General features: G+C 37.1%; 3 protein-coding genes across 13 annotated transcripts; all 3 read right to left on the reverse strand.

Moving 5' to 3' along the window:
- Window positions 1-465: 465 nt before the first annotated feature.
- Window positions 466-26,829, reverse strand: uckl1b (uridine-cytidine kinase 1-like 1b). Of its 5 annotated transcripts, none has more exons than XM_028452572.1 (15): window positions 26,702-26,829; window positions 17,507-17,700; window positions 15,087-15,193; window positions 13,932-14,102; window positions 11,608-11,679; window positions 10,063-10,252; window positions 8,461-8,522; window positions 4,951-4,970; window positions 4,240-4,338; window positions 4,064-4,157; window positions 3,722-3,784; window positions 3,496-3,618; window positions 3,241-3,348; window positions 2,340-2,496; window positions 466-2,230 (listed from the first exon to the last, which is right to left on the reverse strand). In XM_028452572.1, exons 1-15 carry the CDS (start codon window positions 26,773-26,775, stop codon window positions 2,148-2,150), a joined length of 1,617 nt encoding a protein of 538 aa, XP_028308373.1. In that variant the 5' UTR covers window positions 26,776-26,829; the 3' UTR covers window positions 466-2,147. The 5 variants fall into 5 exon arrangements, with proteins under 5 accessions (XP_028308373.1, XP_028308375.1, XP_028308376.1 ...); XM_028452574.1 differs by lacking the exon at window positions 4,951-4,970 and adding an exon at window positions 6,280-6,296 and having other exon boundaries at window positions 2,089-2,230; XM_028452575.1 differs by lacking the exons at window positions 4,951-4,970; window positions 26,702-26,829 and adding exons at window positions 6,280-6,296; window positions 21,719-22,119 and having other exon boundaries at window positions 2,089-2,230.
- Window positions 26,830-28,270: 1,441 nt separating this feature from the next.
- On the reverse strand, window positions 28,271-65,109 carry znf512b (zinc finger protein 512B). Of its 7 annotated transcripts, none has more exons than XM_028452587.1 (18): window positions 64,821-65,109; window positions 64,170-64,578; window positions 59,485-59,622; window positions 49,336-49,415; window positions 49,080-49,208; window positions 47,045-47,220; window positions 46,670-46,971; window positions 46,515-46,586; window positions 45,421-45,555; window positions 42,840-42,961; window positions 41,119-41,211; window positions 38,032-38,130; window positions 36,656-36,922; window positions 36,240-36,575; window positions 34,610-34,711; window positions 34,349-34,411; window positions 32,910-33,008; window positions 28,271-31,837 (listed from the first exon to the last, which is right to left on the reverse strand). In XM_028452587.1, exons 3-18 carry the CDS (start codon window positions 59,615-59,617, stop codon window positions 31,499-31,501), a joined length of 2,547 nt encoding a protein of 848 aa, XP_028308388.1. In that variant the 5' UTR covers window positions 59,618-59,622; window positions 64,170-64,578; window positions 64,821-65,109; the 3' UTR covers window positions 28,271-31,498. The 7 variants fall into 7 exon arrangements, with proteins under 7 accessions (XP_028308388.1, XP_028308389.1, XP_028308387.1 ...); XM_028452588.1 differs by having other exon boundaries at window positions 59,485-59,619; window positions 64,170-64,581; XM_028452586.1 differs by having other exon boundaries at window positions 64,170-64,581.
- A 7,603-nt stretch (window positions 65,110-72,712) lies between these two features.
- On the reverse strand, window positions 72,713-134,595 carry samd10b (sterile alpha motif domain containing 10b). Its single transcript, XM_028453466.1, has 5 exons — window positions 134,393-134,595; window positions 106,515-106,696; window positions 94,046-94,214; window positions 85,270-85,410; window positions 72,713-73,909 (listed from the first exon to the last, which is right to left on the reverse strand). Exons 1-5 carry the CDS (start codon window positions 134,403-134,405, stop codon window positions 73,887-73,889), a joined length of 528 nt encoding a protein of 175 aa, XP_028309267.1. The 5' UTR covers window positions 134,406-134,595; the 3' UTR covers window positions 72,713-73,886.
- Between the last annotated feature and the right edge of the window lie 9,584 nt (window positions 134,596-144,179).

Consider the following 144,179-nt stretch of genomic DNA (forward strand, 5'->3'; position numbering starts at 1 on the left):
TTATTATCTATTGGTTTCCTAATCAAAGAAAATATAGGTTTTAATATTTTTGGTGTGTGCGTCTGAGCCTTTTTTATGTCAGTATAGCCCTCGAGTTCATTTTTTTTTTTAAATGGTAAAATGTGGGAAAGCTTGATATGAAACATACTTTAATAAAACTGTATGTTTAGAACTGTAACACGGTTCCCCAGCTTTGCGTTCAATCAATATTTGTCAAATTTTCATGGCGATTACAATTACAAAGTTAATTATCTGAACTCAATTACAATTTACTTACGATAACGACAGCAACAGATTTTTCAAATCAAAATCACAATAATAACCATGCCATAATTGTAATTAATGATCAATTACACGATTACAATTATAATTGACCCCAACTCTAGTGGTGTGCAGTTGCAATTAAGACAAAATATTAGCACATTGGCACTTTAGCACTAAATTATCCGCCTTATGCACTTAAGCTGCAATTTTCAGTTTATTTGTAGTCTGTCCTCAGCTAAATGTCGTTTATTATAGTCTTTGTATTTATTGTACTGTCCATGCTGTCTGTTTTTGTTTTTTTTTAAACGTAATTTCTGTTGTAGACAACATCAACCTGCCTTGGACTACAGTTAGAAACTGGTCCGTGGCTACAATCTGGCACATTTACATGTTCATGTCCATTAATGCACATTGTCCCTCGTCATGAATAAATAAAGTGATGCTTTTAATTTTGATTCTTGACGTTTGTGAGAGCGTCTGCAGTTTTCCAATCGTCCTTCTTCTTCATCTGTCCATCACGCTGCTGCTTTCTAATTGTCCATCAGGCCCATGAAATACGTGTCAGTCACACGTTAGTTAACCCGACTGACATTCTGACAGCTGTCCAGGTGATAATTATGGAAGGCGATGGAATATGCAGCGGTTATTTCTGATGGGAAACGGACAGCCACAATATCCTTCCTGTTCATGCTGTGAATGCACTCACGTCTCTCCTGTGTGGGTATGTTAAGAAACATTCACATGATTTTTACACAATCTTCTTTTTATCCTTAAATTCTGACTTGACTAACGCAATAACACAGCTAATCATGTAAAATATCTATTGCACTTTTATTAGGCGCTTAATAAGAAGTGTACACATGTTCAAAGCAGCACACACAGACACTTATGAAGTATTGAGGACTACTTCACACCTGAATCCAGCAGCGAGCGCTACGCTAACGATACGGGTCACAAAATGTCAAAGTGAGACAGAAGCGGTGAACTGAAGCCACATTTAAAATGCACTTATTTTCATATTCTTAAGATGCCCCTATTGTATAAACCTTCTAGATAACACAGTGTTTGCTTTGCAGAAGAATGTTAGATTTAAATGTATTTAAAGAACTCAGTGAGCAATATGTCTGACTCCATAGTTCTAATACAGATGAAGCTGACACTGAACTTTCAGCGCTTCATAAAAAAAACAAGGCATCTCTATATGTTATTTCCATCATGATGATGATCTCAGAAAGAGAAATATCAGGCACTCAGGACAGTTTTTGACCTTCACTTTGTGTTTAAGGTGCAGCAACTCAGCAGGCCTTCTCCCTAACGACAGATTTTGGCTTTTAAATAGGAACCAATGAGTACAAAAGATGTGTAAATGTTAAAAAGAGAGTAAACAACAAAGGGAAATACATTGAATGAGAAGCACATCACTGAGGGCGAAGTTGCTCAACATCAGCTCAACTTCTGATGTTTCCTTTTTGAAGTTTTGTACGTTTGCAGTAAAAAAAAAAAAAAAAGAAAAAGAACAAGGAAATGATGCATGTATAATAACATTCAGTTGTGTCCTTCCACAGTACACAGCTTCAACCAACTTTCAAAGATTGTTGTGTTTGAAGCATTAAATTAACATTTCCATTTACAAGTGTATAAAAATATCTTTGATTGAATGAGTTCACTTTAAGATGAACTAACGTTGGACATTTTAAACAGTTTCTATACATTTTCAATTCCCTCGCTGGGTTTTCTCGTCCTTTCTTTGGCCCGTGCAGACTATAGCGTGCACGTTTATGGTCAAACCCAGGAAACGCGTCAACTCCTTAAAGGTCCTCAAAGAATCCATGGAGGACGAGGTTCTGACTCGCCTTAAACCCAGAGCGTGCTGAGTGTTTCCATCAGCAGCTGGGTTCATCCATCATCTCCTCATCGCTCCAGTCAGGAGGTGCATCCGTTCCAAAATATCGATCTCCAAAGTTTCCTGCAGTAAACACAACAGAAATGGGTTTCATTTTAAAATGCTATATGAATGTTCATCAAGCACAGAAATAGTGCTCGTTCCATCCTAATGTTATGTGATCATTACTCACCGATACCGGGTATGATGTGAAAGAGATCGTTGACCTTTTTGTCGACAGCTGTGGTGATGATTTTGACCTGTGGGAAGGCGTAGGCCACTGAATGGACGCCCATTTCAGCCATGAGCAAAGACACCAGTAGGATCTTTTCCTCCTGGACGTCGTGGTCCTAAAAGTGAGGAACATTCATGGCTCTCAGAATCAGGGTTAGGGTCAAAAATCCACGTTTAATTACAACTCATATATGATTATGTTGACCATTTTTTCCAGTTACATTTAAAATTACAATCATTAAATTCCACTGAAAGTCAATCACAATTATGTTCTCAATTACAAACAAATAATCACAATTACTGAGCCTTTGATAAATATTAACCCTCATCCTCTGGCGTTAGCTTTCTGTTAGCATGTCTTATGATAATGGCTCAGTTCTTAAATCAGCTGTAAAACATTATCTATCATCTCGTTTGTTTCTCATCTCTTGGTTACCTTGTTAGGCTTCCTAATCAATGAAAATATTGGTATTAATATGTTTGGTCTGAGCCTTATTTCTGTCAGTATACCCCTTGCTTTAATTGTTTTTTTTCTAATGGTAAAATGATCCTCAAGAGAACTGACATGTAATGGAAAAACTTGATATGAAACATGTTTAAATAATTGTTAACTACGTATGTGTAAAACATAGAACTGTAACGTGGTTGACCAGTTTTGCATTTAAATGAACTGTAAATGACAGTTTTTATAAGATTACAGTTACAAATGATTACAGATATTTTTTCTATCACAATAACAATTATAATTACATCATAATTGTAATTAATTATCAATTATGCAATTAAAATAATAATTTACCCCAGCCCTGGTCAGAATAGAATGTAAGCTGCCCAGTCTGAGAAGTAGAAAAGCTTCCTACCAGTAAGACTCTGACAGCCATCATGGCTGCAGCTCCTGTGGACACGGTGCAGTCCATCAGTATCACGTGATCTTCACTGATGTCTTTAGGGAGACGCAGGTAGTGAAGCTGGAAAAGTACAAGTGGGATCAAACTATGAAAAGTTCTGCCATCAAAGGCCTTAAAGGAATATCAGTGTCTGATTTATAAAAGATAAGAGAGTCCTAATTTGGTAGAATTACTAAGAAAAGGGATGTATCATTGTCCCAGGTGTACCTCTGGTTCTCCAGTGTCCTGGTTGGTCTGGATGAGAATTTTGCCGATGCGAACATCCTTACAGACGGCTCTCAGAGCCGGCTCCATGGTCTCTCCGGCTCGCAGAATGGACACGCCTGTAATCTACCAAGAACACGGCAGAGGAACAGATAAACGCAGGTTAATTGCATGAGTTTAGGAGCGTTTCTAAAGGGATGATAACAGGTAGTAAATGGAGGTCAGTCACCCTCTTCCCGTGGAAAGCCCGCCCATCATAATCCTCTCCCTGTGGGGTCTGGACCACGTGGATCTGAGATTAGAATAAAGATGATAACAATGTGAGCACAGTTTCCTCCACAAAGCTGTGCTAAAGAATATGAAAGACAACAGTTACAATAAATCTAACCTCCAATCTTCACCTCCTCACTCAGTAAATACCATCACATTCAGCTTCATTTCTTCACACTGAGCAGCGTCTCATTCTCTTCTGTCTGTTTATCTCTAGCTGCAGCTTTACAGCCAAACTTCTAACATGTGACTACAGATCATCACTGCAGTGGAACTATTTATTTCACAGTGTGTCTCTGACCTGTGAGGGGAGGAAGGACAGAGCTCGCTCTATCAGCAGTCGCATCAAGCGCTTGGAGTAAAAGATGAACTCATCACGGCTGGTTTCCTTGTTTCTGAATGAACAGGAGAAGAAGAAGCCATTCATTACTCGTGCTTTAACTAAACATGTGACAATGAAGGATTCTCAGCGTTTACCTGATAATTGTGTGCATGCCCCTGACTTGGGGCGTGCTATCCAGCACGCTGAGGGTTTGGGGGAGGGGTTGGGCCTGATGTGCAGAAGCCAGGGCTGCCCTGTAACCACGGCAACCAATGGTAACGCGGGGGTGGCGTGGGGTGAAAGCGGCAGAAGGAGAGAAGACGGACAGAGCAGTGAATACAAAACACACTCATGTAATTAAAACGTGAGAACACTCACACTCAGGTGTGCACGGACACACTGTAAGAACATTCCAAACACACACACACACACACACGGAGTTGAGTACTTACATGCAGAAAGGAAGTTAGAAAAATGAGGAAAACACAAATCAATTATCAAGGGAAGGTTAGGATGATGCTGATCTCACACACACATGCACACGCACACACACACAGAGTGGAAAATTACAACAGCTCAGAGACCACGATAATGGAAATGAGGTTTAAAAAATGAAAACAAATTAATTTCATTTCAAAATTGTGGAACAAAAAGCCACTGAAATGATTACAAAGTGTTTTCTTAATAATAGGTCTCTACTGGTAATATTTCCCCCAGTTTACAGGTTTTGAAATTGAGTAAGCCTCGACTGAGACAGTACAAGTGAAACACTGTTAGAGCTGCTCAGTGATTGGCTCTAAAACATCACTGAGATCCATATTAGCAGATGATGCAACAGGAGGATAAATCATAGCAGATCTGCTCACATATCCCAGCGGAGTTTCCTCTATGGGGAGGATTTGGACCAAACACAACAATCATGACAGAGGGAGAGACACAGAAAGATGAAAAAAACAAGTAAGAGGAGGAGAAATCATCAGGTGGATGATGAAGGAATGAAGAGATGATCCCACACAGTGTAAAGTGTGACAGCGTCTAATGTCCCTGAATCTATCTTTAGTGCAATCATAAGATGATACTTAGTTTGGATCAGATCTCTTATTATATGGCTGGTGTGTGTCCATGTTGTGGCTGTCACACTTTGGCTGTGTAGAACAGTAGAAGTTGGTATTGCAGCACATCCTGTGTCTAAAGACAGTCACCAAGCTCACTTCCTCCCTCTCAGTGTGTGTCTGACGCTCAATGGAAACACTTTCTCTACTGAGCTATTGGAAACTTTTGTGTGTGTCTGAGGTTTGTGATGGTTAACAATAGCTGCTGTGAGAGCTTCCTCTCTCTGTTGCTGACAGGAGGGGGTCAGCCTTCAGCTACTTGATTTATTGATGTATATTTAGACACAGAAGGCAAGAAGAGTGCAAGCTGTCATTGTTTAAAAGGCACAGAGAGGGAAAACCAACATCTTTGCATCTAATACTGGATCCATCGCATCATTTAAACCAGGGGACTCAAACATTTTAGTTCAGGGGCCAAATATGGACCAGTTTGAGCTTAAGTGGGCCACAGATTTTTTTTGTGGGGAAAAAAGAGCACATTCAACATTAATGTGTCCTGGTTTGCACGTCCACATATAAATGAAATAATAATGATGAAGTGTGGGAGTATATCAGCCCCTGCTGGATCTTCACTGAAATTTCCCTGATTTTGGGAATTTGGGGAAATTTCGTGGAATACTTTGAGGAAAATTTGCCATATTTCTTTTAACAATTTGAGATTAAAAATGACTGCCATCAAACTACAAACTGAGCTCTGCAAATATTGTGGATTTCAACTGATTTTTTTGTGTTTGGAGAGGGTGAAATATCTTCAACTGAATTAGTTGGTAATTTACAAAATGTTTCAAGTTGTTTCTATAATTTTTGACTTTCTCGAGCAGGCCAAAATTGATGCTCTAAAAGGGCCAGATTTGGCCCCCGGGCCTTGAGTTTGACACGTGATTTAAACTGTTGTCACTTTGTTGCATTAATGATCACACAAATTTGACCAAATAGAAAATAGTGCCTCCTGGTAATGGATTGTGATATTTAACCAATCATTAGAATGCAGAAGTGGGTGTGGCTTGACTCTTTGTATCTTCCTTCCTGCAGAAAGCTGGAGCAGATGGAGGAGAAGATAGAATGGGATGGAAGCAACTCTACCTGACGCTGAGCTCGCGCTGTGAGCCATGGGTGAGGATTTAGGGTGTGGGGGGAGTGGGTGGAAGGAAGAGAGTGAGAAAGCAATCCATCAGCAGCATGTGTGTTACTGTGTGTAGTGAAGATGACACCAAGCAAACTGCATGGTAGCACAAAGTGGCTCCATAAGGCCTACGTTTAGCCTTCACCTGTCTGTGTGTATATATATATATATAAAAATAAAAATATAAGAGCTTTACAATAGATTGTGATCTACTAAAATACTTACTATTGTTGGTAACATATCTTTTTGTATATTTGTGTGTATATATAAGTATGTGTATGTGCATATGTATGTTTCTTGCATGTAAACTGTTTATCTGTTATGTTAACTGTTTTGTGAAAGGAAGCAACCACTGATATGACAATTACAGGGGTGGGAATTTATAAGTTTACTTCTTCCCACTCCTTTTTGAGTGTATGTATATATGAATGTTAATTTGAATAGAGTCATGTGTATGTGTAATGTACATTGAACTCAGAATAAACAATCAATCAATCAATACCTGCTACAATACATTAATGACTCAGATTATAATGAATTAATGCAATTTATTAATATTAATGGCTGATAAACAATATTTGATCACTGACACAAGGTGTTAGGGTTAAGGGACTTGCTTAACAGCCCATAGTAATAGCTAAGGTTGGATTTTAAATATTAAAATAAAATAGGCTATATTTCCAAAAGTTTTCCAAAACAGTTAAATTATTCCATGACTTTTCAAGACAGGAAAATCAGTTTTTCAAATTCCATAACTTTTCCAAGAATTTAATGACTGTGGGGACCCTGTGTGTTACAAATACAGAGTAGTAAGGATTAGTGCACATTAAGTAGCAATATGCGCCAGATCAGATATTTTTATACTGATTTTTATTTGAACTAGATTTATATTTGAGAAAGTGAAATTATAGAAATGCAAATGTTTTAGATTGTGTGGTGTTTTAATTTAAAAAAAAAAAATTTTTTTTTTTATTTAAGCTCTTTTAGCTTTCTGCCTCTTCCTGTACTGTCTGTCTTTTTCTGTAATATTATGTATTGTTTATTTAATAGTGCAAAATAGATAAATACAAATAAATACATACAATTAAAAAAAAAATTAATTAGTAATTTATTTTTATTTTAATATTACTAGACGTTTCAGGCGACCCCAAGGTTTACAAACCCTGGCTTACAAGTTTTTTTTGGCCTTTTATGTGATTTATTTCTGTTGGATCAGTAAACCTGGGGCTGGATTACAAAATATATTTTCTCTTTGTGAGTAATTATGGTAATAGGTTGTACTCCATAGCAACAGTTACAGGATATGAAAAAAAAACAGGGTTTCCCTCCAGAGGAAACCTCACGAACCTCTAAAAAATATTAATACTGACAGAAATATCAAAAATATGTGCTTGTAGGTCTCCTGTACGACTGAAGATTGGCTAAATCGCAAACTCAGGAGTTTTCAGAATGACAAAGCACAAATGTATGGAGATATACAAAGATACAGTATAGTGGGCAAAAAGTCAGATGGAATTCAGTTTCTGTTGTTTTTAAGTTCAAACAAGGATGTGACGGCAGCACCTCAAGAAAAAGCAAAGTGAAAAATGTTTTCCAGCTACAACAGATAAAGAGAAACCACCCATCACATGATGCCATCAGATCTTGAAATATTGGAAAATATGTGAGATAGAAAAGTTCCCTAGGGACTTAGTTTGAGACGTTTGAGTGTATTAATAGTCTGTCAGCTGTGCTTTTGACTGGCTCCTAAATAACAGAAAATAAAGTAAGACCAACATTATTGACCTATGATTTATGTCTGAACTTTTTTGGGGGAAAAATAGGCTTTATTAAATAAATTATAAATCTATGAGAACTTATTGATGGATTTTAAACTCCCTGTGCAAACACAAGTTTGCTTGTTTTGAAGTGACTCATAATCAACTTCCTTTTAAATCCTATGTAATACATTTCTTATCCACTAGAGGAAGCTTGTGATCACCTGCAAAACATGGTTTGTTTACAAAGACGTCATAGACAGTAGTTCTGTGTGAGTAACCCATTCATTGTCTAAAAAAGTAAGATTTGTGTGTAAAAAACACTAGTCACAATAAAATAGGTGAAGACTTTTCATTTGTGAGTGCATTGTAAAAGTTGCTTACCTCTTCCAGCTGACTATGAACATGTTGCACGATCAAATCTATGGCTACCATGTTGCAACCACCTAGTGGAAACCAAACAGAAAAGATGCCAAAAAGTTAGTTACACATAACAGCTCTACATGTTTATAATTAAAAAACAAATAAGAATAAAAATAAAATCCCTTAAAGGGGACATATCATGCTAAATCCACTTTTTTAGCCCTTAAATGCATTTTGATGTATATTTAGATTGTTTAGAAGCACAGAAAAGTTCAAATTAATCTTTTCAGGTGCTCCGTTGATATCTTTATATTCTGTTTTGGTCATATTTTTCAATCTGTTTCGATTTTTCGATTCTCTATTACGTTTTTTGAACAATAACGTCAGCGGAACTGCCAAATTAGGACATCGACTCCAGGCCCAACACTTCGAGCAATCCGCCTTTTTTATTTCTCGCTTGTATTTTGTAGTCCAAGCTCCAGGATGCAGAAGTTACGAGAGGATAAGTCAAAATGTTCGGTTGTTGGATGTAGTAACCCACACGCTTCATTATAACGTCTCCCAGCATCAGAACCTTTTCAAAGTGCCTGGTTAAGTTTTATTTTTCACGGAAATGTACCCACATCTGTGGGTAAGGTCATTTTTGTGTGCGCGCAGGACTTCAAGGATGACTGCTTCTGCAACCTCCGCCAGTATAAAGAAGGATTTGCCGAAAGACTTTGTCTGATTGAGGGTTCAATTCCTTCTATCTTTGGAGAAGACAAACAGAGCACTTCGGTAAGCTGTAAATAACGCTAAAAAGTGTGATGATAAGACGTCCCTGTCATTGTTTTGTTAGCATTAGCAGTTGCACCATCTTCATATGTTAGCGCTGTGTGGTCGTTTTAGATCCTTGATGATATGGCCTACGTGATTTAATTTAAGTCTAAAGTTTTCATTAGTCATTTCATTTTGCCGTTTTTGTCTCCGAAAAGACTGTATTAAAATGCATTTCGTGACGTTAGCTTGGGGCTAGCGTTAGCTCGGTGCTTGTATTAGCTCACTTGTTAGGGTTCTGCAGGTTCATCATCTTCATTTTCATCTCGCTCCGCCGGGTCAGACTCTGGCTCGAACATGTAAGGCTGGATGGACAAGTCTTCCGTTGTTGACATTTTGTAAATAACCTCTGAATAAAAAGTTTATGCGCCGCTACATAGCCGTATCTCTTCTATCAAACTACAAAAATGGCCGAGCAGGGTGGAGTTGAACCGAGTGTCACCTGAAGAGGGGGCGGGGTATGGAGTGTCTCATTTGTATTTAAAGAGACCGCACCAAAACGAGTTGCTCTTAGAAGCACATCAGAAAAGGGGTAGAAAAGGGGCCTGTGGAGCCATAATAATGAGGAATTCAGACCCAAGCAGTGCAGTTCTGCTTTACATAGACCACAACTGTATGATTTATATCTAAAAAGGAAGGATTTAAAACCATGATATGTCACCTTTAACATACACAAGTGCTGTCATTTTATAGTAGTTGCTATGTATAGCTGATGCATGCCCACTTGCATGTAAATATATTATGTCATGGTAGTTGTTATGTAATATGGGTTGTATGTATATATGCCAGTATGCAGTGTGTACGCACCGCGTGGGACAACAATATCCGCAAGGCGCATGGTGGGCTCGATGTACTGCTCAAAGGCCGGCTTGACAAACTTGTTGTACTGTTTTATGACTCCCTCAATGTCACGGCCCCGCTCGGTAATGTCTCTCCTTAATCGACGCACCAACCGGATGTCAGAGTCCGTGTCCACAAAGATCTTCATGTCCAGCAACTGGCAGTAAAACACAAAATTAAAGAATTAAAGTTAAGCTTTTTGATTCCCTTTTCCAACTCAGTTAAATAAACTCTCCATGTGGCTTCTGTTCATCAAGATATTGTTAGGTGAAATTAAACATTGTTAGATTAGAGTTGTGTAGAGACCAAATAAACTTTGATCCTGTATTTATTTGTGAGCAAGCAAATAAAGTACATAAATATTTCACTACTGCCTGAACAAAACCCTAAAGGATTCATAATTGCAGAAACTGAACACTTTAGGCATTTTTTTTAACAATGGAGAGTCAATTTATAAAAGAGGACATTTGGGTGAATTTGGGATATTACATCAACTAGACCAGTGTTTCTCAAATGGGGGTACGCAATGGCACTACAGGGGGTAGTGAGAGAGAGAGAGAGAGAGAGAAAGAGAGGGAAATTAACAAATGAAAGCATAAAAAATATGGGGTTCTTTCATGTTTATTTTAGTTAAAAATGGCCATGTTTACATGGGAGCTTTAATTCCCCTTTAAAGCGAAACAAAAGTTAATTCCTCTTTTACCTGACCTTGTAAACAATTAATACCTAATACTTGTTTAATTCCAAATTAGGTGGCTGGTTTATTCCGCAGAGGTAGTATGTTCCCAAAAGAATCCCATTGTAAACACAAATTTAAAAAAATAATAGTACAGTATCTAAGCCAAAAAAAAAAAAAAAAAAAAAAATTTACTGAGGTTTTGTATATTTTTAATTTGTGTGGCATATTCATTTGCACTTTATAATTTGTGTAAGAGTTTAGCTATAGTTTGACATATATTCCGATTACAACAAGTATAGCCTTTATTTTCATGTCCCCGCTAGGAACTACTCCCTAAAATGTTACTTTTTTTTTTTTGTAACTTTATTTCATTTTTCACAGCAATTAACAAGGGGTACACAACAGTACAATTTTACTGTTTAATGCCCCCCCCAATAATGAAAAGGGATTTTCACTCCTGAAAGGGAGAACTTGGGTTCAGAAATAAGGTTCTCAAAAATATTTGAGAACCACTGAAATAGATAAAAAAAAACCCAACTATCAATCATCCCTTTAAGAAAACTGTGAGTGCACCTTTAACCTTGGAATAAAAAAAAAAACTCTTTAACATGCATTAATGTGAAAACAATATATTAATCTTATGGGAACAGGCAAATCATAACAACATAACTTGAAATTAGTTGAACTTTTTAATTAAACAACTGCCAATTAAAGAACACATACACTTTATTTGCAATAAGAAAATCTAATTTAATTTGTACAATTTTTTTAAAAAAACAACAAAGACTGAATCAAGCCTTAAATATTAAACGGTCTACGACCCCCCAACGTACCTGCAGAAGTTCTTTATCTGTGAAGGCCATGATTCCCTCAAAGATGATAACACTGGCTCCGTATACAGTTTTCTATGAACACACAATCAAATAATCTTAAACAAACATTTCCATATGCTGTTGTTTAAACAGCCAACACATTGTGACCCCTAACAGCTGACATAAATAACAGCTATTATTCTTATTAAGTCATCTGTGAAAGTGGTATGTTAGGCATGAATTAAACATTTAAACTAAATAAGTAATGGTAATATCAACAAAGTCCAAAATTAACTGACATTGTTTCTCAAAAAGGTATGTTTATTAACAAACAGCTGCACAATATTAACTTCTTGTGCCACTTTTGGCATTTTCTCTCCAAGACAGCATGTGGCATGTTTTAGGGCTGTCTGGGTTACTGAATGCAGTTCATGTAGTCTGTTATTATGACCAAAAATATTACTTGTTTTTAAAGAAATAACTAAAACAGTCCATTAAAATAAAGTGCACAAAGATTTAAACTGAGAGGTTTACAAAAATCCAGTGTCAATTTGAGAGAACTGCAGAATAAATTTGATTCTTGAACATTTAAATTTGTTCAGAAACAAACTATTGTTCTTTTACATTCAGCTGCTGGTGCAGAGCAGTCTGTCCACATTTCTGAATCACTATTGGCATTATTATTATTATTACTAATACTAATACTAAGGGTAATAAATCCTATTCAACCATTGTAAATGGAATGGTTGTGTCCCACAATTTCCCAATTAAATGAACTAAAATGAAGAAATAAAAATAACACGGTGTGTTATCACTCAATCCTTGTTATTTTGAATTTCTAAAAACCTGTAACAAAATCATTAATGATTTTGCCTGCCCCTGCTGTTCCCTCTCTCTCTCTCTGTGTGTGTGTGTGTGTGTAAAGTTTTCTTGTTATATACTGCACATTTTTCCAATACATTTCTTTACTAAAGCGATAAAACTCACAGCCCTGATTTTATTGCAAAATGAGATTTAAAAAAAAAAAAATATATATATATATATATATATATACATATATATATACGTATATACTGTATTTATTTATAGAGCTCTATTAAATCCGTTTTATTTTTTTCCCAAATTCCATTTTTTCCACTTTAATATTTTTTTTTTTTTTTTTTAGAAATATAATAATAATTTTATAATAATTAAACAAAAATGTATGTCAAAAATAAAGTGATACAATTAAAAGGTAGATATAAGTTGTAGTGACATAGATTATTCTGACCGCTCCTTTTTAATTATTTATATGTCATATAAAGATGTATGAGAACTGCATTAATGTCACCCAATTTCCTCTCAGGGATCAACGGTTTATTGAATCTGAGCAGGTTTAATAAAGTTTTGATCAACTTAGTTTAAATTAACCTAACTTAAATTACCCTATCTTCTGTAGATCTGATGAGATGTTGTTCAAATGTAACATTCTAATAATGTTGCTCTAACAGACTTTTATTTTGTAAACCGGAAGTTCCCACTGAAACGGTTGTACTTGAGGTAGCTTGCTGACTGTGAATGTTTACCTACGAGGCACGAACAAAAGGCTGGAATAGAAAGAACTAAAAGACAACACGGACTGAGTTGTTCATAGTTAACCAGACACAACAGTTCGAACATTGAGTAGAGGAAGATGATTAAAGCTGATCACCTTCTCACAGAGCGCCGCTGCGCTACACGATAAACGGACGGAGCTTCACAGGCACAGCAAAGTTAAACGTGCACTGGTGGCTCTGTATTTAGGAGTCAGTGATGACTTTCGTTGTTTTAGAGAATGTCTGTGGTGGTTTAAGATGAGTTTAATGCAACCAGGACAGGAGGAGGGAGGGCGGTGCACCTAATAAGCGGTTCCTGGAAATATTTCCCATAAAAAAAAACTTTCTTTGCCCCACGGCGACGGCGTTTCATGCTGATTTTGTCCATTTCCACGTTTAACCATTTTCATTGGTCGATTCCATGATTCCGTCCACGATTCCGTTAACGCTGATTTTATAGGGACCTATATATTGTCATAGCCGATATTGTTATTTTCTAGATCACCTAAAAGAGACATTTCATGATAGAGTATGTTGCTGAGGCCTACAGCAAGATGAAGTAGAACCAAACTGTGTAATAGTTTAATGACTCAGTAAGTGCTTCGATAGAACTGAAGCTTGATTCCTTGGATTACATTAAGTAATTCTGACACACTACTTATGAACTGAAGAAATTCAATGCCACATGTATGTATGTGTTTGTGTGTGTGTGTGTGTGTAAAGTGTGTGTGTGTGTGTGTGTGTAAAGTGTGTGTATGCAATAATCTTTACCCACTCCTTCTGCCTCCCGTGAGTGGTAAAATCATAAACAGGGATTTTCACACTCTTGCCCTTTTTGAGTTTGCGCAGAGTGTGCGTCAGCAAATCAAAGTCAAAAGCATCAGGATGGTCGAAGTTGTAGTCGTTGCTGGCAGCGAGGACCTGCTGATCTGGGGTTAGGACCTGAAGATTGGAACAAAGTCATGTCACATTATTAACCCCCAAAACACTAATGCACAGACACAGTTAGTAACAATGCAACCATACTGAATAAATTGACTATATGTGTTTATTACATGTGTTTATTTGTGGCACAAAATCCACACAGAATCACACAAAACTACAAGGTCTGTGTAAGAGAAGTTAAAGTTGGTCGGCCTAAATTTAGGAGAACATCATGCGCAACTGTGACGACAGTGCCAGGTGGTGTGTGCCTGCAAGCGTGCATGTGTGTGTGTGTGTGTGCTTGTGTCCTTAGAGTGGTCGAGCATTAATAACCCAGACATGGTATTTGGTAGTTTAGGAAGAGTATCTTCTTCTTCTCAAGTCAGTCTAAACTGCTGCTGTCATAAAGTAAAGGCATTATGCAACTGTAGGTGTTGGTAGCAGCAGTAAAGAGTGGCAACACTTGTGCCACTTCTCTTTTCATCCTCTCACATAAAATCCCTCCACAATTTGATATTAGTGTCTTTGAACATTGAATTGAATTGACTTCCTGCACCCTTCCCTCAGCTCTCTTCTGTGTCACTCTAACTTGTGCGCTCATTGTTTTTAAGAAAAGAATTGAGAAAATAAGAAAAAATTATTTAAAAGATCTGCCAGTTGAATCAAAAAAGCATATGTGATAAAGTAGGGGCTTTGATTTTCTGTGATAAAGAAAAACAGAGAAAAAAATGAATTCACTTATTGAAATGAAAATAGCAATATTGTTATTATTAGTGTTTAATAATTGTTTTTTTTCTTAACAAAATGAGCTGTACATGGAATATTATCGGACTACCTGTGCAGATGTTTATTCTGGGACAATTTCACATATTTACAAGCAATTTTCCACTGTAAATAGGTGGACAAAAACAAAGGAAATTCTCATGCAAAGTATAACTTAATATCACTCGACACACGCACACACGTAAAGGGAATACACACTGGCATTATAATCACGCATACCTTGTAAAATGAATCCATTGAGAGCAGTACGACCCAGGGAACATCTAAGGCCTCAATGATCTTTCTGGCCACTGTAGTTTTTCCTGAAGCACTGCCACCGCACAGACCTGTCAAAACAAACCAGTTTGGAGATTTTGTCTCGTGTTTTTTTGTAAAAAGGTATAACTTAAATATACGTTATCTTGCTACACAACCAACCTGCACTAGCTTGTAAGAACATTGTTTGGTGTATGCAGTATCTGCTCTGGACAAAATAAATTTGAGTGGTAAATCAAGAAAACCCTGCTTCCACCATTTGTTCTTTGTGCAAAGTCACTGGTAACAAAAAAGATCCACCTTAAAGATAATTGTACCCTATTGCTCTGACTAAAATAGCCAATGTACAGTATATTAGCATAAATGCCAGGATTATACCTGCTAAACTAATAATACATTTACATGGTGATTGATTCTTCAGATTAAGACTACAAAGTGATCACTCGTTATAAAACTGAGCTGACATAACTTGTCTTTGTTAACTAGAACCACAACATTATACACATTTTGGCAACTACAATAAATCATCACTTACTGACGGCTTTTTTTCTTCAAAAAAGTAAAAATAATGCAGATGATGAGTATAGATTTGAGTATGTAATAATATTCCACAAATAGGTTGAGAAACACAATAATTATTTTACTGTGGCCATATTTAATTTTTTTCCTTTCTCTTTTTAATTCCTTCAAACTCTTAATTACCTCTACCAGGGAAGCAATATTTTCACAACCGTTGTTTGACTGTTCGCACATCGATTTTGACAATTTTAACCAAAGATGTACCTCACACCATGAAAGACTAATTACATTTTGGAGGAGATCCAGATCAACATACTGATTCTGAATAACTTTCAAAAATCCAAAAATTCAATCATCGGCAAAATTTCAAAAATGTATATCTCAGTTTCTAATTGACTGTTCTAAATTAAATTTGACTCACTTATGTCGAGTTGGTTCCTCATTTACCTCACTGAGTTTAATCTGTATTGGATCTGGATTGTACATTTAATCATGAATTTTGGAAAAAATAGGGGTGCCCATATATTTGGACCTACATATCATTATTCATGGGAATAGGAATTGCTTACAAACCTTGTGTGAATAATCATGGTACCATGATCAGGATTATTGATCCACATAACTGCCAATATCTGGCAAAGAGGAGATTTGTTTCTCTGAGAACTCTTATTATTTTCTTCTGGCTTAGACATGATACAACCACATTTTTACGACAGGAAAAATATGTATTCCACATTATTAGAAGATATGAAATACTATGTGTGTGACATTCTGCTGTCAGCAGTATCCTCGGATGTCCCAGCCTCATGTTCAGAGGGACTACTGACACTACTGACAGTCATTCAGAGCTATTTATTGGGTCAGTCCATAGTGTACATAGTGTCTATGGTGTTGTCACCACCCATGAACTGAACTTATTCACTGACTTCTACAGCATTTGCTGCATTGTTGCCTGTGTTGGGTTAACACTAGTGCCAGCAAACTGACACGCAGGGTTAGGGTCAATTACATTTTTCGGTTACAATTAAGTTTTCAATTTCCCATGTTCAATTACAATTACAGTGACTAGCCTTTTTTCAATTACAATTATTTTTTATCCTCAGGAAGTCAATAACAATTACATTCTCAATTAATAAAGTTAAATTACAATTAATCACAATTACTGAACCTGAAATAAATAACCTAATAAAAGTTAACCTTCTTCTTATGTTAGCTTTTTGTTATCATCTATTAAGATAATGGGTCCTAAATCAGCTGTAAAATATCTATCATCTCATTTATTTCCTATCGATTGGTTACCTTGTTAGGCTTTCTAATCAATAAGACTATAGGTTTTAATAGTTTTGGTGTGGCTATGTGAGCCTTTCTTGTGTCAGTATACCCCTTGATTTTATTTTCATTATGGTAAAATGTGGGCAAGCCTAAGCTTAATAACTGTTAACTACATATGTATAGAACTGTAACATGGTCCCTTAGTATTGCGCTAAATTATAATTGACCATTTTTATAGAATTTTCCTGTTAATTACCAATACAAAGTCAATTATCTGAACTCAATTACAATTTAATTACAATTACAACAGCAACAGATTTTTAAAATTACAATTATAAATAATTATGCCATAATTGTAATTAATTATCAATTACGCGATTACAATTATAAATGACCCCAACCCTGCCCGTCAGTATGCAATATCACTGGGATCCTTTTACAAGTTACTTGAGGAAGAAAAAACTCCACATATCCAACATTGCCGCTTTGCTTCTAGACTGATAAGTGAAAGTAAAAATCAATTGGTTAAATAATTAGTTAAATTGATTCAGGTATAGTGCAAATAAAACGGAAATATGTTCAATGGTTCCTACCAATGACAAAGGCCTCTTTGGACTGTGTTCCATGTTCGTTGTACCAGGGCGGGCGACCAGCAGTGTAGATGGTGCGCTTTGACGTGCGCAGCAGGGGCGGCTCCGACTTACACTGGCTGGTGGTCCTTTTCCGGGGTGAGAGGCCCATGGTTACCGAAGGAAGAAGCCGGTCGAGGGATCCCTCGCCTACTCCGCTGCAGCCAAAACAAACAACAAAACCCATTGTCAACATAGGGCATCAAAGGAAATAACCTTATTTTTATTAATATAAATATAGAGAATGAAGTGTATTTATTTTCTGTTTTAATGAGTTATATTTCTATTTCTACAGTGCCATATCTTTGTGCCGGGAGAAACCAATGCTGGTATTACAATGCCAATGTTTAAAGTTATGATTCTGCCATCAGACAAAAAGAAAGGCATTACTTTTAGGGATAACGATTCATTTGAATAGTGGCCCAGTTTCCTTACAGTAAACAAGTCTGCCCCAGTATTATAGTCCTTTCTCTCCTGCTGTAGGTTAATGTTTAGTAGTTTTTACTCAACCTGTGAACTTTGTTCACATACTGTAGGTACCAAGTAACTTCTAAATGCAGCAAAGTACAAATGTTGTATACAGTAACTTTCAGTAATTACTGATGTGGAGCTTTTCTAAGGCGCAACTTTTATGCAACCTTGAAAAAAAAGAAGTATGGACAATGATTTGCTTTAAAAATTGGTCAATCACTAGTAGAAAAATCAATGACAGGATGGGTTAGTAGTGCTGGTTTACAACAATATATATATATATATATAGCAGAGGAAAGCCGTTGTGGTCGACATAGCAATACCAAGCGACTTCAACATCAGGAAAAAGGAACACGAGAAACTATAGGAATACCAGGGGCTCAGAGAAGAGTTGGAGAAAACCTGGAGGGTGAAGGCATCAGTGGTGCCCGTGGTCATTGGGGCACTCGGGGCAGTGACCCCCAGACTGGAGGAGTGGCTCCAGCAGATCCCAGGAAATACATCAGACATCTCGGTCCAGAAAAGTGCAGTTCTAGGAACAGCAAAGATACTGCGCAGAACCCTCAAGCTCCCAGGCCTCTGGTAGAGGACCCGAGCTTGGAGGAAAAAAGAGACCGCCCGTGGAGGGTGATGAAGAGATTATATTTATATGTTTTTAAATTGATTTTACATTTTTGTGCTAAATGGTAGAAAAGGATTGACATTTTTGTTGTAATAGTACACAAGGTCTACCCTTTTTCTAGAGTGCTTGAGTTTTATTACTCTAGTGCAAGGTTTTTCAACCTTGGGGTCACCTGAAATGTCTAGTAATAATAAAATAAATAAAATATTCATATTTTGTTTTCACATACATTTGATGTATATATATTTATTTATCTATTTTACACAGTTGAAAAACAATACATAATATTACAGAAATAGATATACAGTGCAGGAAGAGGAAGAAAACTCAAAGAGCTTAAATAATTCTTCTTCTTTTTCATATTAAAACACCACACACAATCTCAAACAACTGTATTTATATACTTTCAAACTGTCAAACGTAAACCTAGTTAACATAAAATGCAGTATAAAAATATCTAAGCTGCCACATGTCGCCACCTTGTGCACTAGTATACTGGCTACTCTGTATTTGTAACAAGGCATAACAACAAACGTGATGAAAAAACTAATTTTATGGAAAAAAGTCTCCGGGTTCACCAGAAATTTGTGATTTAAAAATGGGGTCTTGACAAGAAAATGGTTGGGAACAACTGCTCTCGTGAATATTTCTGAAAATTATCATCAACATAAAACCAATGTATGACATATCAAACTCAAGCTTCTTTTTGTGACATGGTGAATGACTAACATGATTTACTGTATTATATAGGTTGTGCTACTAATAAGCGGTGCATCATAAACTGCCTGCTGAAAAGCGTCACTAGCTTTATTCAAAACAGGCACATAGAACAAGGCTGAGTGCAACACAAAAGCTTGTGCAAGAGATGGGCACACAATGTCAGTGTCATGTACATTCTTTTCTAAATAGAAAAAAAAAGGGAAAAAAAACTAAAACAACAACAAAGTCTGCCTATTGAGTTTCAAATCAAAAAGAAAAGCAGCTCCACAGGATTGGTCAAATTTTACATTTTACACTAACCTCTCGAGACTTCCTGAAACAGGCTATTTTGCACAAGTCTGAGGTTTGCATGACTTTGATAAACAAAACCCCAAGAAAAAAAAGCAAATAAGAATGCCCCAAGTCAAGTGAACACTTTTAATTAATCGTTAAAATTGACAAAAACAGTAGGAATCCTTTCCTTGTCTTGTAAAGATTGTTAAAGAAATACAAACTTGTATTCTTAACAGTTAGCACCAACACTTACTGCATTATACGAGACATCCACACTTCACCCAGTGATGACTGCAAAGCTCCAGATGCCATAACTGCTGCACAATGAGCTGTATGAGACACCTACTGTAGGTGTTTCACTGATTTTCTGTTTTTCTGCCAATTCTGTCTCTACACATACTGTATTTATAGAGACCTTTACAGCTTTCCAGGTATGATGTCATAAGGTCAGAGGTTGAACAAACAACAGAGAGCAAAGACTTATCTATCACAGAGTAACTGTGCTCACATGGAGCACAGAGTAAGTATGAGACAAAGATTACTTCAGCTGGGTTATCAGATCAAGCCAAAGCAGGGAGCCATAAAACATTAGCTATTAAGACTGTGCTGAGTCATGCAAAACCCTCCAATCTGCAGAATAAAGGTGTACTCTATCAATGCCCACCTATAGCATGTCTGTCATCTACAGAGGAGTGTCTGATGATGGCATAGACTTCCAAGTCTGGGGGGGTCAGCAATGGTCGAGGATAATAATAGCAGGAAAAACTACATAGTGTTGTGTGGGTTATGTAACATGTTGTTTTTCTCGCTTTCTACTACTAAGTAGAAAGACCAAGGTTACCCCAGTCTAGTCCTGGAGGGTGTCCTGATCCAATATTGATATCAAATGTCAGTCCGATATCAGCTAAAAATGAGGTATGGGGTAATCTAAAATCTGTTATATTATATAGTTTTTATTAGATTTATTGAAATAATTTTTCAGGGTCTTTTAATTAATCTTTTTGATTTATTTTATTCAATTGTAGAATATTCTTGTGTTTAAGGTTACAATTCCTGTAACCCATTGGTTAATAATAAATACGCCAGTTTTTCCTCATATCTACTGTTGCTGACTATTGTTCTTAGTTTGAGTAATATCATTTGATCAGATAAAAGGTAAGAAACTTTATTTTAATGTCATTTGATAAGGGCTTAAAAAAGCAAGAAGAAAAAAAGTATGTATGATTTGTGTTGATATTGTATCGAATCAATATCAGTCAACACTCCAGGTTGCAATATCGGTATCATATCGGAAGTGAAAAATGTAGATTGAAAGTTATAAGTTGTATTGTCTCTAATGAGCCTGCTTTAGGCAAGGGCAAGGCAAATATATTTGTATAACGCATTTCAAACACAAGGTAGTTCAATGTGCTTTATATGATTAAAAAGCGCAACAGAAAACATTAAACAGTTTAGAAATCAATACAAACACTAAAATCAGTAGTAAAAACATTAAATCAATAATAATATGATTAAAAATCTCCCACTCAGTCATACATAGTGCAGAAAAAGAGTGCCTTTAACTTGGATTTAAAAAATATTAACATGGACGCTGGCTTCAGCTCTGCTGACAGTTTGTTCCACTTCTTTACAGCATAACAACTAAAAGGAGCATCACCATGTTTACTGTGAACTCTGGGCTCTGCTTTCTGACCTGTCTAAGTCCAAAGACCCTTTATCTTTTTGATTTTAGAGCAGTCACTGCTTTAACACAATGAATGTAATGATTCTAATCAGATTTGGTACACATAATGAGAGTGCCAAAGAAAACACCCAGTGCTGTGTCATGATGGCAAACATTTTGTAACCATAGAAGAAAAAAAGAGAGAAAAAAACATCCTCATAACTTTGTTTGAAGAGTCAAATAACATGTAAATGCTGTTACTCAGTGACTGATGCAAATTATACCAATGTCAGCAAAAAACAAAATTCTAAAGAGGCAAAGTCACTGGTCGAGATCATTAACAAACAAATATAAAAGACTTGATCTAAGGAAAAAGCTTTTTAAAACAAACAAACAGAACTTTTATAAATGAATTAAAGAAACTTACCTGCCATCAGATCTGAGAGTCCAACAGCCAGATATTCTAGCTCCAGAGAACGCTGGTAATAATGAGTTCATAGCTGGAGGAAATATACACAACACTTCCACGGTGTAAACTCCAAATATTGTGTTTTAATCCTAGGCTTCAGCCAGCAGGTATGCACGATGTGTGTTTACTGGCTTCAGCACAGCAACACACTTAACGACAAAGCCTTCAACACATCCACAGAGGGAGAGGGAGGGCGAGACTCAAGTCTGGACAATATAAAGGGGAGTTAGCTTTGGTGAGAAGTGAAACTTAAACATTTGTTTAGCTCTCCGTTTCTTCCATCCTCTCAGGAGAATGAGAGAGGGCACTGCAGCTTGGTGGTAGTGGGCAAGCACTCTGGAATGACAGCACAGCTTTTCCCTCCTCTTTCATTGCTCTATGCTCCTCCCCTCAAACGCCCAGCCAACAAACGTAAGCGGATAACCGACCCTCCAGATTATGTTCATTAGGTGGTATTAATAGCAATAGGAGTGAGCCTGACCACTCCTCGCTACACACACACCCCAAAGTATAGAGGCATCTGTCTTTGGCAGGTAGTGTTGCAAGATGTGGCTGAAGGTGAAAGAGTACCAAGAAGACAGTGACAGACAAGCAGAAAACTAAACTGGAACTACATGAATACAAAAAGCCAAAGTATTTGCTCTTACACCTGTCTAATGTTGACATGGTTTACTGAGAGAGAAGACAAGAAAATACAATTTAGTCTCACACACACACACGTTTTCTAAACCTGACTTCTAAGTGGAGTGAGAAATAAACAGCATGATGAAACCCAACCCTTCCTCTACTATCAGCTGACAGTCAAAGGTACAGCCCAGGCAACACACTCGTAAACACATGCGCACGCGCACACACACATGAACGCGTGCGCGCCCACACACACATGCACGCGTGCGCGCACACACACACGTGAAACTGAATGCACGTACGCGCACACACACAGACATACAAAAACAAATCATTGCTCTCAAGCGTTCACATAATGACTAATCTGTTCCTAATAAAAGTAAAGTGCTGCACAGAAAACTATCAGCAATCAATACCATCTACCAGATAACACATAGATACTAGTACTGTAGATGTTTCTATTGTAGATTGAAAACATATACAAACTTGAGAACTCTAGAGAATCGACTAAACTACATTTTTGTTCCTATATAGTGTTTTCCTCAAATCTCTGACAGTCCACAGGACACAGCTGGAAAAACAAAGCCACTTCACAATCAGAACTGGTTACTCAGCTTAATATTTGACAACCTCTCCTTCTGTTTCGTTTCTCTGTAGAAATTAAATGAAACAAGGCTGTTTAAGATTACTAACTCACTAGTTCACAAGTTCAGAAACAATGAGGAATCCAGCAAAATAGCATATTCACGTTAAACCCATGCATATTTAAAATTGTGTAAATAACGTTTCTGTTTGCATCACAGGAAAATAAAGGTCAAGTCCTTTTTTGTCCAGAGGGGGGAGAACGTGTACCCTGAATTCCAAATGCTGCTTCTTTGGGTTTTACGTTACTATATATGAACGAGGTCAACGTTATGTAAGTAAATGTAAATGTTACATGCATAGCATACCGTAATTTCTGGACTATAAAGCGCACCGCTATATTGGCCTCATTCCAATGATTTAGTAATTTTCTAAGAGAAATCCATACAAAGCCCACGTCATTACATAGACCACACTCTATTCTGATTGGCCGAGTCTTCAAAAGACTTGGCCAATCAGAATGGGCAGGTACAGTACACGGGCTGCTATACTACTGTTATGCTGCGTTCATACCGGATGCGTCACGAGATGTCCGTACATCCAGATTACATACAAAGTCAATGGATAGATGCGTCCCAGATGCAAAAATCTTTCCTGTGCGGCGTTGCGGTCCGATCTGCACGTCAAGTGCGTTGGCTGTGCGAGCGTGCTCCCGATTTTATGCACATCCGCACATCCAAAATATTCAACTCCTGCAACTGTTTCGCATGACGAAAGTCAATCAGAGTCTTTGTTGACGATGACATAAGGCCATCAACACAAACACCGGTCTGTTCATCCATTCAACCATGGAGTAGAAGCTGTGTGTGGCCACCTGGAGCTGTATGACACGGCCTTTATAATGTGACGGAGCTTGTAAAAGAGGAAAAAATCCACAAATTAGCCGTGTCATTGTTTAAGCCTCATGGTTCAAAGAGTAGGAAAAAAGTAGTGGCTTATAGTCCGGAAATTACAGTACATGGTCATTAGAGTTTAATTCAATTCAATTAAACTTTATTTGTATACAGCAATTTACAACAAAGTCATCTCAATGCGCTTTAACTTCTAAAGGCTATTTAAGAAGATTTCATATTTCACAATACAGGTGGGAACTTGGGATAATCATTAGCACAGTGGAAACTATTTTTTTTAAAGATGAATCATGACCAGGTTGGAGGTTTACTGACATTTTGATCAAACTCGTCTCCTATTTTATTACTGCGTATTACTACTAACAGTCAGATTTCAGACTACCATGGTTTGGGACATTGTGCGGCTCAGGAGTTTCTGAACTTTGGTTATTTTCAAATAAGGCTACACAAATCCGAAATGTGCAGAAATGATAAGTTCACACTGAAGTCAGTGAGGGAAAGGTGTTTTAAACCGATTAGTAGAAGAAGAAGAAGAAGAAGAAGAAGAAGAAAAAAAAGAAAGAAGAAAAAAGAAAGAAGAAAAAAGGAAGAAGGAAGAAAAAAGAAGGAAGAAGAAAGGAAGAAGGAAGAAAAAAGGAAGAAGAAAGGAAGAAGGAAGAAGAAAGAAGAAGAAGAAAGAAGAAAGGAAGAAGAAAGAAGAAAGGAAGAAGAAGAAGAAGAAGAAGAAGAAGAAGAAGAAGAAGAAGAAGAAGAAGAAGATAGAAGAAGAAGAAGAAGAAGAAGAAGAAGAAGAAGAAGAAGAAGAAGAAGAAGAAGAAGAAGAAGAAGAAGAAGGCGCAGTTGATAAAACTGGCTGGTCACGTAGGCTAGTTACAGCTGTGTTCAAAAGTTTGATGGCAAAATGTCATTGTTATGCAGAGTTTGATATAATGTCTCTCAGAAAAATAAACGAGTGTTACTCTGTGAACAACTTTATGGAGGTTTTAGCAACTTTACTTTGCAGCACATACCTTTCCATCCATGCTACATCTGCCCCAAGTTAATGTGTCTTTTCAACTGCAGGAGGCATATTCATTTGGTACCAAAACATCTAGTGGTGGATGGTAAATGACCAGTACTACAGTAGCTCATACATGTCAACCTGCACAGTTTACTCTGATTTAGAATGGATTTGCTTCTTCCAGTGATCATGCCCCTGCTTTTTCCCCTGACATTTTATCACTAAATATAATCGTCTTCATCAGAGATGCAAATTGTAAAAACTAATAAACTTTTTTCTAAAGTGCACCATACATATTTTGTACAAAGTCTCTATACTTCCGGACCCGGACCTCAGACAAACCTGACTATAGTTGCGGCACTTCATACACAAAAAAAAAAAAAAACATTTCCCTGGTTAGGGTTAAAATTCCACCTTGTTATGGCCATAACAACCTTTAAAATACATATACAAAAAAACAAACATTCGGGTATTTCCTAGGTTAGGGTTGAGGATAGGGTTTGTCTGAGGTCCGGGTCCGGACCAATAGCAACGGCCTATTTTGTATTTCGTTATATATTTGCTTAAATATTTGGTAATTTGATCATCTTCTACAAATTTTAAAGTATTTTTTCATAAAATAAGGCCACATTATTATTATTATTATTATTATTATTTTACTGATACCGTTCAATTTCAACTTGTGGACACATAAAGCATCTGAAACAGAATATAAAATTACTCACATTGGAAATAACTGTTTCCAAGTACCCCCAAGAGGTTCAAGTACCCCTAGGGGTATATTTACCCCTGGTTGGGAACCATGGGTCTACTCTGCCTATTGTCCCAACCCAAGTTATTACAGAGGATGGGTCAGTGTTTGATTGAATAAGTTTGATAAATACATAAAAACTTTTGTTTTTTGGGAGGATGTTCAAACTACTTTGCATTTATGAGGTCAGTTTGTTGTACTTCTGTGTGATGAAAAATAATGAATAATAGTCTATTCCTGGTGGAGATGCAGACACCCAGTTTTCAAATTAAGGAATTTGATACTTAATAATAATAATAATAATAATAATAATAATAACAATAATAATAATCCTTTGTATTTCTTATTTTAGCAGGATCAATAAAACATTGTGTTTTTGCTGATTAATTATTGTGACTGTTGAAGGTAATAATCATTAGACGGGAGCTTCAGTCGTACATAGTAAACCGATGTAATAACACCCTCTTGTGGATTAGATACGTAGCAAAACTCAAAGCCTGATTCTGGGCCAAAACCACAATGTGCTTGAAACGAGTTTGTACAATTTGTGAGATAAAACAAATAACACACTGCCTAAACAGGATTCCCCTATGACATATATAGAAAGAGTGTGTTAGCAGTGCAGCAGACATGGTGTTCAACATAAGGCACCACAGCATGTCATACTTCAGCGACTTTGAGAGAAAGACACCATTTAATAAAACACACAGACCAATAATCCCAATAAAACCTGTGTTTGGGTGTGAAACATACTACTGCCTTGTTTAAAAAGGTTATAGGGAAGATACTTTTTGAGGGGAAAAGAAAACAAATCGCTAAATATGCTTAAATCGAGTTCATGTTATCATGTTATTACACTAACATGAGCATTACACTACTGTATTATGACAGCCATTATGTTACTATTATTATTTAACAGGAACTGAGACTCTCAGTGAGAGTGGACATAAAAGTAAAGCAGTAATTACGCCAAGATGCTGAAACGGTGTTATCGGAAAAACTCCCAATAAACGTATCAATTGTGGGTTTATACAGTTTCACATTAAACGCTCAAACCCACAGCGTCATACCTGTTCACTACAGTGGACGTTTTCTCTTCGCTGTCCATCTTTATCCGCCTGTCTTCTATGCTAATGGCAGACATTGCTAGTCTGTTGACAATCGGGTATTTAGGCTCTTTTTGCCGCTGGGCATTATGGGAATTGTAGGCGGTTTGAAAAGTTATGCTTGTGTTGTCACAGCTTCACTGCTTGCTAAAAACTCAAACCGCCAGAATGCACCGGGGTCTTTTTTAGCTGGTAGACTGTTGTACTACCGTGTCATTTTAGGCCTTTTCTACGCGGTTCAACGGGCCACGTGTTGGTCTTAATCTAAACCTTGGATAAAGCTATATTCTATTCCGCTAAACGGAAAAGAAAAGAAAAGGAAAAAAACACTAATATGGGCTAATTAATAAACCTGCAAAAATAATATCGCATTTAGGTGCACAAAAATAACATGCATATTTTCAAACCTTTTGTTGTTGCAACTCCATGATGATTACATCCCACTTCAGCTGTGAAATTAGGCTTAGTTATATGAAATTTTACCAATATTAAAAATAGCACAATCATGTGCTTTTCATGTACATTTAAATGAGCGCTTTTAATACATTGCCTATGTTGAAAGCAGACAGTTTGATATTTACTTATTCTAGATCAATTGTTCATGTATATTGCAATTTCTACATATCTGGAGTCGATAATGTGAAAATGTAGTCCATCCATCCATTTTTCAAACTGCTTCCTCCTTTTTACAGGGTCTCAGGGGTCTGCTGGTGCCTATCTCCAGCCGTCATTGGGCGTCACAGGGTGCCATTCCATCACAGGCGAAAGTGGTCAAAATATTCAAATACTCACATTCCCAATACTGATTGATTATAGTGATGTTCGATATGAATTTTTTTTTTTTGCCAATATGCCTGTATGAGCCAAAATTTGGTTCCAACATTATTTATACCTTTTTATATTTTTTATTTTATTTTAACATTATGGTGTTGGTCATTTGGGTTAAGAAGCAAACAGTTTGACTGTATTTGGTTGGGTCACCTGTGTTCACCTTTTGGATTGAAGTATTTTGCATATATTATAAACCCTGGATTATTATTGGAATAAAGCAACAAATATAGCAAAGGCAAAGGTGGAAATTCTCATTTTAATCCATTAACCAAGTACACGTCCAAACAATCCCTGAATGCAACCAATAGTGGGTAAAGCACTACAATGCCAATATTCCGACATTGTTCAACACATAAATTCAGATTTGCAATATCAGCCAATACCAATATATACACAGACCCCTATATATACACATAATATATCTCTCAGTGGAAATAACAGGTTAAGACTACTTTTAATGTGATGCCCCACTGAATGTATTCCACAAATAAACAATCTTCAGCAACGAAGAAAGTTTCACATTTGTTTTTATTATTATATTGTCTCAAACAACAGCACGTAACATTTTTTTCAATATCTGGAGGGAAAAACTGATTCTAATTCTGATGTAGACCCATATTAATTTTTATATCGGCCGATAATATCGCCTATCTTTCATTGTCAGTGTTTGTGGTTCGACGTAATAAAGACACGGACAAGAACTTTAGTCAACAAACCTTTATTATTCGCTTAGGGGTATTAATGCACAGGTAATACAACAAGTTTGTGAGAAAGGTTGTAACAGTTGAGACTCTGATGTTAGGCGCTAAACAGATCAATTTAAAACATTGAAAGATTTATTACAGTTGTTAATCGGGTTCTTATCTCTTACCTTACATACCTTAAGGAGGTATGAGCTACGACGTAGTAAATCCCGTTTACCACAATGATGCAGACACCTGAGTCAGATGCCATTTCTGCTGTTTCAATGAAAAGCTCTGAGACTGTCTAAAGGGGGTTTCTAAGGTAAAGACTTGGTTTTGGAAATACTATTGTTGACAAAAGGGAAGACACTTGAGCCTGCTGTTTCCCCAGGTACAAAACTCACACCACACACAGTCCAGGTAACTAGAAAGCTCTGGCAACACTCCTATTTCAAGCCTATTTCATGTTATAGTAAGTGCACTAAATACAAAAACAAACACATACATATGCCTTATTGTCCCATATCGAGTAAATAATGGTAAAGGAGTCTCTCAATTTGTTTGCCATGTAGTAAAAATGCTCATTTCATGTGCATCATTAAAGTAGACAACATAACAGTGTAATCCAACAAAAAGGCCTACAGCGATTTTAGCAGGGTCAAAAAAAATAAAAATAAAATAAAATACATTTTTTTTTTTAGATTTGATAAAATGCAGAAAGGATTTTCAAGGCAAAACAAAAACAGCAAGTGTGTGTGGGTGGGGAGGGGGGGAGCCATACAATTTTTCAGAAGACACATCGATATCAAGAAGTAAGCAAGCCAACAATAATCAGCTAAATATGGTGTATTGCTGTACTCTAAAATATTTTTTGCAGTGAGAAGCTGAAACTGCAGGATAGATATGTTTTCCACATCCTAGGAAGACAAATACCGTAGTAAAGGGTGTGATAAAATATAAAATACCCACTTTGAAAAGTAGTGCTAAACCATTATACCCAAATTGGCAGGTAAACAAAGTCAATGGGATGTTCTTATAGAGAAACAAATAATAAACAGTTGATTCTGTGCCACGGTCGTAACACTCACAGCTGGAGTGTTAACATTTCTAACAGCCAGTCATTACAAAGGTGCAAACTGTTTTATACATACATACGCTAAAATGCGCTCACACACACACACATACACACACAAGGTCTGGACTATTCAAATTGAAAAGGTCCAATCAGTGCTTGTCTAAATGTTTCTCTTCATTAGCTGATTCTGGATTGGAGGGAAAGGTCCAAACCTGCTAATAGACATATGCATAATTGCCCCCCCCCCCCCCGCTCCATTCACTCCATCAGATGATTAGTCATGGAGGAATTCAGATTAAATCTTTGCTTAAAAAAAAAAGTCACCAAAAAGAGATGATCTCCCAACTGTAACACACACGGATTCCAAACCCACTGAATCCAGTAAAAGCTCAGCTGACATCAGTGCTTGGTTTGATGATGACTGGGACATTTTGGGGCTAAATTGAGCATTTACTCATTTAGAAAACACAAAGGGTTCAAACAGTGTACTTTTTTAGTGAGTTGTATCAGATTCTTAAGGTAGTGTGGTAAGTAAAGCACCCTTTATACCTCACTGGAGTATCCTCACAACACAATTTGAATTCAAATCTATAATTTCTTTTAATCTAGATATTTCACCTATTATACACAATAATTTGTATTCTTGTTTTCGACTACAGCATATTAGCTTTTGTGATACAAATCAAACAGAAGTGACAAATTACTTATATAACTATGGATTCAAGTATCTTATTTAAAAATGTTGACTGGAAAATATTAGATGTACTGCATCTTAAAAGTAGTGTTTGTTGTTTTTTTCTAAATTAAAATTGACTATGAGTGTCAGAGCAGCACTCAAATACAACGCTGCTAGTTATGGCTTTAAGGGGTGGGTCAAAATTGACATGGATGTGTTGTTTTGCAGGTAAAGAAGTGTGACTTGTGTTGTTCTCGCCTGTGCTGTAACAAACTCAGCTGCCTGCAAAAGTGACAGATCCTCACACAAGTACCAGACTGCCACTGGGCTAAGTTAGATACTCCAGGAGTGCAAAATTACACAAGTGGGGGCGGGGGCGGCAAGAAAGGTCAAGGGTTAAAGTGCAAGGCAATAACTTTAAGTGCCAAGGAATGAATTTAATATACATATCTATATGTTAATCTTCACTTGCATTCTCATTTTCTATTTGATAACATGTATCGTCAGCCTCTCTATAAAAGACTATAGATAATTCTCTCTGCTTGTTCCAAGCTGAAGCAGTAGTTTCAGACGGCCCCTGCTCTTTGTTGCATTTTTGATTGTGCTGCAATGGTGTAACAAGCTTCACGCAGAAACCTTTTTAGCTTTATGCATCAATAAATCTATGTTTAAAACAGATGAAACCGTGCCACATGAATCAGTTTGGGGTTCACTCGCTGATTATATCAGAGACTTCATTGTGGCTGTCAAAGGAAATGTCTTTTCACCGTTATGTGAAACTTTAGGTGTTTGAAAAAGAGTTGAAACACATTCATACAATTTAGCTTATGTGATATTTTCCTACATGAAACAATACCAGAAATTAAAAAAGAAGGAAATTAAACATTGCACAACATCACGCCGCAAAAAGTCTGCTCAGGTATCAGGCTCTAAAAAGAAAGATACATCATTGCTCGGAGTATATAGATATTTAGATATAGATATAGTTTATGTACAGAGTACAATATATCTGTGACATGAAATGAAAAACACTAGCTATCATTCAATGACTTCACCATGCTAGTAATATATTCTTTAAAATCCTCTCAAACAGACCACGTATCTTGCAGAGAAAATGACTTTCTGTTTCATTTTAATCCTCCCTAAATATGCTCGTGTAAAGGTCAGGATTTCATTCTTGATTACTGCTGACACCTCTGCTGAGAAAACTAATTAAAAAAAGGAAATGTGTGCTTTAAAAAGGAGACAAAAGTGGAATGGTGTAAAAAAGAAAAAAAAAACACGACAGGGTTTAAATATTGTCTACAACAGCACACACGTCACCTCTGGAGTTTCTAAACCACGACTGAGGACTTAATTTGATGTTTGACTTCCTATCCATTGATCTGGCTTCCATCAGTTTCAAGTCTGTGTGGAGTCAGGAAGGCTTTTTAAGTTTCTGTGTGTAACATTTGCCGTGAGCATTCTCTCATGTTGCTGGGTGATTAAAAGTAGAGCTATTCAAACAATGGCATCCTCTTGGGTTTGTTTCGTCTGGTGCTGGAGGGGGTGGGCTGTCTGTTTACACCAGAACAATCACTGTCTGTTGGGTCCGGGAGCGGAGATGGGGATGGGGAATGTGCTGGGCTGGGTGAGGGAGTGATGACGGGAGCCGAGTTCTGAGTTTCACTTTTGCTATGAGGGGGTACGTCCTTCAGAGGGCGCTCTTTTGGTTTGCGACCCCTTTTTTTACCAGAGGTGGCACCATTTCTCACCTCAGGTTTCATTCCCTGTACTTCTGGATCCTTGCTTTTGCAACCAGAGACCATTTGTGTGGTTGATGCACGAAACCAGTTCTAAGAGAGAGAGAGAGAGAGAGAGAGAGAGAGAGAAAAGCCCACCACCAACCAACCCTCAGAGTTAGAACCAAAGGAAACAGGTGGGAATGCATTAGGCTTCCAATAAACGAAGTAAAGTAATTGTTTACTTATAAACTAAGAAAACCTTGGTAATTTATATCAAAAATGACAGTTTTGTATATACAAACAATATATACACACTACACCAGGGGTCACCAACCTTTCTGAAACCGTGAGCTACTTCAAAGTGACTGAATAATCCATAAGGCTAACAGTTTGATACACACAGAAATACTACTACAATTTCCTAGTTTAACTTTAATTAGAGAGAAAGATCATGAAGGAAGACTTTGCATCTACCTAAAAAGTTAGGAAATAGGCCTACATGAGTTTCAACATACTTTTATGTCTCTTTAATTTATGCCGATGTTTCATTTTCAAATTTCATTACAGAGGGAATAATCATGTTTCTATTTTACGAGCCACTAACTACCCTTTTTTTCCTAACCAAAACATGTTCTTGCAATTTAACAATTATGTATTATTAACATTTATTTATTTTAGAAAAAACCATTGCAATCTAATCACCAAATCTGCAGCATTTTTAATAAAATTCTATCTACAATACTTGAAGACATTTGTCTCAATGTTTCAGTGAAAATAAACATTTAAAGACAATTAATTTTAATACAAAAACTTATCAAGTGCAGCAGCATTTTAACGCCACTATGGCGCTGATTATATCCGTCATCTGAATTTATCTTTATGAAATTCAATCCTGGTAAATCATATATTTTTAGATGGAGTTACAAAAACAGGCCTGAGGACACCTCACATGGTCCATGCGGGCTACCCGGGGCCCGCGGGCACCGTGTTGGTTACCCCTGCACTACAGTCACAGGTACATGCACAGGTTTGAATGAACATTACTGTCCCTGATTAAGTTAGCATCATGGCTAACATCTATGCACAAAATCATCTAATGCAGATTCCCTCTAAAGTAAAGTATATATTACAGTATTTAATAAATACCATCCAGGTACAGGGGGGAGTGCATTCAGACGCCCACCTGTGAGTGTGTCTTGCTAATGTGATACTTGACGCCGCTTTCTGAGTTAAACTCCTTCTGACAGATCAGACAGGTGTATTTTCCCAGCTCACCATTTCCCTGTAGGACACAATAAAAAGCTTTAATGCACATCTGAAAACCTATAAAAATACTAGTCTTGTAAAAAAAAAGAGTAATTTTAGTCAATTAAGCAAAATTCACCTGGTAAGCAACTCCTGTTGTTGTGCTCTATAATGTCAATTAATGTGTAAATAAGGGAAACATTAAAATTTTATTGCTATGGCAAATTGAAATAGAACTTTTTAGGTTTGATCCCATTTGTTAGAGCAGTGGTTCTCAACCTTTTCAGTCTGCAACCACCAAAATAAAGGTTCCAGAGACCAGAGACCCCCATTGTACCTAAAGGTGGTTGAACACAGACATGAACACTGAAGAACAGTCATGTGGTGACAGGGCGATCTATAAGGGGGAATAAAGGGGAGAGCTTTTTGGGTCCCATCCATAAAGTCAGCAAAATGATGGTCCATTATTCTATGAATCTGTGGTAACCACATTTATTTATTTATCTGAATAATATCCACTGTTATCCAGGAAGTTTAGTATTGTTTGGGGCGTAGTATAAAGTCATTTAAAAGATGTAAATCCTTGTTTTAATCAGAAATAAAATGGGTTAAAATTACCAAAAATGGTGGAAAATGTGGTGAAATGGGATTTTAAAAACCACATAAATTGGTTAAAAGTTGCAAATTAGAGTGGCCGAAAACAAACAGAAAAAGTGGTAAAAAGGGTTCAAAGTGTCAATATTGGCTTAAAAGTGGCAGAAATGGTAGGAAGTAGGAACAATTAGGTTAAACTGGCAAATGATGGGCAAAAAAAATTGTGAAATATGGTGAAAAGAGGTTCAAAGTAACAATAGTGGGTCAATGTGTGCAACATTAGGTAGGAAAAGTGGTGTAAAGGGTACATAAGCGCCAACAATGTCTTGAAAGTGGACAAAATGTGCAGAAAACGCATTGAAATTTGATGGAGAAGTGGCAGAAATGGAAGTAATGTAGCAAAAATGCATTGTAGCAAAAAATATGGCAAGAAAAATACATGAAAATAGGTTAAAATATGGCAAATTTGGTGTACTTGCAGAAAAAATGGGCTTAAATTGTTCAAAAAACATTCCCAGTTTCTTGAAGGCATCTGGTAACCCCCTAGTGTCTCGCGACCCCAAGGTTGAGAACCCCTGTATTAGACAATCCAATTATGTTCCATGTAATATACATTGAGCTGTTGCAGGTTGGTTTGTCACAGACGGTCATTGTACCCAAGATTAACATAGTTTGGTTTGGTAAGTTTAATGTACATAAAGATGTATATTTAATTACAAACCTACTGTACGTCTTTAATTCCATCATTATTTTACAGGTTTTGTACACTGTGTTAGTTTGTACCTGGCTGCAGTTGGCGAGGTGGGCTTTGAGTCCTGACACACTTGAATAGATGGCTTCACAGTTCTAATTAGGAAAAAAAAAACAAAAAACAGTAAGCTAAATCTGTAGCCACAGCTGCCATGGTGCAGTCTGACAAGAAGTGTGAGACACTTGCTCATCTGACCACCAGCAAATTCATTCTTTCACAACAAAATGTTACTTTTAAATAATCAGCTGTGGTTAGTCTGTATTTGGATCTATTTCAAAGTCAACAAAGCTTACTTCATTTGTGCAGCAGATGAAGCCCTTCTCCTTGACCTGGTTTTTCCAAGCTTCCAGCATCTCTGGGCTGAAGTTGGGAAGGCCTGGACGAGTGTAGTTTAACTAGAAGAAGAAGAAGAAGAAAATCTACTATTACGCCTTTGGCAATGCTGCTGTACAGTTATCAACATTTGGCAGTGAAATTAATCTGTGTATCCTTCGTTCTTTAATGATTCCGTTTTTAAAACCAAATCACAATAACAAATAAACAGTGCGGTTATTTTGTTTTTTTTGATTTAAAATAAAAACAGAAATACAGAAAAACCAGATAAGCAGCGTTTTTCAGTTTTTCTTTTTGTGTGTGTTTTTTTTTAAACTTGTTCCGTTTGTGTGATAGTTGGAAATTAGAGCGAGAACTGGAATCTGCTGCACCTCCCTCCCAAGGTCCTGGACCTGGTCTCACACATAATAAGACTGTTAAGGATTTATTTCAGCAGTTTTCTGGTCCTGCTCCTGTTTTCATTCAGTCTGTGGATGTTTTACCTCGTAAAAAGCTGCTCACATTTATGTTTTGTTTCGCGGTGTTACCGTCCAAATAGTATCCAAATAAACTGGTGACTGACTATCAACTGTGAGGCTGGTGTGAGGAACAATATAGATGTTAGAACTTCTACAATTTTACACTTTTGCAAAAACAATTACAGATTTTTTGACGGCAGCAAAATCTTTATTTTGCACGTTATAAATACCGCTAACAGCAACCGTCAAAACACACGGAAGTTGATCAAAATAAACAAGGAGCACCAGTAGATTCATTACACCACTTCTAGTCCCACATATCATGTGTATGTTTTACGTAACATCCATTTTTTGGGTTTGATTTACTTATGCGTTGCTTCTTTTTATGTCCGGACAGGAAGCAAAAGTCCGCCCAGTCACCAATTTATCTGGACACTATTCGGACCGTAACACTGTTTGTTAAAGTTGGCAGATATTCACAAAATAGAACTTCCAGCATCAATGACACTTTAACGAAACGCCATCGACACACAAATTACACCTCTGCCATCGGTGTGAGGTGGAAAATATGCTACAAGATCATTTTTTATCAAACGCAGCAGAATAAAAGTCCGTCTGTGTGTCCCCTCTGTGTGGTATGATTAAAACATGAAGCTCTTGTCCTAGTTTCCCCGTAAATATCCAAATATCACACAAACAGCATCACATTTTAATTTTAAAACAGAAAAACGCTGCTTGTTTGATTTTTGGTTTTTCCGTTTTCCCGTTTCTGGTTTTAAATTAATAAAAACTATCAGTTTTTTCTATTTTTTAATTTGATTTTGAAACAAAATAACCAAAGAATGAAGGGTACACTGAATGAAATTATTATGCAAAAAATACTAAAATGGTTGTAAATTTAAATAAATATTATTTAGGCTTTTTTTTTTTTTTATCTAATTTTGAGTCCCATTTAGAGTGTCAGTATCTTTAACATTAGGCAATATGTTTACATTTCAACTTTTTTTAAAAAATAGTTTAGATAATGTAGGTATAAAAAGAAGAACCCCTAGATAAAAATCGCCCCAGGAATGTTGTGAGATGTCTGATGTCAATGTGGTAAACATGCAAAATGCGTTCCCACAATCCTCACCCTCTTACTGTCAGGCACTAGGTCGTCTTTGATGCGCCGCTTGGTGCCCCAGTCTTTGGCGAGCTCATCCTCTGCGATTTCCTGCAGATGAAACACTGCCACCTGAGCCGAGCGCCGCCTCACTCTGCCGCTGGGAGTCCTTTCAAAGTCCTCCCCGTGGCTCTCATTCCGTGTGGTTATTTCTTTGTCTCGTTCTCGTTCCTTCTGCATCTCTCTCTCCCGAGCTTCTCTGTCTTTCTCCTTGGACTGATTGGACGGGGCTTTTTCTGGCCACTCCTTTCTCTCAGGCTGGCTGTGCTCCTTTTTGCTTTCCGATGAAGATTCATCTGAGAAGCCCTGAAAGAACCACAAAACATCTATTTTCAGAGGATAATCTAAGAAAATTCACCCTTTAATTGTGACTAAAAAAGTCTTACCCTGTCATCGCCGTTGTTATTGTTGGTGTCGGTGAAGTTTTCCCTGTTGTGGTTGGATGATGTGGTGGTGGTGGTGGTCTTGATAGTGGTGGGGATGTTGGTGGCGTGCTCGGTACGTACATGGTAGTCTCTGCCAGCTTTGGAGTGGTAGTTTTTCCCACAATGTAGGCACAAAAACACAGGCTTCTCATCATCGGAAAGATCTTCTCCACAACGCTTCTGGTGATACTGGTAGCCCATGAGGCTGGAAAAGTGGGCTGAGCAACCCTGTGAATGGAAATGTAAAGAGTATTTAAGCATCAAAAACTATGAAGTAGGAATGGGCAATATAGACAAAAAAATGTATCCTGCTAATTTCTGGTATTTGTCACGGAAACGATAAAAATGTGATAAATAAATAAAACAATTCCCAACTTAAAGTGTAAACAGGTTCCTTACAAACACAAATTAAACTGAATATATCAACAGTAGAATCTGCTTCAGTAATAGCATTTATACATTAAAATAGGCATAGCTGCAATAGGCATATTTGTGCATATGGGTCAATTTATTAGTGTTATTGTATGCAATTAATTTATTTCCTAATTTATAATGACATTTATTTCAAAAAAAAAGTTATGGCTGCTAAATATCACTCGTGTAAATCACTTTATTTCATTAATCATTATTCTAATGAGAGCAGTACTAACAGGATATTTTGGTGTTTCACCACATCACGCATAATCCCAATAGCTACATAACTGTCTAATGGGGCCAGCTTTGTCTTTTGAACATGTGAAATACAATTAAAAAGCGTTTCACAAGTTGAGACGGATGAATACAGTGACGTTAGTTTATTCTTGGCAAAATTGAGGCTAAATGGCCCGTGGCCCTCGCTATTTTCTGATACTGCACGCACTTACATAAGTCATCAATGGGAATTTATCGTTTCTATCGTGGGATGACATATTCTGGGAATGTTTTTGACAATTTATCGTCAACGATATAGCACATTCTTACTAAAAAGAAAATTCATAATTAAAAAAAAAACAAAAAAAAAACAACATCTTAATAATACACAATACATTATTGTCCAATATTACCATGGAAAAAAGAAAATTCTGATAAGGAAGGAAGAGATAAATAATAAATTAAACCAGATTAATATAAACTTTAAATGAGATTTTTGGGTTAATGCTTAAAAACGATGAGTAAGAGACAGCCCAAGTTCTAAGACATGACTTACAGAAGAGCTTTGAAAACTAAAGTATGACATCCATGTAACAAACGAGAGACAGAATAGAATCGGAAATTAGACAAGCAACGTTTGACCAACAGTCAGCTAAAATCTTTAGTTCATTGTAGTGAATCAATGATATGAATGAAGAAGTGCATACCTCAGTGGGACACTTGATTCGTCCCATCTGTTTGAGAACTCGACGCAGCCGATCTCTCTCCTCGTGCCCGTTGTCTGTCGAGCCGTCGCTTCCTGAGGGCTGAGAGGGAACCAACACACTGTGAGCATGTGCCACTGCCACACCGCCCACTGCTTGAGACGTTAAAGGAGAACGCTGTGAAAATGTGACTTTTCATCTTTGATGCTAACATTGTTGAAACCTGATTCATGAAATGAAAAGGTTTAATGGTCATGCTGCTACTAAACACGCATTAAACACACTCAGACTTGTGTTTTCACTCACTGGCAGGCGAGTGCCATTTCCTGCCAACACCAGAACAACAGATGGTAGGAAGAAAATAGAAAAACAAGGGACAAAGGAGAGTCGGAGCTGGCTGAGGGATCCTAGTGAAGCAAACCTAATGTGTTTTTTCATGCGTTAACACAAGAAAAAAGGCTTAAACACAATGCTACTGTAGCTGACTTTGAAGAAAGATGTGTGGAGAGGACCAGAAAACCTCTGTTGAGGTTTGCCTGCAAGCGAAAAGCAGATACATCAGCTGTGCCTCTGATTCAAACACAGGAGAAGGACCATGAAATGACATCAGTGTGAATTTTAAGGGTTTCTTTTTTTTTTTAAAGGATTTTTTTGGCTCTAGTGGCCTTTATATGACAGTTGCTTGGCAGGAAAGGGGGTCAGAGAGAGCAGGGAATGACACGCAGGAGAGGGTCCCAGGCCGGGAATCGAGCCTGGACCCGCTGCAGGTGAGGAGCTATAGCCTCTGTACATGGGGCGGGCGCTCTACCCACTGAGCTAAACACCGCCCCAGGGTTTCTATCAGAAAGAACAGAAAGTGTGGCAGAACCAGCAGCAGCAGCAACATCCAGTGACCTCAGTGGGTGACCTGTGTTCTTCTGTCTGCCACACTGACAAGACACTATAGACCTGGGATCAGTTCAACACAACAATACACAGATATTAACTAAGGGTGTAATAAAAAAATGTATTCGGCAATATGTGTTGACATTTCATCGTGCGATTATCGTATCGATCCAAAATACGTCCAAATCAATATTTTTAATCATCGTTTAACTTCCTCACTCCTCATTGCATTTTAGCTTGAAAGTTGATTAAGAATTTAAGAAATTAACAGAATCAAAATCTGTTGTAGAAGAAAAAGTTACACTTTTTTGAAAAATGTAATTTGACAGTTTGATGAACAAACCCCTTGTTTTTTACGTTTGTATTTGAATTACCATTTACTTGTTTTCGCAAGTTAAAAAAAAAATAAAAAATAATTGTATTTCATACCATTTTGTACTTGTAAAAGTGAAATTTGTATTTATTGATATTGTGATATATCGCAATGTATATCATATTGTTTAGTGTTGGGGTATCATATCGAGACAGGCAAATGATGAAACGTAACGTATTGTCAGATTCATGGCAATATACCCCCCTATTAACCAATCAGAAACACTGCTCACACCAAACTGAGTGGCAGGCTTTTCTCGATAAATATGACAGAAAAATTTATGTTTTGAGTACAAATACTCATATTTGTGTACTAACCGATACCAAGTACTGACATATGTAAGTATAAAATAAACCTTTTTTAACTTCCTCTGGACAATGTTGTGGTACACGAGCTTATCTCATTAATCTTATAGTATTTTCACACAGTCGACATTGAACTTCTAATGACTCATTGATCAATCAAATCTAACTGGTCAAGGCTACGATTGCATGATGGCTTTCAGATTGTGGTATCAGAGCATGTTTTATTACAGAGTATGAGTACAGGTACACACCTCAGTATTAGTCTGATAAGCGTAAACCCTAAAATGATCCCTAAACTGAACATGTACCATTTTCTCAAAGGACAAAAACTTTAGTGCACAACTATTATCTCAATAAGAATAATGGACTTTATATCCATCCATCCGTCTTCCATTATTCTTATTCAGACAGAGTCACGCACGACACCCAGTACAAGTTCCCCGTCTGGATAACACGTAAACAATGCAATTCTAGACACAAATGCATCGAATCCTACGCTCAATATAGAACCTCCAATTCTCCTTTTCACAGGCACATTAAAATTAAAATATGACAATAAAACAAAAAACAATGCAGGGAACCATAAGTGGAGCTCAAGAAAAACATCAGTAAATGCAATAAAAATTGTGAAACTCATACAAAATGTATTTTTCTTTTTAAAACTGAGCAGTATTGTTAAACAATAGCAATATCTGTTAATAAAAAATACATATAAATGACATACATGTTCTTAACTAAATCTGACAAATAAACAACCTAATTTAGACAGTGCTACTTGAGTAGTTGTGAATGCCCTAACATTAGCGCTTGCTGAAATAATCAAACATCTTACATAACCAAATACAACATGGAATGTTGCCAATAAAGTTAGTGGCATTGCCCAGTCATAGAGTCATACATGTGTGCACATACATCTTAGTGCAGGTACAAATATTCCAATGAACGTATACAGCAAGCTTTGGAGCATGTGGATTCATTAAACATTTATGACACTATTTGTGAGATGCAGCGTTTAATTATTCAGCAAACTTCATAGTTGTACCATTGCTCTAATGCAGGAGTATCACGATAATATCTCTGTTAAAACAACTGCATGGGGAATGTGAGCGCTTTAAGGACAGAAACGCCGTTCAGCAATTCACTGTGTAAACACACGACAGCGAATAATCAACAATATACAAAAAAATAAAATATGAACAAAAATAAAGGCTGTTTTAAAGAAAGAAAATACGATCTGAACCATTGCTATAAATACAAATAAAATGACGTACAAACTTTCATCAACAGGATGCATGAAAACTGACACGGTTGGTACTTTGCAGATGATTCCCACAGAGTCGCAGGTGCAGGTCGGACTGATGTCAGGACCTTAACCAGGTTTTGTGACCTAATGCTTTCCTTAAAGGAGCACCGTGACAGCGGAGAAACATTAGCTTTACTGAACGTTAGCAGCATTCCCACCTGAGCACAGATCAATGGAAAAAAGGACAAAGGTCCGTCACCATAGCTTTAGAGCAGCGACTTTACCTTAGTGGCGTGTTCAGCCATGGTGTGGTAGTTCAGGCCGGCCTTAGACCTGAACTGTTTGTGGCACTGCTGGCACTTCAGGGCATCCTGGAGCTTTAAAAGTTAGAGAGAAAGCACATGATGGCGTTACATTTTTCTATTAGAATAGAAGCAAAATGAGATGCCTTGTTTAAAAAATGTGCTGTACAAATAATTTTGCCACGTCTTGCCTAGATAATGATCATTATTACAGTCAAAGCCTGTGGGCTAACCAACATTCAATCTTAGGGGTGTCCCAATATTTTGACAATATAATAAATTGCAATACTGCCTAAATCATCAGCTTATTTTGTATTAAAATACTCATTTTTGGAGTTGCTGCTTTCATTGCTTCTCAAAACAACATGAAAAGCAAAGTTGGATAGATTTCTGAGAATGTCCTAACCTAAACCTAAACAAGCTACACTACACAACTCACTCACAGGTGCTGTCCCTTATCGGAAAAAAAGACAAAAGTGGCACATATTGTGCAATCTGTTTGTTAGTAAATGGGCCTGTGTGGCATTTTGCATCTGTACATTTAATTTTTCTCGTAAGACTTCGAGTTAAAAATATTGAGATTTATATCATATATATCACCTTTTTGACAAAAAAATATTAAAACATGAGTTTTGGTTCATATCGCTAAGCCCTAGAATCATACATATTTTTACTTATTTTATAGTGTGGAATGTTAAAAAAGGAACAGAGAACAATAGTCAGCAACAGTAGATACGAGAAAAACTGACCCATGTTTTTTTTTTTTTTTTTTAAATCAACCAATGAGTTACACATATTTTATCATCAAAAATAAGAATATTCTACAATTTATTAAAAAACAATTAAAGACCCTGACAATTAACATCAATAAATACAATTAAAAAACAAAAAAAATATGTAAATTAAATTGTAAATGTATGTGTATGTAAAAATAAATTAAAAAAAATATTAGAGACCTTGAAAAATAACCTCAAAACCAATACAATCTGGACTCCACATGCAATTTGTTGGTGTATTCTGTAGGATTACTGTACATCCCTATGAAGCCTCAGGTAACTTTAACAACAAACAGGTTCATTCAAGGTCAAACTGACGCATGTGGACAAATCCTGTCTACCAACACTGCCACTGCTAAGTGTTAAAGCCTTTAATGGAGTGTGCACTGTCATCCCCTTGGTTCCACTTTGTTAGTATAAGCTTTCAAACGATGAGCAATAAAACTGAAAAAAGGTCAAGACGACTCTCCTGAAAAGCTGCCTGATAGTCTTTCGACCAATCAATATCTTTACAGTAAAGGTTCCCCAGACTCTGCACAAATGGGGGCATCAGGGAACGATATCTAATGCCATTGCAATCATAGTTACCATCCAGTAGAGGAATTTATAGGAGCATCATGTACAGGAAAAAAAGAAAGCCTTACTTTTCCAGTATCTGTCATATCAGCTGTGCTACATTTCCACTTCAACTGTCACAATATATTTAGCATATTGTAACATGTCTGCCTAACCTGCCAGCCTTGATGGCATTGTCACAGTACAGTACAAATATAAAAGTGTGATTATTTCTTTTGAAGAATGATCACACTGTCGTTTGAGTTTCCCTCGCCTAACAGCAAAAACACTCGTTCCTGCTTTGCTGCTCACTGTTACAGTTCATCATGCTGTCAGTCTGATCGACAGAAAAGAAGAGCATCACTCGCTCACCTTCTGGCAAATTTCCATGTGTTTCTTGAGGCCTTGGAGGGTTTTCCTGGTGACAATAGAGCACGTGGGACACACCACTTCCCCCCTCTCTGAGATTGCACGCTGCCACTGAGTGTCAGTACCTGAGGAACACACAGGAAACAGTTCATCTCTATCCATCAGCAAATCTTGTTAGAGAGAAGTTAAAACTTGTTTTTGCTTCATAAAGATTATAAATTGCTTTGTCTTACAAGTTTCTAGTGTCAGGAACTAGTTTATGTACATATTATAATATAATTACTTGACTCATGTGAAAGGATTGTGTCTTCACAGATAGAGGGTTGTGGGTTTAAGCCCAATTTTTTTGGTTCATAGATACTTTTTTAGGCTAATCAAAGTTGGGAGCTCACAGTGCACTGATGATAAACACGAGTGCACTGTGAGCCTGAACAGTGTAACTTAAGCACGTAACTCAGTTAGTCCAAAAATGAGTGAGCCCGTTGTAGATGATCCTATTTATAGGAATCTTGAAACTTAATAGATCATTTAAAAAATACTGTTTCATTAATTTGAACATGTTTCTCTATGTTTGACATATTTGTGTTAAACTGATTTACGAAAAAAGGTTTATTACATTATTATTATTAGAAAAAACTGACCTATTTCACCAAACATAAGAATATTCTTCAATTTATCAAAAAAGACTGAAAAATAACAAAAAAATCAAATTAAAAAACAAAAATATATATTTTTTAAAGAGCAAAATAACCACTAGTTTAACGTAAACATAAAATATTCTACAATTGAATTGAATAAATAAAACATACCAGTATCTGTGTTAAACATCATTTACGAAAAACTGTGCTAACTTGACAGCACGCACAAACACATGTTGCAGTTGATCTCCTGACTGGGCGCAATAAAGATTGCATCTGTCAAACTAAATCTAAATCTAAAATAACACGAGCAGATGTGCTGTCAATGAATTTGTAATCTCTGCATCTCTGCCAGAATGTGAAAAATATCAAGAGAATGAGATGTAAATCAATCAATTTAGCACATGCAATGTGATTTACCAAAGCTGGATCTGATTACGGCTAATTGTTTGTGTTCATTTAGTGCGTTTCACGGGCAGGTGTTAACCGTCACAGCTCTATGCACAGATGGCTGCTGTTATTGTTGCAAGCAGAAGACGTTGGCAAAACGAAAGGCAATGGAGAGAGTGGATATCTATGCTCAAGTCAACTATTTTAGAAGAATCAAAGAATCAAAAACAAGTCAAACTTTATTAAGAGCTATTTTTCCCTTTGTTCTTCTTCTTACTAGTTCAGTAACCGTCGGAAGTATGTATTCATGTAGTAGGAGCCTAAGTAGAGTTGGCAATTATGGCCAAATGAATATGTTTTTGAAGGTTGGATGTACAAAGAGGTGTACATACTCTGTACTCTATAGTGTTGTAAAGGTGTATATTTGCGGGTCAAAGTAAAATTTCTCTGGTTTAATTCTATGGAACATGCGCATGATAAATTGATAAATAAAGTGTGCACCAATGTGCGCTGGATGTAAGCAGACGGATAATAAATGTCATCCCCTGACCTTAGACCCCTAAGAAAAACCCAGTGGGAAAATAAATTGCACACAAACATGTCATGTACAGCCAAGGTGCGCATTAGGTTATAAACGCGTGAAAATGTCAGCGTTTATAATGTTCGCGGACAAATGTGCATGTTTCGAGTTTCGCTTTGAGCACAGTTCCGGAGCTATTGTGTGCTCCCATCCGGTCTAACCGGAAGTACCGCAACGCGATCAAAATTGGGAACCGTAATCACAAAATACAATGAAAATAAACATTTTGCCACACCAAATAAGTCCAAAATAATGGATGCACACACCCAGACTATGTGCAAGCTGTTAAAAAAAGTTTCAGCTTGATCACACACACACGCACACACTGACTGACAAACAGACGTTTCTTACTTATATAGAGATTTCTTGTCATCTTTTCATGGCTTTATCTGCTGTTTTCTTTGGTTTTACCCACAGTTACCACATCCTCACAAATAGCATCCCATATTGTGTTTCTCCTGCTTATATTTAGCTTTATTGGCTGTAAAAATCGAGAATATGCTTAACTGCCTCTTCCACTGACACCTACACAATTTCATTTTGCGCCACTCCACCCTCCCACATTCCCCATGTTAACAACTAAACCGTGAAAAAACCTTGTTTGAACAGTATTCTAACTTTTGCGCCTGTTGTTAATCGTGCAGTTAATTCTCATAAATCACCTGCAAAAGGTAAAGAATCTTTTATCTTTATAAACAAAGGCTTTTGAGGTAAGACTGTGATGAATAATTACAGTTTCTTGCAAAAGTACACCATTCAAAGTTCAGCAATCATTTCATTATATCTTCTCAAGGGACAACTTGAGGAATTTTTCCTGGACAGCATAATTGCAACTGCAGATGGCCTAAACTTAGATATATCCAAGGTTCACTTCTGGTCTTGTTTCTTGAGAAGACATAATAAAATGATTCCTGAAATGTGAGGGGTGTACTCACTTTGGTGAGATAGTGTATCTGATGGAGGTCTCACTGCTCACCAGAGCTTGTAGTGGCTGCTTCCTTCTTGGAGGCCTGACTAGAGTTGAGTCTCCTATGAGCCTCGTCGCTGAACGCACCGCTCTCAGGCCTCCTCACACGGCCTGCCTTCAGCTTCTCCTCCACCTTAGTCATACCTGCACCACACACACACACACACACCATAAAAGTAGTACTCATTAAAGGCACTGGTATGCTGAAAGGAAAGTACAGACATCAAGCATAGATAAATCTATAAAAAAGGAGGCGTAATACAAAAGGAAGTTGCTTTTAATAATGCTAAATCAATGGCAGGTGGGTGGCAATTTAAGTAAAAGGAAGTGCAGGGACTGGAGTTTTGCAAATGTCTAGTGAATTGTGAGAAAAGTAATGAAAAGTAGCATCCCAGGCTGAATGTGAGATAGAGATCACTTTCTGTTTATCAATGAGACAGAGAAGTTGAAAAATGTAAATATGTATTTCTGTGGGATGTGAAAATGCTGTGTGAGCATATGATTAATTTACTCATGCAAGATAAGCCAGTTATGGTCTGTCATGAAGCATAACCAAAATGAATGCATTGTCAACATCAGCTTTGACATTGACTTGAGAAACTAGTTAGCGAATGTATGAAATATGAAAATTATTTTGGATTAGTCATAAACAGTAACATCTATTTGCTCCTTTCCAACCTTCGTTTTAAAAGCTACCCTTCTAAAACAATCAGTAAGACAGTATATACATTATTGGATCGAGGTGGTTTTTTAAACCAGATCTTACCTGATAACAACCATGTACAGTGGACATATTAGGACACCCTTAGGTCTCAGAGTGAGGTGTCAGGTATCAGGAAAACCTGTTATTTGTCAGACCAAACTCACTCATGTCTCAGCAAAGTTTCCGTCAAACTAAATGCCATCAAATGACACGGCCTCAGGCTTCAAAATAAAAGCCGTCAAACTCAACGGCCTCAGGACATAAAACACGACATGGCATTTTATTTGACGGAGGTTTTGCTGAGACATGAGTCCGTGTCGTCTGATAAATGATAGAGATTTTCCTGATACCTCACGGAGGATGTCCTAAAATGTACACCGTCCCGATGAACAGTATTCACCTTTTAAGCCAAAGGTTCCAGATATTGATGGCTGCTCTCCAGTGAACTTCTTTGGCGTTTTCTGCTTCCGTCCTGCATTTTTCAAACAGACAGCTTTGGTCACATTAACATGAGAAGCAAACTACAATGAGGCTATAACCCTGTAGTGCTCTTACGGTGCCTCATTCGCTCAGGGTCTTCGTCAGGAAAAGAGGAAGGAATGCTGCCACCCTCACTCTCACTCCCGCCTGCATCAGATGATGTGCTTAAGGATTGGGACTGCTGGGATTGCTGGGACTGCTGGGACTGAGGCTGGACCGTCTGTAAACGGTGAATCTGTTGTGACGGCTGGCTGTGGCTAAGCTGTTTCTTCTCGCTCTTCTGGTGAGCCAGCTCCCCGTTCTGTGAGGGTATGGACATCTCATGGGTCTTCTTCACTTTGAAAAACACTGGAGATGGTGGATTGTTCTCTATGGGTCTGTAGGGAGGACAGTTGTGCATGATAACAGTGAACCTCCATTTAATAAAAACTTGGACTGTGTTCTGTTCACCTTTTCTTGATGTTTGACTTGATGACGGTTTTGTGAAGCTTTGGTGACTCTTCCTTTGGCTCCATTCGGACTGTGTCTGGATGGTTCCACAACTTGTGCTTCTGGAGCCGTACCTTTGTAGCAAAAACAGCCTCACAGTATGGACAGCCATGACTCATCTTTTGAACAACAGTGGCCTGAGCAGACACAAGGACCGGGGATTTATAGTTAGCAACGTCCCCAGTGCAAGCAGTCAGAACTGAATACAGCTTTGACCCTAAATCTGCCACTAATAACTTATGGGCCTATACTACGAATAATTATATCCTGGATTTATCTCCGTTAGCGGGCTTCACCTAACCAAACATTCTCTGTCAGAGAGAAGCTGTACGATAGGACGATATGAATTTGCTAAGTTAAAGCTGATACCCGGAGTTTCTGAGAAATCTATGTTTATGTATCATTCTTTTGAAATGCAAAAAAATACCTAACTACTTTTACTATAGTCTACTGCTGGTGGTGATTCATATACATTAATGTATATAAGTCCAGCCTTCGTCTTATAGACCCCTATACAAATGTAAAAAAGTGCTGACTTCGCCAAGCCAATAGGCTTCGACTTCCTGGAGTGGGCCACTGTCAATCAAAATGAATGCATGTGCACCTTCACAACAGCAAATAGGTATCACTGAGCAGCATAGCATCATGGAGGAGGGCTTCAAAACTCCAGTTACCCATTCCACAATGGCCAACGTATAAAGCTTCTACTGAAAAAGAAAAGAAAAGTCCGGGTGCAAAGCTTGTGGATAAACGTCACCGAAACAGAATTTTCAACTTTTCAAAGATGGAGGGGCTTGCTGCTTTTAAAAGGATTCTGAACAGACCAGGATTTGGCGACATTTCTCATGGACAGGTAATAAACATGTTTTAATTGAAAGTTATGGCACTCTAACAAAAAATGTAGTTTTTGTAGTTACGCAACTTTGTTATGTTTCGCAACGCGTGTGCACAAACGTAGAGGCGTATCTTCTGGTAGATTGGCAGAGGCAGGGGAGGAAGTAGAGCTGCTGGGGGCGGGACATCGAGATGTTCTCTCAGAAACTCTGGATAGCAGCTTTAAGCGAGTTGATTTCAGCCTGGCTACAAGTGCACTCTTGTGACAGAGGTGGATATTGCAGCGTCAGAACAATCACAATCAGGATAAACTGGAGAGGGATTTACGTCACAAATGAGGAATAATTCTTTCAAAATATGAAGACTTAAAATACATAATTCAGACCAAACACAACACTGTTGCTGCAGTAAAAGTAGCAAGGAATGAATGCAAGAATTAATGAGATAAACGGAGAATAACCAGACACTCTGATAAGTTTCACTTTTACCTCGGCTTACATCATAATGTGGACAATATTTATACTTTATATAATCTTACAAGACTGAGGCTCACTGCGTCACCACAGAATACATCAATTAATTAATTAAATAATGTATCGGTCTGAAAGCGTCCAACGCATGCAGGCTTCATCAGCTGACTAGTGTAGGTCAGTCCATCAGATAAAAGTCGATACTGTATTTCCTATAGGATGTCATCGGTAAATGAAAGGATAAATATTCTCTTTCTGTCGGCGTCACATCAGATCCACACAAAGACGTGTTCACAGAATGATCCTCCTTTGATTGGACAGGTCGTTTTCTACGAGAAGTGATTGTTCAGGAGGCGGGGCTTTACTACTTGCTCGGATCTTAACCAGAACAAAACCTAGTTCCGACCAGGTTTGCCGTTCAGCCTAAGTTACCATGGTGATTTAGCTCCATAAGACATTCGCCAGCTTTGTAGGACAACACACACCGATTAAATCTGGGAAGTTAGCGCGATAAGAGGAAATCCAGCTTCGTAGTACAGGCCCTAAATGCTGTTTGGAAACATTTCATGTTACAGAAAAGGAACAATTCAACAGTGAGCATCGAGGGTTCAATTTGGAACATCTACCAAGAGGATGTTTTCATGAAACTTCACAGTGATTCATTTTTAATCTTTTACAGGCAGGGGACTTACCCCCTGGCAGCGTTGATAGTGGTACTTGACGCCATAGATGCTGGGAAACTCTAACCAGCAGCCTGAACATGGGCATCTAACCCTGGAGCGGCGTTTAAACTCTTCCTTCCATTGTACTGTCAAATGGGCCTGTTCAAGGGTGAAGAGAGAGAGATGACGTGTAATTAGTATTGTTATTGTACATATTCAGAGGGAACTGTCTACTGTGCAGAAATAATGATATCCATTTTGCTCGTTTAATGGGGAAAATACTCACAGGAATGCTCCTCAGTTCCTGTAATTCAGCTTTTGGACGACCTTTCCTCTTTCCCTCGGCTGTCTCTTCACACACAGGACCTAGATAAAAGGTTAGAAAACATGTTGGTAAAACTAGAAGCAGCAATGAATGTTATTCAAAGTGTTCTTTTAAAAGTAACTTTTACTTCTGCATAGCTCAAAGTTAGTTTTAAATATAATTAAAAAAATAAATAATTAATTACTGTGGTAATCTTCATGAACTAACTTAATACCTTCAAAACCTCAAGTTTATTGCATGTATTCAATTTTGTTGACATTGAACACGCTGATTGGGACACACTGCTCAAATAGAAACACAAAGGGACTACTAACTACCATCGCAAAACAAGGCAAAGTGCAGGAAAACACTTGACACATTAGGCACATGCTAAAGCTAGGTTTTTCAACCTTGGGTTCGTGACCCTATATGTGGTTGCATGGAATTAAAATGGGGTCGCCTGAAATGTGCAGTAAATTATGAAAAAAAAATTCTGATTAAAATAATAATTTTGTAATTTTTTGTGTTATTATTTTTCAAATGAAAACACCACACACAATCTCCAACAACTGTATTCTATACTTTCACCCCCTCAAATATAATTGTAGTTAAAGAAAATACAGTATAAAAATTTAATAATTAAATAGTCAATAAATAATATTAAAATTATATTTTTGTAAATGTTTTAAAATTATTATTATTAATCAAATGAAAACACCACACACAATCTCAAACAACAATATTCTAGTCCTCAAATATAAATCTAGTTAAAAAAAATACAGCTTTAAAAAATAATTAAATAATCAAATACCGGTAATAATAATAAAAAAATAATAATAATATTTTTGTAATTTTTGTAATCATTCTTTTTCAAATTAAAACCAGCACACAATCTCAAGTAACTGTATTCTATACTTTCACTTCCTCAAATATAAATCTAGTTAAAGAAAATACACTATAAAAATGTAATAATAAAATAGTTGAATAAATAAATACTGGTAATAATAAAAATAAAAATAAAAATGATATTTTTGGATTTTTTTAATTATTATTTTCAAATAAAACCTCCAAAAAAATCTCAAGGAACTGTATTCTATACTTTCACTTCTTCAAATATAAATCTAGTAAAACAAAAACACAGTATAACAATATCTGAGCTGGCGCATCTGGTCACTATACTGTAGTGCTACTCTTAACACTGTATCGCAAATATGATCAAAAAGTGATTTGAAAAAGAATGAAAGAAGTGATATCAAAATGGGATCACGACCCAAAAAAGGTTGGGAATCACTGTGCTAAAGGCATACATTCTTGTAGTAAAATTTCTCAATTTCAAAATAAAAGTACATGAAGATGAAAAAATAATATTTTTAGAAAAAAAATTACAATTATTATCAGTGTACAATGTAAATGTAAATAAAATGATGAGCACAAGGAAAGAAAAAGACTTAAAAAGTTGAAGTTTTTGTAATTTTAGTTCTGGTTCAAACATGGTCAACTGTTCCCAAACTGTAGTTTAATTATTGATTTCTTTTCTCAAATTTATCAAAGATGATGAACATTAGACTCTGGCAACCAGTACAAACATGAGCAAATGATAAGGAATACACACACTTATAGTAGATGGATTTGAAGCCAATGAAAGCGACAGCAATGCAGGAAAACGCCTCATGTTGAGCTCAATACATCATCTATACATTCCTGGTGCTTGTATAAATCTTTAAAATTGACGACTGCTGACTAACTGCCTCAGACTTCCCTCCATCTCTCATACTGATGCTTTTACCTTTTTCACCTCATTTGGAGCTTTCTTACATTTTCCCCTCTTTCTCCACACACACTCTTTCCAAGCTTTCGCTATGGTTCCCTTGCCCTCTTTTTCCTCTAAAATTAGACCTCTGCATTATCTACGCTGCACTCTATTCCTTCCATTTGCTGTACTTGGGAGGTAGGGAGTTAGGTGGATGTTGTGGAAAAGGGAAAAAGAGGGCGACAGAAGAAGGAGAGGACAGTCAAGGAGAGGCCAAACGCAGAGGCTGATGACTCCGACCGTGCATAATACTGAATGACAGTGCAGCAGATAGCAGAGTTCTTCCTATACAGTGGGAAATATTTTTAGATGTGCCCGAAACTGCCCAGCAATGACTAGGACCAGATAGGAAAGCATTCTCATCCTCATCACTTGAAGAAAAATAGTTAGAAGACTAAATCAATGAGAAAAGAAAAGTCCATTTCTGTGTAAATGGACGCATTGCGTGTTCTATTTCTCCCTATTGCCCTTACTCAGGTGTGACATGGTGTCTACTTTACCCTGCAGATGCATTACGAGCCCTAGTGTGCACCAGTCTTGTGTTGCCAGTTTTAAGCAGGTGCTAGGGCTGGGCAAAAAATCCATGTAATCGATTTATCGAATTTGTAGATAAAACTATTTTGATTTTGCAAATCAAGCCTTAGAGAAGAGTTTATTATTTTCTTAATTGTAATATTATATGTTATGAAATATGTAGTTATCTGATTTCTTAATCAGAAAATTAAAGCTACTGTGAAGTTGCTGTTGCACTTTTGCTTAAACCTGGGTTAAAACATGAAATAGTTGAATGACAGAGCCTCATTTACTTTTTATTTTGGGATTGCTCTATGCATTTTAACTCTTGAGGACAATCACAGCAATAAAGTTGCACTTTTGACAATATATCTGATGTCTGCAGTCATTTTTAAGTGCATTGAAAAAAAAAATATTGAATCGAAACTCAAATTTTTCTTTAAAAAAATCTGAGATTTTTTTTTTTTGAAGGCAAAATGGCCCAGCCCTAGAGGGTACTAGATTATACAAATGGCTCAGTTTAGTTATTATTATACATGTGATACAAAATAACAACTGGCTCATGTTTGTTCATACAAAATCAGCTATTTAGAGTGCAAAGATCAGCCTTCAGCGCTACACACTTTTCTCTACATTAGTGGTTGTAAAGTCTATCAGGAGCCCTCAAGGCTCACCTAACATGACCTTACTTTCACTTCCCCCTCTGTGTTTTATTACACACTATCAGCCTTTTTTTCTTTATTCCCTCATTTGTCTTCTTTCCATTTCTCACTCAGGCAGGCAGGCCCAAACATAGACATGCAGATTATATTTAATCCTTAACTTTACAATAACCAGGTGGAATGAAAAGACCAAACAATATAAAGCTAGAAAAAGCCCTGCAATATTGGCTCTGGAAAATATGCTACTACACAAATTTGATACTACACAAACAAATGCACAAAAGCATTATCAGTGTGTGCATGGAAATGAGTGTATTAATATTCTCCAGAGCCGTCTGGGGTAGCAGCTGCAGAGGTGATGCGGTTCTATGTGCAGTCAGTGCTGGTGTTGAGGAGGAAACTGAGCATACATTCTAATTCCTGTCTGAGAAAATAAAGGTCTTGTAAAAGAAAGGCGTAATTAATGAATTCTGCTCCTGGGAAAGACGTGCGCTTGTTGCTATGGGAATTATACCCACTTGTTAGTTACCACAATCAGAGGCCTCTTAACAGCAAGCGGAACAATTAGGCCCACATACAGTATGCTACGATGACGCAGGGCAACACATGAGCCGATGCACACACATATGCTGGGGTTCGACTTTCTTTAATACGGGTGAGATGATCTAACACAGCCACATCTGTTGATATTAAGATAAAGTTATGTGATATCCAGAGGTGAAAGTAACAGATTAAGTACTCAATTTGCTTTTATGAGTCTTTTTTTAAGTTTATTTAATTCATAAATCAGTAATTTTACTTGTGCCTGAGTCAGTTTTAAAAGAAGTAATTTGTTACGTTTTCACACCTAACTGTTACGGAGTAAATTATTATTTTTTGTTTTAAAATGATCAACGGACATTGTGAAACTACAACAAAATGAATGACCAGACAACAATCAAATGCATCACATTGTAGCCGACCAACCATATTAAACGTAATGCACGGCACCAAAACACAATTGAATGCTGGTTATTTCAGCCTGAGATTTTTTTTATTTATTTATTTTGAATTGATTTCATTGGTGTTATTTTATTGGCAGTGGTTACCCGTACGGTTGCCGTATCAATATACTGACATTCTATCCATACGCAGCACTCCTCATTGGCCAGTTTAGGTCACGTGATTAAGACTAAACCAAACCTTAAAGCTAAAAACTTTCTATTTTATTTAAAAAAAATAATTGTACATTTTGACCAACCTTTTATTTCATACAGATGCTTTTTCGGAAAATAAAATTATGTTCCAACTGTGCAAGATCAATTCCTTTTTAAGTTTATACATGACATGTTTACTGTATGCAAGGGAACTGTGGCAACAATTTATTACTAAAAATAAACGTGGGGAATGAAAGTAACTGTAGTAACTTTCACTAGTTTGAGTCCTATCTAAGTGAGCTCATTTTTACTTGTACTTGAGTATTTTATGTATGACTTACTTGTAATTGAGTACAATTTCAGTCAAGTAACAGTATTTCTGCTTGAGTAAGAGATATCAACCGTACTCTTTACATCTCTGGTAATCACCCTACAATTAAAGCAGGGTTCCTACAGCTTCAGTCAAATTAAATTCAAGACTTTTCAAGACTTTTTAATTCCATTTGAAATTAAATTTAAGACCAACGTTACAGTAAACAAAATTGAGGAAAGAAAATACCACATCAATTACATAGATTTTTTCCGGTGTCTAGTGCAGACGTGCAACTGGCGGCCCCCGAAGTAAACACATAAAAATACACAAAATGATAATAAAATAACAAATAAAAAAACTGACTCAAATAATCACCATCACTAGAAATCTATGAAACAACAAAAATACAAAAAACTAAACCATTAAAAAAAATAATTTCCCCATGTAAAAATTGCTTTAAGCATGATGCGCATCTGCACAGAGTTTTGTTACTTCTTCCACTGTCGTGATTGCGCAATGTTATGGTAAAATCTATATATCTTTTAAAAACAAAGACTAATTAAAATCAAAAATCGTACTTGGATGTGTTAAAATTTAAGACATTTGAAACACTGATTTAAGACATTTTAATGACAATTAAGGCCTTATTTTTAGATTAATTAATTTAATGCCTTTCAAGACTTTTTATGATCCGTGGGAATGCTGTAAAGCCTTTGTTTGAGTGTTAAAGAACCCAGGTCCATTGTAACAACTCTAAAGCCTGGTTAGGGAGAAAACAACTGTTGAGCTAATGTCAGAGTATGACTTGACTCCCAGCTGTCAGCAACTGATGACGCACGCACACACGCACACACACACACACACACACACAGGTTAACAGCCAGAGATGAGCGTAGACCCAGGAGTGCAGGCAGTTGTCTAATGATCTGAAATAACACGAGTTCTCCTAGCTACGACTACGGCTCCTCCCGCTGCCCTCCCTGAATGCATGGATTCACACATGACCCACACACAGACACGGGTGCGAACACACAACACTCATTTGTTTTCCCTGACAAACACTCACACAGAAGCCTTTGTCTCTTCCTGCACAGTAGGTTTGGGACACACAAGTACAAAACAATTCCACCCAGTTGTAAGACATGCTTTTTCTGATAATACACTGCAATACACACACATTTAGACATTCCAACATCCTTTGCTATTTTTAAAGCCATTTCTTTTTCCCACTTCACCCCACATAACACTAACACACACTTGTGCGTGACAGAATCTATACAATCATATACACACCTTTAGAAGACCTCCCCATATTCCCTGTGATTACACACAGCGTGCAGACAGAGCTGTGAGGACAAGTAGCACCAAAGCAGCTCCTCTATCCAGACACTCTAGCTAAGTGAAAGAAAACCAGACTCTCCGTGTGACTTACTCTGTCTTTGCACCCCCCCTTCTGCTATTCTCTTTCAGCACTCCCTCTCACTTTCTTTGTGAGTAAAACGAGCTAATCCTTTATATACTGAGCAACTCCTGCTATTAGAAAAATGTGTTTGTACTGCCATTTCTTAAATTTATTGTTAAATTATATAATTATATAAATTGTAAGCAGAGTTGGAATTTCTTTGCTCGTTGTTCAAACTTGAGATTAGTCACAGAGTCGGAAGAAATGTTTCTTCTTCACTTAATAAGACATTTGACAAACACGGCGCACAGTGCTGTAGTGGTTAACACATGCGCCTCACAACAAGAAGGTCCAGGGTTCAAGACCTGAGGTGAATACTTGAGTCCATTCTAGGGGTGTATCAACATAGTCGACCCATGATGCGATACGAAATATAATATGGGGCTCAAAATACAAAATACTCACGATACGATATAAAAAATTAAGAAAAAAAATCCCAATGAAGAGTAACAAATGTGTAACAAATCTTTGTTGACGATAAACAATTTAAATGGAAAAGTTGAAGACAGGTAGACACTTGGTTGGAGTTTGCATGTTCTCCCCGTACTTGCATGGGTTTTCTCCGCATACTCTGGCTTCCTCCCACAATCCAAAAACATGACTGCCAGGTTGGTTGGAGTCTCTAAATTGCCTGTAGTAGTGAATGGGAGTGTGATTGGTTGTCTGTCTGTGTGTATGTTGCCCTGCAATGGATTAGCGCCCTTTCCAGGGTGTTCCCCCATCTAGCCCAATGATAGCTGGAAATAGGCACCAGAGGGGGTCTGCTGGTGCCTGTTAGATAAAACAAAGATATTTTGCAAGGCAAGAAATATAAAAGGTAAAAAAAGAAAATCGCTATTGTGAAAGCTCTCGCTGACGTTGTCGGAAAGGTTTTGTGCATTGCATTGTGGGACGTTGAGTCCCACAGATGGCTGCATGGAAGAGTTTTTACTTCATTCTATCAACCATTGACTCAGATATGGAGGTGCTAGGCTTTCATCCCAGCTGCCACACATTTGTTTGCGAATCGATCTGGTGCAAAAAGCAGTGCCCAATCCTCAGGTCACCAAACCAGACCCCCTCAATGCCCTGCCTGCGCCTAGAGGTTCTGTTCATAAGAGTTATGAACAGAATCGGTGACAATTCTTGATGGAATATAACCATCATGAGAAACAAGATCAACTTACTGCCGACAATGTGGACCAAGTAAATTACAACATTGAGATATTTTTCTCTTAATTTGGTTAAGGTAAAGTTATAATTAATTCATTAATTTCTTGTCTAACATCTAAACAACTCCAAATACAAATGCAGTCTCCACTGTTCACTGTACAAAAACAATATAGAACAACTGTCTGTAATTTTTTTAAAGCTTTCAGTTGCCTTGTGCATGTAATGGCCTATATAAATAAACCTACCGTGCCTTGCCCATTTAGCCAACATTGACATATATGTCTTTCATGCATAGGTTTAATGACAGGGGAAACCAGAGTACACACAAAGCTGAAAGGATTGTATACAAAATCCATATAAAAAGGTTTTATTTCCACCATAACATTGTAATCCAGGACTAATTGCATATTCTAGCTTGATAGCAGTTTACAAAAGGTCAACCTTGAGTTTCTCTTCAATAACCAGACATTACCAGTATCAATGCAGAAGCAGGGCCTGATTGGCAAATCTTACAATTAACTTACAACATAACTTAATTATGTAGTGAAAAATTGTCCTCGATCGTAAAGGATTAAGGAAGGCTTTCTTATTTACATGTAGCACAGGGCCAGCTATGTGGTGAGGTGGTAAACACCGCCATTGAAAATAAATAGAACAAACAAAATGTTTTAGTGTCCTTGATTGTAACGTGTATGTCCTGGTTATTTACTGGATGACATATCTATGATATATAAGAACATAAGAAATATTTTAGATTTTGATGCCGCTTGAGCTTCTGTACAAGAAATGACTTGGTGAGAGAATTCTGAGCTCACCACACCCACTTGCCATAGGCGATCAGTTTACCACCAACACTAAACCACATGTAATGCTTCAACTGGCTACCTTGACAGCTTCTTCAAACCAACAATGATTTTACTGTCCTCTTCATTTACTGCATGCTTCATATTATTGAACCCCCCAATGTAGTGTCTGATGCTGATTTGGCCGACAGCCAACAACGTGTTTAGTGACATTCAATCCAAACAGCTTTGCATGACTGGTCACATATATGACCCGTGAATTCTTGGGAGACGACAACAGTTCCCCCAACAAGGCGAATAAATGTTTTTTTTAAAAAACACAAGACTGACTTCACAGGAGTTTTTAAAAGTAACAAATAAATTAAAAAAGCATTAGTGTAAAACTAAATTTGATGTTACATTAAAAGGTTTTGCATGACAAAAGCTTGTTTTTTTTGAAGGATAGTAAAAATGTATCTATGTGTGAAGAAGACAAACAATGCCACATAAAGGACAATGCAGACAAGACTATTGAAGTACCGGTAAATAAAAAAAACCTCAAACAAACATTATTCAATCTCAAGCTCTATATTCTTTTTAAAAAAGGCCATTAGGTAGTAATGATTGTAGTAGTGGGGATTCAACAGAAAGTGGCAGTATTAGAGATTTTTGAACAGATTTGTAGGAAGTATTGGCTGACAAACAAGTAACGCGAAGCGTGAGAAAACATTGGAATAACAAAAAACGAGAGGCTATTATTGATGCTGAGGAAAAAACACAGGGTCAGCAGATGGCATCGCTGGGCCTGGCATTAAAGTCCTGCTGTCATAAGGCTGTCATTTGAAACCTCATTGGTCTTTGTGCTCGTATGCATGCATGCACGCAAAATTAATCCTCACACCTGCATTTCCTCCACTATCACACTTATCCCCCATCTTGCCTCATAGCTGCAGAGATGCACAAAACAGTCCTAATGAACAAGTGTCATTGACAGAGTGAGATTTTGCTTGATTTACAATTTCAATGATTCAAAAGAGAAACCATCTTGCAGTTCTTTATCATATTATCCATTGCATTAAATCCCCTGACTGGCTAGAGCCATAATAATTCTGAGCTGTTTTAACAACATGTAATGGGAAGTGGACTGTCATCTTAAAGTCTACAGTGGTCAGTTCACCCGTTTTTTTTTCTCTCTCTCTCTTTATTTAAAATCAGGCACCAACATGACACAGAAACGCCTTACATGCATGCTTTGGGACAATATCACACATCAACTTGCTTTGTTACACCAGGAAATAGGTGACTGAATATACATAAATCATCTGAAGCATATAACATATGAAATTATAAGTATTTGACTTGATTCGCTATTTATTTACTTGTATGGTATGATTTCAGGAAGTTTAATAGCCAGCAAAGTCATCTGAACAAGAAAAGATGAAGAAACATAAAAGTGTTAAGTGATGCAGATATGGGGAATCCTTGAAACGGATTTTGGGAAATGTTGAAACGGAAAATCAGAGGCCCTTGGCTACCACAGCAAAGGAAACACATTTGTAATTTCCATGGATCAAATTTCTCAAAACCACAACATTACACATGCAGAAAACAAGTGCAAAGTAGGTTATGTGATCCAAAACTTTCTAATCTGTTTATTAAAGTCAGCTTTGTCTGTTGACAACAAAAAGCACAGACAAAAACAAGAACGTCCACACGCACTCCCTATGTATGAAAAACCAACCTGTGGAGGTTGAATATTAACACAGAATGATAACTGCAGCACCTAGGCCAGTATTTGTGCTGTGTATCTGGGAGAGGCTATTTTTTTTTAGCAACAAAAACAACTGGGTCACGTTAGATGAGCCCCAGTTTTCCAGGCCTGCTTTTCGCTATTAACAGGCATAATGATCTGCTGGTTATTGGATTGAAAAATAATTCCCCAGCCTGGCTCTCAGTCTCTTTTCAAAAATCTTCCATCCCCACCCAGATGGCTCGGAGTTTCACTCATGTTAACGTTTGGCAATACTTGGTTGGTTGGGTTTCTCACTAGGCAGAAAAATTACTGTACTTTCCACAGCCTTATATGGTGAGAGGGATAGAATTACACTGACGGTGGAACCATTCAACCTTAATAAAGCATAATCCATTCACAGAAGAGTAAGGCTGATCAAATCCTAGACTAACAACAACTAGATTTTGAAAAGCCAAAGCAAAAAGTCAGACTATTACATTCAAATTTTAGCAAAAAGCTAAAGCTACAGACAATTTCCATCAACTTAAGTCCCTTAAAATATCACTCACTGTGTCTGTTGTTGTTTTCAGGATCGGGTATGGTCCGGACATGCTCTTGAGGATGCCCATGCTTCAGGGTTTGGACCCTTGGGGGCCCTGATGAGGACAGTTTCCCGAGCCGGGGGCCACTTGGGTTTTCCATGCCTGCTGTGATGAAAGGGTACAAACATATAAGATAGACAGATAGCCAGGGGCGATATCAGGAGGCTTTGGACTGCTCAATAGCCCACTCCAATGTTTGTGAAAACATTACGAGCTGTCTAGCACATCAATAGCTTTTAATGACGCTGTCTCATTGTTCTATAATAGAATCTTTCATGTTGGCCATCTGCGATATTGAACAAAAGGTTATTGGGGTGGAGGCGTGCGCATTACATTACAGTGATAATGATAGTGTGACCTACCATGGTCAACTATGTTTCATTTCAAAATCAATACTCTCACTACACACAAGAGCCTCATACGTTTCCCATTAGACAAAAGGTGAGTCAAAGACGGACATCGTATCAAACAGCTCTGTCCTCTAATAATAATCACTGGGAATAAAACTATTTCCAATGACAGGCCATGAGATTGGCTTACATGATCCAGTTTTCCACACTAATCATTGGCCAATTCCTATGTCGACAATAACTCAATTTGTAACATTGTTGATCATTCGTTTACAAATGTCACATCACCATCAGCACATATCAATTTAGGCTCCCTGTGGTTGAACTCACATTTCCCATCAGCATGGAGCAATCTAATGAATAGAGGCAGACAATCAGTGATTATGCAAACTGATACTGATTACAAACCCTCAGTTTGGTAGAACTTGATGTCATATTCATAATGAATTACAACAGCAGCCACTAAGGGTCACATTGTGGGGGCTACTCAGTGTCTTTGGCTCTTCTTTCCTTGGTATTAAATGATCACAGCACAGCACCTGAGGAACCTTAATTAATACATTTGGCCCCTAATGGCTTGGGTATAGGGCTGGCCGATTTTGCCAAGAAAAAAAAAATCTCTGATTTTTAAAAGAAAAATTTGAGTTTCGATTCGAAATGAACTGCAGACATCAGATATATTGTCAAAAGTGCAACTTTATTGCTGTGATTGTCCTCATGAGTTAAAATGCATAGAACAATCCCAAAATAAAAAGTTAATGAGGCTCTGTCATTCAACAATTTCAAGCTTTAACCCAGGTTTAAGCAAAAGTGCAACAGCAACTTAAGAACTCAGATAACTACATATTTTATAACATATAACTTTACAATCAAAAAAATAATAAACTCTTCCCTCAGCATCTCAGCATAGTACGAATAAAAAATTAAACATGCCTGTGGCACACATCACGCTAGGACAGGGGTGCTCAACTGGTCTCACCCTGGGACCCCACATTTTGCCACGGTCATTAAATCGTGACCCACTTTATTTAGATTTCAACCAACCAAGTTTAGTTTTTGAAAAATAGCTGTTGAAAACACACATAATCCTTTTTAAATCATAAATCTATATATTTTCCTGTGCAACATGCAGTTCACAGCATGTTTGTCAAAAGAAAGGTTTCTTTCAAAATAAAAGGCAAGTCCAACATGAGAGACATTAAGTATTTATTTATTTTTGACCAGCTGTTGGCGACCCACCCAGTACAGGTCCACGACCCACTTTTGGGTCCCGACTCACCAGTTGAGAATCGCTCAACACAAGGACGGAATGCGGAAAAGTCCGAAAAAACAGTGGTGGAAAAATAAAAACATTTTTTATCTACAAATTTGATTAATTGATTAAATCAATTTTTTTTTTGGCCAGCCCTACTTGGGTGTAGGTAATATTTTGTATTAGATGTGTCAGTAAGTGATTAATGAGTAGCCTATTTCTCAATCATCCTTGCAACAATAACAGAAGGCCGTTGAAGGCTGTTCCTGAAACTTTGGGGAACTCCAGATAATCTGAGGCAGTTTTTCTGTGGTTTCCGCTTTTGCACCTTATGAAAGAATTGTTCATTTACCCTTTCTTTTTGCTAAACTGTTTGTTTTATCAATCAATAGGTTTTAGTTGGTTACTGGAAGAGAGTATACTGTATATATATATATCTATTGTTTATTTATTCATAGCAGCGTGTTGGGATGTCTCCTGTGCGAGCTGACTAAAGGTGTCTGGCTTTCTCTTCTCCTCACACTGCCACGTTTACTGAGCCTTCATCAATATACGGTAAAAATTTACTATGAAGGTTTCAACCTTAGTCTTAAAACTAAGTGACAACTACTCACATCTGTTTGTAAAACCAACTGACAAACCAAAAAGAATCTCAAACACCAAACATGGTTCACTATCAGCAACCTTAGCCTATCTGTTTGTTTGGTTAGGTTCAACAGCTGCTTGCTGTAGTATAAGATTACTGATTGAATCACCTTGCTAATACAAATAAGGAAGAAAGATCTGTTTTTTTTCCCCCTGTGGCCTAAAACATGGATCAAATTTAGTGATTAAAGCTCAGAACCAGCAACTAGTGTGTGCTAGTAAAAAAGAAATAACAGTCAACTCTGTAGTTCTCTTGTAGATGACAAAATTCTTGATCCAGGGATATATTTACGGTGTTTTAAATATTGTTTTTCAACTTGGTGAAGACAAACATACAAGATTATTTCTATTCATGCTCAACACAACTCCCTATTTACTTTTGGTAACTTTTTTTAAACATAATTTGTTCACCATAGCGGAAGAGTATGAATCTTCTTTATAATAATCAGCAAACCAACTCTCTAATGGCAAAGAATAATTTGAAATTTAATATTTCCAAAAACAACAAGGGACACGACAGACAAAGTCAGCCGTTTACTTGGGAAAGACCATTCATCTTCTGACATTCTGTTAGCAAAGCATCCTAAAAAGGACAAGTTTATTATGTGGTAAACAAAAAGGACAGAGTTTTCAATTCAATCTCCCTCTTTAGCAAATAAAACCTTTATAATGCTCTCTATAACTATAAACTATTGTCATTTGTTTCATAAGGGTCATAAAGATCTTTGTTTAAAAAAAAATAAAAAATAAAAAATTAAGATAACTTGAATTGTTATTTGCACTTTAAAAGTATAATTTGTTTTTATTGTTGTTGAAGTTATTTTTTAGAGCCTCTACTTTATTTAAATGTATTCTATTCGATTGTAGAATATTTTTAAGGTAAACTAGTGGTTATTTTGCACATTAAAAATCTATTATTTTTTTAAATATTTATTGGATTTTTTGATGTTATTTTCCAGGGTCTTTGAATAATTTTTTTTTTGTAGAATATTCTCATTTTTCAGGTTAAAATGTATGTTACCCATTGGTTAATGAATTGGTCAGTTTCTCGCATACCTACTGTTTCTGACTATTGTTCTGTCTTTGAGTAATATCACCTGATCAAGTCTTTTCTAACTTTCCACACTACAAAATAAGTAATAAAACTATGTATGGTTCGTGCAAATATCGAATCGGATTGATATCGGTCTCGGCCAATACCCAAGGCCTCAATATCGGTTTAATATCTGAAGTGAAAAAGTTGGCACCCCTATTGGATATGCATTGTTGTCTCCAGACAGTCCATCAAATGGCAGAGAAAATGACTTTTCCACACATAATAATAATGCATTGGGTTTTATATAGCACCTTTTCATAGACACTCAAAGCGCTTTACATTGATGAGCATTATTCTTTGGTGGTAAGCTACTATTGTGGCCAGTTCTGGGGCACACTGACAGAGGCGAGGCTGCCATAGTGAACCATCGGTCCCTCTGACCACCACCAACACTCACTCACACACCACATTCATACTAGACAATGTGGGTGAAGTGCCTTGCCCAAAGACACAATGACTTGGCTAGAGCGGGATTCAAACCCCCCAACGCTTCGGTGTTTGGACGCCCGACTCAACCACTGAGCCACAGTCTCTGCCACATCAAAAAGCTCCTGCAAACAACTTTTGACTTAAGACTAAATTATAGATAGAGAACTGGCAAACTCCTCAGAAAGTCCAGGGCCATCAGGTCAACAAGACTTGTCATAACAATATTATAAATCCTAAAACACACACATTTAACCATAATTTCCATTTATAACCCTGGAATAACTATATTACCATCGCAAGATATAGGTAGGATATTCAGTTGTTTGTAGTAGGTTTTAAGCTGAGAAAAAAGGATAAAATCATTATGAACATTGGATGCTAAGCTATGTTTATCTGATTGTTTGATTCCAGCTGAACAATAAGAATAACTAAGAATTTCCTCAACAAGCTTGTCTGCATGCCAGCCTGAGGCTTGAAAATTAAAGAAGTGAGCCAAGTTGTAGAAAAAATGTTTGAGAAACAAACAGATTGTGCATCAGTGTTTTCCTATTGACAATTATTTAGAAGAAAATTATGTTGAACCTTTTTAGTTACTTTGAATATTTGTTTTTGCTTTTTTTTAAGCAAATATTTTCACTGAAGTAATAGTTTGACTGAGCTACTATTGGAGTAGTATCTTTCACTGAAGTAATAAAGGTGAGTACTTTGACCACCTCAGGACAAACTCTGCTGTGTTCTTGTAAAACTACTTCTCTCCAAAGTAGCAGGTAGACTAGAAAACACGTGGCCCGCTTGTCAACAACCACATGTCACTGAGCGGTAGCTGTCATCATGATCAAAGGACACCGCTCTAACCCTCCTCGTGCCCGGCCACACCTACCTGGTCTGTGGGGTGAGTCACCCAGCAGGCAAGGGGGGGATCCGGTCTCCACTTGAGGGAGGAGAGAGTCGGGTTGACAGCCACCAAAAAGTGATGTTTTAGCCAATAAAAGTGGCGTTACATGGCAACCCCGCCTGCTGCGTGTCAAACAGCGGTCACTCTGAGGCTAGGCTCCGTGGTCCGGTTCCCTACTCCCCTGGTTCTGCAGACGTCGACGACGACGACGACCAGGTGGACGAAAATAACCCGGGAGATGAAAACACACTTTGATCCGCACAGCCCCAACAAATCCAGGACACTTCCACCTTATCTGTGCAGCCGCTTTGCCCCCCTCCTTTCCTGCATTTATATGTCGCGCTGTCTCCGCGAACAGTCCAGAAAGGTCCACGAATGACAGCAGAGGTTCCGTCTGCTACCAAGAAAAATATTAGGATATGGAACGGTTTATAAAGGCAGTGAAGCAAAATGGCGACTTTATTACGAAGGAGGAGTAAAAAAAAAAAAAAAAAAAAAAAAATCCTTGCGCTGACTGAAGCCAAAGGGAGGCACAGAAATGTGTTGAGTCGTGCAGTATAATAATAATGTCGACGGAAGGAGTCAAAGGAAGGAAAGACAACGCCGAGGGACGCTCGGTGCGGGTCGGGTTCTTACCTCGGGTTTAATTCGGGATTCGCGTGCGGTATTAAGAGTAACGTGTCACGCGCGTATCCAGTACTCCACCTTTGACAGCTGCCACCACACAGTCCACGGACAACTTGCAAACTCTCGCGTTATTATTCTGTGATTATTCCAGAGGGGTCGATGTGAGGCTGCGGGGCCGGGAGAAGTGGCTGCTGCAGCGGCGGAGCTGCACCGACGTGACGCCGCTCCGTTCCTCTCCTCAGTCCTCACTATAAGCAGAAGCACAGTAGAAACTCCTGACATCAGCCTCGGTTTTACTGTTTTAATCCGGTCCCTGCTGCTAAATGTCCTTCCTGTTCCTCCTCCTCCTCCTCCTGCCTGTGGGAACCTCCAACATCAATGCTCACCAGGGTTGGGGTCAATTTCATTTTTCAGTCACAATTACGTTTCCAATTACACGTGTTCATTTACATTTCACTTGCAATTACAGTGAACAACATATTTTCCAATTACAAGTAAATAACAATTGTTTTTTTTTACCCTCAGAAAAGTGAATTACAATTAAGTTCTCAATTTCTAAATTTTGATTCCAATTAATCACAATTACTGAGCCTAAAATGAATAACCTAATAATAGTTGACCTGTCTCTTGTGTCAGCTTTCTGTTAGCGTCACTCATAATAACAGGTCTTAAATCAGCTGTAAAATACATTAAAATGTGGGAAAGCCCAATATGAAACATATTCTAATAATTGTTAAATCAGAATTGACAATTTTTATAGCATTTTTTTTTTTTTTTTGGCAATTACAATTACAAAAGTAATTATCTGAACTCAGTTACAATTTAATTATGATGAAGACATTTTTTTTTTCCAATAACAATTACAATTCTAATCACGCTATAATTGTAATCAATGATCAATTACGCGATTACATTTAGATTTGACCCCAACCCTGATGCACACCGAGGACTGTATACAAAACATCTGATTCAATTCAATACATTGAGATAATCCCATTAATCTATATACCAATTCCTACTTTTAATTAAGGTCAACGCTCACACATATACCATAAATCCCATCATCTACGTAAACAACAACTTGACAACACCAGCACCTGCTGTTAATACACTACTGAATATTCAATATCTGTAGCTGCAAGCTGTCTAAAAAGCTATAATGTGCCCACTCTTCCTGCACAGCTAATAATAAATGGTTCACATATGGCATTCTGTCACAGCTCACTGCTTCATCATCATCATCCTCACCTCAGTCACTTTCTGTCAATCTTCAGTAGCTTGCTCTGGGTCTTTGGTGCCTGTCATTGTGACCTAATAATATTACCCATCATCAGTGGGAATCATCAGAGCCATGATGTCATTAAGGTGCAGAAACAGTAATTAAAGCTGTCAGTTGAGGGCAGTAGAGACTCGTGCTTATAATAATGTAATAATAATATATCCCTTCATAGAAATAACGTTTAATGTGATGCCCCACAGGATGTATTTTACAAATAAACATAATATTTGCCAAATAGGAAAAGTTTTTCAACTGTAGTAATGGAAAATGTGCCATATTTGTTTTTAAACTGTCTAAGCAAACAGCACATATTGGTTTTTCAATATCTGTGGAAAAACTGTTACCGATGTCGACCGAGCTTATATTTTATGCGTCGATAATATCGCTCATCTCTAAATAATAAAAAAAAAAAATATTATGTATTATTACATTATAGTCAACATTATTATCCCCTAACCCTAACCCACAAAGTATGAATAGGTTCGAGCTTTTCTCAGAAACTGTTTTAGATAGGACAACCAAATTCGGTATGTGTGGCTTTAGGGTGTCAATACCTTGATGGAGTTTGAAAATGAGAAGCGCGCAATTATTTTTTCCAGTTATTGCCCTTGTTCTGGTTTTTTTTTACTCTGACAACTTTTCTCAGAAACCGTTTAAGATAGGATAACAAAATTCGGTGTGTGGCTTCAGGGTATCAATACCTTGATGGAGTTCGAAAATGAGAAGTGCGCAATTTTTTTTCCGGAGTTAATGCCGCCCCTTGTGACGTTTTTCTTTTCTCTGTTCGAGGTATCTTCAAAGGGGACAGCTTTTATTACAAACCATTTAAGATAGTTAGTAATTTTATATTCTGATGTGATAATATTTTCTTATGTATATATCTAAGTTCTTAGATTTAGGACATTTAGGAAAAGGTTGTGAGTTAAAATGACGACCAATCTGGCGGGCGATGTTGATGACTATGTTTTCTTGTTGTTGTTATTATTATTATTATTATTATTACTCTCTGCTTTCATATTGTGTTGCTGCAAATGTGAATTTCCCCTCTGGGGATCAATAAAGGTGCATTCTATTCTATTCTATTCTATTCTATTCTATTCTATTCTAGCATACATTTAAAAGGTCATAAACAGCTCCATCAGTATAATACAGACACCACCTTTAAAATATATATTTGATCCGGGGATCAAAAAAGGTGTATTATATTCTATTATATCTATACATTTTTTTTTATTGGTTTTGTATATGTTTATATTTTATGTTTTTTGTTTTTATTGTGCAATTTCCTGTCTTGCAACACATTTTCCCTCTTCCTATATATGTACTGTGTACAGGACCATGTACATACTGTATATATTCCTATTTATCTGCTGCTGAAACTCTGCAAATTTCTCCTTTGTGGGACGAATAAAGGATATATTATCTTACTTACATAGTTTATCTTATTTTATCTTATAAGAAATGAAAAAAGAGCATACATTTAAAAGTTCATAAACAGCTCCATCAGTATAATACAGGCACCTTTAAAATCTATTTTTGATCCTTCAAAAATATGTTGATTTTTGTTAAAAAACTAAAAAAGCACAAAAGAAAACAACAACAAACCAAAGAAACAATAGTGTAACTAAGGACAAAGGCACACACACGTCTATTGGTAAAGATTACAGACCTGTGCTAGTTTCTGTTTGTGAATCTTCCACAAGAGAGCAGTGCAGTCCTTTGGTAATAATTTCACTTGTTGGTCTCACCACAAAGCATTACAGTATCTGTTTAAGAAAGAAAGAAAGAAAAAAAAAAAAAACAGGACAATACATTTGTCTATTTTAAACGTTGAGCCATTTGGTTGTTGTATTCACATGGGATTGCATGGTGCAGGAACCTATCCCAACTTTCTGGAACGTCATGGTTCAAACCTGCCTGGTCACATTATTCTAGAGCTTTTTAAAAACATTATATTCAGTTAGAAAGGCTTTAAATACCAACATAATAATGGCAAAAGCAATCACTTATCAGCCTTCACACACACACACACACACACACACACACACACACACACACACACACACACACACACACACACACACACACACACACACACACACACACACACACACACACACACACTTTAAGTGACATCCTATAATCTTAAACCTTAATCTTTAGGTCCAGGAGTGTTTATGAGAATTTTTGACATTTTTTTCCAGAAGTGTAATTGAAAAGGCCTGACTTACTGTCACCATACAGTTTCATCCTAAAGACGTTAAAGCAGTTTGAGGTCAGGACTCTGTGCAGGATTACATTACAAGACCACAATTTCATTTAGCAGATGCTTTTATCCAAAGCAACGTACAAGTTAGGTTTAGGGACTTGCTCATCATCCCAAAGTGATAGATTCAAACTGGTGACCCTTTGATTGCAAGCCCGCTTCTTCAACCGTTATTCCACCACCGCCCAAGGAAGGACTCACCAAATATACTCGTTCATGTTTTTATGGATCTTGCTTTGTGCGCTGGTGCTCTGTCATGTTGGAAAAGAAATGGAGCATCTCCAAATGTTCTCACAAAGGTGGGAGCATCAATGTATCAAAAATCTATTAGTATGCTGAAGTATTCACAGTTATTTTCACTGGATCATCAAATTCCTTCAGAAATGCCACGCTATTTTTCTCCTTCAACCAAATTTATAACAAGAGCCAAGAGCACTCAGAGAGCGCAAATCTCCACCAAGAACCAAATATCCTCTTTGCCAGATATTGACAATTATCTGAATCAGTGATCCTTATCACGGTACCCCCATTAATAATGATACAGTTAGTCCAAATGTTGCGGTGGACTGACGCCGTGTCCATGGTGTACCCCTGCCTAGCGCCCTAGGAGAGCTGAAGATAGGCACCACCAGAACCCTGCAACCCTCAAAAGGAACAAGCGGGATGGATAGTTCCAAATATATAAGCACCCCCATTTTTTCAAAAAATCAAGATAAAGTACTCAATCCGGATCCGATTCGGATTGCACTTGGTGGGGTAATTGAGGAATCAACCCGACATACAGTAATTGAGTCCAATTTCATAAATATTGGTCAATTACGAACCAACATGAATTTTTGGAATTCATCAATGATGAAAGATAGCAATGTTTTGTATTTATTTTTTTTTTTTAAACTGATTCATAACCTTCAATAGCACAGGGTCTCTCTTTGGTTGAAATATTGTCAAAATCCATTCAGTATTTTTGATGTAACCTTGCTAACAGACAAACAAATACATATACAGTAAACACCCATGAAAATATTACCTCCGAGGCGGAGTTAATAATCATAATTTGTTGCTTAATATAGGACACATCTGTACTGTGCTAGCGTCCTGTGGCAGTGTACATTAAACTTCTGCTTCCAACATTTAGCACTGAACTTGGTGGTTTTTTTTGGCTTGAATGAAGCTGCTCGGCTATAAAACAAAAACCTATAAAACTCTCCATGCACTGTTGAACTTTCAATACAACACCAGTATGTAGTAGTGGAATAATTTGTATTCAAAGATTTGGATGGGTAAGTGAATATTTTTGGCTATATAGTGTTTGTTGCTTTCAAATGGAGTCTGAGAAACAGCTGCATCTCTCAAGTTCTGTGTCAACATCTTCACTGTGTTTTCCTTTTTTTCACTGGATGTGAATAAATTGTGAACCATAGGCTGAAAGTTTGTGAGATGATTTATTATTTCACGGTCTGCAGTGATATTTACAGTCCTTCTCCTCTGCTAAGTGAGCAGAAAGCCACTGAATGCCTTTTAAAACCTTGAAATGTGGAAAACTAGTATGAAGCGTAAAACTCGCAGTTGATGGTGTTGACGATCCGAGTGAAAGCAAAGTGTGCAGCCATTTTTACACGTGTTTGCTTTGCAGTGGAATGCTGCTACCATTTGGGTGGTGGCCAAAAAAAAAAAGAAAAAAGAAAAAGAAATAGTGTCTTCAGCTGTTTATGTCTCAGCGGGACTTGAGGAGAGCAGCTGCTGATGGGTTTGTCTACAGACGATGAGAAAGGACAGACTGTCATTCACTTTCAGTGCCGTCAGACGCCTCAGACTCTTCCAAATCAAAGTCACTGGAAGAGTTTTTTTTTTTTTTTTTTTCAATAACAGTCATAAAAGACAAGCATTCAAAAAGACTCAGACATTTCCAAATGGCTCACAGGAAAATAAAACGCTTTAGATGATAAACAGTGACCAATTACCTGCACCATCCAAACTATTTGCTGCACAGATTCACTCCCTGACAGGGTTGAGTTGGCCACTGTTTACCCAGTCTGTTTATTATCATACAAGTGCACTGGTACAGGTGAGATGCTTCAACTGTCACAGTAATTGGATTTTCCCATGAGAGCTCGAGCTTGAAAATATTGTGTGAAAATCAGCCTCATAAAAGTAGCGTAGTTTGCATCTATCTGTTTGTGTCATTCTAAAGCCTCGGTCAATGGAACGTGTGGCATCAGGATCCTGAACTACAAACAGGTCAGACAGGAAAAGGAAGTGCACATGACAAAACTATGGATACAATACTTTACATGTATAATGTTACCCTGAAATTTTTATTTATTAATTTAGGGGCTTAAACTGCAAGTAACCTATATATCCTGCATACTCTTATTTCTTTCTTCTTCTTCTCTTTCAAGAAAATCCTACTTTCCATGCACAAAAAAAATCACCACATTTAGCACAAAGGTCCAGTCCCAAGCCAGATTTCCTCAGCTGCATAAACAGATCAATCAGTCTAAAGGTGGCGCTACAGCAAACCTCTGAATTTAAAAATGTGAAAAAAAAAAAAATCACAGCAAATTAACCGTATGTGCTCCAAATTTGCAACTTTCACCAAAATGTAGCCCCAATACTGAAAAAAACGTTTGTACACTTAAACCTAAAGCAAATGAAAAGTGAAAAACATATTAAACCAATCCTCCCAATTTTTGCTCAATTGACACTAAACTTGCTACAGCACATCTTCAGACTGTTCTACACAAACAATCCACACAGATTTACAGTGCATCAAAATGTTTGGCTGTAAACAGTGGTTTGTGTTTTTTGCTTGCACATTTTTGCTAAATACATTTTCGTCTTTAAAAAACACAAAAAATGTTGGACTCATGGTAGTTTATTTTTGGAAAATATTAGAATTTTACCTCAAACACTTATCTTTTTTTTTTTTTTTACAGCATTTTGATTTACATGTGCACAATTAGAGTCAAGGCAAAAATGGCATTTTTAAACATCAGTTTTCTTTTTTTTTTTTCACCTGATGGAGCCAATATGTAATTGTGATACAAACAAAAAACATTTTCATCTCTTAATAACTTAATTTTTGACAGCTGTTTGAATTCTGCCTCTAAATGCTAACAGCTGCTGTCTTGCACACAGGTGACTGGCTAATGCTGCGTTCATACCGGATGCGTCACAAAATGTTCGTGCGACCAGATTACATATAAAGTCAATGGATAGACGTGTTCCCAGAGGCGACATCTTTCCTGTGGGGTGGTGTGGTCCGATCTTCGTGTAAAGAGCGTTGGCTGTGCTAGCGCGCTCCCGGTTTTTCATCATATTCGCACATTCGCTCGAGTTAAAAATATTGAGTTAAAAGTTCTCTCTGTAGTTTTCATCTTTGAAAGTCGGCACTGAGCTAGGATAGCATTAGCCGCTAATCACACCGGCTTTTTTCACTGGTGGTTTATGTTTATGAGAGGAGAAAAAGGAGTGCAGCTCCTCGTTTCAGCACGCAGTGAAACTCACCGAGTTGGATGTGTCGCTAGTGCGCGTGGCTTCGCTTCAAACGCGCATATGAAGCGAATGGTGACATTTTATCATCCTGCTAAACTTGCGGAACGTTTTGTGTGGCAGTCGCGTCCGGTGCCGCAGAAGACGCATTCGGTGTGAACACAGCATTAGTCAATTAGTGAAGCTCCAGGTGACATTTACATGTGTTAATTAGCTCAGTGAGATAGAGCAGTGTTTGTGCCAGAAATAGTGAGTCCAAGCTTCAACTGGTGTAAAATTCACACCAGAATGCAACCTTTTTTCCAGTTTCAAGTTCCTACACTCTGCTAGTTGCTTAGAATTACTTTATTTTGGATTACTACTGCATTTATGGTCACATATGTGACCAAAAAGTGGTTGGAAAGATTGGTTGGAAAATATACCATTATCTTTTTAACTGAGGCAGCTATTTTACAGTAACCATGAATCAAAATGTCATCTTCCATTGTCATTGATGGGATTCAAATTTACAGGTCAATTTAATGCATAATAGCCAAAAGTCTTGAGCACCGGCAAATACTGCCACTTCTGTCTCTTTTCTGGTTTTTGTGATTGTTGTACTTGCCTTAATAAACAATAAGTGAATTGTTCAGTGCAGCATATATTTTTTTTTATAAAACACACTATAATGAGACTATGAAACCCAACATTTCATCTCTATTTTTTTATTTTTTAAAAAGATCACTTTTATAAATGTCCATAGTATATATATTTAACCTGAAAATCAAATACAGTTTTTATATTTCTATTTCAAACACTTGATCAATCATTGCAGTAAACAAAAACAAAAAAAAAAACACATTGTTATATACAGTTTATCGGGTTGTCTAAAAAAAAAGTTTTCTCCTTTTCCACAGCCAGTTTTCCACATTTCTTTTTCAAAGTAAACGGAAGAATATTGGAAGTACAAGTTGTCTTACAAGTTTGTTTTATTTCATTTTAAAAATTTTTTATTAATGGTACTGAAACATAACTATTGTGTCACACAGCTGTCTGCTCCTGCTTACATGGACATCAGAGGTTATTGCTTCAGTCATAGTGGGCCTCTTGTTTTGGGGTAGCTGTCACAGTATCTTGATTTTTAAACCACATTCCAACAGAGGATTTTTATTTCTTTGACAACATTGTATAGTCCTTCTCAGCAGTGAACACAGAGTATTGAAGCTACAAGGCTGAAGAAATACACTGCCACAGTATGTAGGAGAAAAAACAAGCCTTTTCTAAGAAAATGCTCACGCTGCGCCTCCAGCAGCTCAGTTTGGGAGTATTTCTACTGTTTAGTGTTTTTTTCCAGGCATCGCCAAGTTCTCATCATCTACACCGTTTAATTATTGCTTGTTAAAGCATAAACAGCCAGTGACTATTATGTTACCTCAGAGAGCTCCCTGGATCCATTCCATAAATCAAACTAAAGTAGTCTCAGTAGTGTGTTTTCCCTCTGCATTGCTTTCAGTGCAATGAAAAACATCTCATTTATAGCTGACACTGTGTAGTCCTACTAAAAAAGAAGACAACAGTTTTTAGGATAAACCATTTATCCCGAGAGGAAAATGCATTGTGACACATGATTTCATCAGGAATACAGTAGTCCACTAATGTTAGTGTAATGACCTTAAACTGAGGAATAATGAATCCTAATTATAACGTGTTAAAAAAAAAAAAACAAAATGTCTATAAATACATTTGCCCAGTTGCTCTAAACTTCATGAGAGAAACCAAAAGAAGATCAGCTATGATCACTGTTGCTTTTCTATTATTCCAACATGGAGCCGCGAGTAGTCTTCCTCGTGCCAGCCTTCGTCTCGTCTGGACACCAGATTGGCTCGATCGTGGGAATTCTCCTCACTAGTTTGCATGTAGTCTATGGGCTCATCTTCTCTGCTTTCACGCCGCGATTTGCTGCTCACAGATGTGACGAGAACAGCTTCTCCATGGCTCCAAAGGACATTGTGAGACAAGGGATGAAGGGGAAAATGCTTCAAGTGGATCCAGCGATGAGCTATGAGAAATTCCCAAAGGAGGCTGTAAAGAGGAGCAGAGGAGACAGAGAATGGATACACAATTAGAGTTAAAAGGTAGACATTATTGTGCATTCACACCATAGACAGAGTTTAAGATAATTGCCAGGGGGGACAAAAGAAAAAAAAAAATTTCAATCTATGGATTGTCTTAAGATTCGCACCAACCACAATGTCACAATATGGGTAACATATACAATAATGCAAAAAATTATTAACATAATTGATAATGTTGACTATTAAAAATTTGCATCAACGCGTCGTTCAATGTAGTAAACGCATGATGAAATCAGGCCGGTGTCATGTACTGAGTTTGCATCATACTGAGATTGTATATGCGCATGAGTGCACATGCGCACTACTGGAAAATTAATTTTTGCAAAAAAAAAAACAAAACAATTTTTGTTTATTTTGGTTTTCAAAGTGAATAGACACGTGTTTTATTTGTTTATTGGATTGGGTTAGGGTTATAATCTCAGTACGGAGGTAAACTCATATTTTGCTGTAGTACCATATATGAACTGCTGTTCATAGTGAAGAAGAATTGCGCAAATGAAGAAGAGGGCCCAAAAATAACTTGTATTTTTAAAAGAACAACATATGAATTAATATACAGTATATTTTGTACACTGTGTTTTATGGCACTTGAAATATGTGTATATTATGTACAATATATTAAGAATTGTTTTACTTCAAATTCATTTTGGAAAACTGTAATCAAAAATTTTGACCACTAGGGGTCAACGCCCAACACCCCATCCACGCAAACTCCACGTATGATTCGCACCCAATACCAGCTGTTGGCAATCATTAAACATTACAGTATATTTCTCAGAAGTGTATGTATGTGTATGTGACCTACACCCCAAAACACTAAACTTTCTATAAGCAAGGCGTCCTAAAAAAGGGGGGTAAATGCTACGAGACAATATGTATGAAATTTAATTAATGTGTAACTAAAGCCTGATGTTTTGGCTGACGTTCGTCTTGGCAGGAAAATGCTGCCACCAAAATGTCAATGGTCTTAAATCTCAGCCAATAGCAAAATTCAATTGTAATGCTGCTGAAAACAAATGTATTAAAGAATGAAGTAGTGTTGTTGATTGATTTTTGTCCCCGCCCCTTCTATAAAAACTAGCACCTATGGACTCTCAATCTGTAGCTAGTAGGTTGAATTGAACACCTTGTGAATAGAGATATAGTGAGTATTGAGTAGGTAGTTAGCATAGCATAAATTGTTCTATGGATATTTTATAGTATAGACTCAGGGGCACTGCACATAATGAAGTTCTTTTTTTAAAAGTCCAACCTAGATGCCCTTCAGTCAAAACCTTGGGGTTTAAAAATCTATTTAATTTATTTATTCAGTTTATTTCCGACATGGTTGCATTCACAGAAGTTTTGGTATTTCTCTTTTTTTGTTTTGTACATGTCGAAAAAGGAGACGAGAGAAGCAGTTTGCTTATCTAGGTCCCGTCCCCTGTTTAAAACACAGAAAATTTACATCAAAGCTTGTCTCTCTGGTCAAACAGTCTTTGGTTCTTCTGAGCACAATTACAATTTTTTTTTTTTAAATTTAAAAATCTCTTAAAACATAATTAGGAAATGCAAGGTATCCAAGTAAAACCATATTTTGCTATAAATGAGTATGTTTAAAATAAATTCACCAGATTAACTGGAATTTTATCATTCAAAATGGAAAACCCAATAGGTTGGGACCCTTGGTTTAGGAAAAACAGCAGGAAGGGATAAACATTTTGGGAGAGAAAACATTTAATTTACCTTTCGACTGATGCAAAATCACATCATGGGCCAGGGTATGACCTGTGGTGTTTGTTACCGACATAGAATCAGTGGAATAAACTCATCTTTCTCTCACTTTAGAAGCTCCAGTTACCCTAACATACACAGGAAAATGCAAACCTTTGCACACTGGTGAAGAACAAACAACCTCTTCTCAAATACCCCTGGATTAAAGCCTGTCCACTAGTTTGTATGGATGTGAATCTTTGGGTGTCTCATGATTTCGAGTTGATTTGATTCCGATTCATAGGGTCACGTTTCGATTCAAAATCAATTCTCGTTTTAACCGATTCTCGATTCAAAATTGACACAATGCATAGTGTGTTAAGGCAAATTATGGCTTCAAAACAATATAGTTTGTATAAAATATTTTCCAATAAAATGATTCTAATTATGAAATCACATGAAGAGAAACTTAAAACAAAAGGCAACATTTATTCATGCTCAACAAATACAAACTTATTTACTGTACAAGCAATAACTTACATAAATAAAACTACCTAAATAAAAGTTTAGGCTAGCTGCCTTTTTCTCAGAGGTGACAAAAATAAACTCTACACAAATAACACAAATTGGTGTTTTGTGATTTTTTTTTTTAGTAAGTCTCATTTCTAAGTGACTACAAGAACATGTTAAGGCATACAAAAAATACATGAAAGGTGCCCATTTCAAAATACACAAAAATGTAACTGGTGTTTTCAAAAATAACATTGTACAGTTACAGTTACTAAAGCACATTTAAGACCTATCTGATCTAAATTTAAGACAGTTTAAGATTTGTGGATGATTAGAATTGTGATTCTTATGTGAATCAATTTTTTTTCACCACCCCAACTAGTTTGTGTGACATGCTGTATCAAACCACAGAGAAAATTCCAGCTCCTAACTTTTACAGGTAGAATAAGAAAACTAAAACAATAGGTATTGTTCATAGTTTTTATTTATAAGACATAAAATGAATCAATTAAGGAGTTTATCCATTGAACAGCAACACAAAGCAGTTTTCTAGCTCTTTCAATAATCAATTTTCTAGTCACTGTTTCCTTTATCAAAAAACAGATTTAGCCAGGTGGTTTCCCTGACAACAAGCACTTTTTATTGTATCCTGAAGTGACTCTTATGTCTGTGGAAAGGCAGATTTTGGTCTCAGAGGTCGTTGGCGATTTAGCTCTTGGCCATTCCCACCTGATTTCCAACGGGCCACACCACCTGTTCCTGGACGGAGACCGATGTAACGTGGCATCGGTGCAAACCCCGAACCGGGGAGCAGATGGATTGGGTGCCAGTGATATGGCCAGAGGCTTGCAGCTTCATTTATGGAAACTCTTTTTAAAGGAAGACCCTGTGGAGTCCTCTGTGCCTCGGTGGGGAAGGCCAGAGGAGCTGGATGAACAGTAATCAGGTGCAATTTGTGCTGGAGAGGAATGACATGTTGGTCACACTCTGAGTTTCATTCATATTTGAACCCAAAGCTCCAGCTTCACTGGTATAAAGTTCTGAGTAAAGCGCTGCAAAAAGAAGCAACATCAGAGGATCAATCTTGCAAAGCTTTAAATATTACAAAGGGAGTCTCAGACAGCAAAAAAGTGTTCAAGCATTTAAATCTTTTTAATGGAAAAAGAGAAGTTTTCTCATCTTTTTCTCAACACACTTCTTTTAAAGATGACAGATGGCTTCACACAAAGACTCACTTTGATGAAAAAAACATATGTTGCTGAGAAAGGAAGAGGTAAGACTCATGAGTTCAACTAGTAGCAAATAATAAGAAGGGCAGGTGTCATATTTGAATCCTCCCACAACCAGTTTCCTTTCCAGATGTTTCGACATCCTCAGTTATTGATCAGCTCTTCACATGCCAGCCCACAGCTTTTAAACACATCACACTCAATTTTCCACCCTATACCACTGAGAACAAAGGGAATAACACATTTGTTTCAATGAATTAATTTAAGGAATTGATCTATTTTTTTCTTCATTATTGAAGTTTTATTTTTGTGAGTATTTTTGTATGTCAATGTAATAAGACATTATCTACAATGTATATTATATATTATGGGCAGGAGAAGTGCCAAAACATATCTTCTTTGGTCTCTTTCTTTTCTTTTTTTTCACTCTTCTTCGTGGATTTTTTTTTATGTACCAACGTTAACGTCACACTTCTTCATGGGTTGTTTTTATGTACCTCCGTTATCGTCACTCTTCATCATTTTTGTTTATGTACCAACTTTAACGTCACTCTTCGTGGATTTTTTTATGTACCTCCTTTAACGCCACTCTTCGTGGATTTTTCTTCTTCTTTGGTTTCTTAATCCACCAGGGTTGGGTTCAATTACATTTTTCAATTACAATACAGTCTTAAATCGTCAATGTTTAATTATAATTAAATTACATTTACAATGACCAGCATTTTTTTCCCAATTAATAAATGTATCCACAGAAAGTAAATTATAATTATGTTCTCAATTACTAAAATTCATTTACAATTAATCACAGTTACTGAGTCTGAAATAAATGCCCTAATTAAAGGTAACCTTCCTCTTGTGTTTGCTTTCTGTTAACATCTTTTATGATAAAAAGTTCTAAATCATCTGTAAAATACACTAAAAACAAAAATCTATTATCTAATTCCTTTTCTGTCGCTTGGTTACTTTGGTAGCCGTCCTAATCTGTGAAAATATTGGTATTAATATTTTTGGTGTGAGCATCTGAGCTTTTTTTTTTGTTAGTATACTCCTAAATGTTAATGTTTTTAAAATGGTAAAATGTGGGAAAGCTTGATATGAAACGTATTTGAATAATTGTTATCTACATATGTATAAAACTGTAACATAGTTCCCCAGATTTGCGTTAAATTATAATTGACAATTTTAATAATTTTCATGCCACTCATAATTAAAAAGTCAATTACCTGAACTCAATTACAATTAATTTTACAATAACAGCAACACATTTTTAAAATTACAATTACAATTATGTCATAATTGTAATGAATTATCAATTACACGATTACAATTCAAATTCATCCTGTAATCTACCCAATCTGCAGCCCCTTTAGCCTTGGCGTTCGGTATTAATGAAGGTGGAAAACGTGTATTTTTACACATCAACAATGACATTTTCATGCAACTGCTACATCTTTTGCTTCACTTTTGGGAGGTGTGAGTGCTGTCATTCAAACACTAATGTTCCGCAAATAAACAAGCTCTGTGTGTTAAACAGCAGCCCTCAAACTAGTGTGCAGCTTGATGAATGTCTAAACAGGGACAGACCAAAGAGCTCTGACGGTTAAAAAAAAACACATGGCGTGGTTTCAGATGCACTTTCATCTTCACGCAGTTCTTTGTTTCTTTGCAGGGATTTCTGCAACTTCTGTCGGCATTAATAGATATTTAGGCTAATGGTGAATTCCCGGGTTGTAATAACTCTACCAGAGAGCATGCAGGGACAATAGATTAGAGATTACATGGAAATCAACTTGACATAAAGCTAAAACACTTGTTTTTCTCAATTTGTAACAGAAGTCATGCAATTTTATCTTAAGGGTGAAATACTATTACTTTGTTATCAAGCTAGTTTCTCTGTTGATTGGGGGGTGTCCTCTGGCTTGTGGGGTATCTGGAGCGGTTGTGTAATTATTGTTGGGTTGGTGCGTTTCCTCTGGGGCCACCTGTCTGGATGGTCTTGTGGGTCCTGGGTGGCCCTCAGGTCTAATGTGGAAATATTTGTTGCAGCAAACAGCTCTGTCACACTTGGAAGCACACATCCATTCCCCATGTTCACTCTTATCTTTATAGTATGTGAGCTTTGGGATGTTTGTTTCTGAGAGAGTTGAATTTATCAGCAACTTTCCAGTGTATAACATACAGTAGGGCTGTTAAAGTAATTTTAGTTTAGGGGGCTCAAAAAGGCAAGTTCAATCTCAGGTGGGCTGAACCACAACAATAATGTAACCCATTTTAATACTTCCGTATGTAAAACACTGTATACATTTCTTAAGGTGTAATGCATGCAGTTACAGATAGAACAGTTAGAACTTAGCTATTGTTCATTTACCAAATGACTAATGCACATCTGTCAAATTCAGGGCCTGTGGTCTAATTCTGAGCCATCATATCATCTAAGGTTGCAAATTTGAAAGAGAAAATGACTCATCAATTATTGTCAACGTCGGCACAATTGATGCATTATTATTATTATTATTATTATTATTATTTATTCATTAATTTGTGTTTCATCTGTTTTCATCCCTCCAGTAGAAACTGTACTGGTCCACCTATTCACTGCAGATGACCACCAGTTTCATAGTGAGAGCTGAACTCCAAGTGTGTAGATGCAAGAGAAGAATAGAACCCAGGATCTGTTGAGGAAATAGTAGTTCTAGGAAAAAAGTGGATGTTTGAAACAAAGTCATGTTGAATAGAACATATTCCCCTGTAGTGTAAGAAAAGAGGTTTCCTTCACTTTCTATTTTCACTTACTGTATTGACTCTTATCTACGAGCTTTTTTCCATCTATGGGAATTGTCATCTTATCCCAAATATATATTTTTTCTCAGTTAAACATCTCATCTCCCTGACTCAACTCTCTCTGAGTTCCACTCTTCTACACACTCGTATTTGCTTCCTCATCTCTTCAAAGGTTTTACCCCTCAGCTATTTAGCATGGTCTTTGAAATCGAAGCTCAGTGTGGCATGTTCATCCTTAAAATCACTTCAGGGAGATAGGGAGTGCACCTCGTGCTTATAAAAGTTCACAAAGCAGAAAATGTAAAAAAAAACAAAAAACCTAAAAAGGTTGACTCTGCCTTCCTCACTTGAATCAGAGGAAAAACTCCAGGCAGTCTTAGCACATTTGTATTTTCATTCTCATCTTAAAAGTTATGTGTGAGATCAATATTTAATTTTTGCCAAAACCATCTGAGATGAATCAAAGTTGACAGATGGTTCTGACGGCTGCTCTAAATCCCATCAGAACTGTCAGCAAATTAAGAATCATGCTAGGAGGTGGCCTGGAGAGTGTAGAGTAGTGTGAACAAAGTGTAGATCTGTCAAGTGCAAAAGCTTCCTCACTATTTCACCTCTTTTCCCCACTTTTGTTTCACCCTGTTTATCATTGTCAAGTTTATTTACACTTATGAACTCAACTGCCAAGCTAGACAATGACTTTCTTATCTATACAGTCAATGCTACACATTGGTAGACTAACTGTCATGCTAGCAAGTTGTAGGCCTTCAATCCATTCCATAACTGTCTGATTTTCAAAATAAAACATAATAACTCATTTACTCTAAGAAAAAGGTTATTGGCTATGACCTTGATGTACCCTTGACCACATGTAACCAAGACCAAAGACTTGCTCGAGACCAAGACAAGACAAAGATTCTTAGGAATCAAGACCAAGACCACAAAAATCAAGGTTGAACAGTTAAAGAGCATTCTCTTTCATTTTAATTTACTTTTTCAATACATTTGACAGACAAAAACAAGGGGTTTACAACTGTTTCAAAGCACAAAATGCCAAAATCTCAAATCTTGACAAATTTGTTCAACTTATTCTTGCAAAAAAGAAAAAATCCTTGTAAGTTTAAAAGCAACTGATAAGTCTCGAATAATTTTAAAAGTCTGAAAATAAGATGTTTATTTGTCAGGTGAACGAGGCCTAAAGTAAGTGGTACGAGGTATTTCTGACTAGAAATATGATGGATTGACGTCAGAGTTTTTGCAGGTGTCTGACACATTAGATTAGAGAAACTTTATTAATTCCTTAAAGATTTCTACGGAGGAAGAGCAATCAGTGAACTAACGCTACATGTTTTAATTAGGAACACTTCCAATTGCTTCTGCTTACTATCACATTAATTAAGTTGAAGAATAGCAGAACAGTGTTGGTCTCGATGGAAAACCCCAAGTTCGGTGAGTCCGAGACCGGAACAACGCAGAGTAAAAATGCTCTCGAGCCCGAGACAAGACCAAGACCTTTAAAATGTGGTCTGAGGACTACAACGCTACTATGACCACCCCCAATCATTTAAAGGCCAATTATCCTCTAACTGCAGAGATGACTATGTTTTAGTGGTCAACTGACAGAACTTGTGTGGCATCTCAGGCTGAAGAACTGACAGTGCAGGCCAGGGTTAGTGACAGTGGCCACGTTTTTTAATTCGGAATTAGTTATTCCAAATTAAATCATTCAGAATTAAGCGCAAAACGGTCCAAATTAACTTAAAGCGGTTTTAACCAAGGTAAGTGTTTAAAAGAACGAGGAATTATCTAATTCGGAATTAAAATCGGAAAATAAACCAGAAACTTAATTCAGATTTAAGTTTAATTCAGAATTAAATGAGGCATTAGGAATTAACTGTTTACAAGGTCAGCTTCAAGAGGATTTAACTTTTATTCCGCTTTAAAGAGGAATTTAAGCTCCCATGTAAACGTGGCCACTGACTCACTTCGTCCAATCACTGCCATCTATTCATTATAATTAATTAACAGATTAAAGGGATAAAACTCAGCATAACCGATGACATGCTGGTATCCAACCTATAAAAAGCTGACTCTGTATTTTTGATATCCTGCTGGGAGGAAGTGGTTTGTTGTAATGTCATTCGCTGTAGATAATGACCAGCTTGTCAGTGCTAACAGTCTTTAAAGGTCAAGAATAAGATGAGAACCTTTTCCCAAACCACCCCCACTCACTTCACCTTCATTTACACCACGAGAAAAAAAAAAAAAAAAAAACAAACGTCCCATTATCACTTTTTCTCGCCTGCCCTCCTCACCTCTGAGAACCCTCCAACCCTGTGAAACCCAGGTGATTTATGAAGCCACCAAATTAACCTGCCCTATAGCTTCGAGCTGGAACCTGCTGAAGTGGGAAATTGCATTTACATTGCTATTCTGATGGAAGTGACCAACAGTAATTTAAATTCTCCTTACCTGTCAGTTGCAATAGTGTACCAGATTAATTAATCTCAATATTCTTAATATGCATGAATGTCTCCTAAAGGAGTTTTTCTTTTTGCAGAAACTACAAGAACTATGTGGAAATACACATAATCACAATAGCACACATACTGCAAAAACTGTTGGCAGCTTTTTGCCAAACTAATAATAACTTCTAGATTTATCTTACCTAAAATATCACTATAATTCATTAAAATGACACATTTAAATACAGATGGATATTTTTCTCAAACATTTTACATATTAAAACTGTATTTTTATGTTTAAATCCCTTTTACACCAGTTTTTGCTGCCTGTGTCTTGTGAGGCTCGATAAATAGTAATTCTTTCTCCACATATATGTATATATACAGTATGTATGGAATTGGGATATGAATATCATAAAATAGAAATTATTAAAACAAAATCAGGCATTTTTGTCAAAGCAGCCTGTGGAGTGATAAAGGACGCAATAAAATCATTATAATCATCTGAGCTGAAGTGTGCATGATCTGATTCTGACCCTGTGAGAGTGTGAGCTGAGTGAAAGACGAGGACCACTTCATTCACTCGATTCAATCTGAGTGCTGATTGTAATAGCAACTTCACTGTCCAGCTCACAATTTGAAAAAAATACGCCCAAATCAGTGCAAGGCTCTCGTAGTATAAGAGGCAAAGGGTCGATTTAAGGCAGATGATTATTGTCATTGTGTCGGAAAATAAAGTTTAGATCTTCAGAATTTCTTGAAACTTTCAGACAAAGGTCTGATCTTGTGTTATACAAGAAGATACAGTTTTTAGTTTAAAAAGTACAGTTTCATTACAATTTACTATTTTTTGTTTAAACTAGTACAGTGCCTGTCGGAAGTATGTATTCATATAGTCGGAGCTTAACTTAACCAAATGAGTATGTGTTTGAAGGTTGGATGTACCAAGAGGTGTACATACTCTGTAGTGTTATAAAGGGGTTTATTTGTGGGTGCAAAGTAAAATAATGTGTGCGATTTCCCTGGTTTAATTCTATGGGACATGCGCAAGATAAATGTTTGTTTTTTTTTTTTTTTTTACTCATTTTTATATATTTTTTGTTTAGTGTATTTTTCTGTAGTGTATGTTTTTAGAGTCAATATGTGTATTTTTGTATCTTTTTGTGCAGTTTATGTAAAATTATTGTTTTTTGTTGTCATTGTAGTATGTTTTTTGAAGTCATTTTGTGTGTTTTTGGAGCCTTTTCGTATATTTTTGTCATATGGGACTATCTCTATCTCCTCCGTGGTTTCTCTCTCTCACACACATATGCATGTGCATCAGCCACGCGCATGCACATACTCCATTACAGGTTGTTGAAACGCCTCTCACACCCAATGCGTGAGACTTGAGAGAGAAAAAAGAACGGACCCGGAAGTACCACAAAGCGATCAAAATTGGGAGCCATAATCTCAAAATGAAATGAAAATAAACGTTTTGCAACACACTTAAATAACATTTAGCAGTACAAAAACGTTTTTAATATTGACCTTCTTTTGTGGACTGGAGGTGGGTCTTCTTCTACTGATTATTAAAGGTTGTAATAGATTGGTGTGCTAGCGCCCCCTCACACTGACGTCAAAAGGTGAATAGAATTAAATTAAACATTTTGTAACCCCAAATAAGTCCAAAATAATGCATGCACACACTCAACCCATGTGCAAGAAGTAAAAAATAATTCAGGTCAAACAGACACCACGTCAGGGAGAAATTCGATCCACAAACACACACACACGCACATTAAGAACTTCCTTGATTTATTAGAGAGATGTGAATGTAGATTATCATAATAAAGTTGAATAAATATGGATCTCAAGGGGAAAACCTGAGGCTCCAAAGTAAACAAAGAAACTTCCTGTTATTCAATGTTACTGTACCTATTATACACCTACAAATCTCTTCAATGGTGGCTATTACTATCCATATCATTACAATGATGAAATCATTTCTGGTGTTGTAATTACTCTTTTTTTTTAACTATTGTTCTGTTTACATAATCGAAACAAAGACATAAGTTTATAAAAAAAATACAATTCATCTTAGAGTTTGATTCACAAAATTCTCTTCTTGTATTAAATCAGGGAAGAAAATTAGCTTACAGCCACGCCCACTCAACATACAAAAATCAAGAATGTAATGCACCAACTAATGGTATTTGGAGTTTGTGTATGATTGTGTGTATGATTGTCTTTGGATGCGTCCAGTAAACCACATTAACAAAAGTCACAACAACAATCACAAAAACTAGTAAATTGAGACTTTGTTAACGTTTAAATGAAAAAATCTATAAAAAAAAAATTAAAGGGGTCGGATTAGATAAATTCATACTTCTTCCTACTCTTTTTCATTCACGTGAACTGAGATGTGTAAGAATTTGAAGATGCAAGATACTGTTTTGTGGTTATTTCTTGATGTTAATTTATTATAAACAGTTTTTATGTTGTCATTTACCTAATTGAAATAAATGAATAAATAAATAAAATAAAATAAAATCAATAAAATCAAACAGAAAAAAACACACTAGAAATAAGTCCAATTATCAATTGCTGCACATTGACATTAAAAATGTGTTCTTTGGGCACTTGTTACTTACTTCTACTAAGAAGCTGCAGGTTGCGTACTTCTTCTCTGACTTGCAGCTGAAGGACTTGTTGGAGGACCTCCTGCCTCAGGGTCTCCTGGACTATTCCCATTCTCTCCAGTTTCTCGCCGTTTAAGCGCAGCAAAGCCCGTCCTGCCATGCACAAGTGATAAATTGGTTACATTTCCCTATTAACGTAGAAAAACGACCATGTTTTTGCCTCATTACTGCTACCAAACCAGCCGTGTAAAACTTTATTAACCTTTGCAAATTATTTTCAGAAACCATATGGAAAAGTTATTGATAAATAGGCCCAAAAAGCCATTTTATAAACATACATGATTTAAAGAAGACCTAAAGGAATATTCTTAACAATGAAGTTATTCTTTAATTTGTGCTGTATAGCAGGGGTTCTCAACCTGGGGGTCGTGAGACACCGGGAGCGGGTCGCCAGATGCCTTCAAGAAAATATAATTTAATTATTTTTACCCATATTTGTGCTCCTTTTAATGCATTTCTGCTACATTACTCCCATTTCTGCCACTTCTCCATCAAATTTCTATGCCTTTTCTGCCCATTTTTCCCACTTTCAAGACATTTTTGGCACTTATAAACCCTTTGCACCACTTTTCCCACCTAATATTGCATATGATGACCAATTATTATTATAACCTCTTTTCACCATATTTCATGCTTATTTGCCATTTTAACCACATTCACGATTTGTCATTCCCATTATTTGCCAGTTTAAACTAATTGTTCCCACTTTGTACCACTTGTTCTGACCGTTTTATATCTGATTAAAACAAGGATTTACATCTTTAAGATGACTATATACAATGGCGCAAATAATGAAGTTCCTGGATAGCAGTGGATACTATTCAGATGAATAAATTAATGTGGTTATCACAGATTCATAGAACAATGGACTATCATTTTGCTGATTTTATAGATGCGCCCCAAAAAGTTCTCCCCTTTATTCCCCCTGATATATGGCCCTGTCTCCAAATGACTGTTCCAGTCTGTGTTCAACCACCTTCAGGTAGAGTGGGGGTCCCTGGTCTCTGGCACCTTTATTTTGGGGGTTGCAGGCTTAAAATGTTGAGAACCACTGCTGTATAGAATAACTGTAATCAATTGATAAATGTAATTCAATACTGAAGAGCATATTATGCCATCTACCACATGCAACTATAGAGAATTACTGTAGACTATGTACAGTATATTAACAGTTTTGTGTTGCACAAACAGGGTATTAACAGGATGACTGTTTTCTTTTGCAAAATATATTTATTGGAAGATATATCAGTTGACAATATACGGTCATGTATTACAGTTTTTTTAAACTTTTATTTTTATTTTAAACACACAAAAGAAAGAAAGAAAACAATAACAAATAATTAAACACAGAATAAATACAAACAACATTCACCCGTCCCACCCTGGCTCAAATGGAGATCACACAAACTATGCTTGACAAAACAGCACTTAGTCTGGCAGGATTAGTAATTCTTTGTAGTATGAAATAAAAGGATGCCATTTACAAAAGAACTTATCCATACACCCTCTCAGGATGACTGTTTTCTGTGGTTACGTTTAATTAGATTTACCCACTACGTTGCACATAATACCATTATTTTCGTACCAATTTGCACTCGCACAATCAGAGAAAAAATATGATGTGAAGCCTGACACTTTTGGATTGGAGAGCTTTGTCCTTCACCGTTACAGGAACAGGAAAAATCCATCATACCTACAGCAGCTCTATGTGACATCCAGGTTGTAATTAGACTCATTACTCACATAACTCCCTATCTGTATAATTCTATGATTTCCATTGCTCAGTTTTAAACACAAGTATTTCTCCACTAGCCTGTTTTTTTTTTTTTTACAAAGGTGCTCTTCAAAAAAGAAAGAACTCCAATTTTATGCCGGCATACATTTTAATGGAGAAACATCAAAGCCGAGAGTGCAGACAAATTTATTATTCAAGGTGTGGCAAGATCAGACTTTTGTTCTGATGACAGGCAGCTGAGCCCAGAGCTGAATGCTGATGATGTTCTCCCCATTGCACAGTCTGGTCTAATCCCTCAATAAGTCATAGGTGTGTTTTTAGGAGTGTTTGGTGTCAGACTAGAAAATGCACCAGAAAAAACTAGCACTCATTCCCCTCAAAGTGATACACTACACAACCCATCACATACTGTAAGACGTGGGAAACAGGCGGCCCTAATAAAACAAAATGGTAGAAAACTACACAACATGAAAGCTAAAATACACAAAATGAGAGATAAATAGTAATACACAAAAGGATAACAAAAACACAAGACGACTACCAATATACCAAAAAATAACAGAAAAATATACAGAAATAAAAACCATACAAAATTACAACAAAAACACAAAGTGAAAGAGCCTTTGGCAGATTGCCAGAATGCACCGCGACCGAGCAAAAAGAACCAATCGGAGCCAGGATCGTGTTTGATGGACTGTCTGACAGCTGTTGCTCACAGGCCCCGCCCCTTTCCCGGAGATAGAGCGCCGTCTATTTTACTGTGTATGGTCTGGAGGAGTAGATGATGGAATTGGTGACTTTTCTGCTTGAAAGGTAATTACTGCTGCTTGATTTACATTATGTTTGATTTGTAATTGTTACACTAGAACTATGTAGTGCATGTGTGCATGTGTGGGCCGCAGCCTCCATGTGGCTGCTGTAAGTGACACTGTGCTGTTGCTGCTGCTGAGGTGTGTGCACATAGAGAGAAGCGTTGCAGTAATATGATTTTAACAGAGCATGTTATATCACTGTGATGTTGCTGTCTGGCTAACGTTAGCTTGTTAGCTCCTCTGAGGGACGGACTTTGGAAAGTTTGGAGGCAGGGCAAGAGAGCAGCGGGGAGGGAGTGGGAGAGAGGGATCTGAAAGTTGCGGACTGCACCTTTAATGCTCAGATTGGTCATTATTCTAAATCCTGACATGAATGTTGATCATGTGGCCCCTGGATCAGACAATCCCCTTTTTGTGGCCCCCACTGTAATAAAAGTTGCATATCTCTGCATCACAAGCATGCACTTCAGATGATTATTCTAAACCTGAAAAATGTAAGAAGAAATGTCTTTTATATCAACGTTTACACTTCATAAACAAGTAATATCCCTCAATAAGTGGGCATCGCCATTTTGGAGATTGTGTATTTTTCTTTTATTTTGTGCATTTATTTTTTTGTTTCCTTTTTGTGTTTTTTGAGTCATGTTTTTGAATTCTTGTTGTCCTTTTATGTGTTTTCCTGTAATTTTGTGTATTTACTTTGCATTTATCACACAAAATTAGACTGTGGCCCCTGGGCCGCCAGTTGCCATATCTGGTGTAATTAAAGCATGTGTGCTTTTACCATTTAAAAGCAGATCATTCATTCACACTAGGACTGAGGGGCACAATAAAACACCTCCATCATTTCAGCCCATTGTGTGAGCACGACTGTCTGAGGGATACAACAATCATTTTCCAATCATTTTGTGCATAGGTCGTGTGTATTTTTTGCACAGTATTTGGTTGTGCACACGCATCAACCTCTTCCACCCTTCACCACTAAAGCCTTGTTCAATGTGTGTGGGTGGGTGTGTTTGTGTACAAATGAGGCATAGCAGAACAACAGAGTTCAAATCAATTCCCAGCAGACAGATTTAATACAGTTGCTAATAATTGCAGGCAGATAGGGAGCGCGTTCTGTCAAAGGGAGGAAAGAGACTCAAAAACAAAAGCTAGTTTCAATAGAGATCTCGTCTCCCAATTTGGCTTCGATATAAATTGCTTATTAACAATGTCTGTGGGCAAATGGGAAACTGCTCTGCCATAGCCGTGACATTAATGACTCTCAAAGCTGCAATTCAAGAAGAGGAGGGATAAAGACTTCCTTACTGGAGAACAACTTTCATTTGAAGTCTTTGATAGTGTGCAATTTGGTTCCCAAAAGAAAAACATAATGTCTGACAACCCTGTATAAAGCATAAACTCAAGCATAAGTAAGTCTGCAGCCAAATAATTACTATCTATTGTAGTAGCACACATTAGTTACCATAATGTATTTCCCTCCTGGATGATGTTCACTCTTTATTGATCCATCATCTGCTTACATGTTTTTTTTTTTAACCCTAAGAGAGAAACTACTACTTGGTTTTTTTTTGGATTAACGTCTTTGTTAAGAAAATTGGCCAGATCAAAACACACATTATAACACTAGTTTTATTACACACCTGCACATTGACTACATTAGGCAAGGCAATGCAAATGTATTTTGTATAGTGCATTTTATATACATAGGCAACTCAATGTGCTTTACATGATCAAAAGTGCAACAGAAAAAATTCAACAGCTTAAAATCCATAAGAATATTAAAGTCGGCAAAAAAATTAAATATTAAAAATCATCAGTAAAAACATTTAAAATCATCAACAAACACATTACATCAACAACAACAACATGACCAAAAATCTCCCTCTCAATCATATGCAGTAGAGAAAAAGATATGATAGGAGTTTGTCCGACTTCTTTGCAGCATAACAACTAAACGCAGCATCACCATGTTTACTGTGAGCTCTGGGCTCCACTATCTGACCTGTGTCCATAGACCTATTACAGAGACGGTTTGGCTCAGTTACTGATTACAGTGTCATACAGCAGCAGGTATTGGTTTACTGCCTTCACAGCAGCATCCTACTGCACATTCACAATTGTTTATAGTTTAATATCATATTTAAAAGTCCCATGTCATGCTATTTTTCACCCATCTCCATTTGTTCTAAGAATCCCAAAAACTTTCTGAAAAGTCACTTTCATCGCAATTCTACACAAACTTATGCATATTCATGAGTGGGCGTGTCTATAGACGGGACACTGACTTCCTCCTCTCCGCATGGTGATGTAGGGCCAGAGGACGGCCCGCCCTCCTCCCACCCACTCCGTAGCCGAGCTCATGCTGCTTTATAAACACGAGACAGAGCGTAGGGGCGGGGCGTTCATCGGTACATACATAGACTGTAGAAAATACATTCATAGCACTGCGCGAAAGATGCTGAAATTATCACCTTTGTGGGCGTGTCTGCTTAAATGTCAATCACGGCAGAGAGCTTCCTGGAGGCGCGGCTTCTCCAGCTCAGTGCCGCGTCAAATTTGTCATCAAATTGTAGCGAGGTGTTTAAGCTCGCCCTGCAGTAAGAAAGGAGTAAATCACCCTCTAACTAACGATTGAGGGAACCAATGAAAAAAACACTTTGGACATGTGTATGAAGCCCTAATAGCATTTTTATGATGTTTAAAGCACAGAAAAGTTGATTTAGCTAACATAGGCCCTTTAATAAAACATTTCACACCTGGTGTGAGATGATTAATTATTAGAAAGTATTATTCTTACAGTTAATTGTGATGTTTACAGGTGAAACACAATCAGTGTAATTACTGTGTGTAATCTTTACTTAGTTTGAATTTATTTTTAATTTCCTTACCTTTTTGAAAAACTGTTGAGCCACACTGCCTAGATTATTCATTTTACACTTGGAGCCTATTTTAGGCATTACACTTTGCTTTATCTGCACTCGACATTAATGTGGTGTACCCTGGGGGAGCATATAGGCACACAATGGGTAGATATTCTACATTTATTCATATAAAACCGCATCCGTTCAAAAGTGCTTTGTTAAACCTTTTAATAAAATGTAAATAAAAATAAATATTTTTGACTGTTGAATGGCATCCTTAAGATAACACTTCCCATTGCAGCTCACATTGTGAGGTGTTTTTTAAAAAAAAAATTTAGTATGTTAAGGTTTCATTTATTCAGACAACATTTTTTTCAGGAAATTTGATCTCATGACATGTTTGGACTGCCAACTGTCAGTCTTCCTCAAAGGTGATTCATAAGGGAAGCATCAAGGCATCAAGGCATTTTCTTCCCACTGTCACTGATGCTTGTTCATGTGGATTTATTTATTTATTTGACAGGGACAATGCAGTCAGACATAGTTACAGCAAAAGATGCAACTGATGCGATGCATACAGAGCGTAAAGCTAATGCTAATTCTCAACTCCCGTCCCTGGTTGAGCTTTCCCCTGCATACAACATGTATAAAAGCACAATCTTAAACACATATGAACTTATTTACAACAGTGATCTAGCATTTATACATTCCCACATTCAGCTCACACAGATACACACACTAATTCATTACACCGCACTCGCACTATTAAAAACATCATTTACAAGTGGGTACAACTTTGATTTGTTTTAGGCCACAACTTGAGCCTGGATGTTAACAATTTAAACTCTGTGATGCATTTGAGATGGGTAGGCAGTGAGTTCCACAGTTTGGCCTGTTTGATGGAAAAAGCAGACGGAGCAAACATGGTCCTACGGCTGGGGATTGTGCACTGATTGCTAGAGGTACTTCTGGTGACTGTGTTGCTGCTTTGTTTCTGTATAAATGAACTTAGTGGCTCTGGTGCAAGGTTACTGATGCATTTGAATATTAGTTTAGGAGAGTATCATTTATTAAAGCTTTCAAAACTTAACAAATTATATTTGTTGAGTATATTGCAGTGGTGGTAGTGAATTGGTTTTTTGTCCGTCATTTTTATTGCTTGGTTGTACAATGAACCAATGCCCTTTGTGGCTGAGGGAGCTGCTTGGCACCATGCTTCATGCAGTATGATATGTGGGAGAAGATAATCCCATGCATGTACAGCAGGGCCGCTTGATTTGGGATGTAGTGTCTAATTAATTTATAACAATTAATAGTTTTGGATATTTTCATAATATGTTAAATTTTAGTTGTGGTTCTAGAACCAACCCCAAGTACTTGAATTCTGTTACCGTTTCAATCTGTTCATTTTGTAATATGATTTGGAAATTAGGGTTTCTTTTTTTGATTGAGAAACACAGACACTGTCTTGGTGAGATTTAGCACCAAGTGATTTTGTTTGAGCCACTGGCTCACCTCACCCATACATACAGACAAAATGTCTGCCCCCTGCTCAGGCGTCTTTGCGGCTGCATGAAAGCCTGCATTGTCCGCATAAAGCTGACACAAGACATTTGGACAGGACAAAGGTAGGTTATTTATGAAGAGACAAAACAACAAAGGTCCAATTATAGAGCCCTGAGGGATGCCCTTTTGATTATTTAAACATTTTGATTTGTCCTGAGCCACGTTCACACATTGTCATCTGGAATGGAGGTAGGATGTAAACCACTGCTTCTGGTGAGATGTTCAAAGATGACATTTTAGACAGAAGCAAGTCATGATTCACAGTTTCGAAGGCCTTCTTCAAATCTAAAAAGTTTGCCCCCACCACTTCTCCCCTGTCCATGTTTGTTGGTTTTTTTCTTTTTTCTTAGAAATGTTATATGTAGATAGCGCTTCAAAATGACATTTTTTGTAATTTGCGCTTAATAAATAAAGTTGAATTGAATTGTACTGAATTAAAAAAAAGTAAAATCTCACTCAAAATCTCACGTAGCATGGCACAAAATGATGGACTTCACCTCCTGTAATGGAAATACCCATATAACGCGGACTAAACCCTCATTGATATATTTTGGGAAAATATTTTCCATCATAAAACAGGTGGGCTAATGTGTAGCAAAGACACATCTTGCATGATTTAGATGCGTGTATTCAGTGAAAACTGAGAAATATCAAATAAATTAATTCACACTAATTAAGTTGAATGGGAATATGGGAAATTTTGACACGGAAAATCAAAGCCCCTGTTATTGTTATACTGTATGATTTATAAGCCTAACAATGTAATGGACCACAACATCAAGAATCTAATTATGAAGACACAAGTTAAAAATGTTCTTTGATATCAACTCATATTGAAATAGAAGGAAAGATGCAGTGAATTTAAATGTGAAAAACGAAAGAGGCTTTGAGGAAGCTACACTGATCTCCTCAGACAGCTATTTCCACTGCAGTGGCATCCTGATGGAAAGGCCGAGGGAGATATATTTACTTTTAGGTCATTGAACTGATATGTTACAAACCAGCAATCCTTCTCTTGACAGTGGGTGGGATTCAACAACATCCTCAAGAGGAGGCAGTTTATTAACGTGAGTCTTTGATGTTGTGCATCAACAACAAAAAAATACATAATCACCAAACATTTGCACAATAAAACACAGGAGCTCATAACCACAACAATATGAGATCCAGCTGGACATCAGCAAGTGAATTGCATTCAAACAATGGGATCTAAGACTCAGTCTCTCATTTTCTGCTTTGAAAAAATACAGAAATAAAACAGATTTAATTAGAGCTGCTGAAGCCGCATGTGTATTTTTCTTTTTCGTGTTTATGCACCTGTGCATTTCTGTGTAGTCCCGCTAGAGAAAATAATATATAGATATTTGTAGGCTTTGTTTGAACTCATATCGGGTAACCCAAGATCTTTTTACGCAGCTTTGCTTTTCCGCTCTAAAAATAGGCCCCACTCCTTTAGCTACCTCACATGAATGCCCTTTAAATCCCTGCCTTTGTGGAGATTTGAGTGTGATGTGTTTCTGGTTGAAAAAGCTAAGCCGAGGGACCACAAACGTACAAAAAAAAAAAGAAATAAGTTTGATTTAATAAGCCTTTTATGGCATTGCTTTGCTTTACCTTCACAGTGCAAGGAAGCATCATTACTGCAGATCATCTAACAAGCAATCAGCATTGCTTTGGATATTAATGTCAGGCAAACAGAAACCATCAATATCATGTAAAAAAAAAATGCAATATTTTATTTTACATACCAGTTATAGCGTGATGGGAGAAGGCCTCTACGTAGGTCAGGTAGTTGTGAGGACAGTGTTTCTTAAGCCACTTGCAGACGTCCTGTTGAGTCCACAGTACCACAGGTTTGGACAGACACGACAGCGTAGGACTGGTGTGATACACAGTGAAGGCTTCCCCTGGATGTAACTGAAACAGATGGAAAATAAAAATAAAAAAACATATATTTGGGTTATTCTGTGAAGCCCACACATATAAAAGACCAAATAATACTGACGGCCTGCCTGTTATTGTTCATTAAGGTCGTGGGCATAACTAAACAACAAATGCTCTTATGGTTTTAGGTTTGAAGGTGGTAACAGAAGACTATTTTATTCCTATAGATGTTTGAATGCATTCACAGGAGATCATTACAATACCATTTGTATGATCTGATTATTAGGACTTGGGGTTTGTTGGGTTTAGTTTTGAATGTGGTTAATTTTAAAATATTGTTTCTAGTTTTCTTACCTCTGCCAAGGAGGTAATACACTGTATTTTCCTCTGTTCACTCTCTATTACCCCTATCACATTATATGCAACACACAGGCTTCTCTCATTATGTTAAATAACTGGGGTGAGATTTTATTTTTTGCAATTACATCTTTTTAGTTATTTGGGGGTCTATTCTCCTGTCTGGACTTGAGCGCTTTTTTATGCGCCTGCAGTTACACGCTTCTCCGGTCCAGGCTGCTGACACGCCCACCGCACGTAAGTAGAGCAAAAACGCGCAGTCTGTAAATGAAGGCGGGCTGAAAGAAAGGAGGCGGCGATGTCATTTTTTTTGGGCTGTCTAGAAATCGCGGAACATGGAGTTTTCCCAACGCTTGTAAATGTAATTGAAATCCGTGAAAATGATAAAGTTCACTTTTAATTTGAAACGCCTTCATTGATAAACAATGTAACAGGTTGATTTGATCAGATCATTGATCAGATTACTACAGTGTGACTGAGGATTGGCCGCATTCTGTCCGAGTCAGTTAAAGTCTCTCTGAGAAAAGCTGAGTGGTCACAGCTGCTGCTGCGCGACGCACGAGTCCGTGTGGCTTTAAATGTCTAAGTCCATATTTCTAGTGCAATATAATGTTTCACCTTAACGGGGAACTGCACTTATTCCAGGGTTAGAAGCAAGTAAGAGGAAAAGGATATACGCACACCGGAAAATGTGCGTAAAGTCAGATTTGAATGGGAACGCCCACATTTCAGGGCATAACTGGGATGAAGGCGCGCAGCGACAGACTTAAGTACAGGAGAAGAATAGCACACAGGCAGAAACAGCGCCGCTGCGTGGCTTTTTGGACTTACGCGCATGGGAGAATAGAGCCCTTGGTGAATAAATAAATAAATATCTATAAAAAATCTTTAAAAATAAAAAATAAAATACATTTTGGGGCGAAACACAGATTTTTACTACGCCACTTAAAAAAATAAATAAATCACAAAACATTGTGAATCAATATTTTTTTCCTATCCTTTTTATTCTAAAAGACTAGTCTATTTAAGCTGACTTAATAAAGTCTCAACCACTTAAAAAAAAAAAAACACACAAAGTGCCTTTCATCCCCTTATCCCCCTCTTTAGTGTCTTACTCTCACATCTAATCCAGCAACATTCTCTAACTAAGCCAACGCTGCACAAAGACTGACTGATTTTCACTAGAAAAATGCCAAACAGCTGTTTAATGCTCCAGTCTGTAACAAACTGCGTTTAATAGGATTATAAATGTCGAACCATCACGCACACAAATGAAACTCGCTCATGCTCCTGTTACATATTTTTCCTTTTTTTTTTGTGCGACTGTCTTGTAAATGACTCAAAATGCTGTTTTCATCACACACTCACAATTCACAGTGTGATAGAAACCGGTTGATAACTTATTACATCTCTGCCATCTGCTGCAATTAAGTTCCGTCTGCCGGAGTCGTTAAGTGGATCCACTTTTATAGAAGTCAATTTCTATGGCCTCATGTGTTTACTCATTTCATTTTTAAGCATATACTCCCCCCCCCCCCCCCCCCATAGTGGAGTGGAGTGTGGGGCTGAAAAATGTTTAATGGCCAGAGTTCACAGCTCATTACCAGTTGTTATGTAGGATCATTTATAAGAGGAGTGGGGATGAAAACTCATAATAAAAAGTGGACAACATGAAATCATTCCTGGCGATCAAACTGTATAATGCATCACTGTAACCTCACAGCTTTATTGTTGTAAATATCTGTATCATATCTGTATAGAAATTTGTATGTTCATATAATTATTGTTGTAAATATCTGTATCATATCTGTATAGAAATTTGTATATTTGTATTATTACTGTTGTAAATATCTGTATCATATTTGTATTATTAGTATTATCTATTTTACTTTATTTTGCACTACTTTACGTGTGTGTATTTAATCCTTTTTTTTTTAACAGTCTTTTACTTAATTATACCCTTATTTAACGTTTATTCTTTCTTTCGTCTTTGTTTAACGTATATTCTTTTATTTGTGATATTTTCTTGAACGGCTGTAACAAAAGGGAAATAAAGGAATTCTGATTCTGATTCATGTGAGCTGTGGCTGTAAAAGAATAAGCAAAAATGATATATTGTATGGAAAAATGCAGATCGAGTCTAACGTAGCAGAAAAAAATACTCATTGGGGATTTACAATCAAAGCTACATTATGTGGATGCTTTTTGAAAAGCTAGGGGATAAACTACGTTTTGGAAAAAATTAATAAATGTAAAAATCATTATATATGAATAGAATTTCTTCATCATTTCTTTTTCAAGTATTCAGTTTAATATGCCCTGGCCAAAATGTAAGAAGGAGCTGCTTTTATAACAATACATAACTTATTGTTGTTTTCATTTCTTAAAAATTAATTATATATACCAGATGTGATTAAGTGTCAATCTGGGTAAAATTAAAATGCATGTATTACCCTTGTTTTGCATCTTAGCTTCAAAAACTTACTGAACTTTAAGTTTATTCATAATATTCACAAATGTACATTACATTTTCTTTAATGTAAAATTGATTTAATGTGAAAAACTACTGTTATTAGAAAAATGTCATAGTAGCCGTCCCTGTTACGGAAGAAAAATAAAAGCAGATGCATTTATTGTCATTGTGCTATTAACAATATTCAATAAGGTGGCAATTTAAAAAAACAAAATGAAGGGAGAACAAGTGTGACCAAAAAGATGATAATATGAAAATGTGTAATAACATATTTTGTAAAGGCGAAGCTACAGGTCCACAGAGGGATCTGAGTATATCACCACAAATTTACAAACCACAGATCATTATTTGCAAAGGCCATTGTTTGTATTATTGACCACATACTGTACATCTTTACAGAAAAATATCAAACTAATAGCAGCCAGACAACAAAAGATGGAGGGCAGATTAAAAGGTTAGCGAGGACCACCAGAATAAATGACAAAAAGAAGAAGAAGACTGAGCCAGGGTGCGGGGTATTCTTTAGGTGAGTAATGGCCTTCATCTTCAAAAAGCCAGACCGAGAGGAAATAGAATGATAGCCTCCCATCATCCGTCACTCTCCCCTTTTCCCCCCTACACTCATCTCTCTCCATTTGTTGGCTATCCATCAGACTGTATCTCCTGTGGCCAGTTTATCCCTCTCTCTCCCAGTCCTGTTCACCCTTTCCTATCTTTCCCCTCCTCTTGAGACCTACTTCTGTCCAGCTGTAGGAGATCGCTCATTTGTTACATAGCGAGGAGGTCGGGCGAGACGCGGAGCTGCAGGGATTGAAGTGGGTAGATGCAAGGTGGAGGCTGCATATTTAGCAAGAGTTTATTATGAGCTTAAAGATGAATAGGAGGGAGAAACAATGTCAAAATAATTACTTACAGGGCTGTAAAGATATATATATACATACATTAATCTTTTTTTAATTTTGACCTTTTAACACAGGCAGAAATGTATCAATAACTGTTACTAACAGTGGCGGAAAAATCAGGATGGGCCTGATTATGTTTAAAGCTGATATGAGATGTATATTAACGATTTATGATATGCTAAAATCTTCTGGGCCACTGTAAATTAGCCTATGCTATGACTAATATACCTATGAGTGGATATACAGTAGAGACCGCTACTCCATAACTGGACCTCTGTTCTGGTAAATTTCACAATCTGAGAAGGATTTTTTTACCTGTTTAGCCATTGTTTAACAGCTGTATCCAGCTGCTCCAGTAACACGCATTCTGATCACTGGTGAATTTAAGTTTCACGACGGACACCGTTCAATCATTTTAAAGATGAAGTTTGTTTTTGTGACCGGTCCCAGGCGCGGCGACCACAATAACAAAAACATTAAATCTGTAAAATAAAGGCTGAGTCTCAGAGGAAGAAACACACAAACACTCATATCCTTCTCCAGGTTAATTAATTAAACATCTATTCAAACACATTTACAATTTACATTTTCTCTATAAATCCAGCTCAAATATATTCAAAATATGTATATACATGCATTCATTAGCTTAGTTTACTCAGTAAAACAAAATTATTATATAATAAATCAACATTCTCTCATAATTATAGCTTTTAACATTATATTCTGTACATTAAATGAACAAAAAGTGCATATTGGGCTTTCAACTCTCTACTAAAGTCACATCAGGAAGTCATAGGAATAAACTGGAGCAATATACAGTACATAAGGTACATCCATAAGGTATTATCAGCGCCGCTCTGTTTTACTGTTGCGGTTTATTAAACCTCTACAAAACGGTCCAAAAGCAACACAAATCATCACTACATTACCTACCGCTTCTTTTATAAGTAACACAAAGGAACCAGGAAGTGTATCTACTATGGGACTAAACGACTTCAGTGCTAAAGGTTCCACTTACCGTTCCACTCCTTTACTCTCCAGATTTTACATAGAAATGTGTCTAATAAATCTAGAACAAAGCTCTTAATTCACAGAATATGTTTTCACAAAATAGAATTTTTAATTTTTTTTTTCATGAATCTCACTGGGTGGGCAATTTGTCAATATGGGTGGGCCTGTCCTCATCCAGGCCCACCCATAGCTCCGCCCCTGCTTAGTAATACCACCATCAACAACAATTGCTTAAAATGAGAGAAATATCGATAAACAAATGCACCAAGATTTCCAAATTACCAAATAACATGAGTGAAAAATCGGCTCAAACTTTTAGACGTGGCTCGATTCTCAAAAACATTGCTGGAACTGGCGGTTAGCGGCAAATTAAGGTAAAAGCAGGTAACATGTTGGTTTTGGACAATTTTGATGTGCTGATTCAGAATATCTATGTTCCCAAGCTGAATTTTAAGTCCTACTTATGGACATGGGTAGCTTAGAGACGATTTTATGCCCGTTCCAACAACTGTGCACAACCTTGCCATGCAATAGTCAGAAAACTCAGCTACGATGTACAGCACTATGTGGGTGTAAAAAAAACAGAGTGCTACCAGTGAACAACATGTCTGCGTGAACACAAATGAATGATTTAATTCACAAGTATTGCTAATATCATCAATGATTATCTTTGCATAATATGTTGCATTATAGGATTATGTGCTCCACTGAGTTTTTCTGTAATGTAATGTAACGGACTTTAGGGACTAAAATTTGACCTAAAAAACCAACATTATCACAGTCTGAATATCACCTGTTTGTAAAATGCTAAAGAATGAAATCTTTTCAATTTAAGAGGTAAAGGTCTCACATACGGCTTGGGAACATTGATATTCTGAATCAGCATACCCAAATTGACCTAACAAGCTTGGTTCCCCACTTTTACCCCCAAATGCTCCTAACATTCACCTTTTTGAGAATCGGGCCTAGTCTATTTCTATTGAGCTGTATTCATGACCTCATGTGGGGTGGCCAGTAAATTATCTATTTTAATTTCATTTTTTTAAAAGAAAACACCACACATCTCAAACAACTGCACTCTGTACTTTCACTTTCTCAAACATAAACCTATAGTTCAAATAAATTGCAGTATAAAATATCTTTTTTTGTTTTTGTTGTTCAGAACAGTTGGTTTATCCAAAGCCAAAGTGCAACAACACAAAGCTGCCTCTCTTTCTGTAATTACTGGCCGATAGAAGATACACCATAACCATTGATAATGTCTGTGGATGAAGGTCAACTAAAAGTGCCGTTGGTCTTATTTACCAAGTGTCCACGTCTCACTCTGTTTTTATAATTTCATCTACAATCAGCAGCACTTATATAAATATTTGACCACAGTGGAGCATCAGAGTAAATCACGCATGGTTGCAAAAAGTTGGGATTTTCTTTTCCAAACGCAAACAAACTTTACATGTCAAGTAAAAGAGCATCACAACAGCCTAAAATGATGTTGATAGAAAGGTTTGCAAGTCTGACACAGTGACATTTTAAGTCCTACTAAACTGAGCTTTGGAAGAATGTGAAGCCCCTGATCAGAAGGTTAAAGTTTGAGTAGAGGTTGACCTTTTAACAACATAATCTGACAAAGAATGGCTCAATAAGTTAAAAAAAAAAAAAAAAAAAAAAAAAAAAAAAGATTTATTCGAATTCCAGCTGAAAGTCATGTGAGGGATTTAAAGCTAACAGGAAAACTATTCTGCATGTTAGAACAGATATAGAGTTTTAACACTTCACCTTTAGTCAGCAGTTCTCTATTGATTCATCCTGATTTTATCATTGAAAAGATCATTTGTCCTTTGCTGCTGACCTTGTTCTCTCATTTTTTTCAACTTGTTTCTCATCAATTTTGTCCTCCTCCTCCTTGACACCAGCCATTCCTTACGCTTTCTTTTCCACTCTTCAATCTTTCTCCAGCCTAGCCTTGTGTGTACCCAGCTGCTAAGTCTCCACACTGAGCTGCTTAGTGTTTTTGTGTGTCCTGTTAGTTTGTGAACTGGAGATTATGTTAAAGTCGGGGGAGCGTGCAGGGGAATCCTTAAACATTCACTATGTCTAACCAATAATTCCTCTCTTCCAATGACTGCATGTGTCACTACACATCCAAACCCAGGACTGATCCTTGTGTGTAAAGGATGGATGGATGAATAGATTTTTTTAAAGTTCCTTTACCTCTTATACTTTTGTTTTTCGTGTCCACTTTACTTTGAAAGTAACTTTGTGTGAACTTTAAATATGTCAGCTCAGTGCAGCTCTGCCTTTGCTTGTCCCCAAGGTGCTAGGAGTGTAAATGTCTTGCATTCATGCAAATATGAACAGTCTCTCAGCAGGTAGACAAAAGACCAGATGGGGTTTTCACAAAGCTTCCTATTTAGCTTGAGTCAAACATGTGTCGATGACAGGACAGCAAAACACAGGATGGCAGGACAAGGACAAAGAAGACAAAAGCCTCAAACGCCAGCTCTCTAATTTAGTTTTTTTTTCCTGTGTAAAAAAAAAAAAAGACATTAAATTGATCTTCACTGCACTTTACTGGGATGTGGCTCACATTGTGGCACTGACAATGTGTAAATAATATAATAATAAAATGCTACTGATGAGGATGTAAAAGTCAATCATGTACAGTACATCATGGCAGCGGATTGTTTTACAGACTCTCAAAACTAGTTTTAAACAAACTGCACATACACTTTTAAAGACCGTGTAAAGCAAATTCAGCCATTTTCTTCTGAACACATTAATTAGGTCATAAATGTATTCCTTAAAACATGTACAAAGCCATTCAACCATTTAGAATTGAATTGTGGAGCTAGAATTTCTGTGTTCAGGATGTAATGGGCGGGTCAGAAATCACAGCCGCGTTACATAACGGAGCCATCATTAGCATAAACCGAACCTGCTGCTGAAGCACACCACTTTTGTGGCCTCCAGGGGGCCCAATTCAGCCCCAACTGAAAACAAACCACATATTCGGACTATTTTCTATGAAATTAGCACTTTTTTTGTGTGTTTCACCTTTAGTGGGAGAAGTTCTGACTCTATCCAGGAGAGATGCACATATTCGGACTCGGGCTGAGCAGACATTTCCACTGACACCTCATTTGGCCCGATCTAAGCACTTTTGGAAAACCAATGGGAGAAGCACTTTCGGCGCTGGAGCCACTTTCATACCGCTCTCTCCCATAGATAGAGTACACGGCAGGGGTGTGAAAAAAAATCAATTTCACAATATTTTGCGATTTTTTTGGGTGCCGATTTTAAATCATTTATTTATTTGAAAAATAGATTTATTTTTCTATTTTTTTGGGGGGGGGGGGATATTTAATCAATATTTTTGTGTATTTGTACAATATTTCAGTGGTTACAATGCTTTCAATGTGTTGCAATGGTTACTTGATGCACTTGATTTTATGATGGCAGTGTGTAATATTTATGTACGCACATGCATTTTATTTTCATATAATCTGTTCAGATCAGTGTTTAAACTGACACAATAGGAGAAATTAATATGTTTGTTATGGTTCCAGCGCCTCTAACTGACACGCCCCCAGCGTCTTAGAGCAGAGAGAAGTGCTTTTTTAATTTTGAGACCTAATTTTATATACTTAGCGATATTTTTCATCTTTCAAACATGGCTCAGTGGTCAATGACATGTTTCTGTGGTGTGACAAACTCACAACACAAACTTATTTCTGCTTTACACGGACTTTAATACTTCTTAAGTGGGGATAAAAAAGTAAAGGTCATTTTCTCCACTTTAATCACTTGTACTACATTATTTTACAAATAGCACAATTTGGACATTAATACCTAAACACAACAACTTTGACTGAAATTGTGAATTTACTTATTGATTAATTAATTGTGCGGTAATTAATTATTCTAATTAATCTCTTGTTCAATCCCACCGAAAAATTTCTGAGAAACGCCCTCAACATGAGGTATTTTCATTTAAATTACATTATTGTGGCAGATACAGTATATGACAAAGTGGCTTTATAAAGTAGTTCATTCAGTGTTTCTACAAGCCAAAATGAACTCTGGCTGTTTGGAGTTAAAAAAAAAAAATATAAAAGCGATTAACAGCGTTATTTTTTTAGTGCCCTATTTTTTTCTGTAATTAATTCATCGCAATTAACGCATTCAAGTGACAACCCTACCAGAAATATCCCACCTTTTATACGCAGAGGCTGCACTTTTTTCATCTACAGCTGATGTGCAAATAAAGCAGTGTGAGCATAGAAATAGAAATAGGCTCACTAAGAAAATGTATGTGTCTGTGTGCAAAGGTGACAAATGTCTTAATTTATCAATGTGTAAGAATATTTTGTGAGCGCACACACACACACACACAAGGAAAAGCTGACCCACTCTCCCAGTTGCTGAATAATGCATAAAGTGGCTTGTTGCCATAAGGAAATGATAAGCTTTACTTCTCATGGTATAGAGAAGGTTTAATTATCCAGGCTCAGAGTAATCACATGGAAACAGCTTTCCACTCCTCTTTCATTGAGCCCTTTTATAGCTCTTATAGCTGAGGGGGCACTCTTATAAATTATGGAACCAAATTTGCAGCGTGTATGTTCGTCTCGCAGCTTCAGAGTTGCAAACTTTCTTTAAAGCGGTGAAAAGATGAAACAAATGACCTCCATTGGATTTATCTGGTCTGCTTAATTTGAAGAGCAGGACAGAGAAATGTGGCACTTGTGTCAGATGCTGTTTTAGGTCAAACATGAGCAGAATGCCTTAAAATAGCTCTTTCCCCCTGTTGGCTTTGCTTCTCCTTTTCAGCTCAGTATAAATGACCATAGTGCACAAAGTAATGTGTGGATGCTAGGCTTACATTGTACTAGTGAACACTGAACCAGTCAGCAGCACTGATATGATGTCATACATCCTGTTTGAATGGATCCCTTTAAAGTGGCTCTGCTGCTTTTAGGGAAAAAATGCATTTACTTGTGACATGAATTCCACTTTTATTTAGTTAAGATATGGTGGGGCAATAAAAACATTGCTTGATCATCTTTATTCTTTCGCCTAATAACAGAATTGAAACATTATGTGACGGGATGAACATTTACAGAGGAAAATACATACCGACTCAAACTAAGGCTCCGTGATACAGGATATTTCATATCTGTGGAAACTGATAAACAAAAACAAGTGTCAAGTATTTACTTCTTTTAGAAGTTTTGAGCTAGAAATCCAACTTTAATTAGCTCAATGCAAATTTCTGATCATAAAAATAGCATTTTTATGACGTTTAAAATTTCTGTGCTATTTTATTTTCATTTTAGCTTAATATGGGCCCTTTAATAGAGCACGTAGCTGTGATGGTTCTAAACCAAACCTATATCACAGGTCTTACCCGACTTATCCATGGGTCTGAACACGCTGGCTGGTTAAGAAACCTGCTAGTCATAAACCTAAACACACACACTCAGTCACCTGTTAGCATGAGGCACCAGTTGAATGTAAACACCACTCAAGGCAATTAATCCAAATTTTTCTCCTGTTTAACCGTTATATTACACTGAATGTGTCTCAGAATGAGCCATGTGTTACTCTGAACAACTTTATGGAAGTTTTGGGAACTTTTCTTCGCAGCACAGATTCTTAGACATTCACAGGAGGAACGTGAACATCAAATTGAAGGTAATAATTCATATGAATAGACCAGTTACCAATTGCCATCTGCGCAAGAGTCGTATTGGCCAAACAACATGAATCCCATACACTCCCCTTTCTGAAAATAGTAAAAGAAAAAAGAGGATTAAGGATTTTTCCGTTATAAATACAGCACCATTCAAACAAGGTACCGTAAGTGTCCGACGCAATGCAAATCGCTTTTCTGCTTGTGTCTATAGTTGAGTACATATATCGGTTTAACCGATTTTGGATCGATTCCATTAACATTTATAAAAATCGATGCAAAGGTGCTGAAATAGATTATTATTTTATTTTAATTTTTACTTAAACCCTAGTATTCTGCTGATGGCAGCGCAATGCAGAGTGCTTTCAGTGCAAACATGGCAGACGCAGAGTGTGCTCCACTGGGTAAGCTGGATAAACTAACTACATTCATCATGACCCTTCACCAATTTAACAAATAACTTTTAGCTTTAACGTAAGGCTGGAGCAAAGAATAAAAACAACAAAAACCATCAACTTTAGCTTTACTTCACTATATTTGACCCTCAGAGAGTTATACATTTCATGTATGCGATCCCCTATGCTGTGAAAAGTTCCTGATGAGAACCCTTTGTTGTCCAAACTGTCATTTCATTACCTCAGTGTTCCGGAAACACTGTTCCCTTAGATGTTTGTTTGCATAAGATGAAGTAATAGGTATGACTTTAATAGCTAGCTATAACCAGTACTGTTTGTGTAACACTGGATAAATCTTTTTTTTTTTTTTAATTGCTTATAGACCAAACAGAAAATAAAGAACTTGCCTATTTGTGACTACATTGCAGTGATTTGTCTACATAAATATTGATATTTCTAATAATTCACAATGTAGAGGATTCATACTAACAGCTTTTTCTCTGACAATATGTATGACAAAGTAAAATTTGAAAAATAAGTCAATACTGAATCAAATCGAATCGTGATTAATCAATTCAAAACCCTAATAATCGAAATCGAATCAATTCAGGAAGCCGGCCGTGATGCCCAGCTCTACCTGTGTCGCATTGAGTTTGTGCGTAATGTTTGTGTGTTGTGTTACCGTAGAAAAGCATGCTTTGGCATTGGAGCTGTTACAGTTCTCCACGCATTTTCACGTCAGCTTTGTTCAATAAATTCCTGGAAACCATCGCTCGACAATCATGCAACTTGTCTTTGGGCTTCACTCACAAAGTTATAAATGTTGTACAAAGGTTTGGGAGGAATTAAATGTGTGCCTTTATTGAAAATTCTTGTAAACTCAGTATTTAGGCAAGCGATGTGGCAGCCACTATCAACAGTACTGTGACCAATTCCGTGACCCAACAAAATGGTGATTCCGGTTGATGCGGTGGCACAACATGGCTGAAGTGTGTGAGTAAACGCAGACTCCAGCCTCTTTGCGTTCGCCACAATCATCCTAAATCTGTTACCACGGCCGGTGGTTGATGGTGGCTCCACTGGGGCAATAGGAATCACCATTTAGTCTGTTTACAGACTGTCTCACGACAGCCAATATCCCAAAGGGGTGAGTTTGATTATCTCCTGGCTGCTCTAGAAGAACTTTCAATGTAAATCATTTGCTGAATAAATATTTTTCTCCCGTCAACCTTTTTCGACACACTGGTAAAAAAAAAACCCCCAATGGTTTAAGATATTTACTATATCAATCTTTCACTTGCATTTGTACATTCACACTGCAAAGCTAACATGTTCCTTCCCTAAAACATTACAGCGTGCCAACCAAAAGGCTGGGGAACAATGGAGGATAATTCCATCTGTTTCCCAAAACACATCAAATCTGTCATTGACAGCCAAAGCACAAATATGAGCTTTTCACATGTGCACAAAACTTCTGCTCTGTTTGCATGAGTCTGTTTGTACCTGGATGCCCTCTGTGCCGGGCTGCTGCAGAAGCTTGACGGTACGTGTGTGCGTGTTCTGGCCGCGACCATCGTGCCAGGTCAGGTTGCTGCCTCCGGCGCGACGCGGCAGCTGGTAGCTCAGCTCCTCAACCGACACCGTGTGCTCCAGGGAGGCACGGCAAAAGCTGAAGGAGGACGCCGCTGGAATAGGAGACAACAGGAACAAGGAAGAATGGTGAATAAGACATTGATATGTATCATGTGTAGGAGGTGTTTATGTGTGGCCTTAGGAACAGGAAGATCATTACTACAACGGAACAAATCAGGTAATCTATTAGATCTAGTCCTCTATGAACAGGTGTATATTTTGGTGCTACCTCACATAATCACAAATACACCAATTTCATATTCAACAAGCCAGCATATGGTTTTTCATAACCCTAAGAATTTTTTTGTTTAACCATTTTTCCTCTCAAGAGCATGAGATGTGTGACATCTATGACAACTACAGGGCAATTTCTGTGCATCACATAATGTTGAAAAGGCCCTGGTACTGGGGCTTGTCATCTGTAGCTGTGGATTGACTTTAAGGCTGCAACTATTAGTCGACATAATAACGTTGAGTACAAAAATTTGTCGACGCAGATTTTATAGCGTAAACAAAGGATAAAACCGGCGTGCGGCCACTTCCTGGTGCAGGTCCTTATATGAACTGTAGGGGGCAGTATGACTCCCACCTGACCCTTTAAATGCCGGAAATTGGAAAATACAAGCAAAGAAGAATGGGGGACCAAACTGTTGAAGAAGCCTGAAAGCTTCGACCTCAAGTTTCTGAAGTGTGGAAACATTTCAGCGAAGACGAAACAGCAAAACAAGTTAGACATAAACTATGTGAGGTACGACTGGCTTTCCATGGTAGCACTACAGTGATGTACAAGCACCTTAAGTGCAAGCATCCCACAGCCGGTGTTTCACGTTCTTCATGTCCAGCGGAAAGGTGAGATCATAAGTCACGTTAATATCTCAAGAATCTTTAATTTTAATCACATGCAGATTTATTCGTTTGCAGATTTATTCGTTAGCCAACAAACTATGATTGAAATAGTTATTACGTTTGTTTGATACTAATGAGTCAGAAAATTATGGAAGAAGCTTGCTAAGTTAGCAAACGCTAGTTCAGTTACATTTAAATGGTAAAAATGGTAAATGGACTTGATTTATATAGGCTTTATCCCCACACTGAAGCAGTCTCAAAGCACTTTACATATCAGCTCATTCACCCAATAATTTAAGCATAATTTACTTCACTAAATCTGCTTTTAATTAAAATACATTGTTTTTTGATTATACTATCATTATTTATGAACAGTAAAATGTTTTAATCTACTATCAATTGTTTCATTTCATATAACATTGATAAATGATTAGATTTTTCTTAACTTGTAGGTAATCTGATAATTCGTAATAGGTATTTTATTGTGATAAACATGTATAATCTTTATATTGTGAACTAATATACACCTTTTTTTTTTAAATAGTGCTCTAAGCAAAGGCATTTGAATGAGTTTGTCATGAGGAGAGGTTCATGCACTCCCCAAATGGCTAAAGTACCAACATTGAGCATCCTGAATATGATAGTCATTGATATGAAACCAATATCAATGGTTGAGGATGATACAGACCTTCCATCAAGACTACAGCCTACCATGCACAACTCTTTAGTTGGTTTAAAGTTCTTACCACCAGAACCTTTAAGTAACATCTTTTGTTACTTTTTTTTTTTTTTTTTTACAATGTGTTTCTGTTATGAGCAGTTTTTCAAGACCACAGGCACTTTGTATTTCTAATTTATTTACTTTTTTATTGTGATCACAATTTTTTAAGTTGAAAATACTATTATTATGTGCATATAAATGCATTATTTTGTCCTGTCATTGTTTTATTTCCTTTCTGTAAAACATGCTGTCAGAGTACAACAGGATCACTTTCAAAGGTGTGAGGAATTAAGCAGGTGGGTTAAAATAGCGATTCAAAAATATGTGCTTCAAAACAAAATAATTGTGATTAGTCGACTAATCGAAAAAATAATTGATAGATTAGTCGACTACTAAAATAATCGCTAGCTGCAGCTCTAATTGACTTCAAAGAAGTCAATTTATAGAAGCACTATTTAAATGTGATTTAAATGTACCCCGCCTAATACCCAATGAGGGCTAGAGACCCCCGCGACTCTGAAAAACAAGCAGGTCAGAAAATGGATAAATGGGTGAACCCCATTATGATAAATATGACCCTATTATACATTTGAGAATTAGAAGAAAAGAGATTAAAAGTCAAAGAAATATGTGCCAGAGAGTTAGTGAATCTTACAAAAACTAAGTATACAAATAAAAAATTTGTGAATTTAAATTGTACAACATACTGGACTCAAGACAGCTGTGGTTTAGTGGAAACACCAAGTTGCTGTTGAGAAATCCTACTTTTTCTGAACAAACAAGTCAGTTGAAGTCAGCATTTGTGAGGACAAAGTTCAAATTGCCATGATGGAGTAAAAAAAGAATGGTGATGGTAAGTAAGAAAGGCCTGTCAAAAACCACTGAAGTGGAACCGTCTCAGACTCCCTTATTCCATACACTGCTGCTTCTCTCTCTCTCTGCATTCATCACACCAGCTTTCCTCCGCCTGTACGGTGCCACTTTTATGGCTTCCTCTGTCGAATCTTTCTTGTTTCCTATTAATTTACCCCGCTCCCCGTCTTCTCAACATTTTTCAGTATCTTTTTATTGTCAGGTCTTGGGGGTCATCCATACGCTGATGTAATTACTGCCAGTCAGACTGGTGGGGGATCAAAAAACAAGGAAAGGTAATCGCCTTGCAGCCCTAAAGACCTGCCAATTTTGAAAGTTGAGAGACAGTGTCGAAGCAAACCCTAGAGAACTAAATTGCAAATTAGTTTTGCGTCCAAGTAAACCAATCACAGCTTAAGAAGTTTAAAAAGCTCAGGGATGAAGATGGGAGATACATTAACAGACTATGAAACAACTTCAATTTACAAGCTGTTAAAGACATAGCTTTCAATGTTTAAGATTGAAAGTGAGCATTTTATAGATGCCATTTCCTCCATGAGAAAATGCAGGATGATGACTTTTCTCTTCTGTTATCTTCTCATTTGCTGCCACATTGTCAGACCTCTCTACCTTCAGAAGTCATAAAACAAAGACGTAGTGCCTATTCTACAAACTTTAATGGACTTTGTTGGCTTAACCTCTTAGTACATAACACAGAGGAGAATTGAAAATCAACCAAAGGCTTAAATATCCATACCTAAGCAAGGCATTACCTAAATTACTTTGCTACATGTCTTTCTTGGCTTCATTTAGAGACAAAAAGGTAGACAAAGGGCCTATGGGAGGCGCCTGCGAGTTTCTAAAAATAGCACCGACACCACACATTTAATTGTTATTTTCGAATCAAATCACCAGCATTAATAAAAAAAAAAAAGATTTTTGAAGTAATTTAATAAATAGATATTTATCTTTTTTTTTTTTTCATGTTTTACGTATTTCTGAACTCTGACCTTCTCTAAAGCCAAAGTTTAACGTATGTCAAAGTCTTAGATGGAAGTGTGAAAATGGCAGATAAGAGAATGGGAGTTACAGTTTTTGCTTGGAATAGTGTGTCTCATTAGCGGGGAACTCTTGTGATGGCAAAACAGCACAATGTGGAGACAACTCACAAAAGCTTCCACATAAACTATCCACCATGTTTTGAGCTACGGAGAGACAAAGCCAACGACTTAAAGGAAGCCTTAAGAAAACGACAGTCTTTTTTCACAAGGTCGTTGATAAAAAACGGCTGTGACCAAAAAAAGAACTTTATTACTGTGCTTAATAAAACAAACTTGTCAAGAAAGTCAAATTTTGAAACAGATGAAAATATATAAACCGTGTTCCATGTTAATATATACACGTTTTCTAAAACCATTGTTGTGAAAATCCTTGTTCTCAAGCCTTTACACAGCTCAACTATCTGCCGTTGCTTCCAGCTGGATACTTCATAGCCTTCCCCTCCTTCACCTCAAAAGTGTCGTAGCAGCTTTGATACACAGTTTTCCCTATTGTTTTCCTTGGGTAATCTTCTTTTAGTATGTTGTCCAGGATTACACACAGGTCCTAATCCAGTTGCATCCATTTGAGGTCTGTAGCTGTGGCTAAATTAAACCATGCGTTCTTTTGCCCGTCTTCTAAACTTCTGATCTCCCAGCTTCTCCTTGTGCTTCAAGAGCGTTTTGCGAGGAGCTCCAGAGTACTGGCGTGTGCCTCCTGAGCCCTGTCCCCCATCGACTGACTAGCAGAGCTAATAAACTCAGTGATGGTTCTTGGACTAATATTAGATGCTTTGTGCTGCTCTTTGCGCTTGGATTTGCCTTTTGTTTATTTGGCCTTCATGTCTTGCTGCTTCCAAGTTCATTGTCCTTGTATTGTTGTCCGGGTCCGTTTCAGAGTTCTTCATCTTTGATAGCAGATTTTCCTGCTACCTCATAGCTTTAGTACAGTTGGTTAGGGTACCAGCCCTAGAACTATTGCATGCCGTGCCATCTTTCCAAGCTGATATCCATTCTTTCACAGATCTGTTTTAACCACTCAGGATTAGAACTCGTGTCACCTAATCTGTTTCTCGTGTCTGCCTGAACATGGACATCATCAGTCCTCACAACCACAATTTATCTCCTGTCTTATTTATCAGGTCTTGCATTTTCTCTTGCTGCCCTTGATGGTGACATTCTTATCACTTTCAGTAGCCTGAGGGAGAGATGAGGACAGAAACTGATAAAGAGTGAATTGTGGAAGGCAGAGGGAAAGGACCCCAGCATGATGTGTGTCCTCAGGGCAGCAGGATGTTATTGGAAAAGAAATTATATATCTGAGGAGGGAGTGTCATTTTTGCTTAGGTATTGGAACCTTAAGCTTCAAAACACAAGGATAAACTGCTTTAGCAGAAGTGCCAAAATGAAGGGCAAAGTGTTAGACAGGTGTGTGTGTGTGTGTGTGTGTGTGTAGGTCAATACGACTCGGTCCAGTGAAGTGTAACCTCTTATCACTTCCTCTTGAGTGAGCAGCATATCTGCAGTGCTGAGTGGCTGATCAATCTCAAAGGTATTCCCCTTTTTGTAAAGGTAATTAAGCTGTTAGGTACGACGGTGCTACGGAAGGTCGTTCCAAGCCAAATCCCTCAGTAGATTAACATGGCATCACCTAATATTACTCATTTGAGCCAAAAAGATTGCACCTAAATTAGCCTAGGTGGGCATTACTGCTGATTGTCCCCTTTGTGAAAGTTTTGCCTAACCTTGTAATCGACTCCAGTCCAAAAGTGTGTTTGGTACAACAACATATAATAGGCCCAAGGTACTGTAAGAGCATACCACAATATTCAAGAAGTTAAATATTAGCTTCCTCTCTAACCTCTTTATTCATTCATTCACCATCTACACCTGACTTTTCCACTGCAGAGTTTTAGAGGTCTACCATGGTCCACAGCTACAGTGCTGTCCCATTCAACCTTACTTTTTTCCTCTTGATAAGGAAAGAGGAAAAAAATCCAATTGCTGTCACCCTTATTCCTCCGTAACTGCCAAGTAAGTGAGACCTGGTCATGCAGTGATTTCCTACTGCAAAACACATTAAACCCAAAGCATCAAACAGAAGACTGCAGCCAACTGCAGAAGCACATCTTCCAATGACTTGGAATTTGTTGGTACTGTACTGTGCTGGGGTGAATCGTGCAGCTGAGCCACTATACCAGACCTCTTTTTAACCTCGGAAATGAGCCATGAAATTACCCTTTTTTTTTAAATAGGGAGAAAAAATCCAGTTAGGGCTCTAAAAATAAATATGAACCTCAAAACCCCAGGAGTTGGTCTGTGATGCACTGAAGTCCATTATCCAATCTGAAATGAGACATTAATGGAGGGGCTGGGGCTGAGGTTTACCTTTCACAAACGATTAGTGTCATGGGATCATGCAAATAGGAAAAGGGTTGGAAACAATAGACCTCCACACCTCTAGCTCAAAATCTCAGTATCAGTATGTCAGAGGGGGAAATGCCTGTGAGAAATCTGTTATTTAGCAAAAGCGGACTGTGTAAATAAATGCCAGCAAGCTCCCTGATGTTTAAATGAGAATTCACATGACAGTATGTGGGCAGCATATCTTCATATTTGTATCACCCTTGTCTCCAGTTGTTTAGTTCACTGGATGTGAACAGATTTCAAAAAAGAGGATGTGGTTGGAGGCAGGGTTGGGGTCAATTATTATTGTAATCGTGTAATTGGTAATTAATTACAATTATGGCGTAATTATAATCGTAATTGTAATTTTCAAAACCTGTCGCCTTTGGAATTGTATTGTAATTGAGTGTAGATAATTGACTTTCTAATTGTAATTACCATGGAAATCCACTAAAAACTGTCAATTACAATTTAATTAAATCCTTGAAAATAGTTAGCTACGTCTCAACACTTTAAAATTTCTGCCACACCCCGACACCTCAATGGGCGCCACTTCCCGACATGCGTGTGGTTACGAGGGCCCGTTCATCGCTGCTTGCAGCTTTAATTGAGAACGTAATTGTAATTGACTTTCAGGAGAAAAATAACAATTACAATTTATGTGTAATTGGAAAAAATGCCAGTTATCGAAATCATAATTGATTTGTAATTGAACATGGATAACTGAAGATGTGATTGTAATTAAAAAATGTAATTGACCCCAACCCTGGTTGGAGGCTATATTTGAGATTCAAACTGAGGGAAAAATTAATTTCTGCTTTATTTCCGCTTGTAAGAACCCAGGGAGCACATAAAAAATGACTACAAAGGCCAGCAGAAGAAATGCCGACCTTGGACTCCTCCTTGTAGGCAGTACTTAAAAAGAAAAAAGTGTAGTGCTGAGGACAGGATGACTTTTACTCTGCTATTCAGGCCCCCACTCCCAATGAGACAGACTGAACTATTGATTATCCATCACCGCATCAAAGATCATACAATTACAGATGACTCTCGATAAAACACATTACCCAGACAGACACAGATCACCTCAGTTCTCTGCTCGAGGCCAATGGCTGTCACATCCACTTCAGTTCACAGGAACTCACTTTATGTCCCACACAGGAGGGGTGACACGGCGGATGAGGTGAAACACAGGGGTCTGACATGGCCGTGCCCTCCCGAGAAGATGAGGGATGGGGGAGAGGATAAAAGGAGGCAGAGTAAATCTGCAAAATGGACAAGGATGTGTGGAAAAATAACTAAAAAGTTAGAAAATTAGGCATTGGAAAGCCATCTTTAATGATTGTATCAAAATGAAATAAAGGAAAGAGGCTTAAGTGAAATGCTGAGATGAATATCGAGCAGGCCTGTTGATTTCTCTCATTCACAGCTTTGCCATCATATGGGGACAGATTAGATCTCACTGACAATCAATAACCCAAAGTGGATGCCAGAGGACGAGGGTGGAGGACAATGGGGAGGAGATGAGATTGAGTAATAGCATGTGAGATGGCAGCAGGCTTGACCAAACTGGAGGGCAGAGAAGAGCAATGAGTGTGCAGTTTTGGTACTTGGCTGTCTGGTGCTTTAGCTGAGGCAGTATTTCAGCTTTGTAAGGCATTGTACACATTCATCTGTGTTTATTATCTGTAATTACCCAGATGAACACTTGGATACCATGTATGTATATATAGTAAATATAGATGGGCGATAACATCAGTCGATATTTACCATAAAATATGATATCGGTTGACATCGCTATAGGTTTTTATTCCCTATGTCTGCATTTGTTGTCTTAGGTTTACACTACATTGCATTGCATACTTGTGACCACCACCAGCCCTCCCTAAGGCAGGGTATGAAAAACATTATTAGTTTTTCTCCCCACTGATATTAAAAAACTGAGGTGTGCTGTTGTTTAAGATGACATGTTGAAAATTAATACAGCACTTTTCCCATAACTAAAGTGGAATTAGTTTTCTCTTTTTTACACAGATGTCTATGTGGGATATATCCAGTAATAGTAGGATTTAATTTGTTTCCATGGAGATATATATCAATCAATCAACCAATATTTATTCATAAAAAATGCTTTTCATACAGAGAGATGCAGCTCAAAGTGCTTTTACATAGTTAAAAATACACCCGCCCAGTACAAACCCCTACTACCACGCACAGACACACAAGTTAAAATAAAATGAAATAGCACATGGCTATAATGTAACCTAAAAATGGGTTGGGGGGGAGGGTCTATGTACAGCGACCGAATTGGTAGTATCGGACCATAACAACATAAAAAAGATAATAGCAAAAAGCTAGTATCAAACATATTTAATATTAAGTAATGCTAATAGAAAAAAACTACGCTAGAAAATGAGAGAAACCATAAAATAAACTGTACTACTATAGAAAGATGCATATTACTTTCTAATGGTCAACTCTTCAAATGGAATATCACTGACACATTTAATTTGACATAATCTTTTTTATGAAAGAGATAATACAATGAAATAAAAACATGCACCGGTACATGGATCAATACAAAATAAAAAAATATTTCAACTGATTTTTCATGAATATTTTTTGCATTAAACTTCTCACCCAACTGATTGTAAACTAATTAAAAGAAAGGGCCCTTTTAAGAGAATATAAAAGTCAAAAACAGAAAAATAATAATAAGAAGAATCACCTTTATTTATCGTCATATGTTCACACATATACAAAATTTGTTCTCTGCATTTGGCCCATCCCTGAGGCGTGGAGCAGTTGGGGGTTAAGGGACTTGCTCAACATCCCACAGTGTTGAGATTCAAACCGGTGACCATCCCGAATCACTCTGCATCAGGCACAATACGGGACTACATGTATTTATAGGTGAACACCAAAGAAGTAGACAAGGAGGCACAGCAGACACTTCTTCCCAGAGATGGCCGTGGGTAATTATATTCCTTGGGTGAGAAGCTAAATATATTAAGTTGGCAAGACTGGGTAGGAAACTGCAATTTATTTGGAAACAGTTTGTGTATTTTCTGGATCCATGCGTTTTACAACCCCCACCTCTCTTACCCTTCTTCTCAGTGGCTGATGTGAAAATGTGTCCAGTCCTATGTCTAGTCCGCTAACTTGATGTGGAAAATGGTGATACTGGTCTAAAAAACAGGTTGGCAAAAATGTAGATACAATAGAGGTTGTTTTTCTTTGCACTCCCACATAGATTGCGCCCTTGGCGTCCACCCACATCGCAAATATCAAAAACTAGCCTTGCTTCTTCCTGTGGTCACTCGGGAAAAGCAGACTTTGTCAGAAACTGTTCACCAGAAAAGTACCCGCAGTAGCTCAGCAAGACTACATCTAAGACCATCGCTGACCCTCTTCCTTCTCTGGAATATATTCATTCCGTCCAACGACTAAACAGAACCACTGTGACTCCTCACACCCCAGGCAAAGTGTTTTTGACATCATGCCCTCTGGCAGGCTCAGGGCCATGTGGACACACACTGAAAGGTTGAAAAACAGTTTCTTCCCAAAGGCTGTCAAAGCTCTGCAGTAACCCAGAGCATGACCTGCACCTTTTCGCACCTCACAACACGGTACAAAATTGCATTACAATGGAATTTCTGCTTTATTTTCGGTTCTTAACTCACCTTATACATTGGATTACTGAGTGCACCCGTCAACAGAAAGGTGAGTCAAGGTGCAGCAGGCTGCTGTTTGCATAGCCAACTCATATGATAACCATCACACAACTTCAAGGACAAACAAGATCATTGTTATCTGTGTTATTGTTTATGAGGTAATGGACAAATATAACAAGATAATCTAATGTTACGCTAATCCTATGATCAAACCATCCTCACAGAGTCACAATAATGCAATCACTCCAATGCATCGACACCTTTAACAAATTGATCCAACCTTGTCTGGTTTGTTTTACTAATGATTCGAAGAAGAGACTAAGCATGAAATAGGAAAAATTACACGATAAAGGTCAGAAAAGAGGAACCTATTTTACATTCATAAAACTGCTTTGTATTCCGAGAGCTTACTTTCACTGGCAGACATGATCTCATTATGTTAAAGAAGACTCAAACCATCTAAAATGTTCCACTCATCATACTGAATTTTCCAGTGCATCTGTTTGGGTGCGGGGAAATTGAGAGTGAGCCCGCCTTTTGTTTGCTTAACAATTTTTTTCTATAGCTGTCACAAAAATAACACTCTCCTCTTGGATGACACTACAGGCTGTTGTTGAAAATGATTCCACAGTTTGTGTTCCACATTGTTGGTTCCTATCTAACCATCCATTGTACTTGTCCAAAATTGGGATGAAAGTCAAATGAAAATAAAGACTTTTCATCTTATACAAGAATAGCACTTGGTTTAAATTTGTTAACAGTCACAAGTTATGGTGAAAGGATTTACCAGATGTTTGAGAGCAATAAAACACTTTGCATTCCTTTGGTTTGATTTGCAAATAGTTTGTACGTTAAAATAATTATCAACAAATTAACAAGTTGATAAAAATACATGTTAAGGTTTTGTTTATTTAGACAAGGTTTTTCAGGAAATGTTTATCTCCTGTCGTCTGCCAGTCTTCCTCAGAGGTGATATTCCTTCAGAAAACGCTTTGATGCTTTCCTTATGAGAGAACATGTTACTGTAGGGACACATCAAGGCATGACAATTGAAACATGTCAGGAGATAAACATTTCCTGAAAAACCTTGTCTGAATAAACAAAAGCTTAACATATATTTAAAAAAAAAACAAAATGATTTTAATGGAATCATTAATACAATTATGTGAGCAGATGCAAACCTTACTTGATTCTTGTTGCAAACCCCATCTACTGAGCTAACGCCTTTAAAATAGTTTGATCTAATTAATATTATTAATGTGACCATGGGTCTCTTGATCTACCCAAAAAATTGGGTTCTTTTCAAATATAAGAGGTTCTTTGTCGACCCTTCAAGGAGGTCATTAAGTGGCACTAAATACAAGAAAAAAAGACGAGCAAAATGTAAAACATTTAAAAGAAATTGTAATGTGTAAAAGTGGAGCTTTAAAAAACAAACAATGGCAAAAACAATCAGACTAACTGGTTTTGTACACGATCTGCGATTACACAAACCTTCAGTAAAAGCAAGAACGGCTGAGCTAACCTATACTCTGTCTGCTAACCATAGATAAATCAGCTCTTTATAATGCCACATTAACACATCTTACATGTAACTACAAGGATTTATGCAATGGGTAACCATCCCAGAGCAATGCAGGATTACGTTTGAGTAAATGCTGGTGGTCATGCACTCATCTGCCTCCTATTGAGCTACACTTCGTCACACGTGGTCTCTAAATCAATGTAGTGCACTCTCACAATCATGGCTCAGTACTTTATTGAGTGTCCTTTAACCACAACTACTTCCCCTTCGTACTCTTCCCGTGTCATTACACACTACCCTTGTGTAAATTCTGAAAGCAGTGGAAAACAGCAAAAGAAACCATAAATAAAATGTACAAACATGCACATGTAACACAATTGTTATTGAACACAGAAGAGTCTGGCATGGAGAGAATGATGTAAAGAAGTGGGATTAGTGCCTCTGCCACATGAAATACAGCCTCACTTTCATCTGGGCTGTGGAAAAGACGTAATCGGCTGCCAAGACCACCTCCTCAGGCCAGTTAACAACAGCACAAGACTGGAAGTTGAGAATTGACCTGGGAAAGCAACTAAAATTCTTAGAAGCTGTTGTCACTACAGCTTTGCAATCTCAAAAGCCTTTAAAAAATAGTTCTCCTGGAGCTTAAGCCTGATATATGCTACACGTTACTCTCTGCATCAAGTCAGACCCCTACACCTTAACATTACATGCACCTCCCAATAATCCTGAGTGGTCCGTAAGGGCTGTGATTAGTCTGCTCCAAACCTCTCCCCCGGGCATTGCCTTTTCCAGCCAACACCGCCATGTTTCAACTTTTTGCAGAGCGATGCGAGAGTTGACGGATTGAGTCAAAGAGAGAACCGAGACAGGCAAAAAAAGCCAGTGTTTTATTATTTCCTTTCATGGCTGCACCAAGTGTGAAGCATCGCCAAACAGATAAAAGGTGTGTGTTTTCTGATATTATTGCTACTCTGCCTCGTTTCTGTACCAAACATAAACCGAACATTAAAAAAAGGCCCCATATGCTCTGGAGGCTACCAGTGGAGCACAGACATGATGTCATGTTTGAAGTCTATAGCTTGATAAACTTTTATACTTTGCATGTTGCATATGTTCATATTGAAGAATAAAACGCACGTTTTGAAACCGTTGTTTTCATGTTTGTGTCCAACAATACACACGGTTAGGTAGGTAAGTAATAATCTTTAAATTGCATTTTAAGATGCTTAACTCATTGAGTGCCACTGACGTCTATAGACGGTGGATTTTGTGGAGGAGTGCCGGAGAAACGGGCGGCCAATGGGCTGTGAGCTCATAGGGGTGGGATGCAGGGGGTTGGCAGGCCAATCTCTCTGCAAGGCCTACAACATGCTGGGCATCACAGGGGCCAGTAAGCGAAGGGGCATCAAGGAAGTCACTGAGGCAGCAGAAGTAGCTTCAAGTTGATAGTGGACTAGGCAAGGGGAACCGTGGGTGAAGTAGTCTACCTGGACACAAGCTGGGACCAGATCAAGTCCGGCTGGGTCACCTGGGTGAGAGTATATGATTTTCGACTCTATGACTCTGGTCATGTGTCCAGGTCGCATCACTAGCTGATGTGTTGCAGAAAATAAAGAATAAATGACTATTGTGAGAGTTTGTTAGTTATCTGCATCAGGCTAATTCCTAAATAGAGAAAAGTTACTGGATAAAAGAAGGTGGAGAACATGAACAACATGGGCTGGTTGAAGGCAGAGCTGATGACAAAGGACGGTCAACAACAAAGAGCGAGGACATTAGTAAGAGACAAAGTGTGCTAATAATGTGTTTGAAGTAATCGAGGTAATAAAATGACAGATATGCGACATATCAAGAGTTATATTGTACGCAAAATAGAAACTGGCAATACCTTCTATAATGATATAACTTTATTTTAAAGTTTATTTTGCGTTAAAATAGTAGTTTTAGGAGTCTTTCCAGTGCTTTCCATTAAGAATTTATTAAGGAAACAAAGCAAAACAAAAGATTTATATGGTTTGTCTCCATTTGAATCAAAATATATCAACATTTTGGTCTAAATTACCAAGCCCTAAATTGAAGTTTTTCTAGACAGACAATAAAAAACAATGATTGGCAGGAACATACTTTGAAAACTGTATAAATACAAGAGAAAAAAAATCCTCACTACCAGCGAAATCACACAAACCTGTAAAATGACGCTTCTTTGACAGGCAGTGATGCTTAATGGACAGCTTTCAAATGCTGGCCTGTTTCAGGCAAAGACAAATGATCCTACACCTGGTTGCGCTCGCATCGTCTTCGTCTAAGTGTCCTGTCCCTGTCGCTGTTAGTCTGTTAGCACCACGCTGAGCTGATTAGGGGTCTGACTCTTCCCATCCAATTGCCAAGTTATCAGCTTCACTCCCACACTGCCACTTTTCTCAGAGCTTTCAGTCAGATTGACGTGCTTATTATGTGCTTTACACACAACGTGCACATGCACAATCTTAGTCACTAGCTTGACAAGGCTGTGTCTCTCAGGTAACACAGCTGAATGTGGCTTTTTTAGTTTTGTACTATCAATCATCCATTTTAGCATTCTCACACGCAACCTTGTATGTGTCATTCTTTTTGAACGTTGCCAGATAAGCTTTAGCACCCACTCTTTTCTCTGCACCTCTAAACACTCAGCAACACATTCATGCACAATAAACACACCAGACATCATTTTAACAATGGGCACTATTGACCCACTTTACTTGCTTCTTCTTTTACTAACATATAAATCAATAACTTAGCTACTATATTTGCTCATGTCGCCTCAGTGACTAGCAGTGAACCATGTATAAAAGAGTAAAGAAAAGCTTTAGTAAGCATTCATTATTTAGCATTCTGCTAATAAAGTCATTCTCAAGTCCATCACTGTTGACATCTCAAGCTATTTCTATTCTATCACTCACACTGCAACCTGTCTTTTCTTTTCTCTCTTGAGAGCTTTAAGGTCTGTCTGTGTCAGTTTATGTGTGTCAGCGTTTGAGTGCGAGCGTGACCCGAAGCCCACAGAACACGACTAACCTGATATGTAGGGCGAGAGCAAAACGCTGGAATGACAGGATGTAACCCGGTCCTCACTACATCTGACTGATGGATCTGTAACCTCGACTGCCTCACTGTTGTTAGATGTTTTGTAACATACGTCATCACATTCATATACAAAGTCAGAAAGAACATCCACGGAATGCCTCCTTCAATGTGTTTGCTTTCCTTAAACATTATATTTTAAAAAGTCAAAGTGCCATGACGACATCACACAGTTGTTCGTTTTTGGGCTGTAACAGAAGCTGGGTTTCCACAACAGATTTTTGCAAAATAAAAGTGGTATTTCTAAATGTCGACAAAGTAGAACTGCACTTTGAACGCGTTTCCATTGAAGATTGCGTTGGGCAAGAGTTTCGTAACTCACGTAAAATCTCATCCAGCGGAAGATGAACGCTCTAAACCTCCTTATAACACTCCGTATTACTTTGTTGTTTCACATCTAATGTGGCACTAATAATTCTAAAGTATAATGCTAAAAAATGTCTTGGTCTCCGCTTTGGTCTACAAGTACCGTGCCATGTTTTCTCTGAGAGACGTGGTCATGTGACCAGGTACGTCATGTTCTGTGTGACGTGTGTTTGCAGGAAAATTGTTTCAATAATGCTTTTCAATAAATTTTCAATACATTTCAATATCTAAACGTCTAAAATACCTCCTCATGGAAGAATAAAACTTTTTTGCGATATTTGACTGCAAAACTCAGTTGTTTCCATTACCAGTTTTTATTGTGATATTTAGATTTTGCACATTTCCAAGGGTAATGGAAACGGAGAGAATGCACGCTTACAGACATGATACAGAAACATTCGTGCAAGTCTATCACACATTTTACCACACTGAGAGGTAGACCTGAACACAGTTGTTAGAGCCCTCTCTGGTTAACATGGTTTGCTGAATAGTTTATTTGTATTAACAGCCTGCAAGTAAACCAAGTTTAGAGTTTGCCCCAATAGTGCTCACAGTCTGTGGTATCAGCACATCTACCGTCCTAAACAAAGATAAATATCCAGGGAAACTTACTCTAGTTTGTCTAAATCTGACTAACTGGGGTTTATTTGTATCATTTGTTAACCTTAAAGCCTCTTTAACCAATACAGACAATCACAACCAGCTACCTCTTGTCCAATATTAATGCCAAAACAATCCTAATCAATTAAAAACCTTTAATGCTAATTTACTACAAAAGTCTCTTTTATTTAGATCATCTCAAATATGGAATAAACTGCCTAAAAAACTGAGAAACTCAACAAATTTGCATGTATATAAGAAAAAACTAAAAACCCAGTTGTATATGTGACATCGAGACATGTATTGTTGTATTCTATTCTGTTTTTTGCTATTGTATATTTATTGTAAATAATTTGCTGCTTTTAATTAGGGACCCCAGAAAGACCAGCAACCACTATGGTGGAAGCTAATGGGGATCCCAATCAACAATAAACATTTGTTTTTTTGGTTTTAACAAAATCAGGTCAAAGGCTTACATTATAAGACTAAGATTACATTTCATGTTGTGACTACAAGAAAAAATGACAAGAAAATCAGAGTGCATGTACGTTCACATAAAAGCCTGCATGTCAGATTAAAGTACTCACATATACTCTATATAAATATATATCCTTGTAGTGGGGTAAGCTGTAAATCTCTGTAATGTGCATTTTCCTCTGACGTGAGGATCTTTCTGATGGTGCCATATGGCTTTTACATCAGCCAGCACTTCCCTTGGGCTCAGTGCGTGTGGGAGGGGAACAGGGAGAAGTTTGTGAAGTGAAAATGTCACACGTTCAATGAACAAGCAAAGAAATGTGGGTTTGATGTTACCGTGGAAGGACTTTTTTAAATGCAATTCCATGGAGATACTGATGAATCGTGATTAGATGACGGGAGAACGGGCATGATTTTTGTAGAAAGTATATATAGTAGACAGTGTGGTGTGAGGGGAATAATATTCAGCAGATACATGTTAATGTGTGTAAAGAATGTCATCGAGGGGTTAAATAGAGCAACAGAGCAATGAGCTGCATACCAAACAGACCAAACACTGACACTTGGCTGCCCATTGACATGGTAAATTCATTGCTCTTTCAAGAAGCCGTCTGACAGCAAGGGGAGACCAAATATTTAGCAAATATTTGTAGTCACAGAAACTTCAGAATTCTTCCCATTGAGAACTGGGCAGAATAAGTGTGTGAAAGACGGTGGGATACAAACACAAGTATGGAGAAAAACTAAGATGAAACAAAAGCTGAGCCTGTTTGTGACAAAAACACCAAAGAATCTATTTATTGAAGATACATTTAATAAGTGGATTTCTTCATTTAAATGTAAAACAAACCAAAAGTCTTCAATGATGTGTTAAAGGTAGGGTAGGCGATTTTCAAAAGCTAGCATGATTTTGTGTAGCCTCGCTGATGGCTCCGCCTTTACCCCTCCCCCCTGTGCTCCGTCTCACTCAGAAGCAGACCTCAGCTCATCAGTTCCATTAAAACTACTACGTTGTCTGATGTCTCATTCAGCAGTAAGTAAACAATAAACTTTACCATTATATATGTTAAAAAAACGTGACCAAAAACTCTGTTTTAACTGTGTCAGCGGTGACGCGCTTTCAGTGTGAGCTTGTGCATACGAGGGGTCGAGAACGAGCAGGGAGGCAGAAAGACCTGATTGGTTAAAAAAATGGTTTCATTGGTTAAAGTTATTACAGGTATACAGCTGCTACAGTTGACAGATTTTCTTAGTTCCTTTTTCAGAGCACATAAGATCTTAATTTCTGTCAGGTGATAAAGAGAATTTCAACCAAAAACTTAAAAAGTGTATCTGGAGAAAATCGCCTACCCTAGCTTTATTGTAAAATATTATTAATCTATCGTTTCTTTAAGACATACTATTATTATACTATCCTTAACCCTAAATAATCCTGATTATGAAATATATCCTTTCTCAGGTCTACTTTTTTTAAGGCCTATTTTCTGGAACAAAGAGTTTCAAAACATCTGGTTCGACTAAATATAAATCTAACAACAACACAAGCGTTACGTAAGCGATGAGACAATTCAGATATAAACAACCTCCTGGAGTCAGATTATCACTAAAGACTGTTTGAGAGCAAGTACAAAAATCCAAAAAATTACTTAGCAAATACAAAGTCATTTTAACAAACTACAATAACAGATTTTTAAATGTAAATGCCTTCTGATTAAGGACTAACGTTAGATATAAACGTTTGAATTTCTGCCTTACTTTCATAAAATGTGCGAGAGTCTTGATCTCTTATCTCTTGATGTGCGACAGCTAATGTTTTGACTCTGATAAATGTCTTACGTATCATAACAAAAGAAGAAACATGGTGAGCCATGCGCCATGCCAAAGTGAGGAGGGACAATAGATAAAAACGAATGAATAAAATGCTGAGAAAACCTCAATGAGTGCTTGTTTTCCTATTGATGTTCTTGTTGATTCATTTCTGTTCACTTAAAACCCAAACCTCTGACTGTCTCTCTGAATGCTTCTCAGGTTTGAACACGAGGGTAAATTAATTCTATTCTAGCAGAGCAGATGCCAATGAATCTTGCCCCATACCATGCAATTAGACTGATAGCAGTAATTCAAATGATTTTCAAGTGGATGGACGTGACTTGTGCTCTCTAACGTGTAAAAATGCATACCCTGTTATGCTGTTGATGTGGCCATTAGCCATTTTGTTTAATGGACTATCTGCACCACGTGCTTTGCTGACCCAGAGCTTTCACTGGGAAGAGGAGGCCAACCTATTAACAATGAGTGAAAAGCTCTGAGCTCACCCTATTGCACGGGGCCACGGTTAATTAGGATGTTTGTTTAGCAAACTCTAACGGGCAGCGTAGCAAATGAAGGAAAGGGCTGACTGGTGTCCTTGAGACGGCAGCCTGAAAGACATCTGGCCATGGACGAGGAAGAGGATGTTAAGACTTTAGAGGAAGATCGGCTTGAATCAAAACAAAGCTGTGATGTGATGGTAGAAACCAATTGTGGGTGATGTCAATCAGCATGTTACTATAGCACACAATATCCTGAGTCATTATAACACCTATTGCAGGATAAAAAGATAAAAAGAAAACAATACTTTGCTAAAATGATTGACTTTTATGTAAGAAACGCTAAATTAGAGAAGGAGGTCTTGAATAAGCTTTAATGCATTAACACAATCAATAAACACTGTTTCAAAGTTAAGCTATACAACTGCACCAAATAATGAGTAATTAGAGCTATTCTTAAGAAAAACTACATCTCTTGTATTTTCTTTCACCCCTACACCCTTTCAGCTCCTGTCTTTGTGTGAAGATGGCTAATTAAAGGGGAGAAATTGGATATGGGCTTGTGAACACACTAATTCAGAAGGAGGAAGGAAAAAGAAGCGTGTGAGGAAAGCAAGACGGTGGGTGGGGGGGAGGTGAAGAGGACTAAAGAGGATTTAAAAAGCTAGTTTTTAACATTGGTCCGTATTTCAGCCGAGGGAAGGCACGGGATATGCATGTCACAAAAAGGAGAAACAACGTATTTTTAGTAGACTATGAATAAAAAACCCAACTTCATTAAATGTTGATTGGTGTTGCAGTGGTTTCTATACTAGAGGTGGAACCATAGACAATGTTCACGAGACAAGAAGATACGACACTGGGGTCACGAGACGATATTTTTAAAAGGAAAACACAAAACAATATTTGAAATAGTTTTATTTAAAACTGGGCATACCTAAATATACTCTGTGTATAACCTTTTCAACTCAGGTGAATATTTAATATAAAAATAAACAATAACATAATTTTCCTATTTTAAGTGCAAAAAGTGGCACTCTATCAATAGAATGGACTGACAATTCATGCCAGTCTTAAATTGAAACTAAATCATGACAAAAAAAAATAATAATTTTTTTTAAAATCGTATCTCTGCAAGAACTTGGCATAACATTTTTATTTTCTATTTTATTACATCAAACTATAACAGTCTACACAGCCCAGATTTAACATTTGAACATGTTTTTTGCAACAATATTAACATTTTGACATTTTCTGGCTGTAATTTCTGCTTTTCTGTCAGTAACAATGACTGCTATTGCTAATTAACATTGAAGGCTTCATCACAGACTCTTCAATATTTTGCAGGCCGGCGAGATCACGGATGCTTCCAAACTTAATGACTGTGTGTAAATTCAAGTCCTATGCACTGGGTCATGGGTTGAAACAGTTAGTGCAAGAGGTCAAATCAATAAAATCAACAACTCATTACAAGTTGTGCATTAGCATCAACTGCCAAATGCTCTTTGACCGTGCTCACTTGTGTGGGAACAAAAAATGCCTTTTTTCCTCACAATGTTACCCATTCAAACCTACTTATGCACACACATTAACAGAGTTCATTTCAAGTCCTTAAATACACTTAACGTGGCAGATTTTGCTGGGACAAATATTCAGACCCTATATAACATCAAACGATAAAGTCCTTTACCTCTACATGTGCAAACAAACCGTCATTGGTTTTCTATTCATCAGGAGAACACATATTTTAGAGTCAGATACTTTACTCAGGATGATGTATCCAAGTAGTTTCCTTTGACTTGTGTCAGAAAACCACTTGAAAGAAGTTTGCTGGGTTTTCCAAATTCACACTAATCACACTTCACCTGTCAATCACCTGAAGAATACGATCAGATTCCAGTCTTAAAGGGGCAGTATTATGAAAAATTCACTTTATAATGGTTTTGCTACTACAGTGATATATATCCCTTTAGCCTCATTCAGAGGGCCACAGTTTAAATAGTTATCTTTCCCTCCTCCGTTGTTATTCCAAATTCTGTAATAAGTCAGCTCCAAACGGGCGGGTCGGATTTTTCTTACGTTGTGACGTCGCGAACGAGGAAAATAATGTGAGAATGTCAGCTCCTCCCTCTCAAACTACCTCACAGCTAAAACAAACACTGCAGTTTAATATAGATTATATACACACACATCTAATATATATTAATTATATTACAAGTCCTCTCTCTTAACCACTAGTCCCTTTATATTTATATAAAATATTTATGTTCATTATATAGATTATCCAGTATATAGTAATCCTAACCCCAGTGTGACCGCTCACAATCCATTATATCACCTCGTATCGCCTTTGACATGATCTGAAATCTGAAAATAAACCTCAAATACTATGTTGTTGGGGTACTTAGAACCAATGCAGATGGGTGAAAAATAGCATAATACTGGACCTTTAACACTAGTGAAATAGTTCTGCCCATGGTTTAATTCCACAAAAATATGCTGTTTACCTCTCTTTGAAAACAAGAGTTGTTTATTGTAATCAGTGTAATTGTTAATATAGCAAATAGCTGAAAGAATAATTAACATAAAATACAAAACTTACAACAATCAGTCAGTAATCAAGCTAGCTCTGAATAAAACAAACCATGGATGATTATTAATGTAAATTTGTTGGTATTTGAGGTTTTTTTTTTCCTCCTTGGATTGTGTTTCAAATGTCTCGTTCAAAGTTGTCACACAAAGGCTGACAAGTGACAAACAAATGTTTTATCATACCGTACAAGACACAGTAATGACAACAACTATTCTATTTATATCTTTTGCCTGTACATTACATCATTAATATAACGTGTCCCATAGAGGCTCCTCTGCTTTGGAATAATTGAGCGTATATCCCCCAATAAGATCCATATTCTCCTACCCACTCTTTAAAAGGCAGTTAAACAAACATCTAATCCATTTATAAGTCCTCCTACATTACGTCTAATTACTTCATGCCATCTCTATGCCTTTTCACTATGATTACAAAATCCACATGTAATATGCATGTTTGTATTTGCATGTGTATACGAGTGTATGTATATATGTTTTGATTTTGTATTTCTTTTGTGATTCTTCAATAAATAGTTTGTTCAATATTTCCACTGTCTTTTGATATTGATTTTTGTGCACAGTTTATATATATTATTTTTCCTCATATATCAAAGATTAATTTAGCATTTTGTCTCCTGATTTTATAAGTGTTTATTTGTTGGCCTTTATTTTAAATTGTATGTGTTTATTGAAAGGGGTGGAACTCTTATACAAGCCCTTTGGGCTTTGTTCCCTCCTTGCACCTTTAATGTTGTTTTTTTCTTTAATGTGTGCTAAATAAGTCAATTAAATTAAATGAATGAAATTACAGTATTTGAGTATGGTTTGCATTGAAATGCCTATTATTTAAGATATTTTAGCAATTACATCAATGAATACCTGATTTGAACTGAAAGAAAACAAGAATAGTTTATTGCACATGTTTAATGTGATAGACCCCTGCTATGACCTCTTCTTTTTTAAATGTGAATTTTGTGTGATTTTTTTTTCTAATTCAAGGTTCTCTTTTTAAAAATGCTGAGTGATTAATTTTTGGTAGGGCAGGTTGTTTTTTTTTTGTTTGTTTTTTTAAAATAAAAAAATAAATAAATAAATCAAATTCGGAATCAAAAATCAAGTTTTTAAAGTTAAAAAAATTGAGATTTTGTTTTGCGCTAAAGTCGTGCAGCCTTACTTACACTTAATCAAATTAAAGTCATCCCCCTTTTGCCTATTTCCACTGTTCACACTAGGGCAGGGCAATTTTGCCTAAGAAAAAAATGTCTGATTTTCTAACGAAAAATTCGAATTTCGATTTGATTTTTTTTTTTTTTTTTTATGCATTTAAAAATGACTGCAGACATCAGATATTTTGTTAAAAGTGCAACTTTATTGCTGTGACTGTCCTCAAGAGTTAAAATGCATAGAACAATCCCAAAATAAAAAGTAAATGAGGCTCTGCATTTTCAAGCTTCAACCCAGGTTTAGGCAAAAGTGCAACAGCAACTTCACAGTAGCTTATATATTTTATTAGAAATAATAAAAAAAATAAACTCTTCCCTTAACATCTCAGCGTAGTGCAAATAAAAAATTAAACATGCCTGTGGCACACATATAGCATACTCAAAGGGTAAACAAAGAGGGGGCTGGCTCACATCGCGCTACGGTAACCCACAAGGACGGAACGCGAAAAAGTCTGAAAACACTGTGGTGGGAAAAAAACCCCAAAACAAAAAAAAAAAAAAACGTCTTTTTTTTTTAAACTCGAATTTGCAAAATAAAACTTGTTTTTATCTACAAATTCGATAAATCGATTAAAATCGTTACTCTACTCTCTGCCAAGAATCCAGTGGATCAGACCAGGTGCAGCTGCAAAGCAGTGGTGGATCAGAGCGTTGATGACGGATGACAAAAAAGAGAGACCACTAGAATTCTCCATGCATTTTATATTGAGCCACATCAAACTCCCTGCTGTGAAGAAGCGGCACAATGATGGACAGGAGGGAGAATGTAACCTCCTGCTGGCGCCATTACACATACATTTCCTGTCTAAGGGCCCACTGAGTCACTGCAGCCAGGACTGGTCAATCCACCATTACTATTCCTTTAGCTCAAACCCCCAAAAACCCATTTGGCTCCAACACCAAATGGATGTAGCCTATTGCAGGCAATGTAGCACGCCAGGAAAACAACAAAAGGGGTATTTGTCGGAGCTCACACTTCTCCTCCCCCATCGTCCCACCAACTGTGGCCCTGCCTCCTCCTCCTCTGCTTTATCTGCATGTTCACATTCACAAACATAAACATGGTCACCACAACACATTCGTGCTATTGCACACTGACTGTGACCCTGTCGAAAGTGGAAAGATCAAATTATTTTACAGATGAGTAAGCACCCAGTTATGTGACCACATCAGACTAAATGAGTGTGTTGATTAAATATGACACGTTTGAGGAAAAAGTAATCAATGCACATGAGATTAAAAAACTCAACACGCCATATACAAATACAAAAGACTTACATTTTGAAAGCAAAACAAACAAACAAAAAATGGGTCTCACATCTCTGACATAATGATTCTGTCTACACAAAATGTGTTTTGCAGTATTTTTAGGAGAAAGAAAAATGGAATTTGAGCGACACGGAGCATATACACATTTCGACTCCGATTTCCATTATCAGCATGGCAAATAGACTCCATCAGCACTCCTGCTGTGGACTGTCAGCTGAAGTTCCCTCAGATAGATGAAGATGTGGAGCTTGAAACAAACAAAGGCTGTATTTTTTTACACTACAAGTCAGTTATGTGCCATCATTGATATTATATAAGTCTGTTTTTGGTTTTTTTTGTTGAATGTGTGCAAGTGTAGCCATTTTTGGATTGACAGAAGCCACCATAGCATCAGTGGCCCAAATCTTTTACAGTCTACACTGAGTATAGAATAGAATAGAAGCTTTTTATTGTCATTGCACAACATATACAATGAAATTAAGGTGCTCTACAACAATTAAGAATGACATATCACACACACACTTAAATAAAAAATTGGAAAAATAAATATAAATATATAATACTACACAGCACACTATATACTAGGGCTGCACAATTAATAAAAATTTAATCGTGATCACAATTTTGGATGACACGATAAAATTAACCTGATGTTTGGCAATATTCACATTTAAAATTTGGGCTCTGCACACTATAATAATGTATTTATTAAATTAGCCTTTGGTAAATTTTTAATTTATTTGTTTAGAATAATTTTTATTTAAAGCTTCATATTGCACTGTGAACAGTACACATATTGTTTGTTTAAAATTAATAAAATAAAAACAGATTTTTTGATAGTAAATAGTTTTGATTATAATCGTGATTACAGTATTGATCAAAAATAATCGTGATTACTATTTTGGCCATAATCGTGCAGCCCGACTATATACATTACCATAACACGCAATATAAAAATATAAACTCAAATATTGGTGAGATAAATACAGTAAATATGGGTCGTGGATGGAAACCATGCCATGCTTTGCTTTCTGCCGCCACAAACTACACTGACATGCACAGCACATAGCCATCTATTATATGCCAGCTTATCTCAGATATGACAATGTAGCCACATACCCTGGTTGATTTAAAAAAGCGAGTAATAAATCTTACCCAATTGCCCTTGCTAACCAAGAAAGAAACATAATGGAATGAGTTACTGTGCAGCAGGCAGTAAAGAGGGAAAACATTTAATGTCTCCCCCCAATTTACATGAAGATGAGGCAAAAAGAAGAACTTACATACTGATCAGCCACATGTACAGTAATTGAAAGCGGCACATGGCCACGGGTGGGGGTATTACGGTGAAACTGTTGGATTGCTTGATTGGATTCAAAATATGTCAACATGATAATTATATTTTGCTAACTTTAAAAAAAATCAGTTTATAAATACAATGACAAACAGTGAAAAAGTGTCAAATCTCGGTTCTCTGCTTGAACTCGTAATCAATCAAACCTCATGCGTGAAACAGTGCAACCAACACTCATTAAAGTTTCAGGTGCAACAGTGCTGTGATAGGATAGCATTAATGCTGGGGGCTCGGGGTAAATTAATGATGTTTCAAGTAAACTATAAATCAATTAAAAATGCTCCAAGATTCCATGAGACGTTTATTCATATTTCATATCTGACTGAGCCTCCTTCAAGCATTCATGCTAAGGAATCACTAACCTGCTTCAGTAGACAGCACAGTTAGAAAACGCTCTTGGCACTATGCTGCTCTCACACACACACGCACACACACACACACACGTTGTTGTCCGTGTGCAGGGAGAGCTTCAGATTAGACTTCACTTAAGTAAGAGAGCCTGAAGCAAACGCCAAGCAGCCAAGCGCAGGGAAAAGAAAGAGGCAGAACAACAATGATACAAATGATCAAAATATAATAAGGAGCATCTTGGGCACAGCATTATTATAAGCTGCATTTAAAAACTCTATAAATATAGATATATTCACAAAAAATTAAACTGTGAAATGTAGCATGAGTATCCCATCTTAAAGGGTAACTGTAGTGGAAATGTATAAACACAAAATATGTTGAATGTTGCCAGATATTTGCAGTTAAATGGATCATTGATCCTGATCATGATACCATTATCATTCACGTTTTAAATGCTTGTAGGAACTTTCTATACTCATTAATAACAATAAAGTAGGTCCAAATGTATGGGCAGGGCACCCGATTTTTATTTTTGTTTTTTTTTTTAATCACGATAAAATAAACAATCCGAATAAAACTCTGTGAACCAACAAAACTGAGTCACATTTCATAAAAACAGTCAATTACAAACTGAAATATCAATTTTTGAAATTTCTCTAATGATGAGAGGTTAATATTTAAAAAAATTTAAAACTGATCCTTTTGAGACAAACAAATAAATAAACGCTGGTGAAATTATTACTTCCTTGGCGGAGGTAAGAAACAAAATATGTGCACATTTAATTTAAAAATACACATTTTTTGAATGATTTTACACCTGGAAATACAATCCATGGAAAGCAGCTATCTTCAGCCGGATGTGACGACAAGTCACTGATTTCCGGTGCAGTGTTTACATTAGACTCAACATGATTCTTTCAATTTCCTTTTTATTTAGATTTTCTCTACATTTTCTTTAATATACTTTTATCTATTACAACGGACAAAACCAGGATGTTTGTTGAAACAACTCCTAATGTGTCTCAGGCTGTTATTATGTTATTATGAGCTTTTGCTGTGCATAGAAGCAGCCACAGCTGGCAGTCAGTTGCACTGTTTACATATGAGACGTTGTGCTCTGTGGCACGGTTGAGTAGGAGAAAGAATGGACTTCCCAAAGAACGAGTCTGGGAAGACATTGTAGCCAGTTAAAGAAGGAAAATCCATGAGGAAGTATCTGATGTTGAGTCTCGGCAGCTCTAACTGCAACGTCCCAAAGCCAGTTTTTCAGATTTCCAATGAAACAAACATGAAAAATATTACATCTTAAACTTTATCTATAAAGCAAGGAATCTCTGTCTGTCTGTGTGTCTGTGGCTCAAACATCTCTGCGGTTCAGGGATGGACAGAGCTGAGACCTTCAACATGGCTGCTACTTGGTTCAATGGTGTGCAACGTTGGATCTGTTTGGACGCCCCACCTACACGCACCACGGGAGCGGACAATTTCAAGAACTGATGTTGACAGGTAGTCATGGTAACTCAGGATACGTTAGAACAGCTCAATGTTGACTTTCTGAGAAGTGTCTTGCGACAACACGTATTATGAAATGGCGCTACACAAATAGAAATGGATTGATTAGTGAAGAAAAAAAATTAAAAACAAGAATCAACAGAAAAAGTTAATTTGTAGTTCTAACTCTCTCTCAGCAGGCTGCAGATGTATGCTAGCCTACATTACAGTGCTAAATATATACCTACATACTATGGGCACTGTACTAGTTATTATAATTCATTATACTTAAAGAAGTTATTAATTCACTTGATTATATTCTACCTTGTTAAAGGGTACAGCTAGTATGGAAACACTTACGGCCAATTTAGGGACTCCACTCAAACTAACAGATGTTTTTGGAACACGGTAGCAACACATGGAAGCTTGAATTTACCATCTACACATTTTGCATTTTTGACACAACACATTGAACGTTCCTCTTGGGGCTAAGAATAGCCTAAAACAATGTGGAAAGAAATAGTGCTAGCGTATAAGGACAGGACAATATATCATGCGACAAGATACAGCAATATTAAATCATCACAAAATAAATAATCAATACCACAAGGGGTTGATGCAAGCCTTTTTCAAATGAGCGTGTCTTTCCAACCATAGGAAACATAATCAATGTCCAAAAGGTCTCAATTGCGGCCAGAAAATGTAGCCATGCTGTGTAGACTGTTCTAGTTTATTGTTTTTTTTTTTTTTTGTTTTTTAAATTGTTATGCAAAGTTCATGCAAAGATAAAAATATTTTTTTGAAGAATGTCATGGTGATGGCAAAACAGCAGGTGTTTCTTTCAAATTAATTTTTGTGTCTTTTTTTTCCCTTTACAAAAATATTGTTTCACCCATTTTTGCCAAAAACTTGCGATGAAATACAAAATCCAAAGCCGATCCAGATGAAAGTGTGTAGGATAGTTGACGAACCAACCTGACATATTAAGTCAAATTTTCAAGATCATTTTTGAAATTTTGCCAATGATTAGAGATGGGGATTTAACTATTTATGAAACTGTATCCAGAATTGATATTTTGCACCGGATACCCTCCAAAATGTAATGGAATCTTCCATGGTACAAAGTGTATCTTTGGTTCAAATTTGGTCAAAAACCGTAATTTTGACGTAATCCTGCTAAAACATCACCAAATAAATAAACAAATAAACAAACACTGGTTAAAATATTTCCTCTATGGAAGAGACAATAGGGAAAATTAGCAATGACAATAATAATAATAATAATAATAATAATAATAATAATAATAAGATTAATAATTCTGTAAAATAATTCAAATCAATAGTTTTGTACTACTTTTACATTTATAATAAATGAACAACTCTAATAAGTTTACATTCACGATGCTATTGTAATATTAAAGAGAAGCGACCACTACAAGTGCTTAAATCAGAGTGTATATTATATATTAGTTGAGATGATACTCAGCAGCTTTGTGTGGAGCTTTGTATAATGACAATAACAGAGGGTCCTACCGTCCACGGCCATACTCGGTCTCAGCGTGTATCTCTCCGTGGTGTCAGCAGGACTCTCCCATCCTCCCGTCAAACGGATTAAAGCTCACAGTGAGGATGAAGATGAGGATGAGGATGAGGAGAACCTCTCTGAGACGGCTCTGTGGGACAGAAGAAGAGGAAGTCTGGTCCAGTGTGTGGGCTCACTGCCGCCTGGACCAGTCCTGTACGAGACGCTCCTCCGTGGCTCCGCCCCCTCCCCGCACCTGACAGCCGGCAGACAAAAGGTCATTACGCGCCCACACCAGCTGTTACCGCTGCTTCTGTTTCCCGCTAATGTCCCTCTGACTCTCTGTCTAATAACATGCCTTCTATAATCTACGCTTCTCATTTTTCATTCCTTATCTATTTGTTTGTTTATTCTTCACCATTGAAACCACTGGGCGCAATGTTAATGTCATAGCTTCTCAGTTATTTTGTATTTAATGTTTTTCATGTTGTATCGCTAACTGGTTTCCTTTTCTTTCTTTTTTTTTTTTTTTTTGTCTGAAAAGATAAAGTGAACAGGTGTTGTCCATCACAAGTTTCCTCATATGATTATGTTTATAGATGACATTGTAATAATGCAAAATACAATAGCTTTGCTGTGTTAACTTCAATGCAGTAACAGAAAACACTACTAACACACATCCTGGTAATAAACATCTTTGTTCAGCTGTATGTGTTTGGACAGTGACAAATTGTTAAATAATGGATCATTGTAACACAGGGTCACATAGATATGTATTTACCAACTCTGTACATTTTATTTTGGTCTTTCAGGGGTTTTGTAGAGAGCCATTTGGTCATTAGTGAGCAGAGCAAGGTATAATCCAAAGCAGTGATTCTCAACTGGTAGGTCGGGACCCAAAAGTGGACTGCGGACCTATACTGAGTGGGTCGCAAACAGCTGATCAAAAATAAATAAATACTTAAATTCTCTCATGTTGGACTTGTCTTTTATTTTGAAAGAAACTTTTTTTTTTTGACAGTCATGCTGTGAAGTGCATGTTGCACAGGAAAATATATAGGTTTATGTTTTCAACAGCAATTTTTGAAAAACGTGGGTCGCGATTTAATGGCCGTGGAAAAATGTGGGTTCCCGGGTCAGACCAGTTGAGAACCCCTGATCTAAAGTAACTCAAAATAGCTGCTGCAAAATAAAAAATAAAAAATTCTCCAGATAAATTAAGTATCTCAATATTTTAAGTGGGGTATTAATGGCATAATAATATTATGATATGACAACATTACAAATATGTGATCAAATGTGATAATACAGTATGGGCCAGATCCACAAAGATTGGAGTGCAACTGCTGATAGCGCAACTTATGGGCAGACGTTGCACCATAGGTTTGTGCTGTTTTAAGGCCGTATCCCCAGAAGAATCTTTTTTAATCATATGCCGGCGCTAACATGCTAACAAAGGTTTGCTTCTTATGTGGCAATAAGCCGAGTGGCATATAAGTGGCGTTACATTTGACACAATATTAGTGGAATTAGCTCGAAAGAGAAAAAACACACATGTCCCTCTGACTCTGTCTAATGACATGGCTTATAAATAATATAATATAAATTGTCATATATGTTTACACATATATAAATTTTGTTCTCTGCATTTGTCCCATTCCTGAGGAGCACAGGCTTTAGGGCTTTGCTCAACATCCCACAGTGATGGCGCAGGTGAGATTCTAACCAGTGACCCTCTAATTACAAGCCTGCTTCTTTCATCACTAAACCACCACATCTTCCATAATCTGCAATTTCAACTTCATTCATTTATTAATTATTCACCTTTGAAAACACTGTGCGCAATGTTAATGTCATAACTTCTCACAGTTATTTTGTATGCACAGTATTCTGAATAGCGGTAGTAACGCAAAATTTTTAATGAGATTTTGACTTCTCGTCTATACCTGGGCACATATCTCAAACTCAAGGTACGGGGGCCAAGTTCAGCCCGCCAGATCATCTAGTCCGGCCCACAGGACGATTTTGTTCAAAATAAAAAATACAGCAAAAACAGGACTTTTTGTAAATTACCAGATACAGTGGGGCAAAAAAGTATTTGGCAGCCACCGACTGTGCAAGTTGTACCACTTAAAAAGATAAGAGAGGTCTGTAATTTTCATCATAGGTACACTTCAGCAGTGAGAGACATTATGTGAAAAAAAAAATCCAGGAAATTATATTATGAGTTTTAAATAATCTATTTGTAAATTCTTGCATAAAATAAGTATTTGGCACATACAAACACGCAAAAATTCTCGCTGTCACAGGCCTGTTACTTCTTCTGAAGCTCTTCTATCCTCCACTTGTTATCTGTATTAATGGCACCTGTTTGAGCTGTATAAATCTGTATAAAAGGCACCCTTTTGTAGATTGAATACAATGGGGGTTGCAATACTATATTATTTATTTTTAAAAAGCTGGAAAATTCTGGCAAATTATCCCACAGAATTCTGACAAATTACATTCAAATTTCGAGAAAATCAGTTGCAAAGTCCATGAATATTCCCCACTTGTTTAACATTCTGGATATTGTTTGAATTTTTTTGCTCTGGCCCACTTGAGGTCAAACTGGGTCATTTATGTGACCTTTGAACTAGAATAAGTTTGACACCCCTGTAACATGGGATGCAGAAGCCTATATCCCAGCAGACATAGGACATAAGGCAATGTAAACCCCCCTTAGTCTTATATCGTTCTTGGTCTTGACTCACTCTGTCTCAACTCCCAAAGGTCTTGCTCTTCTCTCCTTACATTGAGACAGGTCTTGGTCTCAGATAGTGTGGTCTTACTTTGGAACACTTCTGCCAACACTAAAACTTTCTGCAGAATTTAAAATTAAGCTATAGATATGATTATTATCCTCCGCCACAAAGTATGGAAGGTGGATGTAGGTGGACATGACATGACTTTGTAGATACAATCACTGAGCCTATGGACGGAAATAATCAAATGCCTTCCAGCAACTGCTGGACCACTCTGAATCCATCTTTTTTTATATAAAACACTGAGGATATAAAAGACAGCATATCACCAATAGACTCAGTCAGTCATGAATGCTCTCCTCACAACCCACTGCCCAGGCACTGGATCATCAACGACTGAAGTATGGGGAACAAAGACAACAGAATACAAGCTGATTGGGAGTGAGAACACCATAACAACACAACCTCACACACTTCTTGGACTTGAAATGACAAAGGGATGGGATGTGCTGAGAGCCTGAAGAGAATATATTTGTACTGTTTTCCGCCTGCTTGTGTAGGTTTTCTCTGGGTACGTTCAGGTTGAATCTCTAGATTTTCAATAAACACCCATTTTTTTTTGTCATTCATGCATTTTCTGCTATAAAATGTATTCATCTTTTAGACACCTTCATTTTGATGTCTACTATTTCTTTATTTTTCTATCTTCATCCTACACTTTATTCCAAATTTGTTGGTGTGAAATGAAGCCCTTTGAAATACAAACATGGAAAATATAAGACGTCACAGGCCTGATAATACTTTGACTTATACTGATCATTTATTGCCCCTTTCACATTTATCATTTTTATGGATTAAAAAAACCCAATAGTTTTTGTCAGAATACCTCTTAGACAAAAACAGAGGGAACAAGAAAAGAGAACACTTGGTAACAGCTGCAGATGAATGATAACAAGGTTGAACTAAGTGTCTTGGGCCTGTGTCAAAGCCCTCTTCAAGAGCAGAGGGAGAAGGAGAGTACTTGCTTGACAGACACAGAGAAGCCATTGATACTAGATTGTGGCATAATCTTTGCCAAACCTGATGCCCTGGTGAATGGCTGTCCCCTAATTCACAGCAAGAATTAATTAGGCCAAGTAGGACAGGAAAAAGATGGAAATAAAAGAGAATGGTGTGAGTACAGCCTGGATAAACCTTGGATGCATTTTAAATGATCAAAGACAAAGGACATGCAAAGTGGTTGGGTTTCAATAAAACATAGGAGTCTTTTCTCCTTCTACTTAATCTGATGTAAAAGAAAACGTCCTTTCAGGATGAAGAGATAGCAATCTAATGAATTCCCATAGAAACGTATTTGCTCCACTGCGAATAGCCCAGATGATAAATAGGAATCTCCTTTAAAGTGTTAAATTGTGTGGCCCTGATCTGTTTTCATAATCAGAGAATTCACAGGAGGTTGCTGGTGAATCTATGTGCATATTGTTAAGAAGCCTCTTCTGAAGTAACCATATTTGCTTCTGAAATGAATCGTAATTCATATTTCCATGGAACATAGAGATAGACAAACCTGGTGCTAGACGGTGGCTGTCATGCATGTTGGAGATGTTTCCCTGCTTTAACACACCACAGGGTGTTATCATCAAACTCTGCAGAAAGCAAAAGTTACTCATTCCATTCAGATAAGATGTAAACTTCTTAGATTTGAAACTCATGCCTTTGCTACATGAGAGCTAACCATTAATATATCTATTAGATAGAGTATATTAGTACTATCCATTAACCCACTTTATGAAGATAAGTCTAACCATCTATCCATGTTCATACCTCCTCAGTAGTACCAGACACTAGGCATATATAGATATCCTATGTGGCTATCGGTACGGTTAGTTGCATTGTCTCCATACGCAGCGCCCCTATTTGGCCAGTTCAGCTCACGTGACTAAGACCAAAACTTACCCTAAACTTAACCTTAACCCTAAAAATTGTTGCGATATTGGGTTATAACCTAACCCTAAGACGCTACGTATGTATACCGGGGGTTGTCTGTACGGCAACCGTAAAAGCTCCCTCTCGGTCACATACACTACCGGTCAAAAGTTTTAGAACACCACACTTTTTCCAGTTTTTGACTGAAAATTATTCAGTTTATTGTGTCATTACACTCTAAGATGAAAGCATAGAACAAATAAGAAATTTGAGTTTAAAAAGAAATAATGAATCAATTTATAGACCAAAATGTATTCTAAACTTTTGACTCATCAAAGTACAGTGTTCCAACACTGCTTTTATACATACAGAGGGGGTTGGAAGTAATCTAGAACAGTTGAAACACCTGTAGGAATGAGTAGCACCAGCTTTGAAGGCTGATTCAACCTTCATTGCTGCAGAACAGCTTTACATTGTTAACCCATGTTGTGTTCCCTGAAAAAAGCCTATTTGTATAATTCTGAAATGTACATTATTTTTCAGTTTTGGGTAACTAAACCTTTTTTTTTTTAAAACCTCTGGCTGTTCAGTACTTACCTTTGCACCATTTCAAGCTATTCAATGGCCTTGCACGACTGGAATTGCAAGAAATAACTGGAAAAATTAGGGTGTTCTAAAACTTTTGACTGGTAGTGTATGTCAAACCCAAATCTGGTCCTTTAGAGCCTTCAATTTGGCCAGTAAAGGAAAACAAATATGAGATAAAAAGAATTAATCATTGTGTAAATTGCCAAATTATTCAGTTCTATATACCAATTTTCTAAATTCAATAAAACTGCAAAGTATTTGCAGTGGCTTATTATTTTACCGTGCTCATATCACGACTGTGGTCACAAATTTCTGAAAGAACTCAAGATTTTTTCTAAAATTTTGCAATTTCTCACAAACAATCCCATGAACATTTTCTAAATTAAACAAAATCAAGACATCTTAAAGTGGAGATCCTGCCAGGATTGCCAGAAGTGCAAACAAGCGCAATTATGTTAAAATTACTATTTTTTGTGACCCCTGAATTCTAAGACCTAAGACACCCCTGCTCTAAGTCAATAATTTTCAACTATGATTGAGGACTCAAGACTTATTTTCACTGGATCATTGATGAAAATATGGGAATGTAATTTTCAGCGGGATAGGTGTCTTTTTGGCATCTTTTCTGTTTGCATGATGCTTTCTATTTCTACATAGAAGCAACTCAAAAGCAGTTTTTTTTTCTTTTCAAATTGTTCAATTAAACTTAAGCATAGATAAATATATGAAAACTTGGTTGTCAAAAACTAAGCTGAACTCTAACTTTTCAGAACTAAAGTTTCTTAGATCTGTTTTGTTGGATGATAGTGGGGCCTGAAGTCTGTCCTATTAGTCGCTTACCACTGCTTTAGGTCGTCAACGGGGATTCAAAGTCGTTCCTTGCACAGCTAAAAAATTAATTCATGTTAGTGAGAGCGGTCCGGCCTAAGACGGCCATGCCTGGTATACTTTCCATGAAGGCAATTAAAGGGCTTCCTAACGAGATGCTTAAACCACATCAACAAATCCTCCTAAAGTGGAGGTGAAGTGCTTTGACTTTGAGTTCCATTCGGATGAATTAAATTCTTAGAGGTGCTCTGCATCAGCCCCAGCCCCCTCAGACTGGGCTTGAGATTCCTGCATCTCTGTAACTGGATTTTTTTCTATAGTTTTCCTGGTCTGTGTTTGACTTTGTCCAATTCTTGCAAAGGTAAAGTAAGAACAATGTTAAAAAAAATAAAATAAAAAAAAAGCAGGCAGCCAGCTATTTTGCTACGCTTGATTTGATTTGTAAAATTGTTTATTCTTAAATAATAAAACATAGAAACAAGAGCACTCAGAGAGTGCAAACTTCTACCAAGCATCATTTTCTCTTTCATATTATGAATTATATTTTGATAAGTGCATTGAGAGGGCTTTATTGTAAATTGAGCTATACAAATAAAGTTCAATTGAATTGAATTGAAAATGTATGGGCAGCCCCATTTTAAAAAAAATCATGATGGAATGTGCAGTCTGGATCTGATCCAGACATTCCTCAGTAGGGTCATTGAGGAACCAACCCTGCGTAACCAATTTTTGAAATTTTGCCAATGATGAGTGATAGGGATTTTTTTATTTTTGAAACTGATCCAGAATCAGTATATTTATTCGGATCCACTACAAAATTTCATTGAATATTCCAAGGCGTCAAGTCTATCTTTGGTTCAAATCAAAATCTGTCAAGTGCTTTTGATTTACTCCTGCTAACTAACAAACAAACAAACAAACGCCTTGGTGGAGGTAAAAATATAGGAAAAAAGAAAATGATGCAAGGGGTGGATAAAGTCGTGGTCCTTGGCATGCTGGGTTAAGCTCCAGGGCTTTGTGACTGCATCTTCAAGTCTATCCTTGTGTGCCTTTCATTTTTAATATTCCAGATGTATCTGACGTAACCACAATTCAATACTCAATGGGTTGGAGAGAACAGAAAGAATGACAATCTGTCTCAACCAGACAGCAGGTCAATAATCTCATTTACCTGCTCACCTTACAGGAAGTGAACCAGCACTACTCTTGATTGTGGTAGCTGTCAGGCTTGTAATGTTAGAGGAATATGAAAATATATTCTTTGGCCAAAAAATGCGAGTGCAATTTCATGGTTGCTTTCTTTTCCCACTGAATGCCTACAAGAGAGGCAATAATGTGGCAGTGGAAAAGCTGTGACGGGAAGAGTTTGATAAGGACTACAGAAGGAAAAAACATCAACCAACTTTTTAGAAAAGGCTTTAACGAAGCTGTGTGTGGATCTGAAAGTCTGCGCTGTACAACCTCTCTCCTTCACACTCAAGGTGATCCCATTACCGACTTCAGAGAACTGTGAAAGGGGGTCGATTTCTTCATCCTGCGGCTGGCCTAATAAATCATTTGTATTAATAAATACACATGTCACCTTTGTCAAATCACTAGAGATCATTCCACACGATCTGTCTCTTCCTTGCACAATGTCAAGGATTCTTGTTCAAAGTAGTTGGAGTTACTTTAAAAGATAGTTTAGCCTATTCATTGTACTACAGATAACCAGAGTATCTAATGAACAAAACCTTTACAAATACTTAAGAGTACAGGTGAAAACCAAAGACCACGGAAACATTCCAAAATTCCACTTGGGTAAATCATTAATTTCATGGATTACCAACATTGCTATTATATCATTGAACAGCCCTCCCTTGAATATCTACCATTGAAAAAAACTAAAAAATGGCTCAACTTGAGCACAAATATTTCTCTTTTTTGTATCATTAATAATGGCTAAATATATATACAATCATTTCTGAATTGTTTTCCATGGAACCAGATTTCTTAGAGATCTCAATCCATGTGTGCCTGATTTTGAAAAATGAGGATCCTTTTGTGCTAATTTACATTTTTTTTTTTTTTGGTCCTCATTGTTTTGTTGAAAAATAATGAGATAGAATGAAATCACAACACCACCCAGGCTTGGGGAACAATGCCTTTCCTTGTGTGCAGGGATACATATTCATCAGCGATGCAGTAAATATATCAGCAAATCTTTAATAAATATCTTATCCAGTAGATTTTTCTGGGAAACAGCATTTGTGCAATGATTTAGATGACAGTATTTTGCCAAGGTGTAACAGATTTGCTGCATTATTTCACCATATTTCAAATAAATTTTGCTTGTCTACAAGTCGCTGTGACACGTTGTCTAATAGTCTTCTACATTTATAGGATAAAATGCTGTCAAGCATCAATTCAAACTACCAAAGTAGCCTATATCATCTGAAAGACAATAACTCTTAATTACATTTGCAGGATTTACATGGTTTACAACTATATCCAGGTCAATTAAATACAGCCTTTAAAGTGAGATGACCTTGTGCATTTATTTTGCATAACAAATAGTCGTTGTGCAGAATAAATGGAATAGTTGTTCAGGTCCATATTTGACTTTGATGGGAGGTTACAATATTTAAATGCAAACAACATATTAGACTTAGACTTTCTTTATTGTCATTCAAACTTCAACTTTACAGAACAGGTAAGAACAAAATTTTGTTGCATTGGCTTGTATTGCAGGATAAAAAAAACAGCATCAAGTATTTACATAAGGTAAGTAGTATTTAAGGTGCAGATATTACTAGATATCAAGAGGAAAAGCAAAGTGTAAGATTCCTATACAAATAAGTATAATGCATGTCTTTTGATGCATGTTTTATTGTCTATTTTTTCATTCATGTGTAAGATTTTTATTCAAATGAATATATACAGTAGGTCCTTTCATAGATTTTTCAACCCTTCACCAATTCATTCAGCACTTAACACGTATTTGAAAGAAATAGTGTCAATAATTTAATCTGATTGAGTCAGACTAATTATATTAATACAAATGAAGATAATCGGCTGTATTAGCTGAATAAAATCAAGGCTTGGCTTATGCTTCATGTACATTATACTGGCCCTTAGCCGTGTGTGCAGTGTGCTCTATAACTTCTCATGCATCTGACAGTCCATTTTCATCTCTATGTCTTTCCCAGGAGTAAAATGATGTCTGCCTTTCAAGCAATGGAAATGAAGAAAGATGTAGCAAAGGTCTAAGACCTGGCTCAGATGGTGCATGGGTTAGTGGTTATTGAAGCTATTTGATGTATGACATCATTTTGTCTCTTGGGTTGGGACCCAGTAATGTCATGTTATAATGTCATTAGCTCCGTTACGGTTTCTTGTTCCCATGTTTTTGATATAGTTATAGGATTATATGCAAACCTTTCTTGAATTTAATGCCCCAAAGCACGAGCGTTGCCTATTAAAAACTACAATAAGAATGTAGTAACATAAATGACTAAGCTGAATGTATGTACCGTATGTTCCTCTTCTCACTAAAGTAAGAGATGTATTACCGCTGACAATTTTAATACTATAAGAAACCAATCAATCGGCCATCTATATTCTATCTATAAAGCAAGGAACCTCTGTCTGTCTGTGTGTGTGTGTGTGTGTGTGTGTGTGTTCCTCAAATATCTGAGCGCATCAGGATCAGACTGACCTGAGACTTTCAACA

Source organism: Gouania willdenowi, chromosome 7 (assembly GCF_900634775.1).
Source record: "Gouania willdenowi chromosome 7, fGouWil2.1, whole genome shotgun sequence".
Classification (NCBI taxonomy): Eukaryota; Metazoa; Chordata; class Actinopteri; order Blenniiformes; family Gobiesocidae; genus Gouania; species Gouania willdenowi.

Coding starts and splice junctions, on each gene's coding strand:
- uckl1b (XM_028452572.1), bottom strand. CDS start 26,775: ATGTCTGCCATTAGCATAGAAGACAGGCGGATAAAGATGGACAGCGAA. Junction 4,971..8,460: donor TTCATAGTCAGCTGGAAGAG/GTAAGCAACTTT, acceptor TCCTCCCCATAG/AGGAAACTCCGCTGGGATAT. Junction 3,785..4,063: donor TGTCCTTCCTCCCCTCACAG/GTCAGAGACACA, acceptor TTCTAATCTCAG/ATCCACGTGGTCCAGACCCC.
- znf512b (XM_028452589.1), bottom strand. CDS start 59,617: ATGGAAAACCCAAGTGGCCCCCGGCTCGGGAAACTGTCCTCATCAGGG. Junction 46,587..46,669: donor CCCTGAGCGAATGAGGCACC/GTAAGAGCACTA, acceptor TGAAAAATGCAG/GACGGAAGCAGAAAACGCCA. Junction 36,576..36,655: donor ATAACAACGGCGATGACAGG/GTAAGACTTTTT, acceptor TGGTTCTTTCAG/GGCTTCTCAGATGAATCTTC.
- samd10b (XM_028453466.1), bottom strand. Junction 85,411..94,045: donor CTCCCATCACGCTATAACTG/GTATGTAAAATA, acceptor TGTGCATGGCAG/GACGGGCTTTGCTGCGCTTA. Junction 73,910..85,269: donor CCTGCAGCTTCTTAGTAGAA/GTAAGTAACAAG, acceptor TCCTCTTTACAG/CCTCCTTTGGGAATTTCTCA.